Source organism: Podarcis bocagei (assembly GCF_964188305.1).
Source record: "Podarcis bocagei genome assembly, chromosome: 5".
In the NCBI taxonomy this organism is placed as follows: domain Eukaryota; kingdom Metazoa; phylum Chordata; class Lepidosauria; order Squamata; family Lacertidae; genus Podarcis; species Podarcis bocagei.
In genome coordinates, this window is record NC_138129.1 from 39154765 (window position 1) to 39276660 (window position 121896).

Sequence of the window (121896 nt, forward strand, 5' to 3'; positions counted from 1 at the left end):
CTGATGTAAGAGATGGCCTACATTCAGTCTGTTTATCCTGCATGCTGCTTTCCCACTTTTCATTCATTCTGTCTTTCTTTGCCCGAGTGGGCTGCAATGTTCTTGCATGAAGCTTCTTGCTATGTTTGCTATTTTTCTGAAGATCTCTCCCTAGGGGCCCCTCCAGATGTCCTTTTTATTGTGCTTTAATTATGATTTGTGCTCACAATGCCATTGCGGCAGTCACACGCAATTCTGCTTTCAATACTGTTTATACCTCCAAAAATTGCGGCAGTCACGCTGCTTCCTTTCCAACCAGTTCATATCCTACAACTTCCTGCTGCAATCCCATAGGGTTTTCTGGATCACAAATGATCTGGTTTCTTTATCTTCCGCCAACAGCCTCTCCAGGCAGCAGAATTGTGGTAGCACTGGTGAAGCATCACAAAACAAACTGAAGCAAAATAACTCCACCAATAATACACCACCACAGTGTCCATAACATGTTGCAGAATGCATATGCAGTAAAACACCAGATGGGAGATGGCCAACACCTTGCAATCCAGCACTGAGATCACCTGAACTACAGCTGCACTTAAGTGACAGTTGAACTCTCTCTCTCTCTCTCTCTCTCTCTCTCTCTCTCTCTCTCACACACACACACACACACACACACACACACTTATTTATAAGACTCAGATAAGTTAAGGGACCACCCAAACAAGGTTCTGCTTTGTTGATACCTTTGAACGAACCATAGAATCATAGTTGGAAGTATCGCTGTCAACTTTTCCCTTTTCTTGTGAGGAATCCTATCCGGAATAAGGGAATTTCCCTTTAAAAAGGGAAAACGTTGACAGCTATGGTTGGAAGAGATTCCAAGGGTCATTTAGGCCAACCCCCTAAAATGCAGGTATTCTGCCCCCAGCCGCCCCTGGTTAACAGCCAGATGCATTAACCTATTGCACCTTCAGTTCCTCTGGTAAACACTCAAAGTTGTATTCCTACCCCCCCTCCCCCATTTTCTCCTACCTAGGGTCTTTAAGCACCATCCTACAGACAAAAGTAAAGGAGTGGGTGCCTTATCTTACTGTGCTCTGATCCCCATTCTCAATATTTCACCTTGAGCAAAATCTTCCCAGCCGTTCCATCATCATCTCCTGCAAGATCTTCCATTATGCTGCATTCTTTTCTTTTTTTTAACTAGCCTCCAAAGAGCCATCAGGCTGCATGAAATAGCCACTCAATGGTTTGCCTACATTACTCAAAATCATGACATTATAACTTGGCAAACAATAAACTCTATTAATTTCTCCCCTGCTTTAGAATGAATGTTCTGTCCGGAGCCAGCCTCTCACTGAGCAAAGCAGATTGCAACGAAGCTCAGAGCACTCACCCAGCTGGGGCTCAAAGAAACTCCTGTTGCAGACTCCCCTGTTGTTTCTGAGATCACAGCAGCAACACAAAGAATGACAGCACATTCGTCTTGGAAACAGTGATGCTATAAATCTAGCTGTAAGCCAAATCACCAGGAAATGTTGGCAATCCCAGCGGGGGCAGCCAGGGCAAACTGGGCAGGCTTGGGGACTGGATAACTTTTTAAGACCAGGACTTACAAGAGATGGGAAGATGAGGAAGGTGAAACAGCTTGATCTCGCTGGGATTACAGATCACACCCACACTCAGGCTTTCTGAGAAGCTATAAAACTATATGCAATCACACTAAACACTTTGAGCAGGATGAGGCAGGTTTACTGTCCTCCACATGACTGTTCTATAGGATCTGCATAAGCACAGAACTAGAGCACACCATTCATTATCTTCAAGGTGTCCCCGTTCTTTTTTCCTTTTTATTAAAAAAAAACAATTCTAGTCCTCAGGTCTGTGCAGATAGACTAGGAAGGGCATGGTCAATCCCTAGTGAACCATTAGAACCTGGGATGGAAGAAGAGAAGTTGAGCATGATCCCAGTGGGCAATGGTAGGATTACAGTGTCCTAGCTCTTTTGTTCCTTGCCAGGACTACCAAAAGAGGAATGACTTGTACACGTATTGTCCTGATGTGCCGTAATTTTTGCAGGTTGCACAGTTTTGGTCATCTTGGTCCATTAGCTGAACTACCTAGGGGTATCTTTGTTTCCCCGCTATAATAGCTTCCTAAGTTAACAAGTTCCTATTACGCACCATCCTGAGAAGACTGAAGTGTCTATCCTAGTTCGGGCCCCTCCATTGCTGATTTTGAACCTGGGTACTAATGGAGAAGTGTGGAAAACAAATCAGTATCATGTTTTTGCAGGCCCACAACAGAACTCCTCTTGTGTGGATCAAGCAGTCCATGTCGGCCCCATTATAATTTGCACTTGCCTGTGAAATGGCTTAAAAGAGACTGATGGAGGAACCATCACTGGAACTGATCAAGTATAGCGTAGTGCCAAGAATATGCACTGAAAAATCCTTGGTTCAAACCTCACAGCAGCCAATTCCATACTTTGTAAACAGCTGTGTTCAGAAGAATTTTATTCCCAAGTAGGAATGGAAGAGAAATTTGCTTCACAATTTCATTTGATTCAGAATATCACATTCCCACTTTCCTGCACAATATGCAGTCTGAAACACATCTATCCTTCGAAATTTGCCTGAACTTTTGACACAGTTCTTGAACTGTTTACAAAAATGGACGTGCGTGCATAAAAATGAAGATTTTTATGAAATTTGCATACAAAATGCATTGTATTAGGAAAAATGAATACATTAATTAAAGCTGCATATAAAAATGTGTTTATTAGGAGAAATTTGTCCTAATGTGCAAATTTCAAGAAGATTAATAAAAAAAACACAAATTGCTGCAAAATGTGAAAAACTGAATTCAAAACTGGAAAAAGGAGAACTTGAGAGAATTGAAATTGACTGATCCTTCCATCCGTACTCTCAAGTAAGTGTGCATTGGATTAAGCCTAAGTGGCCGAAAGCAAGCTGCTGTTCTTTCAGCCCCAGCCCCATATCTGCAAAATGGGGTTGATGATGACAATGCCAGGGCTATTTTAAGCATCAAAAAGTTAATGTACCGTATTTTTCGCACCATAGGACGCACTTTTTCCCTCCTAAAAAGCAAGGGAAAATGTGTGTGCGTCCTATGGAGCGAGGCAGGCGGGAAAAGCCCTCAAGAGCCGCACGCAAGCTTCGTGCGCTCTTGCGGGCTTTTCTCCAGGAGGGAGAAGGGACTGACTGGCTGCAGCAGTCCCTTCTCCCTCCTGGGGGAAAAGCCCCCAAGAGCGGCACCCTCTTTAAAGGCTGTGCGGCTCCTGCGGGCTTTTTTCCGAGGTGGGGGAATCCCCCCACCTCCCAGAAAAGCCAGGAGAAGCCGCACAGCCCCTTTAAAGAGCGCGCGGCTTCTGCGGAGGTGGGGGAAGCTGCAGCAGATTCCCTCCTCCCGGGCTCCCTTTGAAGCAGCAAAGTGGGAGGGGAGCAGCTTACACTCGTGTAAGCAGCTCCTCTCCCACTTTCCTCCTTCAAAGCAACTACGGAGGAGGGAAGGAAGGGGACCATGGATCCTCCCCTGCTGGAGGCTTCAGCGGATTCCCTCCTCCGTGATTGCTTTGAAGCAGCAAAGTGGGAGGGGAGCAGCTTACACTCGTGTAAGCAGCTCCTCTCCCACTTTCCTGCTTCAAAGCAACTACGGAGGAGAGAAGGAAGGGGACCATGGATCCTCCGCTGCTCACGGCTGCAGCGGATTCCTCCTCCTTGATTGCTGGGAGTTTCTCTGGGCAGGAATTCCCTCAGCTTAAGTGGGGTGGGGGGAGTGTGGCAGGTAGGGGGGTACTGAGAGACACATGTCTCTCAGATGAAAATTGGGAGTGGGCATTGTCTGAAGTGGCTGTGGATCTCCTGCCACAGAACTGTAGGACTGTATAGAGTTGGGAGGGCCACCCAAGGGTCATCTAGCCCAGCCCCCTCACAATGTAGGAATCACAGCTAAAGAACGCCAGGCAGATGGTCCCCCAACCGCTGCTTAAAAGCCTCCAGTGGTGGAGACCCCAAACACCTTCCGAGGTCATAGAATTGCAGGGTTGGAAGGGAACCCCAGGAGTCATCTAGTCCAGCCCCGGTGGACAGCGGGCGCAATCCATCCCGTTGCGCAAGACTAAAGATGCTGCGCAAGGCTAAAGAAGAAGCCAAAGCAGTGAGCGGGATGGATCGCGCTTGCTGCCTTGTCTTCTTTAGCTGCACTGGAGAGGTTTAGCTCCTGGCTGGAGAGGTTGCGCGGCTATGGATCCCGTGCGCTGTCTTGGCTTCTTTGCTCTTTGGGGCTGGTAGGGGAACCCGGGCTTCCCCCGCAGCCCCGAGAAGCTCTGGGAGAAGCAGACAGGCTGCATGCAGCCTGTCCGTTGCTCTTTGGGGCTGGGGGGAGGATAATATTTTTTTCCTTGATTTCCCCCTCTAAAAACTAGGTGCGTCCTGTGGTCCGGTGCGTCCAATAGAGCGAAAAATACGGTATGTGATGCCTATGAAAAATCTAGGCCATTGGGGCCACTAGAAGGAAGAATTAGGTTCCAAAAAGGAGGAGGAAGCAAGCACCGCTGAACATGGTGGGACTTACTTTCAAGTAAACATGCATCGAATGTGCTTAGCTTTCATGTATTAAACAAGTTCAAATCAGTAACATTCTCCCATGGGTGTATGCTGTTGTTACACTTTTTTAAAAACAAGAAGGGGGTTTGGCTATTTTGTATTTCTGATTATTCAGAAGAAAAACAGTTGCCACTGAACCATTTACAGATCAAAGGCACTCTCAAAACCTTCAACTTCTGTTGTGGAAAAAGATAGACTCCAAAACACACAAGTTGCATCTAAAATAAGACATGCTTCCTTTCCAAAGCTCTCTTCAAACTTATTATGCTGAAATATTCTAGTGAGAGAGGAACCATCATCCTGAAACCTTTCCTGAAAGGAAATGGACAGCTTGTCTCTGGGGATTCCTAAGGGCTGACCCTCACAATATTTTTCTCTTTTGTTGGGGACCGAAGTCTCATCTAGAGACCTTGCAGTTGCCTGTGCTGCAAATGTAAGAGATGGATCGTGTAAAGAAGGGCTGGTTAATCTTATTTTTTGGCCCAAAGGCTCCATTCACCCGTGGCCAGCTCTCTGGGAGACTGCATTCCAGTGGTGGGTGGCTGCACTTTGCTGCACCATGTACCCACACAGAGGCATGCAGCCATGCTCTTCAATGATCTGTACAGATCTGCTGAGGAGATCATTGTCCTCTCTTGGCTCATCAAATGATGGATCTCATGTCAGTGGTGGGGCCAACTGAACCCCTGCTGGGCACTGGACTCACCTACCAAAGTGTATTGTTGACTTAATTTCCTTTCACTGCCAAATAGATGAGGTCTTGGGGGGCCAGAAAAAATGGCTGGGAAAGACCAGGTCAGGCCCTGGAACGGGAGATTGCTCCACAGGCAACTTTTATAGGTGTAGCTAGACTACAACTGGAATGGAGCTCTAGGTCGGTTCTGGACATGGAGCTTCACCAGGAAGACCCAGTCCTATGAGGAAAAGTAGAAAGAACTGGAAGTGGCTAGCTTGGAGGAAGGAAGACAGAGACAACATGATAAGCTTCTTTAAATAACCAAAGGGCTGTCACCAAGAAGAGGGCAAAATATTGTTCTCTGCTGCTGTACAGGACTTAATGGGCTTAAGTTTCGATTGAACATTAGGAGAAACATCTTAATGGTTGGCAATGGAAGCAGCTACCAGGTGGGAGGTGTCTCTTCCTCCCTGGAAGTTGTCAGGTAGGAGGGGAACAAATGCAGAGCATGTTGGAGACGCTCTAGCTCTGGATTGCCTGCATTAGGCCAGTTGACCTGCAAGGGCCTCTCCACTCTAAGCTTTTGTGATGCTCCAACTCTATGATTCTAGTGCCTGCCTGTGCTGGTGGCAGCGGATGGATTCCCCATTACTGGTTAATCCACCGATTTTTTCACTGTTACACTCATTTAAAGCACATAGCTTCCTCCCGAAGAATCATGGGAACTATAGTTTACTCACCACAGAGCTACAATTCCCAGCTCCCTTAAACAATTCCCAGCATCCTTTTCAAACCATATTTATCACTAAAAGGCCCCTGGGTGATAATGTCTGAGGAACTTGTTTTGCTCTACCATGTGTGGAGCAAACTGGTAGAATGTTGCAGGAAGGAGGCTATTTTCAAATCTTTCACCCTTGTCTGAACTTCCTATGCAGGAAAAGAACATGGGGTGAGGGATTACTTTGGCTCCTATAGTACAGGAAGTGCATGATCACTTCATGTTCATGGTGACTGGTTGTTTCCGCTGCTTCTTCCCACAGCATCCCGATTTGAATCAGCTACAATGCTGCAATTCACTACCCACAATCCTTCACTGCTACAGCTTTGACTCATGCTAAGAAAATCTTGGAAGCCCCACTATTGTCTCAGCACAGCAGAAGACGGTGTAACTCGGTATCTAATCACAGCACACTCTGGCCAGGACATAAAGCCTACACAGAGAGCATAACTCAGATGACAAGGGTAGTGTAGCATAGGGTTTTATCTCTCTGGACACATGACATATGGGCTTAGAGCTCACAAGGGGGGGCTGTGGCAAGGGAAGCAGTAGAGAAAGGAAGTTTAGGGAAGTTTTTAATGTTTGATGTTTTATCGTTTTTAATATTCTGTTGGGAGATGCCCAGATTGGCTGAGGCAACCCAATCAGATGGGTGGCATACAATTAATTTATTATTATTATTATTATTATTATTATTATTATTATTATTATTACACTTAGTTTGCACAAAACAGCCTGACTTCATGACACTCTTCGAAACTTGAGCACATTTCTAGGTTGAAAGACATCCCCTATAGTTGCATTCATTATTATTAGTGCTAATTACAGTATTCAGGTGGGGGTCAATATATGCTATTCTACTTTCAGTACTGCTTGTGCCTGCAAATATTTTGTTGCCATCATACTTCTTCATTACCAATCTGTGTGTGTCCTGCAGCTTCCCTGTAAGCCCTGGACCTTTCCATACCACAAACGTCCCAGGGGTTTTGTCAGTTTTTGTCCTGCTTTTGTTGCATTACAGTGCAAGAGTGCCCCTCCAGGCAGCAATAAAGCAGGGAGGGGGAAACATTGCAGAACAGGTAATAAAGCAGAATGGCGTGTGGATGGTGCAGTATGAATCAACCACTACGGCACTGTTATTGTGTCAGTACCATGTTGCAGAATACACTCACAAAAGACACCAGCCCGGAAGGGGCCCTTAACACATCCCTCAGGATTCAAACACCAAACTCTACTCTGAGAAACAGTGGTGCCAGGATAGAGCACCCCACAGAAGTAAAGAAGGTAAGTGAGCAAGCATGCTACAAAATGCAACCTCTGAAAATAAATCTTCCCCCGCAAATACTGTGTTTTGTCTGAACTGTATTGCTCCAATACTCTTCCCAACCCCAGCAGTGGTGATCCCAGAGCCCAGTGATTTTTTTACCTTCTACCAGCAGTGAAGCTGAATCAGGGAGCACCTATGGCATGCCTGGTCATCTTGCCCTGGAACCCTTTCCTGTCTCTGGAATTACCCATCACAGCCGACAGCTATGAACTGGGCCCCATAGCAGGTTATGGCTTCCTGTTCCTGTCTTTTCCAGGCACATTCTGGGCTGCCTGGGACACTCATGTTATCAGGAAGCACTTGCAATGGCATGCTTGATCACATCTGTTCAGGCTGCCCTGGAGGGAGGGCATGGTTGTTCCCCAGGGGCCACTGGACCTTTGGCACTCTGGCACAACATCTGACCGCCAGGAGCCTCCTCCGCCCCCTAACATTGAGGGAGCCTAGCCCTTTGGCCAGGGAGTTTGAGGGGGGCTCTTAAATGAGCTAATTCAAAACAGCAACACATCTTCAGCTTCCTAGACAATTTTTCTTCTGCTCCAGCCTTCTTCATCTGTGGAGTAGTGTGCTTAATGAGTCTTCCCTTCTCATTGACACCTGTCAGGGCCCCCAAGGAGCATTTGTTTGCCGCCACCTGTCAGGTGCATAATAGCAGGTAAATGGAAAGAAATTGAGAAGTAATTTCCTGTAACATTATGTAGGAGACAAGCTCGCAGAGCGATTATCACTCCGATGCGTTTTGTGGCTCTGTCTAAGGAGGATGCAGGAGAATCAGCCCCCTGGAACAAAGCACTTTCTTAAAGGAGCTTGGAGAGAAAGAAAAACTATTTCTTAACTTCTGTTTGCTTCTTCAAAACAATGTTTATTTTATCATCAGGCCAGATGGATTTGGGTGGATATGCAATTCAGAGCAGGGAGCAAAGCTCATTGGATTTTATATACCAAAGTGAAATCAGTAGGCAAAAGGCAAAAAAAGAACTGGAATCTCCTTTTGGGTCTCTTGATTGCTCTTGGAGAAGGAAACCTATAGCCTCCACAGACATTGTTAGATTCCACCTCCCATCAGCCCCAGCCAACACTGTCTGTCATCCCTGCAGCATAGCAGAATTTAGCATTGAGACTTCAGAGTCCAAAAAGGAGGCTGAAGGCAAGAAGAGCCCTACAGGATCAGACCCAAGGCCCATCTAGGTCAACTCAATGTCATGCTTCAGGGGCTAAGGTCCACGGCACAGGAGATATAAGCCATCACCAAAGTACTCACCAGTGAAGACAAGGTTGCAGATACAGCACAGCACAGTACAGTACAAACAAACCGAAGTCAAGCATGGATAATCAGTCTAGGCCCAAACATGACCCAGGGACAAAGCCAGGCAACGGTCCATGGTCAACATCGCAAGAGGCACCACATGGAAACCTGGAGCCAGATAACCTACACTGGAAGGGCTAAAGAAGGAGGGCTTATATACTCTGGCCTCCTCACTTTCTTCCTAACCATAGCTGCTGGTGGTGAATGGGTATCAAGGATTGCTTACTCACAAGTATACCCCTCTACTCATGAGTAGATGCATGCTTTGCCATAAGTCTTCAGCGTGGACCTGAGGCTTTTGCCTTCAGGGTGCTCAAGGATATGGGGGGGGGCAGCTCCTCCTCCTCCTCTGACGGTTCTAGGGGTATCAACCCGGAGGGCCCCTAAAAGGGATTATCAGTATTGGGTTCAGGAGGCCTTGCTTGTTCCTCTTCAACCTGTGGCATATCTGGTTTGTACTTTGAGGACTTCTTGCCTGGTACTAGGTCAAGACTAGAGGATGACACTCACAGTGGCCAGTCAGATGGGAAGTTCACAAGCAGGACATGAGGACAATGTATCTCTCCCTCAGTTATTCCTTATCAGTTGGTATTAGGATGAAGGCAGCCTCTAATCCTGGAAGTAGCATGCAGGTGTCATGGCTACTCGCCATTGATAGCCTTCTCCTCCTTGAATTTGTCTAATCCCCTTTTAAAGCTGTTCAAGTTGGTGCCCATCACCGCATGCTGAGGTAGCAAATTCTATAGTTTAACTTAGGGTTATTGTTAGGGGGACTTAGGGATCCAAAGCTCCAAGTCACTTGTGCTGCTCCCTGCATCTCCTGCCTCTTCCTGCTCCTTGTCAAAAACATAAGGTGGTATCTAACAAATTCTTTACAGAGTAGACCTATTGAAATCAATGGACCTCAGTCATGCCTATTGAATTCAGCAAGTCTACTCTCAATATGATGGACACTGAATACATCCCTGAATACATCCCAATATCTCAGAGAGAGATTGGTTTTACTTCTCTGTGGTAAAACGGCCATTACAAAACATTCTCTTCCTCGTTGTGTGATTTCAAGGTGGGGAAAGTCCTGGAAAATCTGGATAAAACAATGGCATCCATGTTATTGGGTAATGGAGCCACATGTTAATATTGTGTCAGCTAAGTTGGCTTTCGGCAGCAAAAAGGGCCTCTGGGTCATATTTTTCAACAAATGACATCTAACCACGCAGCTAAAATTCTGCATTGCTAAAACCTCAAGATTTTCATTTAAACAGCAAAATCAAACATTATTTGTTATGAGGAAAGATCATATTTAATATTTCCTTTAATTCCCTATTATAGCACACAGGATAGCTTCGAAGGTGCAAAACAAGTGTGCCCTTAACTCACAGCTCCGCTAACAAAAGCTTCAAATAATTAATCTATTGATTAAAGCTTGCAACCCTAGTTAAAACAGAATCACAGCTGATTAAAGATGACAGTCAAATGACAACATTCTCACTGTCTAGGTATCGCATCCTCCAGAAAACAGAATATAGCTCATTAGCGGCAGATAGTTCAGTTCACATATCTGCAAGAGAGAGAGAAAAATATCTGACTAATGGAAGTGTGCTTTTCTTTTAGACAGGGTGTCCCATGCGTTCAAGCAGATTTGGCTTTTTGAACATCAGGTGTGTAGGACCCATGTTGACAAGCCCAGTGTTCACATTAAAGGATATATTCTGAAGGCTGAAAATACCACGAGCATCCAAACAGCAAAGAAACAACAAATTAGAAGGATGGTTTTAGAAAGGCTGAAGCCATGGAAGGGTTGGAAATGGTCAAGGTTCCTACTCTGCAGACAACAGCCCACTCCACCGGTGGTCAGGAGGAGAACAATGAATGGATAATCCTGAGGAGTTGAGCCAGAATCAGCCGCATTACACGGCTGCATAGGGAGCCTGCTGGCTTCTGGCGACATTCAGCCTCAGTTGTCCTGGAAGCTGTAGGCTTTTTAATGGGTTTTTGTGGATTCAATTCCTAGTATCTCCAGGGATGGCTGGAGGAGAAGTGCATCTGAAATCCTGGAGAGCTGCAGGCATTACTGAGCTCAAGGAACTCATATGTTTCTAAACTGTTTGTAACACACCTTAAGGTAAAAGTAAAGGTACCCCTGCCCGTACGGGCCAGTCTTGACAGACTCTAGGGTTGTGCACTCATCTCACTCTATAGGCCGGGAGCCAGCGCTGTCCGCAGACACTTCCGGGTCACGTGGCCAGCGTGACAAGCTGCATCTGGCGAGCCAGCGCAGCACACGGAACGCCGTTTACCTTCCCACTGGTAAGCAGTCCCTATTTATCTACTTGCACCCGGGGGTGCTTTCAAACTGCTAGGTTGGCAGGCGCTGGGACCGAACAACAGGAGCGCACCCTGCCGCGGGGATTCGAACCGCCGACCATGCGATCGGCAAGTCCTGGGCACTGAGGTTTTACCCACAGTGCCACCCGCGTCCCTAACACACCTTAGCTTTTCACATTTTATTTTAAATTGGGTAATGCTACAAAACATGATGGAAAGAAGCAGAAGTTCCAGCAAAGGAAGAATGGATAAACTTACGGAATACTGTATGCAGAAATGGCGAAACTTACTGGAAGAATAAGAAATCGAGAGAACAAACCTTTTATAAAAGAATGGAAATGGTTTATTGAATATTTTCAGATAAATTGCAAACAGATAAAAACATGAGCTGGCTTATTGTAATAACCTGCAGTTTCATAAGAGTATATATTTAAAGTAGATAATTAAATGAATGTGGATATGCAGAAGATACTGTATTTAAAAAAAAATTAAGGGACTGCAGAAAGAGGGGGAAGGAAGTCAAGCTTTGAAATCTTAAATTGATTGTAAAACTAATGAAATGTATAAACTTGAAAAGTATAAATAAAAACTTTTTAAAATGCTACAAAACATGAAAAGGTGTCTTGTCATAAGAAATAGCGAGATTAATGCAACAGAGGAAAGACCCTTTGTGGAGGGGTGTGTGTGAAGATATATGTAAGCATAAAACAACAGTACATTCTTCTAACAAGGATTTGTGTTTGTTTGCGCCTATATGCGTGTTTTTGCAGTGGAATTTCAGTCATTCCAGGCGCCAGCGACACCTGCTCTCCATCTGGTACGGAGCAAAGGCATTCAAGAGAAACTTAAGGAAGCATTGTGCTTTCCACTTGATTTCGCTGGTGTGACCTAATGCAATGAGACAAGGGCCAATTCATCTTTGTGCGATGTGTCGCAATGCGAAACATCAGCCTGCACTAATGGAAAAGGAAAAAATGTAGCCTGAGGAGTCAGAAAGGGTGTTAGCTACCTGCAGAGATGTAGGTCAATGGCATACAAAGCCATTTGGAAGTTCTTGGAAGCAAGTACAAGTGGCTGGGTGAGAAAACACGGCTTGGCATCACCTTTCCTTGTCTGGATGAGAGCCTTCCTAATGCAGATGAAAGTGGACAAACAAGGAAGTGGGTAACTCAAGGAGTCGTAATGATTTCCAGGAATGGATAGACTTTTCTCTGCCCTTGTCTCAGATTGGCTCAAAAATAAACTGAGGAATTCCCCTCCCTCCAATTATGGAAATAGCTTGTCATATTTCCAAGTTACTGTAAAGTGGATTCAGATTAAGGCACACCGTACTTTTGAAGATTAAGGCAGACCGTACTTTTGAAGCTCATTTAAAGCACCTCCCGCAAATAATCTTGAGAACTGTAGTTTACCACCCAAGAGCTTAAATTGGAAAGAAATCAAGCTATTTTGCAATGGGACAGAGGGAATAATCTGGCTTGCTTCCGAGTCAATCTGAGACCAGGGCAGAGTGCAGGGGAGAGATCACCCATCCCTAGAAATAATATTAATGATATAATAGGAGACTGTGGGATGTATATATGTCTTGCACGGAATGGAAGTTAAGACAAACACTTATAACCTGTGATTTTTATGTTGTTGTTTGCATACAAGTGACTTTGCAATCACCTTAACTCTTCCCATAAAATGAAGGCTTTCTGACCCTAGAATGGTGTTTTGAATGCCTTCCTTCTTTTGCATCGCTTTAGTTTATAGCACAACTAAATAGTACTGACTCCCAGCTGCCACTGACAGCACACAAGAACTGAGTTTTTCATCTGTCTAAGAGAGAAGGAGGCTATCTGCACATAGTCTCTCTGAAAGAATTCTAACAGCCAGCCATTAGGAGTGTGATTGTTCTTCTCGCCTCGAAAGAATACCATCACCCTACATGGAAGCAGCAAATATCATGCAAGTCCTCTGTACTTACAAGGAGCTTAGCAAACTTTGCAGTGGAGACCTGGCAGTCCATCTCCCGGAGGCTCTCTGCCCAAAAACACTTGTAAAACTTCTGCTCACCCCCATTCCCTTTCTGCCCACCCCGCAGGCCTACTGTACATCCACACGCAAGAGGTTGGATCTGTGTTTTTGAAACCTGTCAAGTTGTCGTGCTATTAATCTCTCTCCCAAGCCAGGCCGCCGGCAAAATCCCCGGAGAGAGAGCGATGCAGGAGGCTCTGCCATTGTTTACAATGTCAAATCTTTCCGGGGAGGGACAATATTTGCCAAGTCTGCAAACTCTTGTATTTGCTAAAAGGGGAAGGGTATGCTCTAAAGTTTCACAGTGTCAAAGAACCTTATCTTGACATGTGGCTCCAACTGGAGGCTTGCCAGGAAGAATCCTTTATTACACACACACACACAGCCCACATCAAAAGGTTTCTTACAACTCTTTAACCCAGGAACTGGTTTTAACTCAGAGACATGCCCTTTTCCTGATGCTCAGACTTTGGGGCCAGTTTATTGTCCAGTTTTTCAGGTATTATTCAGAATCAGATGAAGAATGATGCCAACATCTTGCATCATGATCAAACCAACTTTCATCATTGCTCACTAGAATTCATTCGCAGAGCTGCCTGGGGTTGTGGGATGGACGGCTCAGGATGGACGGCTTCTGGCCCACATCAGTTTTGCATGTGTTCATTCATATGTCAGTTCTGTGCCATTTCCACATTAATCTGTGGTTTGGTGCACACACACACACACACACGGTATTTATTATACACGGGGTGGGATTTACCTAACAAATCCCATCAGAGGAAGCCCACCCAAGAATTTCCACTTTCACAATAGGGCTTTCTCCACTCTCATCCCTCTGTGTTCCCTTGCACTCCCTGAGAACCCCCAGAGCAGTGTGTGGGATGAGGAGAAAAGGGATCATTCCACCTGACAAGCCAAAATGTTTGCGGTGATGGAGCACAGTGTTGAATTCCTCCCACAGCGTTGCATCCAACTTAAGACCCATTGAAATTAATGACACTGAGGAAGTTATACGTATTACTTTCAATGGGCCTCCTCTGAATAGGACTAGCATTGGATATAACCCATACCTTAACACAAATTATGGTATTTAAATCTATTTTCCCCCTTAATTTACACATTTCTAAGCATATTTTAACCTAAAATATTCCATTTTAAAATACATTATGGTACCTTTTCTCAGCCAGCAACTACACTGTAAGATCTGAAGTAATGTGAAATCAAAGAGATAATCAAATTTCAATCTATTAGATCAGGAGGTGAGAATAAGGTCTGTTTACACAAAAATGTGAGCTGAATGAAGGTCTCCTCCATCCCTACCATGTCAGCTGCATTGAGCCAATTTCACCATTTGACCAGTAACTGAATGAAAACTCTTCTGTATGGGGGGGGGAATACATAATCAAAGGCACAGTGGGATATATTTTAAAAATAAATACTGAAAGTGGTAACATAACAAGCATCCTTTGCAGAGAATGTAGCTAGCCTAACAGATCCAATGCACCCTCATATCATAATGACAGCTTGAATTTTGAAAAATGGGTTTGGCTTTCATGCCCAATATTAGCACAGAACATGTCAAATGGCTCATGAATATAAATGTTGGGTTGCAGGAATCCAGTCCTAGACCTGCTGAAAACAGGCTCATTGAGATAAATGAGGCAACTGAAGTCCTATTGATTTCACAGGGTGGGGGTCAACTCTAAGCAGGACTATATCTGGATGCAACCCACTGCTAGGCATATATGAAGATGCCTCAAACCGAATCAAACCCCTGGTCCATCAAGCTCAATCTTGTCTACACTGATGGACTGTGGCTTTCCAGGATTTCAGAGACAGTTTTGCCCCAGCCCTGCCTAGAGATGACTCAAAGCTGGGACATGCAGAACAGATGCTCTGAGGCTCTTGGACCGGATGCGGCCCAATCGCCTTCTCAATCCGGCCCGTGGACAGTCCGGGAATCAGCATGTTTTTACATGAGTAGAATGTGTGCTTTTATTTAAAATGCATCTCTGGGTTATTTGTGGGGTATAGGAATTCGTTCATATATTTTTTTCAAAATATAGTCCGGTCCACCACATGGTCTGAGGGACGGTGGACCGGCCCACGGCTGGAGAAGGTTGCTGACCCCTGGTCTAAGCTATGACCCTTTCATTATTTCCAGAATCCATATTCTTAGATCTGCCTTCATGTCACCTCATGTTCCATTCATATGCATTGTGTGCCTCTTTAAGACACCGTCACATGCCAGGCACTTTAGAGAAAAAGGGGGCAGATGCTTGGCTGGTGTAAATCTGCTGCCAGCCAGTGGAAGTCAAAAGAGAGCAGCTCAATAATTGAAATCAATGAGGCTATGATCGCTCTGACACCAGCTGCAGCACTGGGTCTCTGCTAAAAACAAAGCTGTGTGTCGCTGAGCAGAGCTTTGGGTACAAATTGCATTCTCTCAGCCAGCACATCTTATCTCCTTTCCTGTAGGTGCCGACTGACACAGTAGTGGGAAAAGCAAAGAGTCTATCAAGTTTTCCTCTCTTATCCAGAGGCATCAGCAAAAATTTCCCAGCTTCTCTCATTACTGTGCTCTACAGAGATTACTGTTGGCTTAATTAATTTGCCGCTGTTACTGTTTCATTTATAGAAGGCAGAGCTAAATTACAAAGAATTACACATCAGTTTAGCTGCAGACCTCCAGCCGCACATGCCAACATTAAAGCCACTAATTTAATTCGGATGAATAAATGGCTGGCGGGTGACTTACGGTCTCTGTCTGATTCAGCTTTTCTTTTTTCTTTTTTTCATTTATCAGTTTATTAAAATATTTCTATCCTGCCCCATATTGGTTAATCTCAACAGTAAAACAGTTAAGTGCCACCTGAAACCTTAAAACTGGTTGAGTGTTCACTCATTACATTCAGTGAGTGTACAATCTGTCTCTACACAAATAGCTGATCTGTACAGTCGTTCAGCTATTCCTATGGAACGTTCAATGAGTGTACAGTCTGTGTACCTGTATACAATTGTTGAGCTGCACCAGTCAAGAAGTGTAAATTCTTTCATACAAACACTTACCCATGTATACAGAGAACTTGTACCCGTATTCAGTGTAATGTGTGAACAAGCCTATAATAATCCATAATAAAGTGGAACCTCGGCTGTCGAAAACTTCGGAAGTTGAATGTTTCGGCTTTCGAACGCCGACAACCCAGAAATGAATGCTTCCATTTCTGAAGACGCCTCAGAGGTCGAACGGCTTCCGAGAAACGTTTCTTCATTGCCAACCGACAATTGCACCTTGGTTGTCGAACGTAATTACAGATTACCATATTTTCCTGTGTATAACACGCCCCCGTGTATAACCTGACCCCTAATTTTTGGAACTCCAAATTTAGGAAATGGGGGGAGATTGCCCAGAGTTGTTGAGCTTTTATGGGGGGGGGGTTGCCGACAATTGCTCACCCGCCTGACCGCCACTGCCAGTCACACACCTCGATGAAGCCACCAATCATCTGCCCACTCACCGGCAGCAGCTGCCAATCGCCCACCCACTTGCTGCTGCAGCAGCCAATCGCCAGCAGGCCTTGCCACAGCCACCGATCACTGCCCAATCACCGATTACAATCTCCTGCTCGCGGCTGCCACCAATCATACAACCACCCTCTGCACTATCCGTGTAGAAGACGACCCCCAATTTTTAACAATGATATATAATTTAAAAACCTCGTCTTAGACATGAAAAAATACAGTACGTTTGACAACTGAGGTTCCACTGTAGTAATATTCAGCATAAGCAGTCAAATACTGAATGTATACCCTCCACATGGCCCAAATGTCTGAGTAAAAAGCTAGGTTATATCTAGGCTGAAGCATAACTGGAGCACCGTGGAGGAAAAGGCACTCTGCTATGCCTCCGCATAACGTATAGCTCTCAGAGGTGGAGCACAATTGACAGCGCCCTAGAAGATCTTAATTCTCAGGAATATATTTTAACTGTCTTAAAATACCTGCTTAAACAGGAAAGCACTTGAAAATCATCAGGAAGGAGGCTTGTTTAATCTCCATCAGGAGGGAGTTCCACAGGAATACTGACTGTACAACTCCTGATAGGTATAAACTCTTTGTTTCTGCAATAATTTAGGGATAGATGAACCTGGTCCATGTCACTTTTGCATGTTTCGCCAACATTAATTTAGGATTTCAAAGAAAACAATCTGTAGGTATTATTTAAGTGGGTGCTTCCTTTCAAAATACTGTAGAAATATATTATTTTAATACATTTAAAGTGAAGCACATCATAATTGGAGAAGAGTAAATCCACCAAGTAACTAAGTGTCTATCTGCATATTAGTCTGAGAAGTGTGGATCAGGCCATTTTGTAGATCAAAGACTGAATTCCTGAACCATCCTGGAAGTTATAGCTACAGAATTCCAGGGCTCCCCTGTTCAGAGACCATGAAATTACTGCACATGTGTCCAACCAACTTTTGGAGCTTATAAATGCTTGCTGTTTTCTCCTCCTAATTCTGAACGTGATGAGGAGACTCAACTTCTATAAGGATATTCCACTAGGAAATAAACTAAAGCTTAGAAATCCCAGATTAGAGAGTAGGAAGAACTGGAAGATGGAGGCGTATACTAGGCATCCCCAGATGTCCAGGAGATAGATGGCTCCCTTCATCTTATCTTCTGGTACTTTGCATGACGTAGTTATGTAAAATTCTTCAGATCCTGCACTGGAGTTTGTATCACATTGATATGCAAGATGTAAGTTGCATTCTGGCAAAACAAGCCTACAGTGTACTTTGCATAAATCCAGCATGTACATGCATGATGTTGAGCAAGAGTGGAGAGGCAAAGACCTGAGGGCCTAATTCAGCCCTCCAAGCCTCTCTGTCCGCCACCCCCCTGGAACTCTTCTCAGGTGACACAACCTTTTCAGCCACACCTCTTCTCTGCAGACCGCATCCTGCACTGGCCCAGCTCTTGCAACCTTCATTAGTATGGTTGCCTGGCTGGATTTGGTCCTTGAATGGTCATAATGGCTCTTGCTTGCCTAGATGGGCAACAGAGAGGCGCGTGTGAAGAAACAAGCCTAAATTTTACATTCACTGTTGTGCCTATTTTTGCTCCTGGCCTAACAAGGCAATCTCAGAAACAAGCTTTAGATATATATTCAGAGCAAGAAACCCCGTGCTGACGTAGTTTACAATGTTCTGGGTTCATCATCTTGCAGAGAAATACCCAAATCAACACAGGGACCTCTGGATTGTTAGAAACTTAATCTGCAACATTTACAAAATGGTAAAGTGACAGTTGTTTTGATTTTGTCTTAAAATTTATTTAAATCATTTAACAATGAAGAACACACTGCTGTTGACCTTTTTTGTATTTTTGAAGTCACACACACCCTTCATTATATGGGCTGTAATCTTTGTTTCTGGAATTGGAGAGCCTTAGGGAGTTGATAAACTTTAGCTGAACTAAGTAATCAGCCCAGAACTGATGGTGAGTTAAAGCCATTGGCTAGTTATCCCCCTGTAGTGATGTAAGCTCATCTAAGCTAAAAAATAAAAGTCTCTATTTTTTCCATCCAGTGATGGAAAGAAGCCCCTCACAGAGAAGAATGGCAGATCAAGTTGATGGACTATGCAGAAATGGCTAAATGACCTGAAGAATCAGAAATCAGGAAGACCAAAATTCAATAAGGAACGGGGGAAATTTATAATTTATCTTAAAAACCATTGTAAACAGTTAAAATCCTTGGTATGATTGGAATAACACTTGTAGTTTAATGGTGAATTTTGGATACAATGGAGAGGTAAAAGATTGGATCATCGTAAAAGATGCAGGAGGAAATGATTAACAACAGGACCCACAGAGGGGTGGAGGGAAGTCCAGGAGATTCTCTGGAATTTTATTTTTATGTTGTATGTTGGATATGTGACTGTAAAAAGTCTCTATTTATTTCTCCACTCCCATAGTCATGCATTGTGCCGCTTTGCACCAAATAATTTGAACAGCCTCTCCTTCTCCATCCAATTAGCTACCTCCCTTTCTTGCCTTAAGTTCTTCCTTGAAACCTATTTCTTTGGCAAAGCCGTTCCTGGACAACTGTTACTTCAGCTCTCACGAAGTTTGCTGTTACATATCAAACGCATGAAGCTCCCTTCTACTCACTCAGACCTTTGTCCCATGTCTCTCAGTATTGTCTATGCTGAGTGGCAGCAGCTCAGTATGATTTCAGAAAGGGAGCCTCTCCTAGCCATACCTAGAGATACATCAGTCCTTAAAGGGTTGTTAACTGAAAGCTAGTAATGGAGACAGAGTCCGTTCCTAGCTGTCTGGCTGATCTTTAAGGGCTCAATTGATTAAATAAACAAGGAGAGCAAAGCTTATGATGCAGAAGGGAACCTGCAAAAGCAATTAAATCTGTGCTCGCTTCACCTCAAGGAGGGTTTTTATAAATAAATAAATAAATAAATATCCATTTTGAGAGCACACCATTTTTCTAAAGGCGGTTTAGAAACGGAAGGGATGGGTGCCAATTGAAATGGGAAGTGTGCAGCTTGCAGAATGGGAAGGTCTGCCTCAGCAGCCTTGGGTAGCGGGTTTGCTGTCAGTCTTGGGGAGTTCCCAGAAGCCAAAAAACAAAAACACACACACACAAAAACAAAAAAAAACCCAAACCAGATGAAGAGTATGTCTGCAGGGGGTTTGGGGAAAAGATCCTCTTTGCTGCACCATTTTAGAATAACATAAACCTAATGTCTGGGTTGTTCGACTTCAGCCAGGAAACTTATGCTGGGAGACATCTGTACAAAAGACAGGCAGTTTGTGATGTGCTTGCCGGTCAGTGGGTCTTTTTCACTTGGACTGATATGCCTAACATGGCCACATCCTGGCCAGATGCTTTTGATACTAGCCAGAAGGTGTGTGAACACACTATCCAAATATACATTCCAAAATGAAGAAGTGGGCCCCCACTATCCAAATATACATTCCAAAATGAAGAAGTGGGCCCCCACTATCCAAATATACATTCCAAAATGAAGAAGTGGGCCCCCAAATTGAAGTTGGGGTCTAAATAGGTTAACGACTTTTGGACTAGAGCACAGAAATAGGTCCTCTGAGCTTTGCTGTTGCACATGAATGCTTTGCAGAGTAGTGAAATCAGCTGTTAAGGCCATAAAATAGGTCTAGGTCTACTGAATTTATGTCTTGCTTCCCACAACCATAACCAGAATGGCCTTCAAAATCTAGGACCATTAATTCAGTGGAATGGAGTGAGAAACCGCTATTGGTTGAGCTCTGGTATGGATTTGAAAACAACTCACTTGTGGATAGTACACTGTGTTGCAGTCGAACCTGACTAACCAGAACTTTGAATCCACTCCAAAGGACTTGCCAGGTTACGGTAATTTTATGGTGTCAAAGCAACACAAGAGATTTGTGGTACCTTCAATGTGAACACATTTATTGTGGCATAAGCTTTTTGAGGACTAGAGCTGACTTCAGCAGATGCTTAAAATGCTATTGCTGAGCAGTATGGCAAAGAAAGATGCTAGATTGGTGTGGGGGGTGTGTGTGTTCGTATGTACAAAGATTGGGGCCAAAACTCCATGAAATCCAAGGGGTAGCAGGGGTCTAAAAGACTTGTACACATAGGTCAAATGTACATAGAGGTAAGAACATCTGGGATCCACTATGGTACTTTTCCTTGTTCCATATATTGTGGGATGATGACCTATGGACTAATGACACGCAAGAAAGGAAGCAAGCCAATGTGTGCATTCCAGAATACAGTGGTACTTCGGGTTACAGATTGCAGACGCTTCAGGTTACAGACTCCACTCACCCAGAAATAGTACCTTGGGTTAAGAACTTTGCTTCAGGAAGAAAACAGAAATTGCACGGCGGTGGCACAGCGGCAGCGGGAGGCTAAAGTGGTACCTCAGGTTAAGAACAGTTTCAGGTTAAGAACGGACCTCCAGAATGGATTAAGTTCTTAACCCGAGGTACCACTGTATGCACAAACAGCAGATTAAATGAGGATGTGGGTTTTCTTACCACCAGGAAGTGGCTGTGGGAAGATGTTAGTCTGACAGCACACTCACCACTTCTCATGGAAGCTGACCATCCAACAACCACCACTGGTGGAATTCAGCACAGACACTTTTAACAGAGGAGTCACGTAGGATCAGAGCTTCTCACAGGAAACTGCTGCCATCTTGTGGTCATTTATTTCCAAGCACCTTTTGACTGTTGTTGGTATCTGTTTGTCTCTGGAGTTTGCCATCGGAGGTGAAGGCAAACTGTTGGAAAGTTACAACACCATCTGTGGCTGTACAGACCAATATAGGGGAGAGATGTTTGTTGCAGCCGGGGCAGATGAAGGCGTCCGCTTTCGCTGGTGCAGATGCACCAGGGAGGTTCTTCTGTGACCGTAATGTGCTGACATTTTCAGATGGATAACCGTCATGGAACGCCGTATACACACCATACCTTTGTAAAGCAAATTGCTTCCCCCAGAGAATCCTAGGAACTGTCATTTGTTAAGGGTGTTAGGGATCGTAGCTCTGTGAGAGGAATTTTATTCCATTGTTATTTTAAATGCCCCACGTGGCTTACAAAGAAGAAATGAAAGTGCAACAAAGCACTTGGAAACATAACAAAAAGAAGTGAAAAAACGAATCATGCTAGGTGCCATACAAGGAGACATGGAGAGAACACATGCATTTGGAGACCATGTGTGGCCCTTATAAAGGTAAAGGGACCCCTGACCATTATGTCCAGTCATGACCGACTCTGGGGTTGTGGCGCTCATCTCGCTTTATTGGCCGAGGGAGCCAGCGTACAGCTTCTGGGTCATGTGGCCAGCATGACTAAGCCGCTTCTGGCGAACCAGAGCAGCACATGGAAACGCCGTTTACCTCCCCGCCAGAGCAGTACCTATTTATCTACCTGCACTTTGACGTGCTTTCGAACTGCTAGGTTGGCAGGAGCTGGGACCGAGCAACGGAAGCTCACCCCGTGGCGGGGATTCGATCTGCCGACCTTCTGATTGGCAAGTCCTAGGCTCTGTGGTTTAACCCACAGCGCCACCCATGTTTCCCTGCCAAAAACATGCTCCCCCAAAGAAGATTCTTAGCTTGGGTCAAACTGAACACTGTCCTCTGTGTGCGCGTACATGTGCATCTGAACCCTCCCAGCCTAGAAATGTGCACCCTCACAAAGAGTAGAGGAAAAGAGGATATGTATTATGAAGCTAGTTTTAACAATAGAATGCTATCTATCATCTATCTATCGATCGATCGATATAAAAAAATTCCTTCCAGTAGCACCTTAAAGACCAACTAAGTTAGTTCTTGGTATGAGCTTTCGTGTGCATGCACACTTCTTCAGAACTATCGATCTATCGATCTATCGATCATCTATCAATCAAGAGAGCTGGGGAGGAGGGAGAGGGAGAGAAAGAGAGAGAGCGCTGGGCAAACATAAAGCAATATTCTAACACATTTCTAACTTAAAGAAAGTTAGAGTGCTAAACTTTAAAGGGAAAATGACATTGAATATAGAGATGGTAACAAAGTTTAGCTCTCTTAACTGTGGTGAAAAGCCTAATGTTGATAGATATGCCCACTGAACTTCTTTGTACTTGACACCACCATCTTCAAGATCCCTGATGCGGATCTTAACATGTCAGCTGAGTCATGTGCAAAGGGGCAATTGCCTTTAGTTAAAATGTTGCAAATAGTCACTTTCGTTTTCCTTAGGAAAAGAATATAGAGTAGCCATGAACTCATGCAACCTCTGAGTATCTGTGGTCTTCACTTTTCCTTCCACTTCAGTCTGACCCTTTGTAAATGTTTTTGGTGTTCATCAGTCGATTTTCAGAGGTTGCAAAGTGACACTCTCGCTTTCTGTTATTCCTCCCATCTGATGTCCTTTTATATAGATAAAAAAGCCACTTTTCTTGCAAGATTCAACATTTTCATATTATTGTTGTTGCACCCCATGAAAACTCCTTACAACGTATATTCTTGTGGTTTGTGCCACTTAAGGCATCAAGCCACATTTGGATCCAATGGCTATACCATCCTGATCAAGTCTGATCAGGCCTGACTGTCCTCCTCTCACCCCATCAACTGCTTTGATCACTGTGAGCAGCCAGGATGCAGATACATTGGTGGCTCTGAGGCTCTGCAAAGCTCCAGATTAGTACTGCAGCCTTAGTGAGTTAATTATGGTACACTGTCATCCTGTCTATGCACGGCAGCTCAGAAATAAGTCCCACTGAGGCCAGTGAGGATTTCTCCAAGGTATTGTAGGTGAATCCTGTAGAGTCATCATTCTGCACCTCATAAAACTGTACAACTGGCTTGAGGAAGGTTTGCTGTAAATGCTTCTTACTTTCCTAAATTAACAGACCTTTGCTTTCAAATGAATTTGTAATGCCTGTTATTATCACTACTTTGCTATGGTCGGGAGTCAGGAATCTCAGGTCTGTCCATCTGGTCTTCAGCACTCACCCTGGGCTGTCTCTCTCCCTGAGCCACACAATCCTTCTCCCCAGGCCACCCCCCTCACTGACTGTGCTCCATAAACTCCTAGACTGCTTTTGCCTGGCTGGAATGAGTCCTTGAACTGTCATAAAGCAGGTGGGTGTGGGTGTGTAAAAACCCTCTAGGTTTTTGCATGACTGAAATGTAACCTACTGTACATAGGGAAGAGTTATATCCATTGCTCCGCCCACTTTTCCCTCTGGCCCCACCCACCGCTAGAATGTGGACCCTGGAAACTTGTTCACAAGGGAATGAGGCCCCTGTCGTAAGTGAAGCTTTAGGGTTGTGGTGATCACACAGGGTCCCTGGACATTTGACGGTCTATTGATCCCGGTGCCACCACTGTGATTGCTTCCCGCTGCCACCAACCCATTTCACTCGGGTACACACGGAGTCCAGACAGTTGCTAACATTAAATCAAATAAGCAAGTTTATTTTATAAGCATTAACAAGGTTATGGTTTCAGATCATTTTTCTTGTCAGTTTCTTAATCTTAGTATCTTTACTGACTTATACCTTCCTAATAACTTCTAACTGATTATCCTAACAGTTTCTCTCACTCTCTCACATCAAAACTAAACCAACCCACAGACTTATCCTCCCTCTTCCTTCTCCAACTCCCAACTGACTTCCCAACAACTCCAACTCTACCTCTAATTCTTCCCCTTGGGTTCCCACTGGCCAATCACTTCACACTCACTTAACCCTTTCCTTATGACCCACCTAGGAGGGCAAACCCCACAACGGTTATTAGGATTATTAGAGATGCCTATTCTGATGAAGCAAATGAGTCACCACAGGGCAATGTGCACATCAGGAAGTGACATGCATTTGAAACTACGTCCCCAAAAAGATTAAACATCATCAGTACAAGCAAAATTCAACCAGTAATGAAAAGGATGGTGAATTAAGCCAGGGTTTGTTCTGGGAAACTGGTTAGTTCACAATAAGCTTTGTTACATGCCAATGGAACTGAAGGAAAACGGCAGAGCACGAGAGAAACGGAGAGGTCAGGTTCCTAAAATTGCTAACAGAGAACATGAAAGCCCATTTGGATAGACAAGAAGATGTGGCTTCTCCTTGCCAATCTTTCTTTGCATTTCTAAACCACTTAATATTTTTAAGTATCTAAGCAGGATACAAAAATCCACTTTTTAAAAAGGCATTGCTCCATCACAGTGGCATGAAGAACAGGGAAAAGCCACCAGTCAGCTTCCCAAAGCTGTCTGCTGGACCAGCAAGTTAAGCAAAACAAAAACAAAAAAGCTTAATGATGAGAGCCATGTGGGCTGCCCTAAGAAGGACATTCCATAAGGTTGGTGCCACAACTGGAAAGGCTCTGCTGCTTCTGGTCACCTGTCATGCTTCAGTTGGGGAATGAGATGGAAAAGGACCTCAGATGTTGAATGGAGAACATAGGAAAGAGAATGCAGTCCCTGTGACAACCAGGCCCCACCCTGTGTTGGTAACTTTCAATACCAACTTTAAAGTTAACATTTCAAAAATTAATTAATAGACCACAGTAGCCACCAGACCTATGAAAGTGGCCTGTTTTCATTGGTTTCTTTATTCTGCAACAAACAGACCTACATTTTTCATAGTATTAAAGTAATGAAATCAAATGTTATCTAACAAATGTGGGAGGGCATGGAATTTACAGTGCTCCAACTATCTTGGAGTCTCTCATTCAGTCATATTAAATACTCACACTGTGGAAGGAAGAAAACAAGGACTTTTGGTGAGGAAATACTCTTTCAGTGTTTTTTCAGATACTTTCTTCTATCACCTGATCCGAGGACGTGTTCTCCATTTTAGATGTGTCTGGTTCTTGTTTCAGGCAGAAGACACGGGTTTTCAAAATCAGGATATACATTTTTCGGAACCTTTTGATCCTCAAGGCATACACAATGGGATTTAGGGAAGAATTGGCATGGGAGAGCAGGATGGCCACATCTAACACCGGCAGGGGGACACGACATGTTTGGCAGAAATGTGAGACGGAGTTGATAATGAGCAGAGGCAGCCAGCACACAATGAACAAGAAGAGGACCAGAGCCAAAGATTTGATCATCTTGAACTCCCTCCCATAAAGGATCCGTGTTCCTTTCATGGATGTTGTGTTTTGTTTCAGCTTTGTTTGGAGGATGTTGAAGATCTCGGAGTAGAGAGCACACATGACCAGCAGTGGGACAAGGATCCAGGAGAAGAAGCTGAAGTACACCACGTAATCCATGCTCATCACCTTTGGGTAAGAACACTTCAAGTAGATGGGGTTTTCAGGCTTCCTTAGGTTCCATCCAAACATGGGCACAAGCCCCACCAACAGAGACATGGTCCAGCAGAAACTCAGAGCCACCCAGATTCTTCTCCGTGTGACCATTGCTTTGTATCTATTTGAAAAAGCAGGTTAGTTTAAAATATTTTACAGATGGGATTGTGCTTGCAGCACCGCCCCTATACTATGATTTGTCACAGTCTTTTTCATTTTCTGCAGGCTGGGAGAAAGCACAAGGAGCATTACAGGTGCTACGACATTATTTTGGTGCATGGAATATATTGTAACTTTTCCAATGAAAATCCACAGCCATGACTTTGTGGTACTCACCGTATGGCCAGTTTCACTCTCAGATATCGGTCTGTTGCAATGGCCAGCAGGGACATGATGGAAGCGTGACAAAAGATCATCAAGATGCAGCAGATGAAAAGGCAAGCGTAGAAGTGGAGAACAACCTCCAACCTCAGCACAACGGCCAGAGGGGCAACAAGGACCCCAACGGCAATATCAGCCAGTGCCAAGGACACGATGAAGTAAAAAGTGGTGTTCTGGTAGGCTGGGATCCGTCTCACCACGCAGATCACTAGAGCATTTCCTAAGGTGGCAGTCACTGCTATCAGCACCTCAACGATGATGTAGACAATGTGCAAAGTATTCATGGACAAGCTTCTATCGGTCCTCTTCAACTTTGAGTTATGGTGCCCTCACAGAGCAACAGCCCAATGTAGAAGAGGTGGAATCTAAGGCTTTCCCTGCTAACCGGCCTTTTTTTAAAAAAACTCTTCCCGATACCCTGTAGAATTGCAGAAGTTAAGTAAGCTGTTCTCTTGTACTCTGTCTCTCAAAGAGTAGCTCTCATGCGGGAACCCACAGAGAAAAATAGTTCCTGTTAATGCTTCACACATTCCAACCTGCTTTGGCAAGTTGCTATGAAACAAAACAAAAAACCCACATTTGAAGTATTGATAAGAAATTGAATACTGGCACAAGCTGTGTGTGTGTGTGTGTGTGTGTGTGTGTGTGTGTGTGTGTGTGTGTCTGAAGGTCTGTACTTTAAATAAAGATAATACAGGAAATGAAAATCTGTAAGATAAAGAAATCATTTAACTTTATCAATAGGTTTCCTCAAGCTTCTGATAGCATCTCATGCTTGATAAGGATGGCATTTTGATCGCTTTTCATGACAGGTTCCTAGGCACCCTCTGTTACGTTGGTTACTAAGAAGTTTTCAAAAACATCTTATTTTAACAACTTCCATGAAATGTAGCAATAAAGGGGTGAGGTAACTTTAGGAAACAATGTAGTAACATCCAACCTGACAGGAAGCTACAAACTTGGTTTTTATGTGAAAGAAATATTTAAGAGGAAGTTAAAACATTTCAGTGTCAGGACATAAATGTGCCCTTTACATTGAGGCACCAGGTGAAAACATTCCTTTTCAACCAGGCCTTCATTTGCCAATCAATCCATAGCCTTTTAAAGTGAGGAGTGATGGGTTATTGCCTTTTTATTATGTGTTCTATGTTATAAACTTTCTTGTGGTCTCTTGATGAAGGGTGGTATATAAATTTAACAAATGAAAATAAATAAAAGCAGCAACAATGGGCAGTAGATTCCAAAGAAGGCCCCATACTTCTGTCTCCAATTTGACATTCCTGCCACCCAGTTACAGTGGCACCTCTAGTTACAAACTTAATTCATTCCGGAGGTCCGTTCTTAACCTGAAACTGTTCTTAACTAGAGGCGTGCTTTCGCTAATGGGGCCTCTTGCTGCCGCTGCGCCGCCGGTGCACGATTTCTGTTCTCATCCTGGGGCAAAGTACTCAACTCGAGGTAACTCTTCCAGGTTAGCAGAGTTTGTAACCTGAAGCGTTTGTAACCTGAGGCAGTTGTAAGCAGAGGTTCTACCAGTGGTACCTTGGTTTACAAATTTAATCCATTCTGGAAGTCCGTTCTTAAACCGAAACATTCTTAAACCAAGGTGTGCTTTCCCATAGCAGCGGGGGACTCAATTTACAAATGGAACACACTCAACAGGAAGCAGAGCATGTTCTTATTCCAAGGCAAAGTTCACAAACCAAAACACCTACTTCTGGGTTTGCAGTGTTCTTAATCCAGTTGTCCATAAACCAAGCTGTTCTTAAACCAAGGTACCAACGTACAAAGGCTGATACGGCTAGTCCCAATGCAACATCAGTATAGCAACAGGAAATCCTAAACCGTATCTCTGCCAGCAAGCACTAAACTTCTGCTATTCTGTTCTCCATTTCCACATGTGGAATCTAGGTCATATATGCACGGAGAGCTGGCTAGCAAGTAAGGTCCATATGTCCACTCAACCACATAGGCCAAGTTTGAACCACCTGTCAACCACCTGACATCATGATGGCACCAGTGGCCATTTTTGCAGTACTTCGCTAGTGTTGACTATCAGCTGATTGCTGGCATTAGGGAAGTCCTGTGTACATGCTTCTCAAACACCAGCTCTAAGCCAATGGGAAGCACTGGGTAAGGGACTTTGCAGACAGCGTCAATCAGCTGCTTGGTGGTGTTTGCACAACCCCTTTCATCCAAACCATGTCTTTACCTGCCCAACACCTGCTGGCATATATGAAGTCAAGTGCAGGGCAGGTGCTTGTGACTTGGCCAAAACAGCCTTGTGAGGCAAATAGGGAGCCCTAATGGCTGTAATTAGACTCACAGGCCAGAGATTCCCCTCACCTACACTCAAGATCAATAATAAAAATGGGTTTCAGTCTCCATCCTAGCAAATGGGGGGTGGCTCACATCTCAGCTTGTCCAGTGTTTCCATTTAAAGAGGTCTGCAGCACTAACATATTCTCCTTCCTGAGAGAAAGGAGGACCTAACATATCAGGTGAGGGTCAACTAAGTTTTACTCAGAGGAGACCTTCTGAAATTAATCAACATTACTTAAATTAGAACCATTAATTTCAAATGGTCTTCCTTGAGTAAAATTTAATTGAATATTACTCATTGCTTTCACACATACCCCACAAGCCTCTAGTCACTCCAAATCCTTTTAGATACAAATCTGATGAATTTTTAATGCGATTAAAATGCTTCCCTAAAATGCAAATGCATGTTGATCACAATAAGAATCCAAAGGAACGCATGACAAGTACAATTTTGATCAATGTACAGTGGTACCTCGGTTTTCAAGCATCTCGGAAGCTGAACAATTTGGAACCTGGACGCCGAAGGCCCAGAAGTAATTGCTTCCATTTTCAAACGCACCTCAGAAGTTGAACAGCTTCTTCTGCGTGTTGCTGTATTTTTTCCATTTACTTTGCCGACTGCCCTTTGTGCCTCGGTTGTCGAACGTTTCGGAAGTTGAACAGTCTTCCGGAATGGATTGCGTTCGACAACCGAGGTACCACTGTACATGAATCCAGAGAAAATAAACGAATGCTTAGAAATGACCACTGTGATTATCTTCAGAGGCCCTCCCAGTTTGTTGCAACTTGCAGGTGTGCAACTGTCAACATCCAGGAAAAGAGCCTTCTCTGTGGTGGCTCCCATACTCTGGAATATCCCACACCCAGGAAAAAAAGGCATGTATCAACTACATTGTTAAGTTTAATGCATGCTAGAAACTTTTTTGTTTAACTTGTTTAACTTGGCTTTTCATAGAATCATAGAATCATAGAGTTGGAAGAGACCACAAGGGCCATCGAGTCCAACCCCCTGCCAAGCAGGAAACACCATCAGAGCACTCCTGACATATGGTTGTCAAGCCTCTGCTTAAAGACCTCCAAAGTAGGAGACTCCACCACACTCCTTGGCAGCAAATTCCACTGTCGAACAGCTCTTACTGTCAGGAAGTTCTTCCTAATGTTTAGGTGGAATCTTCTTTCTTGTAGTTTGGATCCATTGCTCCGTGTTCGCTTCTCTGGAGCAGCAGAAAACAACCTTTCTCCCTCCTCTATGTGACATCCTTTTATATATTTTATATATTTGAACATGGCTATCATATCACCCCTTAACCTCCTCTTCTCCAGGCTTTTGCTGGTTCATGATGCCTGCTATGGTTTTAAGTCTGACTACTGGTAATTTTTTGGTTCCAATAATATTGGGCGGTATCCAACTAACTCGTTTCATCAGTGCAAGGATTTATGCTTGCCTGCTTGAACCTCTGACATTCTTTCCCCCTGTGAGCCCCCAAAATCTATTCTGGGCATTTCTCCAACTCTCTGGAGTGGATTTGGGGAGGGCACAGGGTGCATGCTGGGATAGGAAGTAGGGAAGTTCTGTTGCACAAGCAGAAATCCTTGTGCTGATGAAATGAGTTGCATACAATCCCTTGTATTTTGTTTTATTATTAATATGCAGTGTCTGAAGATGATATATTAATATTTTAAACAATCGCCTGCAATGCAAACAGCTAATTTGAACAAATAATATAGTCTGTCTCCCTCTCTTAGCATGGTAGCTATCGGCAAGGAATGCAATTGTGGTTCGAGGACCCGACCCCCGTGTGGTGAAATAAAGACACAAGGACACGTGATATATGGTTAATGGGCAAGAAAAGGCCACAACTTTATTGGTTACAGCAATGGAAAAGGTATTGGCTTAGGCATTGGACGATGGGTTATTCAACCAGTAGGTGGAGCCTGTCGATGCTGATCTGACTCTAGGCTCACCCCTGTTGTCACCGAGGGTCGTGCCAAGGCCTCCCGCCAAGCAGGCATCGGACGGATACACGACCCCCAGATTCCTTTAACGGAATACCCCTAAAAAATTGAAGGCATAGGCGATGGCCACACCTAGCACTTCGACACACCACAACACATTATTCCAATGCCTAACCTACCCACCAATACCGCAAAAAGTTGTGACGATTGCTACGAGGTAGGCGAAAAAACCAAATAGCCTAGTGCCAAGTGGAAAAACTCCTACCAGGCCCCCCAAGCAACCGGGGCGACCAACCTAAGGTCCATAGCAAGGCCAAAAAACCTAAGCCCTATAGGGAGTGGAGGGTGGGTGACTTCCCGAAGAGGCGACGACGGAGAATGAGGCCGGGGAAAGGCTGTCGCTGCAGCAAAAGCTGCTGAACACGCCCCCTCAGTGGCACCTGGTTGGGTGGCCCTCCGAGGGGGCGTGAGCGCCAGCCAGGTGAGCTGAAGGCAGGGGGCTACGCCCCCTGCTAGGCGGGGCTCAGGCTCCCGACCACAACCCCTCCCCTCTCTTTCAGGGAGGAGAGTCTTTGTGGTTCGAGGACCCGACCCCCGTGTGGTGAAATAAAGACACAAGGACACGTGATATATGGTTAATGGGCAAGAAAAGGCCACAACTTTATTGGTTACAGCAATGGAAAAGGTATTGGCTTAGGCATTGGACGATGGGTTATTCAACCAGTAGGTGGAGCCTGTCGATGCTGATCCGACTCTAGGCTCACCCCTGTTGTCACCGAGGGTCGTGCCAAGGCCTCCCGCCAAGCAGGCATCGGACGGATACACGACCCCCAGATTCCTTTAACGGAATACCCCTAAAAAATTGAAGGCATAGGCGATGGCCACACCTAGCACTTCGACACACCACAACACATTATTCCAATGCCTAACCGCCACCCGAGCCAAAGGCTCGCCGCCAATACCCTCACTGCTGCAACCAATCCCAGATGCTTTTGCTGACACTAGCTAGCCAAATGTCGCTCCCCAAGTCCGATAAGTGGACACCATCATTCCGGTATAGCGCTTGGTCGCTAATACGAATACGATCATGCCGGATGACACGGCCAGACATAAAGCGCACCCAACGGGCTACCGCCCGATTTACGAGTTTCCTGGTATAGCGCTTGGTCGCTAATACGAATACGATCATGCCGGATGACACGGCCAGACATAAAGCGCACCCAACGGGCTACCGCCCGATTTACGAGTTTCCTGGTTCTTTCAATGGCCAAACAATTTTGCGCTCCGCGCCACTCGAGTCTTTTCAGGAAGGAGGACCAGAACACCATCGTTCTGGGGCACAAGGCTGCCAAAGTATTCAAGTCTCTTTTAATGCTCCCCAATAAGTCCACACTCTTTCTGCTGGTTAGGTCATTCTCTCCCAACTGTATCACGATGGCGTCGGGAGGGCCACAATTGGCTACTTTCTCCCGGAGCAAGGGCATCAGCTCCTCCCATCGCATGCCTCTTCTCGCAAACCAGGAAACTCGGACATCATTTGGGAGGCCAAGGTTAGGTGCCAGGCCGCAACTTGCTGCACGTACGCGGGCCCAATGAACAATACTGTGGCCGCAGATCCACACATTTCTTCTGAGCAACACTAGGAGTAAAGACAGAAAGACGGCAGGTGAGTGGGGCCCAGCGACTGGAGGCGTACTAGCGAATGTAAGACTTATAAGCATTTGATCTCCAACGGCCCATTTCTTTGATCCTATCCGCCGGTAGCCCTAAGTGCGCAGCCGTGGTTGCGGCACCAATCCTAAAAGAGTGAGCAGCGTACTCCTGGGCAGATAGCCCACAGGCCTCAATCGCCTTGCGCAGCACCCTGGTGAATTGGTATCTCGACATGGGCGACCCATCCTCGTGAATCAAAAACGGACCTGGGCCAGGTGGCCTAAGGTCGAGATACCGCCTAGTGTCCTTTACCGGACATGGGCCCTGCTGTGTTGACGCTGAGAGTTTGACCAGGACACCCTTGCCAGCCTGATCGGTCTTGGACTGTCGTATGAGCACTGACACAGAAGAGCTAGACAGCTGCACATCCTCGCACTGGAGTCCGCGGTTTGAACCCCGTGCACTAACTTCAAACACAACCTCCCCAACCCTTAGTGCGCCGAAAAAGGCGATAGAATATGCCGCAGAAAAAAGGCGTGCTTCGAACCTGGACCAGCAAATCAACCTGAGTTTTTTGCGAATTTGGGACAACAACCCGTAGGAAATCGGCTTACGGCCTTCGTCCCTGGGAGGCTGTAACCTGCTCCAACCCTCGATAGCCCTACGTATCATGAAGTCGCTACACGGGTCATGAGCAAATGTAGCTTTTGAAAAGAAACTGATAGCTGCTACATGAATCTTTAAAGTTTTTGGGGCACGTCCCAAGTCGTCGAGATGCGAAAGATACTGTAAAACGTCGTCTGTGGTGGGAGGCACATTATATGAGAGCCCGGATAACCTAAACCTGAAACCCATGAAATCACTCCAGGCCTTCTTGTATGACCTGAGCGTAGAAGGTGCTACGGACGCTAATACTCCCTGTATCACTTTGCGTCTCCAACGTTCCACAGGTACTCCGGAAAGGGTTCGGGCAACTGTTGTGCTCCAGGTGCAAGCGACCGGAAGCGAGGAATCTGGAATCGAGACAAGGCATCGGCTATATCATTATTGGCTCCAGGTACAAATTTGGCTGAAAATATTATATTGTACTCAAGGCAACGGAGGACGAAGGCCCGCAAAAGGGAGGAAACCCTCTCAGACCGAGATGACTGCCTGGCAAGAATGTTCACCACCGCCAGGTTGTCGGTCCTGAAGCACACACGGTGGTCCCGGAACTCCTCCGTCCAAATGTGAACGGCCACCACTATAGGAAAGAACTCAAGAAAGGTGAGATCCCGTGTGATGGCCTGGCCTAACCAAGCCGTCGGCCAACGCTGAGCACACCAACGCCCCTTGAAGTACAGGCCGAAGCCTATGGATCCGGCCGCGTCCGATTGTACCTGGAAGTCTGAGGACAGATTTAAAACGTCCTGCCATAGAGATACCCCATTGTAATTTTCTAGGAAGGCCAGGAAGTCACTGCATGGATCGGAGAACGTGACCGTAGCAAAGAAGCTAATGGCGGCTACATGTATTTTTAATGTTTTAGGTGTGCGCCCTAGTTCATCAAGGTGTGAAAGGTATTGCAAAAACGTCATTGGTGGTGGGAGGTGCGCTAGCAGAAAGCCCCGAAGATCCAAACCTGAAGCCCAAGAAATCGCACCAGGCCTTCTTGTAAGACCTGAGGGTGGAGGGTGCGACAGACGCTAATACTCCCTTAATCACCAGCGTCCCCTAAAGAATAAACTGAAGCCCAAGGACCCAGCGGCATCAGTGAACCTGGCAATTTGAGGACAGGTTGAGGATTTCCTGCCATAAGGAGACTACATTGAAGCGTTGCAGAAACGTGATCCAGATCTCAAGGTCTGTCTTAACTGATTTTGGGAGTCTTACCCTGTGGTGCGGTTTGTTTGTTTGTTTTTGCTATTTTATTTTATTTTTAAGGTTAGATATGCACATAGGCCCCAAGCCTCATTTTGTATCATGACTTTTAAACTTCTGATTTGTTTCTGAGTCACTTGGTGCTCTCTGTGCTGAATCTGAAGGGGGCTGACACACAGACTAGTTGAATGTGGATGTCCATTATGCACTGTATCATAGTATAGTACAGTGATTATAGAATATCTGCTTGAGTATATGTTTTCATCATGTGTAAAACTCATAATGAATAAACAAATAGTTCTATATTGTGATCAAGTAACTCCTAGAACAAAATTGTAAGTTTTAGCTTCAGAAAACCAGTTGCTTCTATCCAACATCCTGTTGCCAATGTAGCTAAAATTTTAGCACTTTTGATTGTTAGCTGATAACACGGTTGTTAGTATGACAAGAGATTGGTGGGATGCTCTCCTACAGATTTCCCAAAACTGTTGTACTACAGACACAGCCAGCACATTCCAGAACACTTCTATCTGGTACTGTAAATGTCAGGTTTGAGTTTCACTCAAGCTAGAAAAAACTGCTACATATGCAACATGTTCTAGAAGATTGCCAAAGGTGAGCTCTTGGCCAAAGCGTTATCCACTTCAGTGAAGTGTTATTTCTCACCAAACTAGCAATTTGTTTACTAACTATACATGTTCCCTAATATAGTTAAAGCATTGAAATTATGTGATTTCGCCTGTTGGGCTTAAAGGCTTACTAGATTATAGGACTAAGGACTAAATCATTATTGTACTTCTTTGAATTTTGCCCACAGCTGCCCTGCTAATTGGGAGAACAGGAAATGGATCTGGAACACTTCAAAGCAGTATCATTGCTCCCATGTGTCTTCCTGTTTGGGCTGTCATTTTGTTAAAGCTGTGGTCTTGCTCTTGTAGTTGATCTGGGAGAAAAAGGCAGGTTACCCAGGGGAAAAATAAATAAATAAATAAATAAATAAATAAATAAATAAATAAATAAATCCTGCATGAGGTGTTATGGAATGATACATTTTGTAGCTGCCCGTTGGGTGAGGCGAGCGTCCTTCCCCTTACTGACTTCTGATTAGGAGAGTCCTTCGCGGTTCAGGAGCCACTACTGGGATTCTGCAACCCTCTGAGAAACCCTTCCAAAGATAGGATGCTGCACTTCCGTCCGGATGGATAGACAAGAGGTTGAGGAGAGGAGAAAGCTGAATTGAAGAAAATGCTAGACCCAGAAGGACTTTATCGATGGTTCCCTGCTGTGGGGGCTCGTCTGGAACTAGAGTGGTGGAAGCCCTGACCTCCCCAAAAGGGCCGCTTCCCTTTGTAACACGCTGTGGCTGGGTGAGCCCCCACACATCTCTCACACTCATGCGGGTACTTACAAGACTGCCTTTGGCATTGCCCTTTATTGAATTACCAGCACACCTTACGTTTTAAATCCTTTCTAAGGCCCAGCTTTCCAGTGCGATACACCTCTGATGGCTTCTTCTCGACATACGGGCTAACTGCCAGATGCTAATAGCGGCGGCCTCCCCAGAAAGGGCGTAAGCCATTCTGACTCATCATCACTGGCTGATGAGGTGCCTGATTCTGGAAGCTGGACCCTGGGCTGCTTATTCTGCAAAGAACTAGAAGAACTGGAAGCAACCGGGTTATTGATACGGGCCGGCAGTCTCCATGCAGGCGCCCTGGTGCAGTTCTCAAAGTCGGCGAGCAAGCCTGAGACCTAGTTTGCACAGCCGCCGTTCCTGTCTGAGGGCTTGGGCCTGCACCTGGGTAGTTTAAAGGCTGGCCACTGGTTTGCAAAACAAGGAAGTAAGAAACGCAAGGCAAATTGAACTAAAGAATAGCTAAGAGAAAGCGCTATTCATAGTCAACAATGAATGATCTGAAGGCATTAAGGAACTGCGAAATGGGTTTGGGTTTATTATTATGACGGTTGACAACTGCAGTGTGTGCTGGTACTGCACCCGTGCCTGCTCTGTGCACTAGAAAAATGTGCCTACTATTTATTTTGTCACTTATTATTATTATTATTATTATTATTATTATTATATTTAATTTTTATTCATTTATTTATATTTTAATATTAATTATTATTATTATTTTATTTATTATTTATAATTATAATTATTTATTTATTGTTATTATTAATTATTAATTATTTATATTTTGAATTTATTTTATTTTATTACTTTATTTTATTATTGTTGTTATTTTTTAATTAGTATTAATATCATCACTCGATTAATAACTTAACTGTAATTAAATGCTAGTATACAATTATTGTGCATCAATAAAGTTCAGAGCACTGTTGAGGGATTAATTATTAATCGATAGTATCTCAATTAATAGCCAATGGATTTATAGCTATGAGTAGGAATTACTATTATCAGTTGCTCTGCGTAACTGCTGACAAAATGAACAAGCTATACGTCACTTAACTGCACTGCAGCAGCGCTCAACTACATATTAGCACCTGGCTCCAAGGAACAATACCATACACAGAGCAACCCCAACTCCAGTCAGCCAGAATTAGAAGATAGTTGCCTATAATAAGAGTTGCCCCTTTTAAATGATAGGCAAATCTAGGCACAAAGCATTGCCAAGTAATCAAACAGAATTGAAAATAACTGCTTACAAGGAGATGCTCAGAAGCTGCAGCCAAATTAAGAGAAAAGGAAATCAATAAGATTCCAGGCCCACACCAGCGGCCCTCAGAAAAGGAGGGGTGGGGTTGCTCTTAATATCCCACTGCTGTGGAAACTTCTTTGAAACAAAGGAAACTTTGCCAAACAAAGAAAAATAAATCTTTGCCCACAAGGTGGGCTCAATACCAGTTGATTGAAATAAGGGTACTTAAACAGACAAAAGACTGCAATTGGTCAAACTGCTGGATAGTTAAACTGACAATGCAACTAGAGCTGCTGAAAGAGCAGAGAGTTGAAAAACCTGTCTGGCAACTGTGATGACTCTGGCAAGAAGCAAAGGGAACTCCCAAGACCCCGATGTATCTCCTGAAAGGGTGGGGGGAGGGAGGGAGGATGGGTGGAGGGAGGAGGAAAGCGTGGGGGGGGGGAGTTGGGAGGGGTGAGGGGTGGGGGAGTAAAATGAACATGCTGGGCAAGGAAGTTTTTGAAGAAAAGGAAAATAGCTGTCCTTTACAGTGAGCCAAAAAGAAATGGAAATATAAACCGTGGGTTAACCTGGACTTTTCAGTAAGGTACTATAAGCCGAAAACTTTTGTTGTTGTTGTTGTTGTGTAAAAGTGGTTTTCTTTAGGGAGCCTGTACTGGCAAGTGAAGCCAATGACAAGAACCAGGCAAAGGCACACCCTCAAAGGTTTTAAACGTATAGACATGGAGTGCTGAGGAATGGTTCCCTGATCAGAAACCCTGAGTTGTCTACCCCAAGCCCTGCCCTATTTCTTCCCCCAAACATCAAGCGAAGGGGGGGTGGCTTAGAGAAACCAAGAGGGGTGAGGTTTAAGCGCACAGTCTATTCCAAGCCCCGGCAGCCTTTAAAATTTTACAGGGGGCTCCCGCTTCAAGTGCTACCAATGGAAGGGATGGCAGGGTAAATTAAACCCACACTAGAAGGGTAATAAATAAATAAACGGCAGGCACAATAAACAGCAAGCACAAACACACGCTGCAAGCACACACACACACACACAACTTAAAATTAGAGAGGAAGAGGAAAGGGAACCCTGAGGATCATCTAGTCCAACCCAAGCAATGCAGAAATATTCAGCTGTCCCAAACAGGGATCGAACTTGCAACCTAGGCATTGTCAGTGCCATGCTCTAACCAACTGAGCTATCCAGGCTCTCAAGGACAATGGAGAGGGAAAACGCGCCAGCACACTGGCCAACAAATTAAAATGTAAGGCAAACCCACTCAGTCACCCAGACCAGCCATGCAATTGGACAGGTAAGGGCAATAGAGGGGAAAACGTACAAGCACCCTGGCCAAAAATTAAATAAAAACGCACTGCCACCAAGGCAGAGGCAGGGTAAGGAAAGCGAGGATACGAGGAAGAAAGAAAGACGGAGCCACACTCACACTCAGACCTCGCTGGGGGCATGTGCTGGGCAAGGGAACAAGCTGCAGCTTAAGAAAGGTTAATTCGCACTCAGGCTGCACAAACAAATCAGGCACCAGGAGTGGGGGGGAAATAGAAGGTTAAATGTAGGTTTTTACCCGGAAAAGAAGACACAGCAAGGCAAACCTGGCTGCCTGGGGTTTTAAAGTTAAAAGGCAAGCCAGGAACCAGGCAGCCTCCACACACACAGACCCCTCCCCCGACTCCAAACCTCATGGCTCTTCCCTGTGATAACTGAGATGACTCCTAGCTGATGACACGCTGAGGGACTTCCCGAAGAGGCGACGACGGAGAATGAGGCCGGGGAAAGGCTGTCGCTGCAGCAAAAGCTGCTGAACACGCCCCCTCAGTGGCACCTGGTTGGGTGGCCCTCCGAGGGGGCGTGAGCGCCAGCCAGGTGAGCTGAAGGCAGGGGGCTACGCCCCCTGCTAGGCGGGGCTCAGGCTCCCGACCACAACCCCTCCCCTCTCTTTCAGGGAGGAGAGTCTTTAGCGAACTAAATAAAAAATTAAGGAAAACAAAATAATACTATTAAAATTCAGGTTTTGCCAAGTTAACTGTACTTATTAATTTTAAGTTTTCCCAAGCACACACAATCCTGATTTTGTGCACAGTTATCATCTTCAAAGATCATTAGGTACTGGTTTCCCTATTCTTGTTGATGGGGGTTGCTAGTATTTATATTGTGTTTTCTAATCTTAAAATCATGGTTCCTTAGATAGTGGTTAAAATATTTCTAGTAAATGGGTGTATTTATAGAGGCTGAGGTTAGCTGTTCTTACAGTCTTCCTCTGTGTCTACAGTTGCTTGGTTATCTGCTTGCACTCTCTTGCAAGATCACAAAACGAATACTAGACAACTCTGAAAAAAACCTCCTCAAAGTTACTATGTCAAGGTTATAGGGCTTCAGTTTCCAACCAATACCCTGCCCTGCCCCAGGGTAATGCTAAATGTCACTCCCGTTAACAGCCAAGGAGAAACCTGAGTGTATACAGGATGCCATGATTCTAGGGAACAAGAACCAAAGTTCCCACTCTCCAGTAGCGTAGCGTGGGGGGTGCAGGGGGGGCCGGCCGCACCGGGCGCAACATCTGGGGGTTAGGGTTAGGGGGCGCAAATCCACGGGTTAGGGGGCGCAAATTACTTGCCTTGCCCCGGGTGCTGACAACCCACGCTACGCCACTGCCACTCTCTTTTTCCTGAAGCCTCAAGCAAAATAAACAACTATGACCAAAGAGAACTGAGGTGTTCTTTAGACCAAGGCTTTGCCCAAATAGCCACACAGAAGTAACAAATATATGCTTTATTAAGAATACTAAAAGAGCAGCATAGTAAGAACCCTGTTACCAAATAAAACAAAAAGGTCTAAGAAGACCAATTCAGAATTTAGGAAGATTTGGGAAACTACATACACACAAAAATAACGAAGTCTAACTTAGCCTAAACTAGAATACTTTATCAACACCATTTGACACCCTGAGGCAGAGGTTCCCAAACTTATTTGGCCTACTACCCACTTTTCAGAAAATAATCACTATTCTCCAGGATAGATACCTTCTTTAATAATAATAATAATAATAATAATAATAATAATAATAATAATAATAATAATTTATTATTTGTACCCCGCCCATCTGGCTGGGTTTCCCCAGCCACTCTGGGCGGCTTCCACAGAAACCAAAAAACACTAAAATATCATACACTAAAAGCTTCCCTGAATAGGGAGGCCTTAAGATGTCTTCTGAATGTCAGGTAGTTGTCCATCACCTTGACATCCGATGGGAGGGCATTCCACAGGGCGGGCGCCACCACCGAAAAGGCCCTCTGCCTGGTTCCCTGTAGCCTCGCTTCTCGCAATGAGGGAACCGCCAGAAGGCCCTCGGCGCTGGACCTGAGTGTCCGGGCAGAACGATGGGGGTGGAGACGCTCCTTCAGGTATACTGGGCCGAAGCCGTTTAGGGCTTTAAAGGTCAACACCAGCACTTTGAATTGTGCTCGGAAATGTACTGGGAGCCAATGTAGGTCTTTCAAGACCGGTGTTATGTGGTCTCGGCGGCCGCCCCCAGTCACCAGTCTAGCTGCCGCATTCTGGATTAGCTGTAGTTTCCGAGTCACCTTCAAAGGTAGCCCCACGTAGAGCGCATTGCAGTAGTCCAAGCGGGAGATAACTAGAGCATGCACCACTCTGGCCAGACAGTCCGCGGGCAGGTAGGGTCTCAGCCTGGTTACCAGGTGGAGTTGGTAGACAGCTGCCCTGAATACAGAATTGACCTGGGCCTCCATGGACAGCTGTGAGTCCAAAATGACTCCCAGGCTACGCACCTGGTCCTTCAGGGGCACAGTTACCCTATTCAGGACCAGGGAGTCCTCCACACCAGCCCGCCCCCTGTCCCCCAAAAACAGTACTTCTGTCTTGTCAGGATTCAACTTCAATCCATTAGCCGCCATCCATCCTCCAACCGCCTCCAGGCACTCACACAGGACCTTCACCGCCTTCACTGGTTCTGATTTGAAAGAAAGGTAGAGCTGGGTATCATCTGCATATTGATGGACATCCAGTCCAAACCCCCTGATGATCTCTCCCAGCGGCTTCATATAGATGTTAAAAAGCATGGGGGAGAGGACGGAACCCTGAGGCACCCCACAAGTGAGGGCCCAAGGGTCTGAACACTCATCCCCCACCACCACATTCTGAACACGGCCCAGGAGGAAGGAGCGAAACCACTGTATAACAGTGCCCCCAGCTCCTAACCATTCTAGACGGTCCAGAAGGATGTTATGGTCGATTGTATCAAAGGCCGCTGAGAGATCCAGCAGAACTAGGAAACAACTCTCACCTTTGTCCCTAGCTCGCCGGAGATCATCAACCAGTGCGACCAAGGCAGTTTCAGTCCCATGATGAGGCCTGAACCCTGATTGGAAGGGATCCAAATGGTCCGCATCCTCCAGGCGTGCCTGGAGTTGTTCAGCAACCACACGCTCAATCACCTTGCCCAAGAATGGAAGATTTGAGACTGGGCGATAGTTGGCCATACTGGCCGGGTCTAAAGATGGTTTTTTAAGAAGCGGTTTAATGACCGCCTCTTTCAGCGGATCTGGGAATGTTCCCTCACAGAGGGAAGCATTCACCACCCCGCAGAGCCCATCGCTCAGCCCTTCCCGGCTTGCTTTTATTAGCCAGGATGGGCAAGGATCAAGGAGACAGGTGGTTGGTTTCAGGCGTCCAAGCAGCCTGTCCACATCCTCGGGGGTAACGGATTGAAATTGATTCCATGCAACTTGACCAGACAGGGCTCTAGCACTCTCCCGCCCCAGCCCTGCTCCCACGGTGGTGTCTAGCTCCTTCCGAATATGAGTGATTTTATCTGCAAAAAACTTTGCAAAATCGTTGCAGGAGATCTTGGGGTCTTTACAAGGCCCCGGTGGTAAAGGTGGTTCCGTTAAATTGCGGACCACCTGAGTCTCCTGCTACTATTTTCTGCAGATGCAATAGAGGCGGTGAAGAAAGTCTTCTTCGCCGTCGCTATCGCCACTTGGTAGGCTCGACGTTGAGCTCTAACCTGTGTCCGGTCAGATTCGGAGTGAGTTTTCTGCCACCGACGCTCTAGCCATCTCAGCGATTGTTTCATCGCCCTCAGCTCCGAAGAAAACCACGGGGCTGTCCGGGCTCCATGCAATCGGAGAGGGTGCTTCGGAGCCAGACAGTCGATAGCCCTGGTTAACTCCGCATTCCAGCGGGCCACCAGGGAATCAGCTGAAAGGCCATCAACATGGGATAAAGCATCCCCTACCACTCTCTGGAAACCATTTGGATCCATTAAGTGGCGGGGGCGGACCATCCGAATTGGTCCCACCTCCCTGCAGAGGGGAAGGGTCGCGGAGAAGTCCAGTTGCACCAGGAAGTGATCTGACCATGGCACTTCTTTGGTTTCACTTTTACTTAGTGTCAGATCACCCACGTCACTAGAGGTGAATACCAGGTCTAAGGCATGTCCATGACTATGAGTTGGGCCCAACTTATTCAGGGACAGCCCCATGGAGGCCATGCTTTCCACGAAGTCCCGAGCGGCCCCTTGTAAGGTCGTGTCGGCGTGGATGTTAAAATCCCCTAGGACAACCAAACTAGGTGTCTCCAGGAGAACATCCGCCACGACCTGAAGCAGCTCGGACAGGGAATCCTTGGTGCAGCGGGGAGGTCGGTACACCAAAAGGAATCCTGTACTGCCCCTATTGCCCAACTTCCAGAACATGCACTCAGAAAACTGGGTCTTCCCTGTAGGACGCCTGATGCAAACTAATGACTTCCTAAAAATCACTGCAACCCCCCCTCCCTGCCCACATGTCCTGGGTTGCTGTGCGTAAGAGAAACCTGGTGGGCAAGCGGCAGCAAGGACAGGCCCATCTGCCTCATTCAACCAGGTCTCTGTCACACAAGCCAGGTCAAATCCTCCATCCACAATCAGGTCGTGGATGGCAGTGGTTTTATTCATCATTGACCTGGCATTACACAGCAACACCTTCAGGTTATGTGGGTTTCCCCTGTTGATTCCAGTATCCATCTGGTCAAGGCCAGACCCGGAGGCAGGGATAGTCTTCAAACAGAAAGATGCAGTGACAAATTTGTGTTCTTTAATGTATCTATATTTCCACCTACACCCCACAACATAGTAAAGAAATATGTTGTTGTAAATAAGACTATTTATTAAACTCAACCATAGTAACATTCACATTACACACAGAAAATTGCAGAGAACTGATTGATCAAAAAGCAGAATATTGACCAAAATGTCTCCACAAATCTCTGTAATTTATAGAAACAGAAAATGCAAGTGGAAAAAGAAAGAGTGTGTGGTTAGGACAGCTAGAAAATTGGGAAGAGGTGTGTGTGTGTGTGTGTGTGTGTGAGAGAGAGAGAGAGAGAGAGAGAGAGAGAGAGAGAGAGAGAGAGAGAGAGAGAACACAGTGGTTTGCAGTTTGGAAGATGCTGAGGCAGAGAGTGAGCTAACTGAAGGCACCTTGAGGGTGCAGAGTCTCTCTTTAAGGACCTGGTAGGGTAGTAAATTTGTGGCCTTGTAGGAATGCCTCTTTCCTGCAATTTATGCTCCACTTCAGGGATAGGGAACCTTTTTCAGTCCAAAAGCCATTCTTTTGGGCAACCTTCTGAGGTCAAGGCCAGATGCAAAAGTAGTCAGAAGCATGAATGGAATTTTATCTTTGTAAGAGTAGGCTAATTTCTGCACACACTGAAGCATTCCTCTCAGTCTCCCATCCAGACAAAGGCCTCATCCACACTTACTTTTGCTCCACACTTTTTAGGCACCGGTCTTGGCTTTCCAGGCCTGTGTCCGTGCAGGTTTTTTTGTTTTTGTTTTTGTCCTGGCACTTTCCCCAAGAAAACCTGTATTTTACTGCTGAATTGGAGAAAACAGCAATCCTTGGAAAACCTCTATCTGACGGCAGGAAGAGAAGCCTACAGGGCTGGATTTGGCCCCAAGACCTGAGGTTACCCACCACTGTCCACTCTACTTGTATACATTCGTACCTTGGAAGTCGAATGCCTTGCGACTCAAATGTTTTGGCTCCCAAACACCGCAAACCCAGGATTGTTCTGGTTTGCGAACGTGCTTTGGAACCTGAACATCCGATGCAGCTTCCACAGCTTCCGATTGACTGCAGGACCTTCCTGCAACCAAATGGAAGCCGCACTTTGGTTTCCGAACATTTTGGAAGTCAAACAGACTTCCTGAACAGATTTCATTTGACCTCCGAGGTATGACTGCATTACAAAGTCACCATCCATCTCCAGTGGTCTCTCTCGTTCAGAAGTGACTAGAAGGGCTACCTTTGGAATGTCTCACCACTCAAGGAAATTGTGAGTGTCCAATAATATTTTTATCAGAAGAAGAAGAAGAAGAAGAAGAAGAAGAAGAAGAAGAAGAGGAGGAGGAGGAGCAATATGTGAAGCCACAAAACACAAGAGGTACAGTCTGCAGTATTTCTATGCAAAGCTCAAATGCATATAAAATTAACATCTCTGGTGCCACCTAACTCTCATCAGACGTTATGGGGTGGAAGCTAAAACTACATCCAGGTGCGTCAAATTAGAGCTTAAGAGCATTTTTCCCCCTGGGAAAGGAGTGGAGCAAGGGAAACCTGCCTGGGCTGTGCTTTCTAGGCACGAGACAAGTGGAAGGGCGGACAGGCCCGTACTGACAACACAGTCTCAGGGATCAAGTAACTGTCATTGATTTCACAGGGATGTGGGTAAATGATTGCAACTAAATACATTAACCTAAACCAGTCATGAGGAACCTCTGGCCCTCCAGATGTTGCTGAATTTCAAATCCCCTCAGCCTCAGCAAGCATAGCCAGTGGCCAAGAATAATAGGAGTTGTAGTTCAGCAACTTCTGGTAGACCAAAGATTCCCCACACCTGCACTACAGTAAGCTTTCTAGTTGGTGTCAGGTGTATCTGCCCCAACAGGTAATGGATGAAACGCAGTAGGAAACAGACATTGCATCCTCCATAGCTATCATAGGCAAGCCAGGGTGGAAATGAGATTGGCAAGTTTGACTAGAGTTTCAGCGGAGTCCTTTGCTATGCAGTGTGCTTGAAAGTTTCTATATGTTGATATCTAATATTTGTATCTCTATGTTGTTGTTTTTTTTAAAAATGAGGAAACCAGAATAAAATAAGGCCATCCCTGCCATCCTTTAGCCATGCCAAGCCTTCAAGACCACAGAGGAGATCAGAGTCCGAAAGCAAAGTGTAACTTCCTTTTCAAAGATTCAGTTCCTAAGAATTAGAAAGTGCTTATCTGCGGACAAATGTGGCAAGTGGTTCTGAGTCATTTCTGACAGTAAACAATGCTATGGGGTGCTCTGCTGCTGCTCCCTCATGAAATTGCAACTGCAGCCAGCTGTCAGAATTATTTTGGCTGTGCTTCAGAAGAAGACTCCCACCTATTCACCCTGGACTCTCTTCACCTCGAGGGGAAAACATATTGGTTCCCGAGATGCCTGAGGCTGTGCAAGGAGTTTACATTGCCTTCGAGGCTGTGATTGCAGTGCTGGCTATCCTGGGCAATGTTCTGGTCATTTGGGTCGTGAAGCTAAACCCAGCCTTTCAGAAGACCACCTTCTACTTTGTTATCTCGCTGGCCCTGGCTGATATTGGTGTTGGCCTCGTCATGCCACTGGCTATCATAGTCAGCTTAGAAATCGAGATCCACTATTATGCTTGTCTTTTCATGTGTTGTCAACTCATGATTTTTACTCAGGCCTCCATCCTGTCCTTGCTCGCCATAGCGATCGACAGATATCTGAGATTACGGCTGCTTACTCGGTGAGTTCTACTTCGTCAGTGACTTCTTTCTCGGGGGTGGTTTGCACACTACTGTTTAAATGCTTGGGTGATATAGAAGCAAGAGATTTTAAGGACTAATGGAAGTTGCCTTGCACTGAATCAGATTGTTGGTCTCAGTATTGCTTGCACTGACTGGCCGTGGCTCACCAGAGTTTCAGACTTGGGTTCTCTGCCAGCCCAACTTGAAGATGCTGTGTATTGAATCTGGCACCTGGTGTGTGGAAAGCAGAAGCTCTTCCATGGAGCTGCTGGCCTTCCCCCTGGTTTGCCTTTTGTGTTCCACCTGCTTTTTGTGGATGACCGCTGATTTTTCAGCTGGGTTAAATATATATACAGTGGTACCTCGGGTTACAGACGCTTCAGGTTACAGATGCTTCAGGTTACAGACTCCGCTAACCCAGAAATAGTACCTTGGGTTAAGAACTTTACTTCAGGACGAGAAATCGCATGGTGGAGGCGGCGGGAGGCCCCATTATCTAAAGTGGTGCTTCAGGTTGAGAACAGTTTCAGATTAAGAACGGACCTCCAGAACGAATTAAGTTCTTAACCCTATGCTCCTTCAAAACAGTTCTAAAATCAACATACAGAGGTGATTTTAGAACTCTTTTGAAGGAGCATAGTTTTTAACTCTTCAGCTTGGCTTTAAATTAAATAATATGAATACTGTTGCCAATATAAGAATCTTGTTCAAAAGGGCGCCATAACTTTCATTTCTGTTTAGCAGTTCCCCATATGATAGAACGCTTATGCATTTTGTTTAATTTGCCATGCAAAGCATAGTGTAGCCTGAGGTTTTAAACAAACAGTGATGCAAACTTAGCAAAAAGCAAACATTTGCAATTGTACCATTCAGAAAATTTCTAAAAATCAAAAAGGCATGAGAAATATGATGTATAGCATGCATGGCTGCATTGGAATAACCCAGTCATGCTCAGAAAGAATATGCAATTCCTTTGGGTTGTTAAAATATATATATATATAAAATCCATCACTTCCAATAGAGATTAATGGTTACATTCAGATGTACAGCCCTCTACAATTATTTATATGAAGACAAATATATCTAGCATTCCAATAGTTCTATAAAGGATAGGGTTCCGGTTAGTTTCCAGTTTAAGGAATAATTCCAAAGAGTCTTTATCCAATTTCCTGGTAAAGCATTTGAAACAGAGGAAGTTGCTTTATACTGAGTCAGACCATTTGTTATCTAGTTCAGCACTGTCCTCACTGACCAACAGCAGCTGTCCAGGTTTTCAGGTGGGCGTCTTTCTCTCTGGAGATGCCAGAGGTTGAACCTGGGACCCCTGCATGCAGATTTCCTGCCACTGAGCTACAACCCTTTTGTCCAGAACTTCTCTGTGCCAGCTTTTCCATTAATGCCAATATTTTTCAGTCCTCTTCAAGCCAGTCAGTTGTTTTAAGCTGTCTATTCGCTCTTAGTTCCTTTCAATAATTTCTGCAACCAACAGTAAGATTCTCTGATCAGCTCCCCCTGGCTCTTAAATAATAATAATAATAATAATAATAATAATAATAATAATAATAATAATAATAATTTATACCCTACCCATCTGGCCAGAAAAATATTAAAATATAATAATTCATCAAATATTAAAAGCTTCCCTAAACAGGGCTGCCTTCAGATGTCTTCTAAAAGTCAGACAGTTGTTTATTTCTTTGACATCTGATGGGAGGGTATTCCACAGGGCGGGTGCCACTACCGAGAAGGCCCTCTCTTGCAGTTCTCAAAAATATTCAGAATTTTTTTTTAGAAAAAAATAAATCAGCATTTGACTTGACTATTGACATGTTACCACTATGGTTTTGATGCCCTATGCCTAGAAATGTATTCAATGTTTAGTCTGCTTCGACCCCTAAGATATCCAGGAGCAGTAAGGAAGCAAGCTGCTTTCTTTATCACAAGGCTGGAAGGAATCCTGGTAGATTCCTATACAGTGGTACCTCTGGTTGCGAACACCTCTGGTTGAGCACGCTGTGGGTTATGAGCTCCAGTAACCTGGAAGTAGCCGCTCCCGGTTGCAAACTTTGCCCTGGGATCGAGTGGAAATTGCACGCCGGAGGCGTATGCAGCTAATGGCACCTCAGGTTATGAGCGGTTTCTGGTTATGTATGGACCTCCGGAACGGATTCCGTTTGTAACCAAAGGTACCACTGTAATGGAATTGGGAATGCTACTTCAACCATCAGTGACTTTACACATCTTGTAAATACTGAGCTAGATGGACCAATGGTCTAACTTGAGGTAGGGCAGCTTGCTACCTGTGCCTAGGTTTTATCACACAGCTACCTATTTGCCTCTTCCTCCTCATCCACTTTTTGCCACCCCTGAAGTAGGCCACTTCATTGTTTATAATGAGGCACTGTCATTGTGTAAAAGCAATGAGTGAGCCAGAATAGAAAGGGCACTCCTGAGTAATAGAAGGCTCCTTGGCAGAAGGGCAGGATATAAATTTAATAAACAAGTAAAATATAATAATAATAAAGTGGTCTGAAATCTTCCTGTGTGGAAGGAATCTTTCCATGGCTAAGATCTTCTCTCAATACAGTGGTACCTTGGTTCTCCAACACCTTAGTACTCAAACAACTTGGAACCCAAACACTGCAAACCCGGAGGTAAGTGTTCTGGTTTGTGGACTTTTTTCAGAAGCCAAACATGCTCCGTTTTGAGTGTTACACTTCTGATTTGAGTGCCACACTTCCGTTTTGAGTGTTATGCTGAGGTCTGTCTGTTTTTGCTATTTATTTTGGGTTTTTGTTTTTGCAGGTGTGTGTGTGTGTGTGTGTGTGTGTGAGAGAGAGAGAGAGAGAGAGAGAGAGAGAGAGAGAGAGAGACTCTGTGGAACCCAGTTCAGCTACTGATTGATTGTATGACTGCAGTACATTGTTTATTGCTTTCATTTTATGGATCAATGGTCTTGTTAGACAGTAAAATTCATGTTAAATTTCTGTTTTAGGGGTTGTTTTTAAAAGTCTGAAATGGATTAATCCATTTTGCATTACTTTCTATGGGAAAGCCCGCCTTGGTTTTGGAACGGACTTCCAGAACCGACTAATTTTGAGAACGAAGGTACCACTGTAGTCCTGCTTTGGGATGACACAATGCAAGATCAATATCCTCCTCTTAACTAAAATGGCTTTCTGTCGGTCTCTCTGATAAAGCCACAGTCTGTATCACAGTTTAAACATAGCCACTTTAAAGTATCTATTGCATTTTTGTTGTTGTTGTCAAGTACAGTGGAACCTGGTGTTATGTACCGTCCTCCTTACGAATGCTTTGGGTAATGAGCTCCTCTAACTTGGAAGTAGATGCCCCTTATTGCGAACATTGCCCCAGAATGCGAGTGGAAGTCACGTGCCAGCGGTGTGGCAGCAGCGGGAGGTCCCATTAGCAAAAGCGCGACTCATGTTAAGAACGGTTTCGGTTTAAGAAAGAACCTCTGGAACGAATTAAGTTCATAACTGGAGGTACCACTGTATTGGTATTTATTGAAAACCAAGTTAGTATATGCAAAATGCTCCAGATCAGCAAAATGCTGTCAATAAATTCAGCCTGATAGTCTCACATTTTATACAGCTTGCCCTTAAAAAAAAAAGTAACAATAAAAAGGAAACAAAAGAAAAATGGCACAATGGAATTAAAGCAAAAAAGGGGGCCCTATCAGGAAATAAGACTACCAACATTAGAATCTCTTCCAAATTTGATGTGAGTTTATTTTTCTCTCCTCAAAACAGGTATAGGATACAAAGCAGTCAGAAAAAAATCCGTGGGGCTCTGGTAGCAATCTGGCTCTTGTCGCTGCTGGTGGGATTTGTTCCGTTTGGATGGGCAAAACCAAAACCAAAAAACTCTGATTTCATGAACTGTACCTTCACAAATGTGATAAAAATGGAATACATGGTATACTTGAGCTTCGTTGCCGGAACTCTCATTCCACTGACTGTCATGTGCATCCTTTATGCAAAGATCTTCTGCCTCATCCGCACAAAGCTTCAGCCCTGTTCAGTGAATGTCAACGGGCAAAGGTCATTTTATAGGCAGGAGTTCAGAACAGCCAAGTCATTAGCCCTGGTCCTCTTCTTATTTGCTGTTTGTTGGCTGCCACTGTGCATTCTGAACTGCATCGAGCATTGGGGCCAACGATCAATCCCACAACCTCTCACATACATGGGAATCCTTCTCACACATTCCAACTCGGTCATGAATCCCATCGTCTACACTTTCAGGATAAAGAAGTTCCGGGAAACTTGCATCCAGATTTTAAGAACCTGTATCGTGCACAAGGATTTGGAAGATGCTACATCGCCCAGTCCAACTACATCTGAACGCTCATAGCTGCCTCATGCAGATGAAGACCATTGGCCTTGTCTAGCTTTATGTCTTCTGCCCTAAGATACAATAAAGTTACTGACAGGGGAGCTATTGCTTCCCGAGACTTTATGTAGCAGTTGTTTTGGTCTGCAGCAGTCAAGAGAACTTTTCAGAAACACACTCTACCCCTTGTTAATGCCTGCTGTTAACTGCTGTAGCATCCAGTAACACAGCTGGCAGTCCGAGGTTCTGTCAACCCACATCTGTTGTGTTCTGGTTCTACATATACATTTTGGTCGAACAAGAAGCTGTTAAAGATGTGCCAGTATTGGCATAGTGTGTCAAATGTACATATTCAATAAACTATTTCCAATCTTTTATAAAGTTTGTCATGATTTCTTATTTTTCCAGTAAGTTTCACCGTTTCTGCATAGTCCATGAGTTTTTGTATCCAATCTTCTTTCGTTGGAACTTCTTATTTTGGGCATTCTTGCCACTGTAGTCGCATCCATGAATAAATTCCTGTACTCTTTATGTAGTTCTACCCCTCGAATTCCCAGGAGGAAAGCTTCTGGTTGTTTTTTTTACAAATGTTATTTTAAACATATTTTTCAATTCATTACATATCATTTCCCAGTAAACTTTAACCTTACTGCAAAGACCACCACATATGCTAGAAAGTACCTTCTTTCTCTTAACATTTCCAACACTTACTTGATTTTGATTTAAACATTTTTGCCAGTTTATTCGGTATTGAGCGCCGCAACCCCAGAGTCGGCCAAGACTGGACCTAATGGTCAGGGGTCCCTTTACATTTTATAAAACATTTTCATAGTTTTCTCTTAAACCATAGCATGCTGTAAATTTTATATCCGTATTCCACAATCATTCCCATGCTTCCATATCTATATTGTATCCAATATCTATTGCCCAATGTATCATTGAAGATTTTACTTGCTCATCCTGTTTTCCAATCCAATAGTATCTTATAAATTTTAGAAGGAACTTTAATATTAGATTCCAACAGATCTGTTTGTGATATTTGTTCCCCAAACCTTCATTTCTTTTGTCTTAAATACTTCATTCAAATAATATTGTATCCATGTTACCTTTCCTGATTAAATCCTTAAATTCTTTTATTTTATTAAAATGATACCATCACTGCTAAAACTCTTCTGTTTTGAAAAATGTACTCTGCTGCTTTGATCTCTATTGACAGGCATTTGATGTTATGAAGAAGCATTAAATGTTGCTGAATGTCTCAGTGGAAAGCAAGCTCTTGTAAAGGTAGGCACAGCCATGAGCACTGTATGTTGGCTGTGTAAAACGTGCTGTGAACTTGGTGGTACAGGATGTGTCAGAAAATGCTGCTATGTGCAGAAATTTTCTGAGTGAAATACCTGACACGATCACTTGTGTATAAACTTCACCCAAACACTTTCAACAGGGAGAGAATATAAATCTGAGACAATTCCACCCCACAAAGAAGACCGTTCGAGCAGATTTCTCATAGCTAGTGGCTTTAATTATAGGTAACTGAGTTGATTGAGAATGTACTGAGACCCTGGTGCAAAAGTAGTTCTGATCACAGACCATCAAGATAGCATTATCTGAGAGGGGCCTACTCTTCCTAGATGCAGAATGTGTGCACATGTTGATGTTGGGTGTGATCCTCACCAATCTGAACCTTCTAAGGATTTCTACAGGAAAATATTTTATGCAATCATCAAGAATACCAGCGGCAGTTTACATAATCACTTTCCTTCATATGTGTACCAACATACAAGCATAGGGGATGATGTATGATGACAGCATACATGTTCTAAGCTTATAGAAAACTGATTTGGATGCTATCAGATTACAGCTTCATGATAATATGCTGATGGGTATCACCAGGGAGCAGATCAGAATGTGGTTGATCTTCTCAGTGGGGAACAAGGAAACATCTGCACGAGCTACTGTAAGCAACAGATTATCGGAGTAAGCCTTACCCCACAGGTGTCCTTCTGTATGTAAGAAAGGCCATTATTGTGCCTTCGTAAAATAAAGACCTCTTTACCAATAATCACATGGCAATTCTTCATGGACATAAAGAGATCTTTAGGAAATTAATGTTAAAACTAGTAAGTTCATTCCAAGAGCACAAATCAGAAGAACTACATTCAGCGTGGAATAAGTCTATAACGATATTTATGTGCAAGATTGTTTGCATTGCTCCATCATAACCAGAGGGTCGTGCATAGATGAAATGCGTTTAAGGCAATAGGTAGTGAAAATTCAGGTTTTTCACTAATCATAGAAATGAATGCTGCACTAAGGGAAATTGGGTACAGTGGTACCCCGCAAGACGAATGCCTCGCAAGACGGAAAACCCGCAAGACGAAAGGGTTTTCTGTTTTGGAGGCGCTTCGTAAGACGAATTTCCCTATGGGCTTGCTTCGCAAGACGAAAGCCCATAGGGAAATCTCCGGGGACCTGTTTTAAATTGCTGGCGGTCGGGAGCAAAGACTTTCGCACACAGCCGGCCTTCAGAAGAGGTCCTGGACCTCTTCTGAAGGCCGGCGGGGGGCAAAAGTCTTTGCTCCCCACCCGCCTGCCTTCCCGGGACAGCGGAGACTTCTCCGCTGCCCCGGGCGATCTTAAAATGCTGGCGGGCGGGAGCGAAGCGTTCGCTGCCGACCCCCAGCATTTTAAAATCTCCCCGGGACAGCAGAGAAGCCTCTGCTGTCCCGGGCGATTTTAAAATGCTGGGGGTCGGCAGCGAACGCTTCGCTCCCGACCCCCAGCATTTTAAAATCTTTGGGCGAGTGTCTGCAAGCCTCGCGCGCCCGGCAGGAGGTCCTGCCGGGTGCGCGAGGCTTGGGGCGGCAGCCTGTCACCCGAAGCACGGGGAGCCCTTCGGAGAGCTCCCCTTGCTTTGGGCGAGTGTCTGCAAGCCTCGCGCGCCCGGCAGGAGGTCCTGCCGGGCGCGCGAGGCTTGGGGCGGCAGCCTGTCACCCGAAGCACGGGGAGCCCTTCGGAGAGCTCCCCTTGCTTTGGGCAAGTGTCTGCAAGCCTCGCATGCCCGGCAGGAGGTCCCGCCGGGTGCGCGAGGCTTGGGGCGGCAGCCTGTCACCCGAAGCACGGGGAGCCCTTCGGAGAGCTCCCCTTGCTTTGGGCGAGTGTCTGCAAGCCTGGCGTGCCCGGCAGGAGGTCCCGCCGGGTGTGCGAGGCTTGGGGCGGCAGCCTGTCACCCGAAGCACGGGGAGCCCTTCGGAGAGCTCCCCTTGCTTTGGGCGAGTGTCTGCAAGCCTCGCGCGCCCGGCAGGAGGTCCCGCCGGGTGCGCGAGGCTTGGGGCGGCAGCCTGTCGCCCGAAGCACGGGGAGCCCTTCGGAGGGCTCCCCTTGCTTTGGGCGAGTGTCTGCAAGCCTCGCGCGCCCGGCAGGAGGTCCTGCCGGGTGTGCGAGGCTTGGGGCGGCAGCCTGTCGCCCGAAGCACGGGGAGCCCTTCGGAGAGCTCCCCTTGCTTTGGGCGAGAAGTCTCTGCTGCCCCGGGCGATCTTAAAATGCTGGCGGGCGGGAGCGAAGCGTTCGCTCCCGCCCACCAGCATTTTAAAATCGCCCCGGACAGCAGGGGCTTTTAAAATGCTGGCGGTCGGCAGCAAAGCCCTCCTGTCCCCGGAGCTTGCGGGGCGGGAGGTGGGAAGGGCTTTTTTCCCCACCGCCAGCCTTCAGAACAGCCTTCTGAAGGCTGGCAGTGGGAAGAAAAGCCCTTGTCCCCCCCCCCCCAGCCTTCAGAAGAGGTCGGGGGACAGACTGTCCCCGGACCTGGTCTGAAGGCGGTTTCCCTAGGAACGCATTAATTGATTTTCAATGCATTCCTATGGGAAACCGTGCATCGCAAGACGAAAAACTCGCAAGAAGAAAAAACTTGCGGAACGAATTAATTTCGTCTTGCGAGGCACCACTGTATAGGTTAGGGTTGCCATATGTCCAGAAAATCCCAGACGTCCTCCTTTGGCGGGCCAACATACCCATCTGGGGGGATTTTTACATTTCAAAGGAGATGTCTGGGTTTGGAGTTTTTTTCGGGGGGGGGGCGGCGGCTTGGGCACCTCTGCACGCCACAGCTGCTGCCAGCCCAAGCTGCAGAAAGAGGCATGCACGAGCGGGGGCAGCCCCGTATGCCCGTTTCCCTGGCTTGGACTGGCAGCAGCTCAGGCTGTCCTCTTTTTTGCTCTTCAAGATATTGGGAAGGATACAGAAGTTGGGATGATATGAGGGAGGGGGAAGATGCTTGTAAGAGCAAGGGAAGAAGAAACAGATTGTTTTTTAAAAAATTAAAAAGTGTTTGCAATGTTAATTCAAAGTGAAAAGTTGTATTTCAGCTTATTGTCTTTTTCTACCTGCTACTTAAACCAAGTTGTACAGTGTTGCAGAGTGACACGAGCCAAAACATAGTTTCATTCATTCTACCTCTTGCCATTAGTTGCTCAAATTATATACACTTTCCTGATTATTTCTATGTGAGAGTAAACTGGAGTTAATGGAACACCCTAAAGAAATTTAACTCCGAAGCTGTCAGAGAGAAAGCCCAACAAAACGGTATATATGTTTTAATTAAGATTTGCCATCATATGGTTTAAGAGGTCATAATTGTGTTTAAACAGTTGCCTGTGCAGACTTTGACAACGCCTTCAGGTCCAAGATGCACTTAGCAATGCTCTCCTTCTCCTGCAATACAGAAACAAATGAATGCTTTAAGAAACTTGGAAGGAAAAAAGCTTCATGGAGAATGACATGTGCAATTTTATTTGAAATCATACCACACTGAAACGACATGCTATACCTAACTGATTATTTCATAACTCAGTATTTAGTCCGTCCTTAGAATCAAGATTAAAATTGTGCAGGAATAAAAAGCTGGAGACCCAGGCACCTACTTAGGCTAGACATAATATCACACAAAAAAGGGTGAGAGCACAGCTACATGTTTTTAAAATAATGCTTTAGGGCCCATAAAGGCAAAAAATAAATTAAGGACCAACCCCAATGTTTGACAAGATCTGAATGCACACCCAATCCTCCCCAGTCCAAAAAAGCTACCAATCCTATGATTGGTACGAGTCTCACATAGACTGTTATCGAGGAACAAGATTCGCCTTTGTCCCTTTCCTTTAGGGAACAGGCAGACACTGAGATTAGTCTTTACATCTCCCATTCAAGTGCTTGGCTATTATTTGGCTAAGTTCCAACAAATTCCCAGATCCTCCACACCTGTGCAATCTCTTCCAATGGAAATTTTGAAAAAACAGGTGTGCAGCATCTTAAACATTACTCATATCATAGGGACACACAAACCCTCCAGTAGGTTAGGCACAAACTTATTTTGTACTGTGGAGGTAACTGCAAGGGGAAACCTATAGAGAAGCCTGCTCCAAGTACCTGTTGGGCTGTAATACTCTGCCTAACATTTTGCTCAACCCAGTTGATCATGTGATTTTGTTCCATATTCCGCCTGAGATGCTGTATTGCCACATGATAATCCAGCCGCTTCTTCACTTCTGTGTATACAGTAAACAGCCTCTCTCTGTAGTTTGTCTCAAGCATTATAGCAACATTGTTCTAGAAAAGCAAGAAATGAAATCACTTTTCCATTGTGGGCACTCTTTTGACTACAGTATTTCTGCGAAATGAACATGCGGTATGCGCACAAAATCTTGTATTTCTTCCGTTTAAATAATTTACAGATATAAATCAACAAAAAACATACGTGAAGAACAGTTTAGAAAATACCTCTTATATGCATCCTACAAAAACACATATAGTTAGTAAATTTAGACCTTAACCACTAGCTTTTTCCATCTTGTTTATAACATGCAATACTTGTTTTTAGAACACTTAACACAAGGAAAGTTCCACAAAAAGTTTTTCCCACAAGACCATATAGCCAGCCTGTTACTATAATAGGACCGAGTGGAATATACTATACCAGCATGCCTTTAACTCTATGTGATATATTTTTCCCAATAGCCTCTAGTTATATATAGAGTCTGGTACCACTTACATTTGAATTTTTTGTATGATTCTTCAGTTTAGAGCACAACTGTCTGACATTATTTAAGATCCAGTTCCACAAACAGCAAGGGAATACATGTCTTAAATGTTTTCCAGTTTTTTTTTGTACTAATAATGTTTCTTATCAATGAATCCCCAAATAGATATTTTTGAATTATTCCTTAACCACAGTACATGGACAGTACTTCATCTTCGAAACCCTAAGCTACCTAAAAATGCAAAATAAAAAGCATGTTGTATCTGGAAATACTGATTGTGGGTAGGGGATTAAAAGGTGCATCACCATCTATTTTCTCTAATACATTTTCAAGCAATAATTTAATTCTGACTGGAGTGTTATCCTATAAACATGAATGTGTAATTTATATTTGATTTCATATATTCCTTTCTGTTTGAAGATTTAAGTCACTTAGTGTTCTACTGAAATATTTAACTTTTAACTAACTAAATGAGATAGGTATCGCTACACAGAAGTCCCATAAAATTCAATGGAACTTGCTCCCTTATGATTGTGCATATGATTGCCAGCAGAAGTCACTGATCCTGATTCACAAAGGTTGAAATTCCATTTTTTGTTGACAGCGCTAAATGTTTTAATCATAAATCTCATCATCATGATATCCTGATGTTAACAGCATATGTTATAGCTAATTTAGTCAAACAAATTATTACAAATTTCTAGTGATACCGCAATTACCATCTCTTTTTCATATTGGGCAGAGATATATTTTAAAGGCACTTAGAATATTTCTGTTCAGAACTCCAGAACTGCTATCATAGGATGGAGCAAGCTAGTTTTCTCTTGCTGCGGAGGGTAAGACCCAAACCAATGACTTCAAGAAAGGAGATTCAAACTAAACATCAGGAAGAACTTTATGACAGCAACAGCTGTTTGACAGTGGAACAGACTCCCACAACACGTGGTGGACTCCCCTTCCTTGGAGGCTTTTAAGCAGAGGTTGGGTGGCGACCTGTCATGGATGCTTTAGCTGAGATTCCTGCATTGCAGGGGGTTGGACGTGATGACCCCTGGGTCCCCCTGCAACTATACAATTCTATGACTGACAGTAGTGAAGCAAAGCAAAGCATCAGAGGCATGTTAAAGCTACTATTACATTTTTAAAAGTTTGCTATTTAAACATTGTACAAGAACTACTTCTTCAATAACAGTGGGTGACAACCAACTGCAGCACCCACTCGCACAACACCCATGGCACTAGTAGGAGCCTAATTCTTGCTATACTGCAGCAGCCAAATTCAAAGAATGGCTTGCATTAGTGACTGATGTAATCCATGGCACATATCCTATTATTATTATTACTATTATTCTCCTTCTCCTCCTTCTCCCTGACAACTAAACTTGTGCAACAATGTCAACTCTCAAGACTTGTGCCAATGGTGCCCTGGATCTCGCACACTGTGTATTTATTTTAATACTGTACCCGCTTGGTATCAAAGAGATAGTGACGACCCTCCACCCTCCACTGCTCTTTCTTCTCCTCTTCAATAGCCGTAGTGTGTTCAGCTATCATGTCATTTTTCACGGCTGTTGCTTGTGCTATAGCATCCTGAAATAAAAAACAAGCTAGTTTGACCTTCAGAGAAATCCAGTTTTGCACTCACATCATGCACTTTTCCCTTGATGCGATGTTGAAAAAAAGCCATTGTGTAATTGTTATGACAGTAACAATTATACTGAATATTAGCAGGATTCAAGACGTGGTGTAATGGTTAGAGTGCTGGACTAGGACCTGTGAGACCAGAGTTCAAATCCCCACTTGGCCTTGAAGCTCACTTTGGGCCAATCATTCACTGCCTCCCAGCCTAACGTGCCTTACAGGATTGTCGTGGGCATGAAATGAGGATGAAATGTATCCCACCTTGAGCTCTTTGGAGAAAAAGGTGTGGCATAAATGAAATAAATAATTAAGCAAGCACATGCAATTCTACTCCAGATAGGTATTTTTAAGTGTAGTATACCCTCTTCTCCATTTGCATAGGAAAAAATATTACATTGAGACCTGCCCAATCTCTTCTAAAATGACCTCATTCTAATTCAGTTAATTTGTAATCACTGAATGCCAAGTTTGGACAGCATGCCTAGTAACAGCATGAAACCCGACTATCTAACTCATTTGGGAGGTACTTATACAGTGGTACCTTGGTTCTTAAACAGCTTAGATGTTGAACAAATCAGCTCCCGGATGCTGCAAACCCAGAAGTGTTCCAGTTTGCGAACGTTTTTTGGAAGCTGAACGTCCAATGTGGCTTCCGCTTAAATGCAGGAAGCTTGGTTTTCAAACAGTTTTGGGAGTTGAACGGACTCCCAGAACGGATTAATTTCGAGAACCAAGTTATCACGGTACTGAACATTAGAAAACTCAATCTCTCTGGATGTCTTGAGACTGCATATGATTATTATTGTGGTTATTACCATAGCACATCAGTGATGAGGCTACAAAATAATGAAGGAGTGTTGAGCTGCACTAAAAACTGCAATTATATTACAATAAAACTGCACTCCTATGCATAGTGAGAGCAAGCCACATCGTAAACAGTGGGGCTTACCTGTCAGTAAAGAGGCATAGGACTGCATGGTGGAGGGATGGGATGGTGCTGAACTGGGAACTACCCCTTAGTTGATCACATTATTTACAAGGAAAAGACATGATTCACATTTTGACTGACAGCATCCTATATATAGTATGCTGAGCTGTATCCTTTTTTAAAAATGAATTTTAACATGTGAACTCTATTACTGAGTAGCAATAAACATGCTGTCTTACCTCATTGAGTTTGTCAGCAATAGCTGCTACATCTGGACCGTACTTCTTAATTATGTAGATGAGAATTCCCACCATAACACCTCCAGCTATTGTTTCATGGTTAACTACGTAAAGTTCCTTAGAGAGCATATAGAGCAGAAGCCCAGTCCCAAGCATATAGGGGCCTAAAAGCAAGCAAATCAATACCATTACACAAAACGATAGAGACATTCAGTATAAAGGAAATTTGCCTTAATATTAAATATGCTACCCTCCCTGAACATGAGATCTGTCAGGGGAAATAACTCAGTTGCCCTTGAACTGTGACACACAAACAAGAAAAGCCCTAACTAAGTTATCAGAGGTGCTACTTCTTTCAAAATCACATTACAATCTAATAACTAATTTAAATTTATGATACTTGCATTATCACCTTTTAACACACTCTCTTCTTTTTTAGAGAAAGATAAGGGAAGGAAGGAGAGATAAACTTGTACATATGTACTACAGCTCCCTTTTGGAATGTCAGCCATATCTGTGACAGCCACTGTTCTAAATAGAGATTATATTTATTGCTCAAAATAAAGATAAACACAATTTTAGTTGAAATAGGAAATACAACACAAATTTCTAAAGGCACACATCTATTCTGAGGTACTTTTCCTTATGCTGGCTGTAAGTTGTTATCAACACAACATACTTCAGAAGATAATGTGTAACCTCATCATTAGCAGAGGCACCTGCTAAGTGATTTGTGGACTTCAGTTCAAAAATTGGATATAAAAATATTAAACAATACTTTTTAAATAGAAGTTTCTTACTAAGAGCTGGCTTTCACAAAGAGTTTACTCATGCAGGCATGCTAACCTGTGACTCCTGTTTTAGGGTACAAGAATTGGAAAATTTCTTCAGGGAATATTCCATGGCGGACTTTTCCTCCTGTCTCTGGAAGAGGTGGCACAGGAGCCAAGTGTTGCTGACTTGTGTGAAGTGGTCTGAATATTTTCACTGCCCTGCGATGAAGAAAATGATTCCATATTTCCAAATCCTTTCCCAAAAAAGGTTATACTTGTGGCTAAATAGAAATTAATAGCTTCAGGATATTCAGTAATCATCTGTGTGTTTTTTTAAAAAAAAATCTATCCTATCTTACCTCCATTAAGGAGCTCTAAGCTGTTAGCAGCTTTGAGTTACAAATCAATCCAATGTGAAAGAACATTATCAAATATTATAAAAATAGAATCAGTAAACAAAACAGATTTCTCAACTGAGCTTTCTCCAAAGGCATATTTAAGGATTCAGGTCTTCACCGGGCATTAGTGACAATGTATGTCTCCCTAGGAATTCCAAAGCATCACTGTCACATCCATAAAGCGTGCAAGCTGTAGCACTTGGAAAAGGCTCCAAATTCTCCAAAATCATGCATAAAATTAATCTCCCTATTATATTTATGCTTTCATCTTATGCAAGCATAACTTAATAGCAGACTAAAAATTGTGGGGGAGAAAAAGCAATCACAGAGAGACAGGAAGGGCTAAACTTCAAGAACAAAGATAGCAACACCAAAACAAACCACTTTTAACACAGAAAAGCATGTTTCCAACGTGCCTAAACAAGACAGTCCCTTGAAGTTTGGTATCCCAGTTTGGTATGCACTTTGCGCATGTGCAGAAGACCAAATCACGACCTGTGAGTTCGCAGACACGGCGCTGCGGGTTGCGAACACGCCTCCCGCAGGGATCACATTCGCAACCCGAGCATCCATTGTACATTATACCAGTGCTAACGAACCTTTGGCACACGTGCAAAAGGCGGCACTCAGCACCAAAGTAGGGCCGTTGCTGGGTGTTGGCGAAGTGGGCGGCCATTCCCCCCTCCCAGGCCACTGCGGAGGATAAATACTCCCTAGAGCATTGGGAAGTTGCGCGTCCGCCAATCAGGTGGCACAGAAGGTGTGGAGGGGAGCAGGGAAGCGACAGGTGTCTGGGCAAGAGCGCGCACACACGAAGGGACATGCCCACGACTTGCCTGCCACACCTCCTGCTCCAGGCTGGGAGGGAGAAGCACCACTCTTTGGGGCTCCTGAAAGACCCGAGCAGGAGATTCTCTGCGGCGATGGTGCAGATGATTGGCTGCTGTGTCAAGGGCTGTTTTCCACTGGCTGCCGTTGTGGCGATTTGAGCGTGGAAACGATGTGTGTGTTTGGCGCCTTGTGCGATTGTAAGCAATCCCCCCCACCCCGAAAGCTCAAAAACTCTTGGCAATCTCCCCCCATTTTCTTAATATGGAATCCCCCAATATGGTAATATATTATTTATACCCCAACCATCTGGCTGGGTTTATTTATCTGTTTATATTTATTTGTATGTGCGCACACAAACAATTAATATTATCCCATATTAAAAATTGGGAGAGGGAGGGTGGCTCTTAGTACAGCCTTCCAGTGTACACCAATGACTGGATGGCTCATAACACTACTTTTTTTTGGAGTAATACCAGTGCTTTTTTTCTGTGGGGACGCATACCCCTAAAGATTTTGTAAATTTAACAGAAGAAGAAATTAACTGTATTTATTTTCCCCAATTAGAACTGTATTTATTTTTCCTGATGGTGATTTTCTTGAGTCAAAATGAGAGTATTCCTAAACATTTTTTTAGAGAAAAAATAAAATTATATATCAGTGGAAATGGTTACATTAACCCTAATGTATGAGTTGTTGTTTTTTCTAAACTAAAACCTCAGTATCCAGGTTAAATTGCCGTGTTGGCACTTTGCGATAAATAAGTGGGTTTTGGGTTCCAGTTTGGGCACTTGGTCTCTAAAAGGTTCGCCACCACTGCATTATACCAATATAATTGAGTTGCACCTTTCCGCTTCTTGTGGCCTGGATTCCCGTTCCTAACCTGCATGATCCCTGTGAGTCTTTACGACGACCTGCGTCGCTGCGGCCTCCTCTAGGAGCCTAACCTCCTCTTTATTCCCTGTGCTTTTCCCGGAGAAAAGCAGCGGCTTCCTCTCCCTCTTCTTCCTATTCCAAGGCCACCCTCCTCACGACCTGCATTCACTCACCCCACGGGCAGAGCGGGCGCCAAGCTCTTCAGGCCACCAGCCGGGGCTGCGGGAGGCAAGAACAAGAGAGTCAAAGCACAGCCCCCCGAAACCCAACAGCCCACCCGCCCTGCAGCCCCCGCTTTACCCAGGGCGCGCACGGCCAAACGAGACAACATCGCGGCTGCCGCTGTTCCCGCCGCCCTCTCCGTCCCTGTGACCCTCCCGGCGAAGAGAACTCAAGATGGCAGCCTCCGTGGAGGAGGTCTCGCGAGAGGTCTCGCCTTCTTCGCCGTGGTTTTCTGGACCTATCGGAACAGCTGGGCCGAGAGGACCAATGCGGCGAGCGTCACCGCGGAGACGGGGCGGAGAATCGCGCGAGAACAAAAGGGGGGCGGGAGAGAGAGAGGGGGGTAGAGGTAGAGCTAAAGCTAAGAGGGATAGAGTTGCCGCAGGGGCTGAACTTGCGGGTATTGCCTCCCACGGGCAACGATAGGAAGCGGTGGACAATCCGCATTTGCAGTATTGTCTGTGGCGGGGCTAATGCAGCAGAGCGAATGCAAAGCTTGTTTTTTTAAAAAAAATATATATATTTTAAATTTTTTAATATAAATATTACGCACACACAAACTTCTGCTCAGTTGTGGCGTGTGGTCAGTGTCGGATTCGAGACCCCGCTCAGCCAGGAAGCTCATTGGGTTGACCTTGAGGCAGCCTCGCAGGGTCGATGTGAGGATAACCAGGAAAAAAGGGGACGGCGATGTGCGCCACCTTTATCTCCCCGCAGAAAAAGTGGGTAGCTATGCAATAAAAAAATCAATAAATGCCACCCAAGTTGGCGCTGTGTAGCAGATGAAGGTGGGGAGGCGCTGGCTGAGCGTCGGCTATTACCACCCCGACACACACCCACACACACCGCCTACATTTCAGGATTGCAGTTGAGAGCGTGGCCAAAGACGGCTCTTCGCTGTTGCTATCCCGACATTGCAAAAAGTTAGAAGGGTTTAAAAGCGAGAGGATTTCTGCGGCGCTGTGCTAGTGCAGCTACCGTTAACGGCGCAAAATGGAAGGCGGCCAGGTGTTGAAGCAGAGTAGTTTACGGCAACCCTGCAGTGTGGCCCCCTTTAAATGGACAGATAGAGATCCAGCGTTCTTAGAAACATGTGGCGCGCCGTGCTCTCCCTTTGGTACCGCGGAGTTGCTGAAGGTGAATTAAAAGTCAATTCTGAGATGTTCACTCTTCCCTTTCTATCTCTGTGGGTTTCACTGCGCGAATCGCTTAGAAAATATCGCGAGAGAAGCAGGTGTCCGAGACCCACTCATAACCCGGAAATTGGGGAGGAGGAGAAGAAACTGGGGGGGAGAGAGCGAGAGAGGAGAAACGAAGCTTCGGGAGTTCTCGCGAGAGAAGCGGCGCCGAGAGCTGTCGGGGCGGGGGGCGGAACGGGGTGTCCTGGGAGCACGTGGGTTGCGCTCCAAGTTTGTCCGCGCGCGTCTCTGCGGCCATGGAGGGAGCGAAGGCGGCTCCGGCTAAAGCGGCTCCGGCTCAGCCGGCCGACGGAGAAGCCGGGTCCGAGTGGAGCATCCCGCCCAACGCGCCCGCCTGCATGGAGCGGCACCTGGACGGGGCCCACTACCGGGCAGGTAGGCGCCGGTCGCGAGCTGCCCCCGCCGCGCCAACCGGGGGGACCCGCGCCCTCCAGGCATCCACAGCTCGGCGCCCGCCCCGTTGCTGCCGCGTCATCCCTTTAGCCGGGCATCCCTTGTGGGCTACTTTCCCTGCTCGTGGCCCCGCGTGGAGTTCGGGACGCCTCCCGGGTTAAAGCCCTTTTGTGCCTAGTCTGCAGTCGATTTTAATACGCGCGACCCAGGGTGGAAAGTGATGCGACTTTGCAAGGTTGCAACCTCAAATTTATTTCATTGCAAAGTCTTCCTGCAACTGTGTCCCAAAACGCTTACCTGCAGTGGGTGACTTCGAAAGTGGAACATTGCTTATGCTCGAGCTGTGAAGCATGGCTCTTCCCTTTATATGTTGATATGTAGCTACACTTTCTAGGTTCAGAGGAGCATTTCTTTAAGGGGATTGAGCTCTGTTATTGAAAAATCAGGTTTAGGAGCTTAGTACAATGAGCTTTATCTGGATTTCTATCTGTTGCATTACCTGTTCACTGATGTTCAATGACTATTCAGTGCACTTGAGAAAAAACTTCACACTACTCCACCATGCCAGATTTGTTCCAGCTGCTGTCCTCAAAAACCCTAGTAGATTCAGTTACATGCTTTTTAAAAAAGAAATGAGACTACATAATTTGCCTTCATGTAAGGCTTTGTTTCAGCCGTTTATTAAGTGACATTTTGGATGTTGTCAATAGGATTCCCCCCCCCCCCCGATGTTTTTCCATAACAGTCTGGATTCTAGGATGGGCTCTGAGCAGAGCTTGACCTTCGGTTGTGTTAGGCCTTGCCTGTTTTTCTGGTGAATTGTGATTCCTTTGCAAAGAGATTGTGTTATGTAGGAGTTTTGAATAGCAACAAGATCAACTTTGGCATTCAATAATTAATCAGTGGTAGCATTTCTCTTTATGCTAAATTTAGGTGAGCCACATACTGCAAATATATCATTGTAGCTTAACTCTGTTTATTTTCCAGATGGTTCTTTGCTCCTGGGAGCTTCCAGTTTGAGTGGACGTTGCTGGGTGGGTTCTATTTGGGTGTTCAAGGACCCATCGAAAGCTCCTAATGAAGGCTTTTGCTCTGCGGGAGTTCAGACTGAAGCAGGAATAGCAGATCTGAAATGGGTTGCTGATAAAGGCATCTTGGTAGCTTCGGATTCAGGTGAGCATCAGAGAAGTGTGTCTCCTGGAACCTCTTAGTGCCTTATAAATTACGGCCAAGATCACATAAGGATGAAGCTATGCTTCCTTTCTGAAGTGGTTCTCAATGCTAAAGAGAATTTTTAAACCAAAAAGTGACATGTCTCTTTATGACTGCCTTCCAGTTCTTTTGGACTGTAATTCTTATCATGGTAACTTGGTTGGCTGCTTCCAAGAACATTAAAGAACATTCATCTGGAAATCCTGGATTTTCTACAATCACTCATTTGTAGCAGTCAAATAATTTGACATGAGATCTTTGAAGAGATTGAGGCCTGGAGCAAGCACTGTCATTGCTGGATAAAAGGTGCATTGCAAATTGCTATAAAATATGTGGGTTGGATCCTAAGGTCTTGTGAGTAGCATGAACTCATGGAGCAGCCATTCCTGATGCCTGGTAGTGGAAGAAGAAGAGTCTCTTTGGCTGATTTCCCCCCTGCAAATCATCTACTAATAGAATAGCATGGGAGGAGCTGGGGGTGCTGGAAAGCAGTCAATTTTGCTTCTCTTCCTTTTCCATGAATGGAAGTTTCTGCTTCTTGTGCCTGAAAGGACACTCCTGGATCCAACCCTGTCATTTTAGCTTTACTTTAACTAGGTGTGACATTTTAAAGCAGAGTTCCCTGCTTTGGGGCTGCTAAAGTAGTTCGGTGGTGGGGGTGATTTTGTTTCTGGTGTAGAAAAAGTCGTCTTTGGCTTACCAATAACGTTAAGTAATGGAGCCCACCACTTACCGACTAAGTATGTAGGGCTTTCATTAGGTATTCTGCTGCTGACTTTGATTCTCATTTTGTTTAGGTGCCGTGGAACTTTGGGAACTAGATGAGAATGAAACTCTGATCGTGAACAAATTCTGTAAGTACGAGCATGACGACATTGTGACAACAGTGAGTGTCCTTGCCAACAACACACAGGCCGTCAGTGGCAGCAAAGACTTCAGGTGATCCCTTTGTGGTGCTTCTTTTCTGCTTTACTGTAAAAGTATCCATTCTAGTTTTTAACCTGCTCTGGATTTTATGTCTAGTGTGAAGATCTGGGACATCCCTCAACAAACAGTACTCAACACCTACAGAGGTGAGTGCTAAGCTTGATTTATTTCTTTATTTTTATTACTTTATCCTGCCCTTCCTCCCGAGCAGACCTTGTATGTGATCCAACCATTCCCCCAGTTTTATAGCCACGAGGTGTCAGGCTGTATGAGAACGTGGGTAGCCCTGTGGCTGACATAATGAGCTTTATGACTGAGCAGCAGAGAACAATCTGAATCTCTTCAACGCCCCTGCAACTGCCTTCCACAGTGTTGAAGGAAACACTGTGGCTTCTGTGTGTCTTATCCATGTTGCATGTTCTCTCCAACATGTGTAGAGCTTCCATGGGCATGTTTTCAAGCTGTTAGTGTCCCATATTATCACAATACTGCTGAATGCTAGATGAAAGCAAAACAGCAGGAGGGGGGAGGATGTATGAGACAGACTTACAATCTTATCTGATTAACAACACAGTCATTGCAAACAATTTCTCAGCAGGTAGTATTTGATAAAATAAAATGGCACGCCTTTGCTCCCTCTTGTGTGGGATGTTTTGATGCTGTTTAGTCATTGATCTTTGCGGGATCACTTTCCATTCTACAGATAACCGCAGAAGAGTCATTTAATACTACTTAGTTCCTTTGGGTTTTTAGGGTGAATCGAATTGGCTAAAGGAGTTCACATTCCCAGAGCTTAAATCTTGGGCAGTATAATTTGGGGAGAAGCAGCAAGGTGATCTTTCTAGAGATTTGTATAATGTAGTTATTGCTTTTGCAGGAACACAAACCCACCCCTAAATTAACCCAGCGATTCCAGCAGAATATATCTGATCTAGAGTTCTACAGTAAAATTTGCAACAGCAACTAAGCAACCAGAACCCCATTTTTTGCAACTGGCTTTGCACACACCAGCATTTTTCATTTGATCTATTATTCCAAGTTAGCCTTCTGACCTCCTGAAGGCCTTTTGAGATGTTACTTTGGGAGCCACATGATGCTAATTGTGACTCTTTGATTCACACACTAGCTATTAAAGGTAAAGGTACCCCTGCCCGAACGGGCCAGTCTTGACAGACTCTGGGGTTTGTGCGCCCATCTCACATCTATTGGCCGGGGGCCAGCGCTGTCCGGAGACACTTCCGGGTCACGTGGCCAGCGTGACAAAGCTGCATCTGGCGAGCCAGCGCAGCACACGGAACGCCGTTTACCTTCCCGCTGGTAAGCGGTACCTATTTATCTACTTGCACCCGAGGGTGCTTTCGAACTGCTAGGTTGGCAGGCGCTGGGACCGAGCAGCGGGAGCGCACCCCGCCGCGGGGATTCGAACCGCCGACCTTTCGATCGGCAAGCCCTAGGCGCTGAGGCTTTAGCCCACAGCGCCACCCGCGTCCCTACACTAGCTATTAGTCCTGTCTTATTTCCGCCCCCCTTCAAGCTAACTTGTCAATTTTAACATGCTGCCTGTGGGTGAATGGCTCCTTCTCTTCCATTCATGTGCAGTAATGCCTTCTACTCACAATGCATCCAGCCTTGAATCACCACCTAGACAAGCCCATATTAATGTAGCATATTATGTGCTTTTTGTTTAATTTTGGCCAGCTCATTCCAGTCCAGTGACATGTGTGGCCTCCTGCCCTGGAAAAGACACCGTGTTCCTGTCCTGTGCAGAGGTAAAACCAACTTTTGTTTCTAGAACTTTGTAGATTCAAATTTAGCCTATAGGTGAAAGGATTTGGATATCTTTGATATTGTCGATATGAGCACAAAGCTAATGGAATTGCACAGTACTGAGAGAGAGAGAGAGAGGCCTGATAAAACTGAGAAAGTTCCTTTTTAGGGTGGAAACGGTGGTCCATACGTGCCCGCTACTATGATAATTCTGCTTTTAAGGCTTATTTTATCTCATTCTTTTTTAGGATGGCAGGATTTTACTCTGGGATACCAGATCACCAAAACCAGCAACTCGGATTGGTATGTTTTGGGGCGTTAGATTATGTCTGCATTTCCTGTGGTTTAAGTTGAATAATATTTTATTCAGAGTTCTTGTTGCCCAGAAGAAAGTATGAATTAAGGAATATTCTAATAATAATAATTTTATTGAGTGGCATTCAACTAAGCTTTCCTAAGAATAGATCTACTTAAATTTTTTTTAAAAAACTTGACTTAGTGAGATCCATTAATTTCTGAGGTATGTACTGTGAGTTTGCACACTCCTTTCACAGTTCCCTTTATCCCCAGTTTACACTAACTACAGTTAGGACTAAGAGTTGTATTTGGTGTAGCACTAAGCAAATGGTTTAGTCACTGCAAGATTTCATCTAGTTCTTTGGAATGGTCCCCCTCTCCCTCTGCATGCCCCCTAAGTCTCTGTTCTGGGATTCCCCCCCCAACTCCCTGAGCAGATTTGGGGATGATGCAGTTGTGGAAGTCTCATTGTGCTTGTGGTACTTTTTATGCAAGCAGAATTATATGGTTGAATACTGCCAGAGCTCAAAATCATGGTTTGCAGACATACTTCTATTACAGAATTCCATAAATATTGGGCTGTCTGGAATTGGTGGGATGAGCAGTTTCTGTTTTTCCTTTCTATCCCCACCCTTTTAACTCCAACCCTTACAGTCTGTCAGCTATTTTAGAGAACTTTGAGACTGACCAGAATTTCCCTTTTTTCCCTTCCCTGTGTAGCCTGCAGTGCCTTTAGTAACCTCCCTACCTCCCTGGTGTGGCATCCACATCGAACGGACACTTTTGTATTGGGTAAGGAGTATTTATTGATGCTTGTTTTCCAGACAGGGCAAGAAAATGTTTGTGTCTCTCTAATAATGCTGCTCCTCTATGTTACTGTTTTGAAGGTGACGAAAGTGGGACTGTTGTCCTTGTGGACACAAAGAACACAGACTCTGCCCTAAGCTCACCTGTGCACTCCCGAAGCGTCACCGGATTTGCTTTTTCTGCACATAGGTATGATCTGCAGTATCAGTTTCTAGATACATGCATTGGTTTCCTGGCCAGGGGCAGGGAACTGAATAGACATTATTGTTTCTTGATTGGCAGCTCTGTAAATTCCTGAAATGCTTGTTCACATCTACAGGACTTAGGGAAAGGTCAACTTTTCCTAGTGAATGCATTTTTATTTTGCTTGGCATATTGGAGCTAAAAAAAATAAATGTGTAAACATAAACTTTTCATTTCTCCTCTAGCTCACCCCTGTTGGCTTCCATCAGTGAAGACTGCTCAGTAGTTGTTCTTGACTCGAGGTTCTCAGAAGTGTGAGTACACGACCGTCCCATCGATCCTTGCCCTGCTCTCTTCTCAGTATCCTCCTTCTGGGCTCAGTTACATTTTCAACAAACTGGCCACAATCCTGCGAAATACCTGGTGTGGCAGCTGCATGCACTTGGAGAAATCCAAAACGGCACCGTAAATGAATTCCTGCATCCGTTTGGTCCATTACAAATGTATAACTAGCAATATGTCTGAAGTCATTGGTCAGTGCCAAAGGCCACCAAAGCTGTCATCGCTGGCTAAGGAGGAGGGATGGTATAGGCATGGTAAACCAGGCCCACCCCCATCCCTACTTACCCTGTGGAGGTAGCTGCTTGGAAGGTGGCTGAGGAGTTGAAGTGAAATGAGGGCTTCCTCACCCTTTTGGTCTCGTCCCCCGGGTCAGCAGTGTCAGGCAAAGAAGGGGAGTAGGGACTGGGTTTACTGAGCTTGGTATATCTTTGTTTAGCAGAGACAGACTAAATTGAGGCAAAAGGGTGAGGCAATAACACTGCCCATCTTGCTACCTTGCAAATTGTCTTCCATTATGGGTGTTGGGGACTATGTTCAGTACCTACTTTGCTGTTTGCGTACATTGGCTTTCCTCTCTTATCAGCCACACTGTAGCCAGGAAGAGATGGAAACCAGGAATTGACACTTACAGAGCATTGTTTCTTGCACCTTCAGCCTGGAAATAATGATGTTCCAGCTTGACTAGGGAACTGCTAGATGATGCTGGACTCCAACTCACACCATTCCTGATCGTGGGCTGTGCTGGCTTGGGACTGATGGAAGGTGAAGTCCAACAACATCTGGAGGGTCACAGATTCCTCACCCCAATCCTGCTGTTAGAGCAGTTATTTTGTTTATTTTTATTTTTTTAAGCCATTAGAATCTGCAATCTCATTTTGCATTAGCATTTGAGTCCAATTATTTTCTATTTCTAATAAATTGCAAGAAACAATGCCAGCTCGGGGAGGTTTGTTCATTATTTGGAGCTGTAGTGATATGTGTCTGGGGTAGCAGAACTAATGTTTTATATCTTTTCCAGTTTTAGAAACCGGTCCCATCGAGACTTTGTGAAAGGCTTATCGTGGTCACCATTAAACAAAGTCTCACTGACAACGGTTGGATGGGACCATCAGGTTCTACATCATACAGTCCCGATGCAGAATAACCATCCTTCTGGAAAAAACAACATAACTTCATAGATCTGTGTGTTCCATTTGGGGTCATTCTCCCTGGAATAGCATCTTTTTTGCTTTCGGTTTTTTGTTTTTGTTTTGGTCGAGTCCTGGGGATGAATATGGCCTTTGCAGCGATGAAGAAAAGTCCTGTAGCAATTTCATGTTAGGTGAGCACTAGCTCATTTCAACCACTGTTGCAGCCAATGAGATTCTTTGAGCATCAGAAGTCTGATTGATGGTGACAGCACAGTACACAATCATAAAGAATTGGGTTCATTTTGTTTTAGTTCTATTTTTTTAGAACCTCCAAAGTTGAAGAGAAGTGTGTGTGTGTAGCCCTTTTTTGAATGGGGAATTAATACAACCTTTCAGGAATTTGTAGGCTTTTGGGGGGGCAGCCTTGCATTGGGGTTTTAATTATGACTTTGAGAGACTGTGAGGTAATCCTGCCAAAAGTGGTCTAAATTGTCCCATCTTGAGGATGCAATGTATTGTGATATGGAATCTCATCTGGGATAAAGTTATGTAGATATAGACATGAAAGCATGCTATATGTGTAGCCAGGCAATGGGTGAGATTGAACTCATAAGCCCCATCAGTGGAAAGTTTGAACTAAGGCTTAGTTTTTAGGTTGTGTCCTTGGAAGCGGGGACAACAAAGCATTCTTGTAGAACATAGGTTTTGAACTGAGCTGCAGAGAATTGTGTGCAAGATTGGGATGGGGTGGGTACCACACCGCTCTGCAGCTCTTGAAGTCTGCGGACCTACTTGCTCCCAGCTCTCAGGTTACATTATGTAGAGCAAAGCAGATAAGCTGATAGGAAGCCATTCCCCCCCCCCCTCAGAATTAGAAACTGACAACGTTGGTGTTTGCAAATCTATGTAGTTGTTATGTGAAATCCCAACTGTTGTTGTGCTTCTACAGCCAGTTTCCAAGCAGGAAGGCTCATATGTTGTACATTTTGTTTTGTTTAATGTATTCACACCCGTGTCCCATGGTGGAGTAGAAGATGTAAGGTGCGCATGCTGATGTGACACATCATGGTTTTGTAATGGGAGAACTACTGGGAGGCATCCCCTTGTCTTCCGTGATTTTCTGGAGCAAAGGAAGACAAACTGCTTATTTTATGTCGGCAGCAAGCACTACTCCAGGACGATTGTGACATGAAATGGATAGAGATGATCGCACGCAAAAGGGAAGGCAGTTTTTGAAATAAATCCCTTTTCATTTTTAAATGAGACGGTTTTCTGTTTTATTTGGCAGTGTCCTCATTATGCCTCTTATTTCGAATCCTCTTCTAAATGGAACTTTGCATTCTTTGCAGTGATATTTCAAGATGTCAGGGCCATAAAACTTCAGATCCTGTTTTTGCTCAGTTGTAAAGCTTTCCTCCCTAAAAACATCACTGAACTCAAATAATTAAATATTAAGTGGCTTCAGATGCACACATAATTGCAATTCATCCAGAGTGACTTGGAGGGGAAATGATTCCTGTTCATTTCAGTGGCCTCTTGACCTGGACCATTGCTCAGCCACTGCTTTCTTAGGTAACCCTGTTGGCTAGAAGGCATGCATAGTACTCATGTGTCCTGTTCCTCAGCTCCCCATAACCCTACAGTACACCTTGTCACTCAGGATGACTGGACCTGAGTCTCAAAGCACAGCTTTAAAAACCCCACTCACAAGGTCAAGCAAGTATATCCTTAAGCTGTTGTCTGCATTCACAAGATGTACTGTTTCCTGTGGATTATGAACAACATAAAGGCCACATGTCAACATAAAGACCATGAATTACCCCACAGTGTCTTCTGAATGTGACTGAGCTCTTCTGGCCTCCCTTATGTTCTCAACGGAAGCTTATATGGTATTTTCTTGCAAAAGAAAAATACATTTTCCAGATTTTCTGGAGGAAAAACCTGTGAGAAAACAATTTTACCTTTTTTAAAAAAAAAAACCAAAAACAAATTACAAACCTTATTAAGTCTGAGAGGAGCACTAAACCAAACATTTTGTAATTTCAGGTTAACACTTGTCCTAAATTTCTCTCCCCACGCTCTTTCCATTTTAATTCTGGGGCAGTTTCAGACATTCACTGGCCATGCCTGCAGTCTGTTGAGCTGTGTTTCTCCTATGTATCAAAGGACTAAACCACATGTTTCACTAGTCACCATTTTGAGAGGAGCATAAATTAGCCACTTTTTAAGGAAATAAACGGCAGGTCCTCAATCCATACTGTCCTCTCACCAGGGCCAATTCGGGGGGTGGGGCAGGATACCCACTTGGTCCAGGGGCTCAGTCTCAAAGGGGGTCTCAAATTTAGACACTTGTTAATTTGGGGGACACGATTCGCAACCTTTTTTTATGCCCATCAGGCCAAAATGTGACGCACCTTCTCGGCTAGAAAAGCATTAGCTGAATGTGCCCTGCTCTGCTTTTGGTGCCTTATGTTGTGTTCAGGTGTTGTAATATTTTATTCTTATTATAGTTAGAGGCTTCAAAAGCTGGAAATGGCCTGGGCTTCTATCAACCTCAGGGCCTATGTCCATGTGGAGAGGGTAGTTTTCAGCAAGAAATTAGGGCAGGCCTCCGACGTACACAAACTGCAATGTGAGTAATGAGTCACTGGTAGGCGGTGCACATGTTCCACTTGTGTTTCATCACAATTTTCCCTTTAAAAAAATGGGAAGGAAAAACAGTCTTGCAAATGTGAGCCTCCACATATATCACCGATGTCACTTCAGTGTGGTGGAGGGGTTGTATCGAATCTTGCACCTCAAAACAGCACCGCCACACCCTGCTGTGCCTGCCTAGTATCTGAACTCTGCCTTAATAGCTTTGTACATTTTTCTATACTGGGTTTTTCTCTGTACCACAAGGTGGCAGCTGTTGCTTATTTCTTAGTCTAAAATGGTCAAAGGTTTCCCTTCCTGAATGTGAGATTCCCATGCAAGTATAACCTGAAAAGTTTGGTGAGGGAACTTATATTGATGTGTGACTTTATCTCACATTGTCTCTTCCATTCTGATGAATCCTGCTAAAGAAACTGCAACAGGTGCCTGAAAGATTGCTAGATCTGAGGAAGTCGACTCATCTACAAACACTTAGACCACAATAAACCTGTTAGTCTTTAGGGCAGGGGAAGCCAACCTAATGCCTTCCAGAAATTGTTGGACTACAACTCCCATTAGTCTCAGCCAGGTTGACTCCTGGTCAGGGATTGTGAGAGCTGTAGCCCAAAATACCTGGAGGGTACCAGGTGGGCTGCCCATCCTTTATAGTGTCACAAGATTCTTTGTTGGGTTTGCTGTATGAGCTAGTTGATAGAATTAGCTTGAACGGTAACGTTGCAGCTTTCTGAAAGTGTGGAAAATTACACAGCCCTTTGTAGAAAAGGCTTAACTTTTCAGCTGCATCCTTATCTTTTGAATTGCAGGTAAGTAGCCTAATTGGGTAGTTTATGACCGGCCCAGCTGCTCACTTGTGAGTAGAAACCCTTTTGGCAAGATTGTCAGATGGACCTGCAATGTGTTTGGCTTCCCTTAAGTTTGATCTGGAAACTGCGCTTAGTGCAGAATGGACTGAGACCTTGTCACCATATAACATCTGTGAGCAGAGAACTGCTCTGATTCGCTACCAGGCCAAGCTCAAAAAGTGTTACTATTAATATATATAGCCCTTAACAGCTTAGGACCAGTCTGCCTGCAATATAGCCATATTTGCCCAGTCAGTCACTTCAGTCTATGAAACTTGCACCCCATAATGCTCATTCTACATTTGTAAGAAATCAGTATTTTAGTGTGGCAGTGCCTACACATTGAATCTCCCTGCCTATTGACACTGGGCAGGGGCTTTTCGGCACCTGCTAAGCACGTTCTTGTTTAGACAAGCTTACCTACATATGCAAAATGCTGGCATGTGTTTTAATTTATTTTTAGTCTATAGCTGATGTTTTTTATTTTTAAAAAAACCTTTTAAATAGTTGCTTTTAATTGTTTTTACTAATAATTTTTTCAGTAATTCTTTCAGCAGTTATGAATACGCTCCCTGGCTGTGCGCAGAAGAAGGGAAATACAGTGGTACCTCAGGTTACATACGCTTCAGGTTACACACGCTTCAGGTTACAGACTCCGCTAACCCAGAAATAGTACCTCAGGTTAAGAACTATGCTTCAGGATGAGAACAGAAATTGTGCAGCAGTGGCATGGCGGCAGCAGGAGGCCCCATTAGCTAAAGTGGTGCTTCAGGCTAAGAACAGTTTCAGGTTAAGTACGGACCTCCAGAACGAATTAAGTACTTAACCCGAGGTACCACTGTATTGATTCCAAAGATTTTTAAATAGACAGTTTTCAGCAGAGCATGGAATCCAATAGTGTTCTGGGCACAAGGCTTCAGATGAGAGTCAGGTTTGGGTCTCGGCTTAGTATCCCAAAAGTTGCTTCCCAAACATGTTTGGTCAAATTCTGCCTCTTTTTTTTGCTAACTTACTGGGATCTTACGGCGCCTTTGCCGCCATTTTAAAACAACATGAACACACTTGTACACTTAAGATACCCATTATACAAAATTAAGGATGGTTGTGGTGTTTTTTTAAGTTTCAGAGAGTTTTGTTTTGTGCCTCTGAGAGGATTAATGCAAGTATTCGCCATTTCAAAAGACTCTCCTGTTAGGGCTTGCTGAAAGTAGTTGTATGGGCAGCTTTGAAGACATGTGTTTTCTATTTATAGCTTGAGTCTTCGTAAGCAGCAGAACAAGCTTTTCTGCTCATGTTGCCCCATCAGATGTGCATCTTTACTTAAGATGACTCATCTGGTCTTGATATTAAAGACAACAGCGAGGGAGGTGGAGGCTGGATTAATATGGATCATCTACCTGGAAGCCAAAAACCTATCCCCAGTTGCCTACAAAAGCAGAGTTTGTGTACACTACCAGAATGAGATGGTATCTAAAGCAGTGGTAGGAAGCATTAATTTGTGGGCCTAATTAGGCCTGTTCAGGGTAAACTGCACACCCCTTTCCCATGTCTGGCTTCATAGGATGTTTGGGGCAGGAAAGTTTTGAGTCGCTTGAAAAGGAAGGCAGCTGAAATTCAGCATCTTTTGAACATAACTGTCAACCGTCCCTTATTTGGCGGGAAAGTCCCTTATCCCAGCGCCATGTCCCACTGCTGTCCCTTATTGATGATGTCCCTTAAATTTCCCGGGTTTCAAAGGAAGCAGCTCCTCTCCCTCCCTGCCTCCCTGCCGGCCAGAGAAGAGGGAGGCTCCAGCTGTGTTGCTTGGCTGCATTGTTCACCCAATAAGGAGTCTAAGAACAACTGGAGGGTGGAGCTTGCATGCCTTGTGCCGATCAAATCGGCCGCGTTGCCTGGGGACTCGCCTTTGCTCAGTGCTTCCCAGCGGAGAGGTGACGGTGGTTTTCCTTGCTGCATCCCCTTTGCTGGGTTGCTGTGCTGTGGGAACCACTGCTTGAGGCTTCGTTTGGCTGCTGGCTGGGCTTTCTGCCTTTGGCTCGGAGGGGCTCAGAAGTTGAACATACCTGTGCTAGGAAAATCCCTTATTTTGGCTGCTGATCCCTTATTTTCGAGGCTGCTGGTCCCTTATTTTCGAATCTGTAAGTTGAAAGCTATGCTTTTGAACCTGATGCTTTTTTCTGTCAACCTGCATGGCAGCAAACTTGGCATGGCAGTGGTATCCCTCTGAACACCAGCTACTGGGGAGCACTGGTAGGGAGAGTGTTGTGCTCATCTGTTCACAAGGTTTCCACAGGCATCTAGTTGGCCAGTGTGAGAACAGGATGCTGGGCTAGATTGGCCTGATCCAGCACAGGTCATAGACCAGGCCGCTTAAAATATGAGAGAGTTTTATGTGCCCCTCCCCTTCCCAGTTTATGATTCTTCTCCCACAAGCATGTCTGCACAGCTGCAAGGATTATAGCTTTACTTTTTTAAAAAACTGAAAGCAATACTTCAAGGCTATACGTACATTTCATGTACTGTGCTTGCACTGCATAATGTGGAGATTTTTGCCTGCTCTCTGGAATGAAAACGAGGAGGGCTGCAGGCTAGAGCTGTAGGCCAAATTCTTTGAAGCAAAGCTTATGCACACAAAGTCTGAGTCCAATAAGCTCTGGCAAAAAAAACACCCATTGACAAAAAGCCACCTTATTCCATGCATATCTTAAAAGAAACAACCCACTAGGTTATGTTGCATTTTCTTCTAATCCAAAGGCTTGGTAATGTTGCAGCATACAAAGCAGTACCTGCAGTGAAATGCTGGATATAGTTTTGCTGAATTTGGTTTAATACATTGCTTTGGTTTTGGGTGTTCCAATTGAAGACAAGCTTCTATTATTATTTATTAGTTGAACAGTTACTGTACAATCCTATGGTAGGGGGTGGTGGCAACCAAAGGCAGTAGCGCCTGTCCAAACAGGGTTGGAAATGAGGTTGGCGGAGCGCTCCTGCAATCTTCCCTCTTTCTTTATCAGTGTCCCTGCCCAAGGAAAGTATTTTCCTTCCCATTTGAAACAATCTCCTGTCCTGGCTTAAATTTGTTATGGGTTTGGAGGGCTGTTAGGCTGTTTAGGAAGGAGTTGGATCCTTCGGGAGCCATATATTTTATCCTAGTCACTCCAAGACCAGATGTGCCAGCTTGCGAGGGTGATTGGGGGAGCTGGTCATACGTGCAATGCCAGGACATCAAGAGGAGCCGGGGGGGTGGAGCCGAATGCAGCTGCAAACCATCCCCAGTACAACATTTTTTTGGCTGTACCGAAAAGGGCCATGACTACAAAAAAAATTCCACAGCAATGGAGCCAGGGGCATCTGACATCAGATTCTGGAAGAAATCCAATTTCTCCTTTGGTTCCAGGGATGTTCTCCCTGGAGCTTGACTTTTAAAATTAAGCTTTGGAGTTCAACTTTTTATTTCAATTTGTTGCCTCACAGCATGAAAGAAAACCAATAATTTCAAAATCACCTCTTGTCAATAGGACTTTTGTCAGAGCAGACATGTTACACAATTGCAGTCAAAATTACATTTGATCTTCCACAAATGAAGCTTCCAATATTTCTCATATGCTAGGTACTGCAAACCAGAAGCCCTTTGCAGGCTTTGGCAATAATTTAAAAGTGGTAAGTTACTGATTCCTTTGGTGTTCATTAATGTTTAAAAATAACTATAATATATTCTTTGCTACAGCAGTTGCATTGGGTACCAATCTTTGGCAGTACTACTTAAATGTTTGATATATGGATATGTGGATTAGAATCCTATGCTGTCTTATCTAAGAGGAAGACCTTCTGAAAACGGGGTTTACTGATGACACGTGCTGTTAACAATAGGATGCCACGGAACGGTCAGGCTTTGATCCTGAGTTCTGTCGTTCATAGAACACCGACACAATTTGAAGGAGGGGCGGCAAAATATTCAGTGTTGGGAGTATTAATTTTGCATTGGTATTGCTCACCATTTTTGTGCAAAGCTCTTCAATGAACTATATCATGCTGTGCTCTTTTCACACTATCACACAAGAAGCATGCATAATGATGCGCAGAATCATGCACCTTCATGGATTAATGCATCCAACATAGATATGACGGCTGCCAGTATTACAGCTTGTTTAGTACTCTGCGTAGTTGTTTCTATGAACTTCGTTCATGTACAACTCACTGTTGATTATAGCCACTAACAGTAACTTTTGCATTCTTGTTTTACTCAGAGCAGAAAAGTAGTTTGGAATTTATTGCATTTTTATCGAATATTATCACTATCAAAAATGATTGTTCATATAATATTTGGCAAATAAACACACTATGGCTTCTACAAGTACACACACTTACTGTAAAATTGTTTTTTAAGTGACTATAGTCGAGAATCATTCTTAATTTTAAGGCATTAGAATATTGCGTGAAATTTACATATACATATTTCCACACATTATCTGGAAAAGTGTATGGATGCAATTCCATACACACTTCCCTAGGAACAAGCCCCACTGAACTTGCACAAGACTTACTTCTGAGTAAACATGTAGAGGATTGCACTGTTAGTGAACTAAAGAGATGCTGCATATGGAGGAAAATTAAAAAGTGCATTCAATACGCTTGTCTAGGGTTGCCATATTCCAAACAGTGAAATTCTGGAAGGAAAAGTTGTTGAGCTCTTTTTGGCAAAGTTGTTGAATTGGGGGGGGGGGTTGGGGGGTGTTCCCCGGACATTTAGCCGATTTCTGCCTGGACTGCTGCCAACTGCAGTATTCCAGATATGTCTGGGAAATTCCAGAGGTATGGCAACCCTATGCTTGTCTCAAAGTGCTTTATTTTTCCATAATACAATTTATTCTCTACATGTTTTACATCTATTTTACAGTTCTTTACATTGCCTTATGATGGCAAACTACTACACGAGCTTGTTTCAGCTTTATAACTTTTGAAAGTAGGGTGATCTTTTACCAGTGTTGGCAATCTGAAATGAATTGAAAAATCCTCGATAAGGGCTGAGAATACAAGTCGCTTGTTCCCCTATCTCATATGGATATTCCCTTAGCAGCAACTAATTTAGAACATTGCATGTCAGGAAAAGGCAGCCTCCAAATCAATAAAACAGGCAAACAATGCATGCAAGTATAAGGCATTGAGACTGTTTCATGTTACGTTTCCCCAACACTGCTGTACATTGGGGCGGCGGCTATAATGTTTGGAAGACACTCGAGGGACTTGTGTGCATAATGGAGAGAGCTTTGCAGCTTCTAAACATAATGGTTCGGGTCTTGATATAAGTTAACTTAAGGAAGCTCATGGAAATAAAGTTTCCCATCCCCTCCTTCCCACCCACAACTCATCCCATATTGTTCAGAGGGCCCCAACAACCCTCCAGAGAGAATTTGGGTATGTGTGAGTGCATAGGACACCATGCGGAAGGACAGGATGGGAAACGTTCCTTCTATTAACATATTTTAAGAAAACCTAGGCTTGGATCCAAGCTTATGGGTTCATGTGCAGAGAACAAGTGCCAGAGGCAGGGCAGTAATGCATGAAAAAGGCAACTGTAGCAGCATGACATGGCAAGCTAAAATCCCTTAAAATACAGGACTCAAAGGTACAGGAACCCTTTCCTGTGTGGTACTTGGCCACTGCATGTATGAAGCAGTCTTAGGGAACAGAGTAATACCAGCCACCTAAATAAATTGAAGTGACCAGAGGAGGAATGGCCACTGGGAGGAGCGCAGAGAGAAGAAATACAGTGGTGCATCTGCAGCAGCACAACCGGATGTCTTCATCTGCCCCAGCTGCAACAAAACATGTCTCTCCTGCATTGGTTTCTACAGCCACAGCGGGTGCTGTAACTCTCTAACAGTTTGTCTTCGTTCCCAAAGGAGCACTCTTCTATTGTCTCCCGAGACAGACAGATGTCATCAACAACAACAAAATAAATGGACCAGAGCCGAGACTAAATGAGACAGGAAAGAGTGTTTGTTTTCAGGCCAAATCAGCAAGATTTATATGAGTGGTATCCAGCTAAGTCAGACTTTGAATAGAGCCACAGAATTCAATAGTCTTAAGTTAGCCATCCTGCACATTTTATTGTTTACAGTATTATCTACAAGTGTGAAAAGCTATTCAAGAGGAAGGGTGAGATGTAACTTCAATAAATAATAATAATTGGGTATGTAATAGTTTTCTTGCAAAATCCACAGAATTTTTTTTGCGAGGTGGGGTGTTTTTTGTTTTTTGCAGTCTTGAAAGTCGTTGCTGCTGCACGTGTCAACATGGGACTAATTTAGGAATAAGCTATCCAGGTTTATCACGTAATCACTGACAAAAGCATGACACTTGTCAGCCGTTAAACAGAGACCAGACCAACAAATTCAACACATAGAATGAACAGCTCTCATAAATGGGCAAATAAGCCAAAGTGGATTAATACAATCCCATACTTAGCTTTTTGGAAGTAAATCTCATTGACTCAATAAAACTTACTCAAAGGATCAGGCTGCAAGGCTCACATTTACAGAGCCGAACTTTAAACCTGCATTGCTTCTTTGATATACATCAATATATAACTTGGATTTAATTTTTATAGGTGCCAGCACCTAAAGTTTTTAATGCCCCATAATGTTAAAACACACACACCTTAAAACCAAACTGTTTGGTGCCCACTTTGACATATTTTGTCACTTTGTATGTAAGATGTTCAGACTGCGAAGGAGATGGGTCCAATCTCCTTAAAAATTTCCAGGACAGCAGAAGAAAGATACAGCCTTTTATGCCTCCCATTTTGTTCTTCTGCCCATATCCTGTTGCTTGCTGTGATTAGGCACAGTAGGCAAGGCAAAGGTGAAAGGACCAATGGAGGCACAGGTCAGAGGTCACAGTTACTGTGTTCTTTTAAGGAGACAAACAGGATCTCCAGACTCCATCCTGGCAAATATGGCATTTCGACTCATTTTATCCTGGTGCAGTTTCTTAATTAAAACCTCTCCCCAAAATTCAATTAACAAGTTGCATTTTAAAGTGACAGTAATACTCTTAATATTCTGTATGTGTATTGTATGGGTATTAGTGAATGCTGTGAAGTCTCATTCTTGTCTCCAGAGGTGAGTCATACAAAATACTAAACTTCCTAGTCTAAAATTTGACCTGTAGAATTGTCTGAAGAAGGTGCAATCTCAATTATTTCCAATGGATTCAATATAACCTGGGTCTGACAACGCCTCCTAGGCTAGCTGACTTCTCTCAAGGTTCCTGTGTCTTTTGTACTTGCATGACAAATGGAAATCCGGTAAGTTTGGCTTTTTCTGACATGGAGATGCAGTGATGGGGAAAAAATCCTAGCAGCTTAATTTTTCTCTTTTTGTGGAGTTATTAAAGCAGGGGCCAAGAACTAATGGGCTTCCAGAGGTTGTTGACTTCCAACTCCCATCAACTTCAGCCACAATGGTAAGAGATGATGGAAACTGAAGTCCAACATGACCAGGAGGACCACAGGTTCTCCATTCCTGTGTTAAAGCCACAGCTACCAGAAAAAGTAAGCAACCTTAGTCCTTCTCATCTATTTGCTTTCTTCTGCTTTATCCCTCTAAACCCTTCTTCCCCTTCCCTGCTACTATGCCATCTTCTTCCAACCACTAGGCTCTTCAAATTTCAATTCTTGGCCCCACATACCTATTGGGGCCACTGCCATTTAACTCTCCCACTTAACCTTGACTCCTGCTCTCCTTTTCTGCAGCTAGATTCCGCTTCTGTTCCTTGCCTCCCACTAGGATGAAGGCATCCATCCTTTCTTTGCTGCTTCGAAGTGTCAGATGCACATTCAAGAAGGAAGATCGTGCTGAAAATTTCTTCCATAAACTGCTAGTCTAGATATAATCTTCTACAGGCCAAGCTGGCACTAGTCACTAGGAAGTCTATGTAATTAATTACTTAAATGCTTTAAGCAAAGGTTGCTGAGTGACTATGTGGCATAACTTGCCCCCTTATCCATTTTGCACAGAAGCCCTTAGAACTCATTCTTACCTTGTCCCTAATAACTTACAAACAGTCTATTTACAAGCGGACACTTGGACTACTTTCAGTCTAGGACAGGCTCTTGTGCCTCATTTTACAGCTATCAAAGGAAGAGCCAGAACAAAGCAGAGAGGACGAGGCCTATAACTTGGCCAAAGCTGGTGCAAGGCGATACAGCTTCCTCGTACATGCCTTATCGAAGACCTCCCTGGTACGAATAAGAAATGGGTTGTCGTGCTCCAGGCCTGACGGTAAATGTATTTGCAGTTCCACTATATTGTTGATTTCCATGAGAGGATCTGAAGAGGGAAGGGAGAAAAACAAAAATGTCACCACATGAATGGAAATAATTAATCATACAATATAATACAAAGTCCTGAGAAGCAATATGGGGTGGGAAAGTAAGAAAATGATCTTTGCTCAGCCCCAGCTCAACATATTTTGAATGTTTTCTATGCAGTCAATAACCTTGCCAAACAGACATGCTGATTTTAAGAGGAAAAGTGCTTCACATGTGCAGTTTTCCTTGCTCTTTACCTAAATCTGGTATTGTAACTACATACCCTTCAAGAGTTCTGATTTTCCTGGGACATCCCAGAATTACTTTGATCCCAGAATGTCCTGCCCCCCCCCCCCAAGTGCTGCCACCGCCAAGCTCGGAAAAGAAGTTGAGCTGGGGCTTGCAGTGGTACTGCACTTCTGTATAAGTCAGCTGGCGAAACAAGGCTAATATTCCAGAAGTCCTTGTCTTAGACTCTGTGAAAGGATTCTGTGGAACTGTAACAACCCTTCATGTGGATTATTGGACTCTAGGAACTGACAGGTAGAATAGACACTTATACATGTATGGACCTGATGCATGAACGGAATATAAAATGAACTGATCCACTGGGTCTTCTGCTTTTTTCATTGAACTTTATGAGACTTCTGTTGAAATCTACAATTTGAAACAATGGATAGTATACCTTATTTATTCAAAAGTACAGTCGGTTACGTCTTGTGTGGGGTACTGAGAAGAATGTGATAAAAAATGGCCCGTCAGGGATTTCCTACTCTTCTCTAGAGAGGGGGAAAGGACTGGATCTACTAGGTCGGGGGTGGAGAGCCTTCTAAGTTTTGCACGGCTGGAGTGGAGCCAACAGTACAAACATAGAAGTCATATCCCTTGCCCCCACCCACTACTGGCAGGCAGTCCCTGGAAGGTTGCCCACCACAAGCGAATGAAGCCCCTGGCTTGAAAAAGGTTTCCCCACTCCCACACTAGACAGTGCGTACTGGAGGATTTTATAGTTGTCGCCTGTATGCCTACACCTTGCCAGCAACACTTTCCTTGAAGCTCCCAGATCACATCACAATTCCTGCATTTATGGCAAGCAGAACATACCTGCCAGCGGCTGCTGTGTTGCTAGTGTACTCTCCGTTCTGGCCTTTATACATGGCTTCACTGGCAGCATTACTGTAAGTCACCATCTTCCCAGGTAATTCCAGGGACACCCTTCGCCCTTGTGCGCTGTTTGGACCATTCCTGTGAGTGGAGTTGGCCCGGCGCATCCCTTCCGCAGCCTGAGAGTTGTATGACATTGTACTGTGGCCATAGGAGGAGGTGGGTGTGCTCATGCTGCGAGAAGACATGGTGGGCCGGCTATACGACCTATCCGTCTCTGTCACATAAAGGCGCTTCTTGATCAGAGGACGGCTGTTGTCATAGGAACTGAGGTAGCTAGAGGAGTAGCTCCCACCTGGGTAATGGTGACTGTATCCACTGGGCCTCATGCTGTTTTCCAGAATTGATTTGGATGTCAGGGAATAACTGTTACTGTAGTTATAGCTTGAAGGGTTGGAATTAAGTTGCTTATTTGAGGCCTGGTTGCCACCTGGGATATTAAAGGCTTTGTGGTTCTCCTCCCCTTTTGAAGAATCGTCTGGGACCACTTGGGCATCATTGCTGAACTCGGGTGGAGGGGGAATGATCTCATAATCAAAACCCTCTTCCACCTCATCGTTGTTGTCTTTGGCATGGTTTTGGGGTGCTGTGAGAGAGTGCAAGGGAGCTTCCTGCCTGCTGTGACTTAGGAGGCCTTGAACTAACATGGAAGTCCCATGCCTGTTTGATGAGGGACGATTCTGGGAGACATTCATCTCCTTGACCTTCTGCGCATTCCCACATTGTTCTGAGGCACTGGAAAATGTCTGAGGCTTCTGATCCCTCTGCCCCTCTGACAAGCCCAAGGTGCTGCTGTCAGGTATACCTGCTCCATTATGCTGCTTGTTTTCGGAGGCTGAAAGTGATTCCTTTTGAGGAGACTTTGGTACAATCGTGACAGAGTTGGGCTTGGAGTCACTGTAGTAAATAGTGGGTGACCCAGTCTCTGACTGGCTGTTGCTTTGCAACTTCTCTGATAACTTGAACTGGGGCCTCTCTGACAAATAGCTGTTCTGTCGGGAGGCAGAGGCAGAAGATCTACCTCTTTGGGCCCTCTGTTGTGCAGCTAAGAGGAGAGCCATTGGGGATCCCCTCTCTACTTTTTCTCCTGTAACAGGGTGAACCAAAACTTCACTATTCATTTTCTCTGTCTTCCAAGAGGATGTGGATGTCTCTGAGGGCCTGCGCTCAGCTGAGTCTCTTTGGTTTTCATTATTATTTGTGCTGGTGGTTCCGTCTTCTGTCGTTTGGGAAGAACTCCCAGAAGCCAGGCTGTCAATGGAACCGAACCTCGTCCTATGCATCTTGTATTGGAAAAGAGAGAAATCCGTGTTAGGAGATGCAGTTAGTAGAGGTGAGGCCGTGCCAGAAGAGGCTGGTGAAGGCGCAGATGGAACCAAGAGTTCATTCTTTGGTTTCAGAGGAGAGGCTGGGGGTTTACAAGTGTTGTCAGGTGCCGAGTGGCCAGCAGAGGTGCTAGGAATCTTAGGCTCTTTCTCTGTCACTTCTGCCATTGGTGTATTCGGACTTGCTGTGGGTTTTGGAAGCCCGGGCTCGCCACTATTGGTCTGGCTGCCACCAAACTGAAGAGTAACTTGCTTCTTTGGTTCTGGAGTATGTCTTAGGTTTGCAAAAGCCAAAGGTGGCCCCCCGTCCTTGGTTGGTGACAACAAAGCTTCCAGTTCATCTTTGAATTTCAAAACACTGTTTGCTTGCACAGAGGTGGATTTGTTGTCTAGTGTTGAGGAAGCATCACTGGGGGATGCTTTGCCTATGGAAGGTGTATTAGCAGGCCTGATTCCTTTCCTTTCACTTTCTGTAACCGCTGGTGATTTTGGGCTTGTCACGGCAGGCCTAGCTTGTTTTGGTTCATCTGGAACAACTTGGTTGCTGTTGGTAACGTTGGCTTTAGTCTTGGGAGATACAGTTCTGTCTAGTGGCCTGTCTTCCTTTCTGCACGAAGAGGACAGAAGGGCAGACAATTCATGCTTTAGCTTGTCCAGGTTGCTGCGTTCCTTCCAGTCTTCATCATCAGAGGACGCCCAGTCCGAAGAATCTGTTTCTTTGCCTGGTGGTGCCTCATGCTTCAGCAGGGAGGCAGAGGAACCATTAGAATCTGATGTCCGTTTTGAACTTCCAGCCTCTGTGGTTAACATGGAAGGCTTTTCCATGGTGGCTTTCCCTGCAACTTCTGCCTCTGGGTGAACCGTGGCTGCACTTCGTACAGTAAAATTAGATGGCAGGGCAGGTCGGCCATGAGGAGTCAACTTGGGGAACTGCTCATCTCTTGGACTGGATTCTTTTTCTGCTGAGGATATAGAGGACGTTCTCACGGGAGTCGGGGGAGGTACTTTTAATGACCTCGGAAAGGTAAGGTGAGGCTCTGGGCTGGATTGTGGCAATAGTGACGCCTTATGGGTGGGAGTGCTTGGAGAAGCAAGATTCGGATTGGGGGAAATGGTTTCAGGCTGCCTCAGGTTCAGAACAGTCTCAGATTTCCATTTGGACACACCATTGGAGAATGGTGGGGTGTGAAGTGCTGGTGAAATGGGAGGCATACGAGGGGCTTTGCCATCCCTAAAAGCCAGAGGCGGAGGAGTAGGAGGAATGAAGTCGGGTGGGGATGGAGTACTGGGGGAAGACAAATTGGAATATGAGAATGAAGGTGGAGCCAGGGATGAAGGAGAGGGCGCTGGCATTCCTGGAAGAGGTGGCGGGGGTGGAGGCACCATTGGTGGAGGTGGGGGTGGGGCTTCCACAGAAGGTGGAGGTGGAGCTTCCATGGGAGGTGGAGGTGGAACTTCCATGGGAGGTGGAGGTGGAACTTCCATGGGAGGTGGTGGTACATCAACCGTTGGTGCTGGTGGTGGAGGAGGGGGAACAGGTGGTGGTGGTGGAATGTATTCATCATCCAAGTAGTTCTCTTCAAATGCCTTGGGCCTCAGATCAAGAACCGAATTGTACTTTCTGTAATTGCCATTGATCTGAGAAGCTAGTCCTGGGGAGAAAACAACACATACAGTGGTGTTAAGGTGGCCTCTCATTTTAGTCAACATTAAGGCAGGCAGACATTTTCTGTTAGGCAATGCTAAGAAACTCTTTAATAAGATGGGTAGGCGGGGATAACAAACAAACCAACAAACCAACAAACCCCGCCCATCTGGCTGGGTTTCCCCAGCCACTCTGGGCGTCTTCCAATAAAACACTAAAATACAATAACCTATTAAACATTAAAAGCTTCCCTAAAAATGCCACCCTTTCACTGAAAAGTGAGGAAACAGACATAAAATCATACAAGTCCATTCATAATAGTTTGGATTTGGATTTGGATTTGATATCCCGCCTTTCACTCCCTTTAAGGAGTCTCAAAGCGGCTCACATTCTCCTTTCCCTTCCTCCCCCACAACAAACACTCTGTGAGGTGAGTGGGGCTGAGAGACTTCAGAGAAGTGTGACTGGCCCAAGGTCACCCAGCAGCTGCATGTGGAGGAGCGGAGACGCAAACCCGGTTCCCCAGATTACGAGACTACCGCTCTTAACCACTACACCACACTGGCTCTGTCCTTCCATCCTTCCATTCTAAGTAAAACACTCTGTCCGCCCCCCATTTTATTCACCTTGAGTGGACCAGAGTGAAGCCTGCTCACTCGCAGTCCACTCGGCTGGACCCACCTCTATCAAAGCCTCTGATTGGATTATTTGAACTGGGGTTTGGTGGGAACCCCCAACAACTGCGACATCAGGGAGGCGGGCCAGCACAACCAGGTGGCGAGTCTCACGTGGCTGGGGGGTGCTGCGCGTGGTCCTGCAAAGGGCACCCACAATCGGAGGAGTGAGCGTTCATTCTGTCAGCACAAGGATTGGCAATTGCGTACTGGATCTCCCTTCCCCCACCCCTCAGGGGGGGAGGGCTTCCCCCCAACCCTTTGGAGCAAATTTGGGGAAGGTGCAGGGTATAGGAGCCAACTCCTAGGGGCCCTGGGGGCTTTGGCCTCCACAATAAGCACCCACAAAGTTGCCAAGCACCCACAAAGTTGATGGGCATTCCCATTCAAATGGTGTGTGTACACTGTGCCATGTGATTGATTATGTGGGTTGGGGTTTACCTGGGTCCCCCAATATTTTATTCAAGTTGGCACCCCGGTGCAGTGTGTGGGCAGGGAGAGGAGAGGGGTCTGGGTTCTGTTACACAAGTGGAAATTTTTGTGCTGATGGAGGGCATTGGATAAGTTTTAGAATTCCATGAAACTGAGAAGACTGCTTTGGTCCCTGACAGTTTTTTCTAACTAAATAGCTTTTATCAGTTTTCAGAAACTCTTTCAGATTCTGAAACTGATACAAGTTGGCGATGCAAAAGGGAAACTTTATCAGTAACATGGCAACCACAAAGCAGTTCTTGTCTCATTCCAGAGAACCATGTGTGCTCACATGTGGTTCAGAATCTCCTGTGCATGCGAAGGAGGTCTATGCAGGTAATTGGAGAGAGATCAATCATCTGGATCAAAAAACCATAGAATCACAGAGTTGGAAGGGACCCTGAGGATCATCTAGCCCAACCCTTTGCAATGCAGAAATATGCAGCTGCCCCATATGAGGATTAAACCTGCAGCCATGGTGTTATCAGCGCCACACTGTAACCAACTGAGCTATGCAACCTCCCAGATGATTAGATAACTGCCTTGTTTCTTTTGCTGAGGCAGAGCAAGGGCCAAACAAGATGTAGTTCATTAAATGGACATTTACATCTAATTGAGCAGGTTTTTACAAATGAAAACAAGATCAGCTGTAGGGGGTGGGAGCTGATTATTGGGACTGCAAAAGGTGACAAGAGGGAGTTGAAGTCTATCGTCCCCTGCTGCAGTTTTGGGGAAGATCATTCCACGAAATATGCTGTTTGCTTTGGAGAACCCTTGCCCAGCTAGTGCTATCTGCAGTTTTAAAAACCTGTACAGTAAATGCAAATATGCACTGAGCAAGTCACATCTAGTTTAGAGCTACAGAGCAAAACCACACATTATGGAAACACAGGAGTCATTTGAATGACCAGTTTTCTCCTGAAACTGCTTCTTCTCAGCTCTTTTGCTGCTGGTGCTGGATCACCTTCCGATTTGAAACATCGCTGCTTTAATTTTAGGGTGACTGGCACAGGTGACTGGCACATCTGTCGATGCTCTGGTTTAAACAGCCCCCAACATACCATTTGTGTAGGCTGGGTAGTGATCTAACAGAAACATTCATCTACCACTGTACCAGCTACATTTGGATTTTCTAGAACACCCAGCAAAGCAATCTCGATGGGAATCTAATGGTTTTTTCTAATAGCTGCTCTGTGAAACTACATTCAGCACTCCACATTGCTGGTGTCCAGGAAATGTTCCTCCCAATGCAGGAACAGATACTGGAGCCTGCAAGACTGGCAGCTTTTTCCTGGGCTGATATCAAAACAAGCAGGACAAATACTTTCCTGTTTCCTAGTGAATATGCGGCTGTAGCAAACAAGACTGACTTATTAACAGGGAAGTAACTTTATATTTTTAAATATGTCTGATAATTGCCATGGCTGCCTGACTGCAGAAACTAGCTGAACGTGCTCTTGAAGAGGTTGATTCAGCTTTATGATAGCTGCCCTTAACTTGGTGCCAAGCTGTCTTCCTGTTAGCAACACTAAATATTTTGGGTGATATCCAACCAAGTGATACTCCAGGTAGGCCTATGGAAACAAATGGGCGAAAGTTAGTCATCATGAGTAACTTAAGTCCATTGCTTTCAGCGAGTCTACTCTGAGTCGGACTTAGGTTCAGCATAGATTTCTAGATGTTCTCAGACATGTTCTCAAGCTGGAACATGTTCTAACAGAAACTACTGAACTAATGGTGAATATTTTAAAATAAATGTAAAGTGCTTTCTGGTTTGTTTTTAATTGATCATTTAAAATGCCCTGCTATAAAAAATAACAGGACGCCACATTAAAATGCTCATTATTGCTTTGGTATCTCATTTGCTTTGCAGGTTCAATCCCCAGCATCTCCAGGTAGGGCTGAGAGAGAACCCTGCTTGAAATCCTGCAAAGTCACTGCAAGTCTTTGTTGACAATAACACTGAGGTTGTTTGTTGTTTAGTCGTTTAGTCGTGTCCGACTCTTCGTAACCCCATGGACCAGAGCACGCCAGGCACTCCTGTCTTCCACTGCCTCCCGCAGCTTGGTCAAACTCGTGTTTGTAGCTTCGAGAACACTGTCCAACCATCTCGTCCTCTGTCGTCCCCTTCTCCTTGTGCCCTCAATCTTTCCCAACATCAGGGTCTTTTCCAGGGAGTCTTCTCTTCTAATGAGGTGGCCAAAGTACTGGAGTCTCAGCTTCAGGATCTGTCCTTCCAGTGAGCACTCAGGGCTGATTTCCTTCAGAATGGATAGGTTTGTTCTTCTTGCAGTCCATGGGACTTTCAAGAGCCTCCTCCAGCACCATAATTCAAAAGCATCAGTTCTTTGGCGATCAGCCTTCTTTATGGTCCAGCTCTCACTTCCATACATCACTACTGGGAAAACTGAGGTAGGTGGACCAATCACCTGACTCCAGCTTCTGTGTCCCTATGACTGTGCGGTACCACAGTGTGTGTCATTGTCCTGCCGTTGCAAGGAAGTCAATAGTGATGTCAAAAGATCATCAGTACAAAGGTCTGGGACAAGCTGAATTGAATTGTGTACATGTGCAAAGCAGGAGTTGTTGATTTAACAACTGTCATCTTAACAACTGTCATCTTACCTAGAGCTGGTTTTTCCTCAAAGCCTTCTGGTACTGATGGCGTTGGCACAGCTACTCCATGAGGCTCTTGAGCATTCTGAAAAAAGTTGGGAAAACAGACTTCAAAGACCATAAACAACAAGTGGTGGAAGGCAGAAACATTCAGAGATTTAAGCACATGGCAAACAACAGGCTTCAGTTTCAAAGCAAACCAGAATCTATTTATCTATATCTATCATCTCCTGGCATTACAAGAGTCAATTCCATTGATGTATGGTTCTCTGGCTTTTGGCAATTCGTTATTTATTTGGCATTTGTTATTTATTGATTTTGCACTGCAACTATTTGTAAATTGCTTATTGGTTTATTGCTAAGCATTAAGCAACATGGCAAAATTCTGAAGAAAAGGACCTGAAGGAGGGGTGCCTAAACAAAGGACCACATTGCAGGATAGACATCCCTCAGAGGGCTGAATCCCACTCATGGCACACAGTACATATATGCTCATGCAGACATACATATGGCTCACATGCTCAGCCCAGCTACATACATACAGCACATGGGTACAGGAAGCAATCTGTCTCCCAGTTTCCCAGCTGGGAGCAAACCCTTTTGAATTCCCCTGCTCTAATCTCAGAAAGTCTTTTCAAGTTTCCCATCAGAGAAAAAAGAAATTCAGGTCTGAGACTGGTGTGCTATAAGGCATGGCTAGGCAAACTAAGGCCTAGGGGCCGGATCCGGCCCAATCGCCTTCTAAATCTGGCTCACGGACGGTCCGGGAATCAGCATGTTTTTACATGAGTAGAATGTGTGCTTTTATTTAAAATGCATCTCTGGGTTATTTGTGGGGCATAGGAATTTGTTCATTCCCCCCCAAAAAATATATATAGTTTGGCCCCTCACAAGGTCTGAGGAACAGTGGACCAGCTGCCTGCTGAAAAAGTTTGCTGACCCCTGGTTGGCAGCCTGATCTGGCCCACAGGTTCTCCAACACTAGTCCAAAATGAACAGATTCATGTATTGATCTGAAATATGCTAAGTTGGTTCCCAGATGTGCTCTGTTCACAAGTCAAAAGGGGGACCTTTTACAAAATGGTTTTCATGATAGTGCAAACACCACTGGCCATGTTCCCTCTTTGAAGGCCGCTCCCTTGCAAAGCTCAAAGCAGAGTTCGCAGTTGGCCTGGGCTTTCCCCTCTGCTCTTTATGACTATGGTTAATAATAATAATAATAAATTTACTGCCCTATACCTGCAGGTCTTGGGGCAGTTCACAGGATAAAAACACAAAATATATAATTAAAATAAAAACAAAAACAACCCAATAACCCCTGTCCCAACACATTTTAAAAGGGCATTGAATGTCAACCAACCAAAGTGGAACATTACTGCCTGGTGCCTAAAGGCATATAATGAAGGTGTCAGGCGAACCTTCCTGCACAGCAGATGTGGCTTGGCTCAGGATGCTAAGTCTGATCACCTAGATTGTCTGCAATGCTTGTGAAAATGTCAAGATAATATTGGGCTATACTGGACGCCCACCTTCCTCTGCTCTTTCCCTGAAAGCCGTCTTAGCAGCCCAGAACGCTGAACAAGGGATTCTGCTGGAATCCAGCCCCATGGAATTGGACTCAACTCGCCTCTCCACTGGTGATTCACTATTGCCATCATTCCACAAAAAAAGGCATTTAATGCTTCTGCTACTCTCTGAGCCTACACTAATGCATCTAAATTACAAGGAGGTCAGTGTCGGGAGTTGAAGTCATGCTTCCTTCTTTTGGGGACAGTGACTTATTTAGTAGCACTGAGTTTCTGCCCCACCCATGTGCAATGAACCTGCATCAACACCATTCCTTCAGCAGTTTAATTCACATCAGGAATTGGGACCCTGAAGATGTTGTTGGATTCCCACTCCCATCACCCACAGCCAGAATGGCCAACAATCACTGATGATGGGGGCTGCAGTATGACAACATCTAGAGGACCATGGGTTCCCTACCCCTGTATTATAGTTGCCCCACTACTACTCATGGGGCAACACACTCCACAGTGTCTGCAAACATGAGTTGATCAAGGCAAGAGTTGTTATTTTACTACATAGGCACAGCTCAGATCATCATATCAGAAATGAAGCAGTCCCAGGTGCAAACATAATTTGGAAAATCTTTAAGCACCCACACTATTTTTAAGACACATACATAATGTAGCTTCCAGTGCAGCAAGTTCAGCACAGTTACACAGCTGAAAACGCCGGAAGTGTGCCTGGATAATGCAGGCGCCTTTCCCTCTTGGAGACACTTGCGCCCATCATAGAAAGTCCACCTTTGCATGTTGCACAAGCTGCTGCTTCATCCTACCATGTTCCCTGGTCATTTGTGTGAACCAGAGAGGGACCACTAGATAGAAGCATTCTATGGGGTGGCCACATGTCCTTCTAGAAAACGAGGTCCGGAATGCACCACCAACTCCTCCCTTGTTCTCTTATAATGGCAATGGCGCTCACCTAAGAAGTGCTGGAATTGAGTCCTGGTAAGTTCCAGCTGAAAAAAGCCCTGTGTCCTTCTTTACAGAAGATCAATCTCTATGTGAAAGGCTGTCAGAACGCCTCTATTTGAGGGTGTTCTCTATTTGAGGGACTGTCTGATCAAAGTCCTGTTGAAAGACCGAGAACTCTAAGAAGAGAGAGCAGCAGAGGTCTTGATGATGCCCATCAACATTTAGCACCCAGACAGAAGCCCCAGCAAGAACATGGGTCACCATGTCTCTATGATGAGGTGTATTTTATTTGAATTTAAATTATAGTAATTATTTCTAAATGTGCACCTATGAATTAACATGTAAACACTATGCAAATCTTTGTATTGTTCTGTCCTCTTTTTTTGGACATCTTAAGTGCAATGCACCTGTTTCAAGGAAAACAAGAAGTGCTCTTATGATGCTTTTCACTAAAATGCTTTTACTCTACATCATCTCATGCATTCTTTTAACACTGGGTGTTCTTACAAATAATGAGGAAATGGGAATTCTTACTGGTGGCATTAAAATGCTCTGCTTCGTTTCAAGGGCTTTTAACTGCTCTGCTATGCATACACCCTCTGATAATTATTAAGCCAAAAATCTGTGCTTTTCACTGAGCAGTTTTCATCATTCAAGGAGACTGCAACCAAAGACACACACCACCCTATACAACTCAAACCAGAACGTCAAAGAGCAGATAAATTGTGACAACCTCCCTCCCTCTCTTTCTTTTTTGGTAAAGCAGTGAGCTATACCAGTTGATGAAGACCAGAACAAATGTCATGGTATCCTGCCTTGCAGTGGCCACAACCTACTAACCAATGAAATAGCTGTGTGGCCAAAGACCTTGAACTGAGGAAAGCTTTCCTTCTAACCTATGCAGGCCTGCAAATAATGTGGAAGCAGAATGAAAACATTTGCCAGTAATAAATTGTGGCAAGTTTTGTTTTTAAATCTAATCTGGTAGTCTCAATTTCACAGTGTTAATTGCATGCTATGAAAATGTGCATATTTTTAAATTTTACTGGTTTTGTAAATAAAACTCGAAAATGTTTGTTTGTTTGTTTTATCATTTTAAAAAGTTAGTAATTTCAATGTCTTAGGTGTTACGAAAATGTGCGCATGATTCCTCATTCCCATTGCCCTGCTCTCTGCTGTGGAACCACCCTATCATGAAATCATCTCTTCTTACAAATCTTTCAAACCAATTTCAGCTTTTGCCCTCATTCCCCATTTGCCTGTCACAGACCAAAGCCAACCCTCTGTCTTTCATTATTTTTTAAGGCTACCTACCATTTCTGTATTCATGTAGCTGAAACTATTATTAAGCCCAAAGTTGATTCACTTGGCACACACCTCCGAACCTGTCTCACCCGCATGTCTAACCTGCTTAGGCCCATGCTATACATTTTTTAGGGACAGAGGAACACGAATAGCAGGATTGGGTTCAGCTTGCAGTGACTAGCGGGCTTGAGAAGCATTACTTCCCTACTTTAAGGAAATCCTGCAGCTCTGAAATGCCTCTGGCTTCAAAGTTGGGAAGAGTCTGGAGCTATTAGCAGAGTCGATTGTATAAGGTGTGCCTCTCAACCAAGTGCCCAATGATGCTTTGATCCTCTTCCATTCTCGCCCCAAAACCAACACTACACTTCCTGCTTCAGTCAGTCAATTCTCATGTAAAGTTGTTTGCAAGTGTCAGACATACCAAATCGGAACATCTTACACCAACATGGGGATGCTAGTTACAGGTAGGTAGCCGTGTTGGTCTGCCGTAGTTGAAACAAAATTAAAAAATTCCTTCCAGTAGCACTTTAGAAGCCAACTAAGTTTGTTATTGGTATGAGCTTTCGTGTGCATGCATACTTCTTCAGATACCGGGATGCTGATGATCTCTATTATGCTGGCTGCTGCAGTGCTAATACACAGACACAAACACACACACACACACACACACACACACACACACACGTTCAGTGTGGTGAGTGTGGCACCACTGAAATTAAGAAGTAAAGCATCAGCCAGCCCTTTGCTCTAGTTTGCACCTTATGGGTTGAAGTGCTTCCTCATTGAAGAGAATCAATGTGGTGTAGTGGTTAGCATAAGCCACTAGGGCCTGGGCGACCAGGATTCAAGTCCTACCTTACAGGGCTGTTGTGAGGATAAAACGGGGAGAAGGAGAACCATGTTGCCACCTTCAGCTCCTTAGAGGGAAAGGGTGAGGTGTAGATTTTAATAATAATAATGCACTGAAAATGATAAAAGAAGCTGTGACTGGAAGGTTGTGGTTCCTTCCCAAAGCAGAAGGTAGCAGGAAAGGAACCATATTTCTAATCTAAGTCTTATTTCATGCCAAATGAAATGTAAAAAAGAGAGAAAGGTTTCCCATCACTGAGTTTGTAAACATTTTTTTAAAAAAAACGATTTTACCAATACAGATACATACAATGCTTAGCCAAACCATGACCAAGCACAAACACACGGATCTGTCTTATGGTTGCAGGTTGTTGTTGTTAAAGAAGAGAGACCTTGATGATGATCCTGGGTTCAGATGGACCACTAAGCCAGTTCTTGACATAGTTGCTGCTATCGTGTGCTTTTTAGCCTGGTGAGGAGCTAGGTGAGTGTGAGCTCCTTTGCAGGAGCCAGCATAACATGCCAGCATAACTCTGGCTTACAACGATGGGCAAACCACTTCAAAATCCATGATTATTTTACCCATATTACAGAAAGTGGAGCTGTGTCAGAGAGAATGTGGATTATTGTGCCAGCCTTGCAAAGTAACCCAGTGTTATTATACTAATTCTGCTTGAAGGAGAAGAGAGAGAAGTGCAGTGTGTAAAAGCCCTGAAGTGTAATCCAGTATTATTATTATTTTAAATTCTGGTGTGGTTTTTTAAAAAAAGGGTAATGTAGTGCAGTTGATTGTATTAACTGGACAATTAATTAAGGGCTGGAAGGGCTGAAGGGAAGGAGGAAGAGAACTGAGTTTCAGCTGTGAATGGAAAGGCATCATCCGGATGTCAGGTAGACTCATGGATGGATAGCATGTCTAACTGTTGAGAAACAAGAAAGATGATAGACCTGAAATACATGTTTCTCAGAGGCCAGGTCTACCCAGGTCTCAACGCTGTTCAGTCACCAGATCTATCAGAAATAGTAGACATGCAGTGGTGCTAGTTATGACTGATTGTTTATAGCATTGAACTGAAAAAAATTCCGCTGGCATCCATGCTTTAGTCTCTTCTCCTTTGTTATCTATTATTACACTAGGACCTTCTATCTGGATTCCTTTTTATGCTGTAAAATTATGCCTGTATTTGGGAATTGTTGCTTTGCACGTGTATAATTCTACCACATTTCTAATTTCAGCAACCATGGGGACTAGAAACATGACAAAGCTGTTTGGATTAAGCACAGATGTCGCATGTGCATTATTTCAAAGGGTTAACTTTTATTCTAGAACATCACATTGTCTCTATCCAACATTATAGAGACCAACATGCACCTGACAAAGTGGCCTCTGGCCCATGAATGTTTATACTTCAAAATATTTGTTAGCCTTTAAGATGCTGCAAGAACTAATACTGTTATTGTAAACCATGGATGTCACTTTAATCCAAACCACCATAGCTCTGAAAAATTCCTTGGATTTCTCTTTGAAAAGAAAGAAACTCTGGCTACTCAGGAATTAAGCTTCTTTTCACTCCAAAGTACAGGAAAGTTATGATACAAACCACAAGTCTGCAACAGTACAATAAATAAAAGTTTGCTGAAAAATAACCTGCAGTCCCATACAAAAGGTTATTGATTGTACAGTGAAATATGACCCTTGATTTCACAATTCCAAGTGTTGCACACGCACACACATTTGAACACACAAATACTTCGAATTCTCAAGCTAACCTTAAGAGATTCTGCTAATATTTAACAAGCATTATTCCAGGCCAAGGTTGAGGTTTGTTTGATGGGTCCCCGCCCCCCCCCCCCACAATGGGAACAGTTAAACTTGGCTCCATTAAAACATTGTGGGCTGTGCCAAGGAAGGCCGTTCACCACATATTGAGTGCTTTTATTTGTTTTATTAATTTAGTCCACCTTTCTTCCATGATGAAACTCAATCCCAACAGTATGGAAGTGTCATAGAAAGAAAGAAAGAAAGAAAGAAAGAAAGAAAGAAAGAAAGAAAGAAAGAAAGAAAGAAAGAAAGAAAGAAAGAAAGAAAAGCCACCCAGCAACAGCAAGTGATCACCATGAAAAGCTTAAAAAATAATAATTGGGTTTTAGGTAATTCAACTGAAAAGTATGATCCCTGGCACTGAGCTGCTCTCTAGGGACCACTGAGAAATACACCTCCTTCATCATTTGGTCATTTCCTCATGGATATGTCTTGTAAGCCCTTTGTCACCTTCATATTTTAGAGAGTGCTGTGGAATAAAGAGTCAGCAGTAGTAGCAGGAGCAGCCTTACCCTTACATTTATCTGACTCATCAAGGGTCACTTTCACAACACAGGGCAACTTAGAACCAGCTTTTCAAGCTTGGAGAATGTAAATCATGAGCAATTCAATGCATCAACCATCCGCTGTGGGACAAGTCTAATAGCAATACTGAAAAGCTACGTGATGGATGTTCGGGAGTAGAATACACCTTGGACCGGGATAAGACAAGACCCTCATTGTCACATATGTACCATCAGAGGCATTCTCTGCACCCCCTCTTTCTGTGGAGGTATGGTGGCTGTGTAAAAGAGGCAGGGCCCATTCTGTCATGGACCAAGACAACTGAATCCCCTTGTCCAAATGTTGCCTGCCTGGCTCCATCTCCATCTGCCATTTTGGTGGGCAGTGATACATATTTCTTCCATTGTGTCTTTGGGATGTCTTTTGAACTGGATGTCTTGTTTTACTATTATTGAGAGAGTGTAACGTTCACTGCTGAATGAAGTTTCACAGGCAATATTCACAGCTGCTTTGGGCCATTTTGTAAAGGAAAATGAGACAGAAATCAACAAAACAAACACGTGGCCCGCAAACGTAAGTGTCAAGACAGGCCTAAAGACACCTCTATGTGACTGTGGCATACAACCCAAGGCATGCACTCAAGGATGCTAGGCCACAATTCTTGGATCACACATAGTTACACTGGTGCCATTGAAACCCATCTTTTTGGTTGCTTCTAATGTTTGGCCATCACTACGCTAAAGGGGAAGAGCCAAAGTATAAGGGGTGGTAGAACACATGCCCTGCGTGCAGAAAACCTCACTCAGCTAGAGTTGGGAATGTTCCCTCCCTGAAACACAGAAGAACTGCTAGTCATGGAAGGCAATACTGAACTAGGCAGACCCATGAGGCCCCCTGCTTCCAGATTCTTAATGCAAGTAACTGGGAGGAGAAACAAGATGGCAACATTAATCAAACCCTCCAGCTTTTAGTTAAGTTTTTATGGTTTTAGCTCCATTGTTTTTAATGTTTCTAAACGTTTTATGGCTTAGGCTTATTGCTGCATCATTCTTCCCGTCCTATTTTACTTAATTGTAATGCAAGTAACTACCTTCTCTTATTTCTTTTTGGAAAAAGAATCTGGCAAGTTCCAATCTAGTTTTTATATCATTGCTTCCTCTTACATATACTCTTCCTCCTTCAATTGGAGCAAAGTGGTAGAAGGAGAAACTCTGGATATGCAGAAAGTGGGACAAGGGGTTGTTCTTAATTTTGTTACTTATTTATACCTAGGGTATTCTTCAACAGAAAGGCTCAAAGGCAAAAAAGTTTAAAATGAAATTATAAAAACAGTCCCATTTTCAAGCTTTATTAAAAACAATATTAAAAGGGCACAAAAGTGACAGTGAAAAGCCCCAAGTAAATTTTCAAACGACTAGCAGGATGTTGCTGTTGCTTCTAAAAAAAAAAAAAGAGCAGATTTAAATAATAATCAATGTGTCAGCAGGTTTCACCCAACCTGATTTACAGAGCAGAGGTTGGCACTGTGGGTGATGGGACAGGCATAAGAGATGGCAGAGCACAGATGAGTCAAACTGATATGCACAAGGGGACCCAAGAGAAGCAGACTGGCCCTGTGCAAATCTGCAGCTACGGATGCTGGCCAAGACATGCTCCGGCAAACATTGCTTAGAACACAATTCATTTCTCACAAAAATATGAAAAAAAAGCTTCCTGGATGCTTCACTCTGCATGTGTGAGACAGGTGAGAGACTTGGCAGACGCGAGACACATGCCAAGTTCAATACAGGGCGTGGCAAGGAAGTTTTAGTTTTACAGGGGGTTATTTTCAAAGCAAAGGAATATGGATGGGCTTCCATCCAATGCTGGGTGTACACAGTTCTTAAGCCAGTTCAAATATTGACTCATACCTACATCCATGGCAGCTGGACAAACCCTCATTCCTTTCTGAGACAGAATTGCACAGCTCTCAATGTCTGTCTAAAGGAAGGGCTTGGAGCTTTGAAAGCTTCAGATTTATACATGGCTGAAGACATGGGCTTGGGCTCACGTACTTCATTTTTAAGGCTCATTTATCCCTTTAACCCAATGCTGAAGAGCCTAACTGCACATTACATAAAAATGCATGAAATGAAGCTACGTGGCTATTCTTTGTAAAGAAAAGCATCTTCTAGAAGGGTGAGTCTGAGGACAGATGCATCAAATAGGTCTCTGTGGGATTTTCCCTTCCTTTCGCCACTATTTTAATCTTTGTGGTGTTCGAGATACATGCTCACAAGAATAGCATCTGCCTGAAACCAATGCGAACTGGTCCATTAGAGTGAATGGGGCACTGCTCCACCAACTTCAGTTTGCTCTCAGCCAGTGCTCACTTGCAGGCCTTCTTACTTACAGCCAACCCAGGCGGTGGCACTGCCTGACAGCACCATCTGCTTACAGCTTATCCATACTTCCACTGTCACTTTTCCTCACGGAAACCCACTCTTTACCACAAAATTGGAACAAATCAGGTTTTCTGTGGATTGCCATTTGGTCCGATTTATTATTAAAGAGCGGGTTTTCCAAGGGAAAGCAGTGGGGCACAGGGCTTATTATTTATTTGTGTAGTTTATTTACTACAGCTGCAATCCTAAACACACTTACCAGTGACTGAACACAGTGACTTTTGAGTAAACATGCATAGAATTACACTACAGTTCCCCTGGGACAGTCACCCTCTTTCACCCTAACCTATCCCACAAGATAAAAATGCAGGGTTTGGCATACGGAGAAAGGGAGGCATTGTCATTCCTCCTGAGCAAAGCCAGTCTTAGTCTTTTCTGCTGCCCAGGATGAATAGTCTCATGCCCACCACACTTGTCCTCCTCACCGAAACACTTGGTTGGCCACCTTGTCTTCTGGCAATGGTGGTGGAAAAGTGTTTTCAAATTACGCTGGGCGTGCACATTACACATAAGCTTCCTAGTTAATTGAGGATGATGTCCTCTTTGCCTTCAAGCAACCACACTAGGATAATTTTATGTTACCTCATCAGCACGGGAGCTGCTGGAGTGTTTCTCATCACTCCCATATCTCTGGGCCCAATGGGAGGAGGCTGCTATTTTGTTCCACACCAGGGTGAATAGGTCAGAAACGTTCGCAGCTCACATCTTTCCCAGAGTGAGATAAATTGAGCTTCAAGGGCAAACAATGTATATTAAAATATACATAATGAAGCCCCAGCATTTTTTATTTTATTTTTAAAGTGGAAAGTAGCCTGGGGAAACGGTTTGAGTAAAGTAGCAGCAAGCTTAGCTGCTTCCTACCATTCATCTTCCTGTTCAAAATCCCCCATTTGCTTTCCTACCTTTATCGAAACATATCTAGATCCCTCCCAGGTAGTGGGGAGCAGTATAGTTGGGCAGGGAGCTTTTGGGTAGAGAAATGGACAGCAGGGCAGGAGCTAAGCACTCCTTCCCTCTGCCACTCCTGTAGGCAAAACTGGATCATCCCCAGGCTGTTTTTCTTTGCCTTTTTAAAATGAAGATTTGTTATATGCACTTGCCTGCAGATTTCACTGTTGGGGGGAAATGCATACCACCTTTTCAGGGTTCCACAGGAAGCCCAGAAAGAACAAATGGTTCTTATCATCCCCACCTTTGCATTGATGTGTGACCCTGAAGCTTCCCACCCAACTAGCTAAAGACTGCAGGAAGCCGGAAAGGAATTGTGTTGATGCAGTTTAGAGCTCAGGGACTGCCCCCCCCCAAAATCAAAACAATTAGTCAAATCTATGTGATTCAAAATCCAGTGGTCTTCTACCAAAAACTAGGTCTCCTAATTTCTTTATCACTTTAACCTCAAGTGTCTGTAGTCAAAGTGTAAGTTCTGATGTAGCAAACATGGATCTATTTCATGACAATGCTTGTAAGGGAAACAGTTGTGGTTTCTCTCCACAACAGTGTAAACAAGTGGGCAGTCCCCAAGTGAAATGCATGCATGAATTCACCCCCAAATGTATGCTGAAATATTTCCATTTCATTCAGCAGCATTATGTGAGGCATCCTCAGAGTTCATTCATTTATTTCCTAAATGACACCTGAGCCATGATATTCCCTCCCACTTAATGATGCCTTTGGAGCCATCTGTTCAACATCACTGACTTCTAATAATGCCCTCCCATGCCATTTCTCTAGTCAGCACCACTTCTTGGTATTGCAGTTATTCAATGGACAATTCAGTTAAAGAAACACAAGAAGGAACAGAATCCAGCTGAACACATGTCTGTCTGGTAGGCATTAGGAACTGGAAGTGAACATTCAAGGCATCCTGTCTTCATATCACAGAACACACGACTTGTTGACTTGCAGCTGGATGTGCAAACTGACTCCATGGAAAAGCATTATGGCTGTCCAACTGGGGGCGTTTGATCTTTGCCAGGCCTTTCACACATGCTGCAGTTATCAAGTGATGGACATGCATTTGGGATCCACCAGCTCTTAGTAGAGATTGCCTTTGCACTGGATTAAGAGCAATTCCTTAAAACAGTTCCAGAGAAATGCTGTTCCCACTACTTCAAGAGGCACATATGTGATGCAGGATATCAGGTTTGTTTTTAGCAGAGCACAGCTGAAGATGACACTGGCAAATCACATAATGAAAAACAGGTGTGGAATTCTGCTTAGTATGTGTGCCTCTGCATGGAGACAAGCACTGCAAAGAGCAGAAGATAATGAAAACTGCACGTGAAGCCACCCCAATTTAGCTCAGGATACATTTTTCCCCAGACATGAACTTTTCCAAGATCACGGTAATCTTCTCTATAAGAAATTATACAGGCAGCTAGTCTCTTGGTGTTTTGCCAAGGAGTTTATGCCGGTTTTCTTTTATCTAGTCATTTATGGAATATTAATTGAGCAAATCTTAGAAATACTGTAGTTCTAAAACAAAACTATTTCCAAGATTTGCTCAATCTTGGAGCCTGTATTTTTGCATTTAATCTTGTTTTTCGAGTCTGAATCATTGGTACTTTATCCCATTTTTTTCCTATCGACAGCTTCTGGCTGGCAAACAGTTGATAAATCTGATACACACACGTACACACAAAATTATCTGATCCATTTTGGCCTTCTGTCTATTACTGCAAAGCCACACAGGCACAGACTTTCTTATCATATACATGCTATTTGTCTACCAGTTTTAAAACCTGGTGTTATCAGGATAATATGCAGAAGTGGTGCTTTCCCAGCCTCTTCTCTTATACTTGCTGTAGTCAGCAGAACTGAAGAGAAGGGTGGGAGGAGGGACTGCTTGAGCAAAAGGGCAGGAGGCTTTGCAGCAGCTGAAACTCTCTTGCTGTCTCTGAGCTTTTAGAATGTCAACAGTTAATGGGTCTCATCTTAGAGGGGCAAGCGGAATTAATGGGTCTCATCTTAGGCCACATTCTCACCATGCATTTAAAGCACTATGATACCACATTAATTAGAATTCTGGAAGCTGTGGTTTCTTAAGGGTGCTGAGAGTTGTTAGACCCTACATCTCTCACAGAGCGACAGTTTACAGAGTGGTTTCACCCTTCCTAGGGAGCTCTGGGAATTCTAGCTCTGGGTGGAGAATAGGGGCCTCCTAACAACTCTCAACACCCTTAAACTACAGCTCTTAGAATTCTTTGGGTGAAGCCATGAATGTTTAAAACAGTATCATAGTATTTTAAAGTGTGGTATTAATGTGGTCTTTGAAGACAAGTGGAATTAATGGGTCTCAGAGGGACAATTAAATGGTCTCCAGCACTAACTAACCCTATCTGATACCCACATCTTTCTGGTTGGTTAGCTAAAGAAGGAAATGAGACTAAAATTTCACTAGGAAAATGTACCGTATTTGTTGGTCTGCTCCCTCCAACAGCCAACTCAACTATAGCAAACTTTGTACCGCACAGCATTTCTGCTTGATGTCTCTTAAATATTTGTCTCTGAAATAAGATATGCTATTTCCAGCTTCTTCTTGTTGTCATGGTTCCAGAAGCAGCAAATCTAATGCTGGTGCCCAACATAAATTAAATGAGTACAATACAAACCAAGGAACCCCTGGGATTGTGTTCCCAAAAGTATTGTTAAAAAGAGCAAATGATGTGGAGCAGCCAATTAATCACATAGGCTGTGCAGTTTGCATATTAAAAAAATATAGAATTCAGCATAAAGGAACTATAATGTCAAGACCTGTATAAATTATGAAAATTAAGAAAAAATGGGGGGGGGGTTCAAAAGGGAAAGCACACCAAATTCTGCACCCAGTGCCAAGTTGTGAATTTACTTTTTGCACTGGAGAAGAATCATAGAATCCATATAGTCTATAAAGTTTCTCCATTCCACACTTGGATAAAAGTAAACTTCAGAGAGTAGCACTCTTACTCCTTAGGAGACATCCAGCATATGCACTGCATGATCATTACTCAAATTGAGGGATGACTATAGTTCTTAAATTGTATTCATTGAGTCGTGGAGGATTGTAATGGTGTTCAGCAGAACATACATATAATCCTACTTTAGACTTTCCCACTCAATGCGAGAAGGTCAAAGTTGAAGGGGTGGGGGTGGGAATGGCACCCATGACCCCATGCTGTCTCCACAGGTCCAACTTAAGAAAACCTGAACAGGGCTACAGTCTTCATGTTCATTTTGCCATTTCAACTACAGAATTAGCATCCCTGCTCACACTTCCTCCTTCTTCTATGTTTTTTTCCTTCTCCCCCCACCCCACTTCTATTAGTCATTCATTTGATTAATTTGAGGCGTCACTGAAGTCAAGATTACCAGTCTGTGACACAACCAACAGGGAAAACTTCAACATGCATACAAAGCACAAGGCCCAAAATGATTTCCATTGCATTTGCATGAAAGGTGCAGATCCAGTCAACCAAGTTGAGAACCAGTTGAATGTATGCTGAGAATGTTCCCTGTACCTCATCTAAGCCTTTTCTGCCTTGGGCACCATCACCAGGAAGTTCTCCATCAGTTCTACTTTTCATTTGTGTTTTTTCTCTCTCTCTCTTTTGCGAGATAAGTTGGGAAAGTATGGATACTACGTCGTTTGCAGTGGCTTAAATTTCTCCACTCATGATAGCCTTTTAAGCCCATGTCCTACCATCTGAAGAAGAACATTAAGTAACAGCTTTTACTGGATCAGTGTGCTGGTGAGCATAAGTAGACACAGCAATCATTTAATAAGTGGTAACTTTTCCACAGTGTACATGTAAGCACCTAGTAAGCTGGTTGACTGCATCCTACTCAAAAATGTTTACCACACAGCTAAGGAGCTCAAGGTGTTGTATATGGTTGTCCCTTCTCTATTTTAGTGTGGGCCTGCTGACCAAACCTCAGGGGCACAGGGCACCACTCAAAGTGCCCCATCAGAAGATCTACTGCAAGTCACCCCCAAACTAGCAATGGATCCCAATCTACCTTATGCCCGCCTCTGTCTTACATTGCGTCTCATTATATAGAAGCAAAATGGCAACTGCGTTCCATATATACCATACAAACTAAAGCCAAACCAACCTGCTACACATAGCAAATACTCACAAGAGGTAAGAAAGTCAACAAAGGTCGGACTCTTGGACGTGGCTTAAGTGTTGCTGTTCCAGAATCTGTCACTGAAGCAAAGCGATTATCCCCATAATAAATGCCGTCCACTTCACCTGAAACAAGAAAGAGAAGCAAGTTAGCAACAAAAGGCAAACAAACCGCACATTGTTTTGAAGGCGTGGCCGCGAACCCCATCACCTTGAGGGTAATGGGCAGAACTCCATGAGTTTATGTAAAAATCCATGAGTCACTGCTTAAATGGGTATCTTGGATCAGATAGCTATCAAGACAACAATTTAAGTTGGTCAAGCCTGTAATTTCTTCTGTATTGCTCCATATTGGAGCCACTTTTGTTTGTCCCCTGCAAACGGATCCTGCTTGTTATGTTTGACAGAGTGCCCAAGGATCTTCAGGGTTTGCTTGCATGGAAAGCAAGTATCTCAGATGAACTGACTGTTAGAATAACAGGCACATCAGGGCACCAACAATTCAGAAGCACCTGAGATTTATAGAATCCCTTGGAGCTGAGGGTCTCTTCATAGGTTTTTGTAGAAGACCCAAGGGCCATTTGACACACTATACAGAAGCAAATAGGAGTTTGCTACTAAATGTAAACCTAGAGCTGCCATCAACTGAGCTCTCCATAGAATAGATAGATAGATGACATGTGATTGCAAATGTTTTGCTGGCATATCCATGCCAGCAAGAATACATACAGCAAGATAATAAAAGTGCTATCCAAAAAAATATGACATTTTAAAAATGTCATCTTTAAAAAAACACTTTAAAAAGCATATTCTCAGCTACATTCCTAAAATATATAATGGTTCAAATTCAACAGTCACCTATGAATGGCTTGCACTGGTATAAATTGTGGCTAATGGTTGCATACTATTGGCAGTCCACCCATGTATATTACTGAAGGTAGCCACAATCTCTAAATATGCATGTATGACTTCTATCATTCATAAATGGTGCTGTTTTCATGTGTTGTTGCTGTTCTCAGGTATCCTGTTAGCATTTAGCTTTTCCTTCAAGCAGCTTAAGTTAACTCATTAAGCAACTCTTGTGAGGGAGGTTAGGATGAGAGGTAGTGGCTTCCTCAAGGTCACTTAGTGCAGGGACCTGTGAACCTCTGGATGTTGTAGGACTCCAACTCCCATCAGCCTCAGCCAGCATGGGGAATAGCCATGGATGATGGGAGTTGCAGTCCAACAATATTTAGAGTCACAGGTTCATTCACATTCACACACACAACATTGTGTAGGACGATTCTCACCAAGGTACCTTCTGCTGAAATAAAATACTCTTATTTTACTATATTCTGCGCTGGGTCTCATGTATGCACAAAAAGTGACAGAAAAAGGAGTCCTGAGAGCCAAGCTCCAGAACACCCCACTTTTTCTTCTTCTTTTTTAAAGTATGAGAACAAGGAATCTACTGAAAATCTGGTAAAAAATACATTCTCATTGATTTCCCCCATTCAAATTCTAGCATATAAAGCAGAGGGCTGCTTTAGCAGATGGGCCAGGTTCTGCTCTCAGTGGCCCTCAAATGGTGGCCTTTGGATGACAAGCTTTGGCAGGAGAAGAGATGGAACTGTGGTGCCAGAGCGCAAGCAATGTGTAGCCGCACCATCCCTGCTGCTGCACACCCCCATGGGCAGGGAGTCTGTTTTCAATACACAAGTGCCTTGGGTTACTTTACCATTCAGGCACAGGCCACAGAGGGACAATAAGTCCCCAGTGTTGCTTGAGAATATCACTGCTTTCAGCTTTGCAGCCAGCACCCGCAGTGCCTTTTGTCTGGTGCCTTTGCAACAAACACAGCAAGTGAATTCTTCTCAGACAAGGTGAATTCTCCATTCAGTGAATTTAATAGAGTACACAGTAGGAGGTACAGGGTGAGGCTTTGCATGAAACTGCCGGGTTTTTCTTTGCCTGGCTGCTTCATTCTTTCCTAAGAAAGGCAATGAGGAATGGAAAGAATTAGGAAACTATGCATGTGGTGACACCTGCGCCCTTCATAATTACCACTCATTGGGCAAACAGAGCATCATCCACTGGGCACCAGCCCGAGGTTAGACAAGACAAATAGCTGCTGTGGCTCTTCCTCATGCCACTGCTGCAGCCAGGCAAGGTAAGAGAGGGATACAGAGGAGGTACACATAAAGCCAGGAACAGGAAACAATTCAGAGACTGTAGAATGCAGATGGTTGAGACGTTTTGGTGCCTGGGGCAGAAAACTGAGAGGGTGGCAAGAAGATAATAAACAAGGTAGCAATCATTGACAAATGGCTGTCATTTAATGTTACCCCAAATCTGGTCCTCAAGGCAGGTCACCCTTCTGTGCCTAAATGTAGGGACAGCCCTAGGGCACAACTTGACTCCTCCATTCAGGTGCATCAAACTATCACATTATCGCTCTGTTAGTGCTAGAAAGGTGTTTGCTTTTGCATTTTATTATCTGACTTATGGGTCCCAGCTTAAGGGACTTTGGCTAATATCACAAGAGATATGGAAACAGATAAAAGAGCTGTAAGATTTTAACCAATTGCATTGGTATGAATTTTAGCTACTTAGTTGATTAAATCAGGTGATTTCCCTCCAAATATTTGTATGTAAGAAAACTTATAAAACAAGAAGCATACTTTATGTTTGTGAACGATTGCCACATATGAGTAGAATGGGTCCCCTCATCTGTGAAAGTGAACACAAAATTCCACTTTCAATATTAAGTTTTCCCAATAATATTTGCTAAGAATACTCCTTTTAAAAAAATGCTATAATTCGGGTATAGTTTTAATCCATTATTGGTTTTTTAAGGCCATGCACACACATTCAGGAATAAATCCCATCAAAATCTGCAGAACTTCCAAATAAACATGTTAATAGATTAAATGATTCAAAACTGCACTTCTATTAAAAGACATTGGAACAATACACTTTGAAACCAGCAACATCAAATTTCTTGATAACAGTGGCAGCGGCAGGCTAAAGTCAAGTCAACCTTCAGGTAAACTCAGTCAATGCACTGCACAGCTTCCAAATAGCCTGCACCCCCTTTAAAAAAGGCTTATAAGACTGGCCTCTTAAGAAACAGCATTCCAAAGACAGGGGACCACCACAAAATATAGTTGCCACTGGAAGATCCCAGTTGCCATTCCCAACCCAAAATAGTGCTGAAGGGACAGCACATTACCATTGGGAATGTGGAGGAGCCTTTACTTGGTTATCTAATATATTAAATTCTTATATAATATATCCTCCCAACACACTGCTAGCAGTGTGGTTCAGTGGTTGAATACACTGAGGAGTGCTTCAACCATTACACATTAATTTCATGGAAACATTTTCACATAGGGAAAGGCATGAAAATCATGTGTAGATGGGTGCTAGGGCAATACAGGTCTCTTGTGTCATTGTACGGGACCATGTTACTGCGTAGCCACAACTTTTGAGACCTTCCAATTACACCTCTGTAGTATGTACTGTGCAACAGATTTTCATGTAGCCATCACTGATTGACATAGGATGATATGCTTTCTATTTCCTAAATCCATGTCCTTTTCACAAGAGACATATATATCATTTTAAATAGCTCATGAACCAGAGTTCAGGTGAACTACATTCTCCCTCTCAGTTTCCATTTTCCAACTATAGTAATAGTGACTAACCATACAGGGTAGGTGTGAAGGCAAACTTAATAAAACCTGTATAACATATTAAGAGCACAGTCCTATACATGTCTACTCAAAAATAAGCAAAGTTGCAATTCTGTATACACTTCACTGAGCTTAACAGGACTTAATTCTGAATAGACATGTATAGAGTTGCACTGCAAGTCCTATTTTAAGTCAATGGGGCTCTGGGTTAATATTTCAGTTAGAACTACCTTCTCTGTTCCCCAGTTTTACATTTTTAGTTTGCCTTTATCTTCTTTTTGGAAATTGTATTCATCTGTTGGATGAATACTTTTTGTGCATTGCCCTAGAATCTTTTGCTGAAGACCAGTTAAGAAATGCAATCTGAACACAAAACACTTTCCTTTTATTCCTTTGTAGGAAGGGCCTTTGCTACCTCTAGTCTGCCCTCCGTCTAGCTTCCTGATCTGATGTTTACTCAATTTTTGTGCATGCAGCTGTATTATGGGAACTGCAGTCCACCAAAACGTCACTTCCTAACAGAGATAAACAATTTATAGTCTGCCCTTCACCAAATGAGCCCAAGGTGGGTTACAAAAACACCACATGAACAAATGATCACTAAATAGAAAAGAAATAAAACCACAGAATTAAAAAATAACGAAGTCAACAAAACAAAGAATGTGCAGTGTAGATACTGTCAACGCTATTTCTGCTGTCATGTTGCATTTGCAAAATCACTGAAATATCCAGCCTTTAAAAAAAAGAGGAAATAATAAAGAATCATGTTTCATTAAAAGGTTTTTGTAATCCTTTGGGATGAAAGGCAGGATATATACTGAAAAAATAACAATTATAATAATTATAATTTTCTCCTTAATATTTTGTAAACCGAGGCTTCTGACAATTAAGTGGTTATGAATTTTATGATGATGATTTGAATGCCCATGACTCCAAGGTTTTGGTATACCCCCAATCTGGAGGAAACAGAGTCTATATGCAATGTTTATTGTGAGGTCCCTGTCATGTTTAAACAAAAGCGTTTCTTGAGTCCTTGAGTCTCAGCAAATACCTGATGGTAATAGCCGCTGGAGCCAGTCCTGTTGGAAAGAGAAACTATTTGAAGTATCTGATCTCTTCTGTGGGCACAGACATCCTTCCTAAACATTATGTTAATTGTAACTATTCCCCTTGTAAAGCTGACAGGGGAGGAAACCTGATGACAGAATTGGTGTCAGAGCTGAGAATAGATCTTGGGGACTTCCTAGCTTCCATCCTTAAGCACTTGCCTTGGGACCACACCTCTCTGAGCTGTTCTTTCTAGTAATGAGCACCACAACCTGTAATTTACTTTAATAAGGTTCTCAGCTGAACATTATGAATTAACAGGTATGATCAGCAGAGACACTCCGCTTCTATAAACCCCACCTCTGCTTAAAGGGCTGCTCTACAGCACTTTGCTACTGAGAAAGTGAATGTGTTAAAGTCAAGCAGAGAGGAAGGTGCAACGTGCAGAATATGCGCCATCAGCCACAAAGCAGGATGGATTGCCACATGGAAAGAAAGGCCCACACTCAACCCTATCAATTACATTTCATTGCTGATTCAGCCTTAGAAAGACAGAGAGGGAGAGTTGAAAGATAATTCCATTATCAGCCAAAGTGCCACATTCCCTGAGGCCACATGGCAGCAGTGGACAGGGTGACAGCACGAAGCAGGGCCGGATTTAGGCTTGATGAGGCCCTAAGCTCCTGAAGGTAATGGGGCCCTTTATATGTCCAGCTGTCCTTTGTCAACAACAAATTGTCGCTGTTTTTTGTGTTGAATATATGCTATATGGTAATTTATGGACCTAATAGGTATCTAAAGCCATTTGCACATGCAGAATGAAGGCACCCTATATATAGAAATGAGGAAACCAGTGATATTTTAGGGAGCAGGCTAGCAAGCATGGCCCATTACTTACATCATAGGAGCCGCCACAACACTAAACACTGTTGCTGTATGTAGGTTTTATTTTATTTGTTTCTTATCTTATATTTTGGAAATGTACATCCAGGTTTTTTTCCCTTTAATTGTTTTGGGGGGCCCCCAAGAGAGTGGGGCCCTAAGCTATAGCTTGTTTAGCTTATATGTAAATTTGGCACTGGGTGAAAGGCAAAGTGGACAGAACAATAGATGTGATTACCGTATTTTTCGCCCTATAAGGCGCACTGGCCCATAGGACGCACCTCGAATTTTTTTGGGGGGGAATGAATTAAAAAAAAATATTCCCCCCCCAGCCGCGGGGCTGGGGCGGGGGAAGCCCAAGCTTCCCCTGACCTCAGCCCACAGAACAGGCTGCTGCCCGCAAGCCTTGCGAGCCCGCGGGAACTCTGGCCGGGCGCGCAAGGCTTGCGGCAATCTGCCCGAAGCACGGGGCGTCCTCCGGAGGGCGCCCCGTGCTTCGGGCTGCAGGCTGCCGCCCCAAGCCTTGTGCGCCCACGGGAACTCCCGCTGGGCTCGCAAGGCTTGCGGATAGCTTCCTGAAGCGTGGAGAGCGAGAGGGGTCGGTGCGCACCGACGCCTCTCGCTCTCCAGGCTTCAGCGAAAGCCTGCATTCGCCCCATAGGACGCACACACATTTCCCCTTCATTTTTGGAGGGGAAAAAGTGCGTCCTATAGGGCGAAAAATACGGTATACAACAAGAAACATTTCAACCATGCAGAAGTCAGAGCTTTCCACACACACACACTTCTCCAGGCAGACAAACAAGAGGCCTTATCACTGTTCAAGGACAGCCAGGCAAAAGCACTCAGGAAGAGCGGGGATAACATAAGTGTGGATGAATATAATAGTTCCCTACCCCTCCAAGAAAGGATTAAGTCAGCAAAGGTATACATACACACAGTGTTTAACCAAAGGCTGAGACAGCTTCTAGCCACTTTTCCTAGCAATGGACATTTGTATAGAAATTGCAGCACACATTTCTCCCTAATGCAAGAAGAATAGCTGGGCATATGCTTCTCAAGGTGATACCTGTTTCTTTTTATTTTTGCCTTACTCACTTGCTTGAAGCTGAAATTCTTCAGATACCTGGTTGTCTGGGCTGTCATGATATTAGAGGTTACTGACACCCAAAGTCTATGACTCTTTTGCCTGGCTTCCTTTCTATATGGCCAAATTAAGCTTTAAAAAGGGAGCAGATAATCAGGTTAACCTTGAAATTAACAGTCTGGGTGAGGTTCCTGCCTGCTACAAATAACCTCATCATAACATTGATTCAACACATCTTCATAAAGAAGGTTTCCTCTAAATCGACTGCATGAGAGAAGGAAGTCAACCCAAGCTGACGGCAATAAACCAGTTGGCATGATGTTTTCAACGCATCTCCAAACTGCAGCTCATCACTTCTTCCATCCATTTTTAGAACCTTTTCTGAAAAGGTGGCAAATTATAATTTGGATGTCTGTTTGTCACAGTTGGATCACTTCCAAGGTACACCAAATGGTACATATGAGGTAATGCACCAGTCACATGATTAGTTTAATTCCTGTTGTGTTGGTCACTACATGGGAACCTGTCCTATATATTCCCGAAGTGTTATGTTTATGTTATTGATCAAATTCTTAAAAGGCTTATTAAGGAGTAAGGACCATTGAATGGAATGACATTTATGGCTGAGTAACCATGAGGGACGCGGGTGGTGCTGTGGGTTAAACCACAGAGCCTAGGACTTGCCGATCAGAAGGTCAGTGGTTCGAATCCCCATGATGGGGTGAGCTCCCGTTGCTCGGTCCCTGCTCCTGCCAACCTAGCAGTTCAAAAGCATATCAAAGTGCAAGTAGATAAATAGGTACCACTCCAGCGGGAAGGTAAACGGCGTTTCCGTGCGCTGCTCTGGTTCGCCAGAAGCGGCTTAGTCATGCTGGCCACATGACCCGGAAGCTGTACGCCGGCTCCCTCGGCCAATAAAGCGAGATGAGCGCTGCAACCCCAGAGTCAGTCACGACTGGACCTAACGGTCAGGGGTCCCTTTACCTTTACCTTTAACCATGAATAGGATTGTGCCACATGTTTAGAATCCTGTGCACACTTACCTAGGAATAGTCTGCTGTACAGTCTACATCTTCTAAATCAGTTTCATTCTTTGCTTACTAAATTGCACTGGCCTTGTATCATAATGCATGAGAATTATATGTACCATGTACAGTCCGTATTTCTTATCTCATGCCTGTGCAATCTAGAGGCTCCAAGGTTTTCACAAACTCACAAAAAGGTTCTCTGTGAGCTGCTCTCTTTACCTATACAGCAGTGCAGTCTCTGCCCACACAGACTCTATTCAGGTGGCTCGTCTGCCTTTCTATGTTGCAACAGCTTGCCAAAGGCAGGTTTAGGGTGCCGTGGGAAAACCAGGCAGCTGCAGTATCCACCAACCTGTCCCCATCTTTCATTCAATGCCCTCACCTGGAGACCAGGTGCCTTAAGAAACTTTGATGCAGCATTGTATCCAGTTTTTAAGGATGTGTGAGATGAATTGCCTCTATAGCCTTCTAGTAGGAAGTTGTTTGCTGAAAAACTGCATCTATACAAACCTTTCAAAAACAAAAAACCAAAGGTGCCAAGAAATGATCTGGTGCAGAAATGTCCCTGTGCAGAAAATGTCCCTATGCAAACAGCAAGGGTGCTTCCAGACTGCCACTATTCAATCACATACTGGCAAATTCAAGTTGTGCATTCATAGTGGAATGGGAGGTCTTGGACAACAAACTCACTTTCCCAGAAGATCGGACTTTTTGTAATAAGAAAAGCAATGGGAAAATGCACTCAAAGGTGTGGGATACCACTTGCTTTGATGCAACATCATGCAACCTCCCTGCAATCAAGGAAAGGAATGTTCATTAAATAGCCAAAATAATTTAATCTCTATGCAAACAAATGAGGTTGAATGCTCAGCAAACATGTCATCTGCTTCAGCTCATCTGGTACTTAAGAAATGGCCAGTAAAATAACAACAAAGAGATAAGTACAGAATTAAGGTGGTTTTAAGGACTAAATATATGCAACTCACTTTGTGAAACAGTTAGTATAGGGTTGCCATTCATCTTGAATTTCCCAGACATAGACAGAATAACTTTGGCCCAAAAAGACTCAACAACTTTTGTGCTCAGATCTTCACTTTTTGAAATATGGCAGTCCTAAGCTGGTAGTGAATGCTTAACTAGGCTTGCCATATGTCTGGATTTGCGGGTGTCAGGAATTCTACTTTTTGAAATATGGCAACCCTATGCTTAACCCTTTCATGTCCCATCATTTATTGGCTCTAAATTCCCTCCAGTGTCTTCCACCAAGGGGTTAAAAAAGGGACAAAAATGCATTTGACACTGGAGGTGGGGAGATAGAGTGGGAAAATAGGAGGCAGAAAATGACTCCCATATTGGAGAGGAACTGAACTCCAAAGAAGTCTTTGAGAGTCTGTCTACCCCCATTTCCTTTGCTAGGCTAAATACACCCTTTACTTTAGATCATTTACTGTAGTTAAGCTCTGTGGACAAATCCTCATGAGCAAAACCTGTGCCAAGCAGCTGGCCTGGAATGAAAAGGAGGCTGAACATTGGAGAGACAGGGCACTCCTGTGAACCAAAAGCTATGATACCCGTACTGACACCCGTATGGGCATGTCTGTTCAGCATGTGAGTCAGCTGCAAAAACCAACTTGAATAACATGACAGAACTCAGCTGGCTTTCTCCAGGTTTTGGTATATTTGGCCAAGGTCTACGCCTCCAAGATCGTTGACAGTCCACAGATCCTCACGCCATCCCTGCCCAAGGCAGTAAGAACTGCCAAAGTCCTGCAGGGACTGAAAAGAAGCAAGAGTCCCTGTCAATCTTTGCTCTGCTAGTGCAACCTCAAATTTTAGATTCCAACAGGTTTGTCCACTTGATATGAGGGCACCACAGAACTGGCTTCAGTCTTATACAGGAAGCTGGGGTCCTGGCTGACTCCAGCTACAAAGGCTGCTGCAGAAAGTGCCAGAGACCATCTCCCTGGAAGTCCTGCAAGAACGGATCCCTGCTCTTAAGTCTGACCTTTTTCATCTGATCCAGGAAGGGAGAGCCCTGACCAAGTTCAGCACTGAAGGCTGCCTCTGTTGCTCCTGGTGCTTAGAGATATGGGTTCCATACATACCATAAATTTAAAGCAGCCCCTGCAAAAAAGAATCCTAGGAACTGTAGTTTGTTAAGGATGCTGGGAAGTGTTAGGAGTTACCTGGGAGGAGTGAACTAGTTTCCAGGGTTCTTGGGGTGAGGAATGTGCTCCAAATGTATGGTGTGTGAAGACCCCGACAGAGGTATTATTTAGGGGTTATTGTTGGGGTCAAGCTTTAGCTTCAGAGATGTATTATTTTTGCTGATATCTGCATTATGCTCTTGTATTTTTATTGGTAGACCTTATGATAAATGATCAGTGGATTGTTTAATTTTATTGTATATTGATTGATAGGAGAAGTTTTCCTTAGTCTGTTGTTCATATGACTGTACTTGTTAGTGCATTCTCTTATTATTGTTGGTGTTATTAGCTGCTTTGAGCATGATTTATCATGGAAAAGTGGCATACAAATAAACTATGATGACAACAATCCCTTTAGAAATAAAAAAGACCCAAAATCTACTGAAAGCAGAATCAACAAGGACTTGCAACTGGTGAAATGGGCTATGGTCTATAAAAGCTTTTGCCATGATAAATCTGTTAGTCTTTAAAAGATACCACAAGCATCTTTTGCTGGTTTTTAAAGCAAAAAGTCTCTTGTGGAGGGTGCAGAGAAGTGAAAATAAGCTGTGAAAGGGACAGTACAGAAGAACATCACTGTGGCTTGAATTGTCCAGTTCCACTTAATGCAGACCCATACAACCTCGGGGCGCTTCCCCATTGGCCCTATTTTCAGGTGGGATTCAATCAAATACTGGCAAATTGAGGTTGTGTGGTGAAAATTGATTTGGAACTCTTGTGCAAAAAACTTGCCTCGGAAACTGCCTTTTTGCAGTAAGAGAAAGGATGGGAAAATAAATGCACTGGAAAGTGTGCAATAACGTTTCCTTGATGCAATGTTGTCTAGTCTCCCTGTAAACAAATCATAATTAATGCTCAATAAACGGCCAATATTGTCTAATCTCCCCGTAAGCAGATCAGAATGAGCCCTAAGTAAACAGGTTGTCTGGAGACAACCTCAGTTAACGTGCGACTTTGCAAACTAAGCCACCTTGAGTCAGGAAAACACGACAAAGCCTTCCGGAGACTGACAAAGAAAACTGTCAGGCACAATGGGCAACTGCTGTCACCCTAGTTTCATATCTCATCATGGGAGAAGTCAAACAAAGAGGGGGTTCAGGGCATGAGATCAGTGAATGCTCTCAGAGAAGAGTGTAAACAGCCCCCAAAAGGGAAAAATTGTCTTCAGTTGAATCAGTCAACATACTGGTAAATACATACAGTACAACCTACATGTCTACTATTTCCTGGTTCAGTAAAATAAATTGAAAATAGAGTCTGTTGAAGGGTCAGGGAGGACCTGCACCTTTGCTAGCTGTTTGAGTATCCTTAGCCCCACCCCCTGCCACAATGACTTTGATAGTTTCACTAGGAATGGTGATTGTCATTAAAAGTGTGTGCATATCTCTTTCAGATATAAATAAATAAGTGAATGTGCATTGTGCTCTCGGTTCATTAGTATGACCATTTGGTAGGACCCTATTTCACTTACTATTCCTCACATCCCAGTTTTATGCATAAACACTGACCACAGAGGACAGGACACATTTATTTAGAATCATGGAATTATTTTTTTTTAGAGTAGGGACCTTGGAAGTCATCCTGTCCAACCGCTTGCCTGTCTAGAAATCTTGCCACGATAGCATCCCTGACTGATAACCAACCAGCCTCTGCTTAAATATGTCCAACAAAGGACAGCCCAACATCAGATATTTAAACATCCCCAGAAATTATAGACATTGCGGATATTCTTTGAATGCGTCGGCCACAGTAGAACATATTCTTTTCTACGGTCCATTGTACAACCAGCTACGCAAACATGTGCTGTCCCCTTTTTTGGATAGTCTAACATCACGGCACAATGAAAATATCAGATTCTATCTGTCTGACATTAACCTGGAAGTAACTGCAAGGGTGGCTGAGTTTTTATCAATAGTATCTCTAGGAGTGGTAAATGGCACTATTTAGCGGGAAGAAACTCCAATGAAAATCCTGGTTATTACATATTTTTACATGGCTGTTTCCTTGTGGGTGTGGGTGTGTGCTGTTTCTCCTGAAGTGCAGCCAAAATCTAGTCCCTTTTCTTTTCCATTCCACTCATTCTAGTCCTACCCTCTGAAGCAAGAAAAAACAAGTTATTTTTACCCCACACTGTCATTGCCAAAATTATTTCAAAATTATTGAAACTAAGAGGGTAGGGCTGTGCATGGCCCTCTGATCCTATTTGGGACCTGATCTGATTTGGGGTGGTCCAGGCCCAACCCAGATCAGGGTCCTGAGCTAGATAGGGGGCCTGGCACAGTTTTCAACTGATTAAACATGCAGTTGAGTGGGGGAGAAGGAAGTGGCTGAAGCTCAGGTGCATCAGTCCCTTCCTTTCACAGCTGCAAAAGCTGATACAATGCTTTAGCTTTTTCATGACAGACAGGATCCAACCCGGAGCATCTTCAATCCACTCTGGCCAAATTTTGGGTCAACCCAAATCAGCCCGAATTGGTTTGTGATCCAGCCAGAGAAGTTGCACAGCACCAGTAGAAAATGCTAATCGGCTTTGTTAGGAAAGTGGGATTCACATCTACTCTTTCACTATTTCCTAGTTTGTTTGCAAACAGCTGTTTATTGTGTATTGGGTTCTCCTCAATCCTGCATCCCCCCCCCCACTCAGTGTCCACACAAAGCCACTGAACTGTCACTATTACCTAAATTTCCCCCCAAGTGTGCTTCTAGTCATTCTGAAAACTCTAAAATTGCCCTTCCCCATACAGTCCTGGTTAAAAATGAAAGAGTAAATGTTTTGGGCCCTAAAAGGAACATTTGAGTAGCATCCTCAGCAATAAACATCCACAATGCCCAATTTGATACTTGGAGAGAGGAGGTAACAAACAGTTATGCTTGTTGAGGATATAAAGAAAAAATGGTGAAATAATGGGTAAGTTTCTAGTTTTCTGGTTACATTTGCCCAAGGGACATAATCCAGTTCAATAGAATCCTCTGCCTGAACTTGACCCTCTCAGATAATTTTTTATATATATAAAAGCACCAGCCTGAAGATGACGAGTGAGACCTCGTCGAAACGTCGCCTAGACACCCCAACTCTTACACGGGAAGACACCCGAAGACACCAAAACCTGCATTCCTGTACCCGTGAAAATCTACGAAAGCATATATATATATATATATATAGTTGTTTGGAACTATTTCTAAGACACATCTATGTTGTGTCAGTATAGCTTAGTTGGTAGAACATGACACTCTTAATCTCAGGGTTGTGGAGTTGAGCCCCATGTTGGGCAAAAGATTCCTGTGTTGCAGAACACTGGACTATATGACCCTTCCAACTCTATGATTTGCTGCATTGCTCATGCGAGGTGTAGCTTTCTCTTTATGCCAATTGCATCCATAGCTTTAAGGGAGGTGTAGCAGAGAGGGCGGGGCCAGGGACTAGATGCAGGAATCTCTGAGTCAGTGACACACACAAGCCCACACCCATCTCCGGTTGGGTAACCTGTGTTTACTTTGCAACTCATCAGACACAAACTAAGGTGGGGATTAAAGCATTCAATCTCTTTTAGCCCATGCAGCATGAAAAGCATGCAGCAAACATTTAAGGTGGTTGTATAACACAGGCCTAGGGTAACCTCACTGCTATCTTGACCCACTGGTGCTCCTCAAATTGGGAGCTTCTTCAAGGTATCTCAGTAGAATTCAGTACAGACTTGGGACAGCTCTGCATAATTTTCCCACAGTGGTCCACAGCAAATCACAGGTGGCCGCTGGCCAGAGCCATCCTCACTGACACCCCCCTCCTTTTTATGTGCATGTTTTGCTCTGTTTTGACTGGATAAGGGGTGGGGGTTTCTTGCTCTGGGTGGGTGTTGGCAACCATTCAAACCACTTGGAGTGAGAGCACAAATTTGTTTGAGAGTGGGGGCGAAAGGTGTTAAGTTACTCAAAAGCCACAGAGTGAGTCTGTTGGCACAGAGTGGGACCATTTGTTAATATTCCAGCAGTTGACTGCTTGGCTTTGAATATGTTGGTGATTGGATTTGGGGATGTACCTGTAGGCTGGTTGATACAAACGGGTTCTGACAGTTTATTCCCCCAACGCAATCTTGCATATCAAACTGCATTGATATAGTCCATTGTAACTAGCAGCCATTTTCATAATGGTAGGGTGGTAGAAACTTTTGGCAGCTGTTGAGATGGCGGGATGGTGGTGGGAGACTGTTGACCACTGCAGAATGTGTCCACACACAGTCCATCTGGAGCAAATATTTTTTTGTACAATGTTCTTCATGAGACTCCAGGGAAGGTGGGAGAAAGCCACATTTCTTATTTGAACTGACCATATGGCAAGCTTACCAACACGTTCTCCAAGGGCATGGAGGACAACACAAAGATAACGCTCAGGGCAGACTCCCCTCACCTGGTGGCCTTCAGAAGATTTTTGACTACATTTCCCATTATCCCACATCCTTGGCCATGCTGTCTTGCATTGCCTGGAGTCCAAAACACATGAATGGCAGCAGGATGAGGAAGGTGAACTCAGACCATCCAAAATCAAGTGAGCTAAAATAATGCCTTCTAAGCCATTTACTAAGGGGGCCCAATGTTTTGTTTGTTTGTTTGTTTGTTTCCTGCCCTTCACTCTAAGGTCCCAGGGCAGGTTACAACTTTAAAACACAATATTAAAAACAATTTAAAACAACTGTCATAGGAGCATAGGAAGGTGTCTTCTCCTGAGTGAGATTCATCTGGCTCAATACTGTCTGCACGGACTGGCAGTGGCTCTCCAGCATTTAAGAGAGGGGACATTCCCAGCCCTGTCTGGAGATTGAACTTTGGACCTTCTTCTTACAAAGCCAATGCTCTATCACTGAACTGCAGCCCTTCCCAAAATTGCTCCTACTTCATTGCTTTTGCTATTAAACTAATGCTGAATGTACACAGTTTTTAACCTACTCACATGGTTTTCTTTCTTTCAGGATTGACATTGTATACCCTAACTGAGGCTTCTTGATCCAATAGAGACAGAACCACACCACACTTCTTGTTTTTTGCAGTTATTGTTGGGCCAACTGGCCCATCCCCCTCTCCATCCTAGAACTTATTTTAGAATGACATTTGTCACACAGATGGAACTTGGGAAAATGCTGCCTGAAATGACAGCTTCTCATTGCCTTGTGTAAGAAGGCCTATCTTGATTCAACAATATTTAGGTTTCTGCATGTTTATTACGTAACCCGAAGGACACCCACAGCCCAGAAAAAGGAAGCGTGCATGGACGGGAAACAAGAACAGCAGCAGAGAACAGGAAGAAGAGCAACAGATAAATCCTGAGGGTGCAATATTATCATTATCGTTCAGTCTTTGCCCACCACATGGGAAATCCTGGACACAGAGCTCTGCGATTCTGCAAAGCATCCTATAAGATCAGATACCAGAAAGAAGCTTTAGCACCTATAAGAGCACCAGTGTTGGCAGATACTGCCTCAGACTTGGAGCACAACTTATTAATTAAACACTGTGTAACTTTTTTCCCCCCACAGCAAAGAAGTGACTCATTCTTTGAACTAGAAGCAAGCCAAAGGGCAAAGCTTCACATTTCATTTCATCCCAGAGAATTTGATTTTCCCTTATTATTACTTAGGTCTCCCTTTCCTCTGAAATGTCACAGTCCCGGACACTGCGACAAAGTCAGTGCCACTGCCTAGCGTGAACCACACACAGCTACAAGTTTTGCAACACTGGTGGCCTCCAAAGGCGCCATCTATGAAGAACTCGGCTGCACACCCTCCATTTGTTCCAACAGCTCTTGTGTGGGATTTCTGACTCTCAGCCTGTTCAGACACTATTCAGAGTTGGCACCCACCCATCTGAGCCTCCAGTTTGCTTTTCCACAATTACAAACTTCAAGAGAATAAATACAGTATGCAGAATAAACACATCTGCTGCTGTCAACACCAGAGAGACCTACCAGATATCCCTATAAAAGCTGTCTTTGGGTTTCAGTCAGTGCTAACTCTAATCTCCCGCATAAAAATATGTCAGAGATTTATTTACAACTGCCTGGTGGATCTGCTACTTGTCTTACGCTCCATTACACCCATATTCCTGCTCTACAGGAGACTTGCTGAAATCTGCACATTCTTCTTGGGGTTGTTGTTTTTTTTTTAAAGAGAGTGGATCACAGGCTGCTAATTTAGTTTTGCAGGTTCCAACAAGTTTCTCCTTAATCCAGTCATTCCTACCAAAGGCTGTTGTTTTCCGACAGCACGGTTTATTAATAAAGCTTTCTCAAGGCCCCGATGGAAGTATCCAGAGCAACATCAAAACTGCGCACCCCACCTCTGAGTGTGCCGGTAGCCCCCCACAGTTGAACATCCTACAAGCTGAAGCCTGATTGGGGGGGGGGGTGGATAGTGGAAGGGCAAACAGGCTCCTCCGAGTCTTCTCCCTGAAAGCTCAAAACAAAAGAGAAGCCATACTGACCAGTTCTCGCCAGGTTGTCAGTGGTGACCTCCTGTGTGAAGATCCAAGGGGGGTTGGTGACGTAGAGGGAAGTGGTGGAATTGTTGCTGGCATGTTTTTTCCCGAAGAGCCTGCTAATAGTCCCCTGCACAGAGTGATTCTTCTTCATCCTGACTGCTGCCTTCTCTGGCGTGTCTACAAACGCTCCCTCTAGCAAAACATATTTCCACTTTGCTCAGCTACCACCCAGCACACAGAGCTCCAGCAGGTGCTGAGCTAACTTTTCAGCTTCTTTAAAAGCTAAGCCACCTGAGCAGGTAGAGAGGGCTGGCTGCTCTCACCTGGCCACACCCCGTAGCAGCTCCTTTGCTCACATTCTTTCCGTGCTGCTACAATAAGCCATTGTTACACCCAAGGCAGCTCTTAAGCCTGGGAGCTCGTAGAGGTCTTCCCTAAGGCATTGCCATGTCCAACAGGGACTGAAAGGTTTACGGTGTTTCCTGGTTTAAAAAACAAAACGCAGCAAAATCCAGAATGCCTCCCAGGTTTTTAGAAACAAAGCCAAATAAATAAAAAGCATTGGTCTCAAACACATGAATTCTCCGACTGACCACACCAAAATTGATTTAGGATTATCACTTTTCCTGTTTGGTAAGTCTCAGAAAAAGTTACGTTTCTAAAGCGCTGTGTGTGTGTGTGTGTGTGTGTGTGTGTGTGTGTGTGATCTACAGCTACAGTCATAGAATCATAGAATCATAGAGTTGGAAGAGACCACAAGGGCCATCGAGTCCAACCCCCTGCCAAGCAGGAAATAGTCAGATGAATATTATTTTTAAACAAAGATATAAAATATACAACTGTAAGCACTTCCTATTTATCCACAGTCACTGCATTTCTCCTTTTGTAAACTCTATAGAAGCTTGAGCTAAGGCTTTGGTCAACCTCCCCAAGGCTAGGAAACAACTAGAAAATTCTCTCCTTGCAAAATATCTTTTTCTTTTTTTAAATTGACTTTCAGAGGGAACATTGAAAAGGTTGCTTTCACAATGAGAGAGGTGAAAGAGGTCTACGGAAATGCTCTCTTCACAAAGACTCATCTCCATCCCCTCCATCATGTTTAACACATGTCAACACCTGCTATTTCCTCATCACATGGCCATTTCCCTGTCTACATGAGCCTCCCCCAGGAAATGTGCTGTAATGTCCCCCCATGAAATTATGAAGGGCATATTTACTAGT

The 121896-nt window shown here is 44.2% G+C and overlaps 5 protein-coding genes across 5 annotated transcripts; 2 read left to right on the top strand and 3 right to left on the bottom strand.

Moving 5' to 3' along the window:
• Positions 1 to 24004: 24004 nt before the first annotated feature.
• On the bottom strand, positions 24005 to 26912 carry ADORA3 (adenosine A3 receptor). The gene is made up of 2 exons (XM_081195205.1): positions 26203 to 26912; positions 24005 to 25987 (listed from the first exon to the last, which is right to left on the bottom strand). The coding sequence occupies exons 1-2, from the start codon at positions 26529 to 26531 to the stop codon at positions 25363 to 25365; spliced, it is 954 nt and encodes a 317-aa protein (XP_081051331.1). The 5' UTR covers positions 26532 to 26912; the 3' UTR covers positions 24005 to 25362.
• An 18115-nt stretch (positions 26913 to 45027) lies between these two features.
• LOC308587534 (adenosine receptor A3-like) lies at positions 45028 to 50248 on the top strand. The gene is made up of 2 exons (XM_081195206.1): positions 45028 to 45513; positions 49288 to 50248. The coding sequence occupies exons 1-2, from the start codon at positions 45185 to 45187 to the stop codon at positions 49886 to 49888; spliced, it is 930 nt and encodes a 309-aa protein (XP_081051332.1). The 5' UTR covers positions 45028 to 45184; the 3' UTR covers positions 49889 to 50248.
• A 4195-nt stretch (positions 50249 to 54443) lies between these two features.
• On the bottom strand, positions 54444 to 62037 carry ATP5PB (ATP synthase peripheral stalk-membrane subunit b). The gene is made up of 7 exons (XM_081195209.1): positions 61883 to 62037; positions 61756 to 61801; positions 59554 to 59699; positions 58708 to 58871; positions 57364 to 57489; positions 55289 to 55468; positions 54444 to 54577 (listed from the first exon to the last, which is right to left on the bottom strand). Exons 1-7 carry the CDS (start codon positions 61911 to 61913, stop codon positions 54506 to 54508), a joined length of 765 nt encoding a protein of 254 aa, XP_081051335.1. The 5' UTR covers positions 61914 to 62037; the 3' UTR covers positions 54444 to 54505.
• Positions 62038 to 63149: 1112 nt separating this feature from the next.
• WDR77 (WD repeat domain 77) lies at positions 63150 to 71321 on the top strand. The gene is made up of 10 exons (XM_081195203.1): positions 63150 to 63378; positions 64384 to 64569; positions 65406 to 65547; positions 65632 to 65681; positions 67234 to 67304; positions 67551 to 67605; positions 68320 to 68391; positions 68487 to 68595; positions 68835 to 68903; positions 69950 to 71321. Exons 1-10 carry the CDS (start codon positions 63240 to 63242, stop codon positions 70107 to 70109), a joined length of 1053 nt encoding a protein of 350 aa, XP_081051329.1. The 5' UTR covers positions 63150 to 63239; the 3' UTR covers positions 70110 to 71321.
• Positions 71322 to 79557: 8236 nt separating this feature from the next.
• LOC308587512 (uncharacterized protein C6orf132 homolog) lies at positions 79558 to 120969 on the bottom strand. The gene is made up of 5 exons (XM_081195168.1): positions 120679 to 120969; positions 104290 to 104405; positions 89777 to 89852; positions 82977 to 86013; positions 79558 to 81891 (listed from the first exon to the last, which is right to left on the bottom strand). Exons 1-5 carry the CDS (start codon positions 120824 to 120826, stop codon positions 81786 to 81788), a joined length of 3483 nt encoding a protein of 1160 aa, XP_081051294.1. The 5' UTR covers positions 120827 to 120969; the 3' UTR covers positions 79558 to 81785.
• Between the last annotated feature and the right edge of the window lie 927 nt (positions 120970 to 121896).

Bases quoted from the DNA above. Each gene is read 5' to 3' on its own strand.
- ADORA3 (XM_081195205.1), bottom strand. From the start codon at position 26,531: ATGAATACTTTGCACATTGTCTACATCATCGTTGAGGTGCTGATAGCA. The intron at 25,988-26,202 runs GTGAGTACCACA...TTTTTCAAATAG, and splicing joins AGAGTGAAACTGGCCATACG to ATACAAAGCAATGGTCACAC.
- LOC308587534 (XM_081195206.1), top strand. From the start codon at position 45,185: ATGCCTGAGGCTGTGCAAGGAGTTTACATTGCCTTCGAGGCTGTGATT. The intron at 45,514-49,287 runs GTGAGTTCTACT...TCCTCAAAACAG, and splicing joins AGATTACGGCTGCTTACTCG to GTATAGGATACAAAGCAGTC.
- ATP5PB (XM_081195209.1), bottom strand. From the start codon at position 61,913: ATGTTGTCTCGTTTGGCCGTGCGCGCCCTGG. The intron at 57,490-58,707 runs GTAAGACAGCAT...TTTTTATTTCAG, and splicing joins TTGCTGACAAACTCAATGAG to GATGCTATAGCACAAGCAAC. The intron at 55,469-57,363 runs GTACAGTATTAA...TTGCTTTTCTAG, and splicing joins ATCTCTTTGATACCAAGCGG to AACAATGTTGCTATAATGCT.
- WDR77 (XM_081195203.1), top strand. From the start codon at position 63,240: ATGGAGGGAGCGAAGGCGGCTCCGGCTAAAGCGGCTCCGGCTCAGCCG. The intron at 65,548-65,631 runs GTGATCCCTTTG...TTTTATGTCTAG, and splicing joins AGTGGCAGCAAAGACTTCAG to TGTGAAGATCTGGGACATCC. The intron at 67,305-67,550 runs GTAAAACCAACT...ATTCTTTTTTAG, and splicing joins TGTTCCTGTCCTGTGCAGAG to GATGGCAGGATTTTACTCTG.
- LOC308587512 (XM_081195168.1), bottom strand. From the start codon at position 120,826: ATGAAGAAGAATCACTCTGTGCAGGGGACTATTAGCAGGCTCTTCGGG. The intron at 86,014-89,776 runs GTAAGATGACAG...TTTTCTCCCCAG, and splicing joins TGAGGAAAAACCAGCTCTAG to GACTAGCTTCTCAGATCAAT. The intron at 81,892-82,976 runs GTATGTTCTGCT...TTCCCTCTTCAG, and splicing joins AACACAGCAGCCGCTGGCAG to ATCCTCTCATGGAAATCAAC.